The 122,208-nt window shown below is 40.5% G+C and overlaps 7 protein-coding genes and 3 non-coding genes across 17 annotated transcripts; 6 read left to right on the forward strand and 4 right to left on the reverse strand.

Moving 5' to 3' along the window:
• Positions 1–4,925: 4,925 nt before the first annotated feature.
• On the reverse strand, positions 4,926–16,021 carry LOC133408628 (adenosine receptor A1-like). Its single transcript, XM_061687719.1, has 3 exons — positions 15,384–16,021; positions 10,854–11,148; positions 4,926–7,388 (listed from the first exon to the last, which is right to left on the reverse strand). The coding sequence occupies exons 1-3, from the start codon at positions 15,704–15,706 to the stop codon at positions 6,999–7,001; spliced, it is 1,008 nt and encodes a 335-aa protein (XP_061543703.1). The 5' UTR covers positions 15,707–16,021; the 3' UTR covers positions 4,926–6,998.
• A 23,566-nt stretch (positions 16,022–39,587) lies between these two features.
• On the reverse strand, positions 39,588–43,565 carry LOC133408749 (zinc finger and SCAN domain-containing protein 22-like). 5 transcript variants are annotated; one of them, XM_061687945.1, is made up of 3 exons: positions 43,349–43,433; positions 42,424–42,563; positions 39,588–41,879 (listed from the first exon to the last, which is right to left on the reverse strand). In XM_061687945.1, the coding sequence occupies exons 2-3, from the start codon at positions 42,428–42,430 to the stop codon at positions 40,966–40,968; spliced, it is 921 nt and encodes a 306-aa protein (XP_061543929.1). In that variant the 5' UTR covers positions 42,431–42,563; positions 43,349–43,433; the 3' UTR covers positions 39,588–40,965. The 5 variants fall into 5 exon arrangements, with proteins under 5 accessions (XP_061543929.1, XP_061543930.1, XP_061543928.1 ...); XM_061687946.1 differs by having other exon boundaries at positions 39,588–42,372; positions 42,441–42,568; positions 43,349–43,428; XM_061687944.1 differs by having other exon boundaries at positions 42,424–42,568; positions 43,349–43,428.
• Positions 43,566–44,668: 1,103 nt separating this feature from the next.
• gnl3 (G protein nucleolar 3) lies at positions 44,669–53,570 on the forward strand. The gene is made up of 15 exons (XM_061687973.1): positions 44,669–44,750; positions 44,877–44,935; positions 45,052–45,192; positions 45,769–45,888; positions 45,976–46,056; positions 46,129–46,261; positions 46,346–46,449; positions 49,952–50,090; positions 51,984–52,071; positions 52,159–52,336; positions 52,411–52,553; positions 52,755–52,891; positions 52,965–53,107; positions 53,315–53,372; positions 53,456–53,570. The coding sequence occupies exons 1-15, from the start codon at positions 44,738–44,740 to the stop codon at positions 53,551–53,553; spliced, it is 1,635 nt and encodes a 544-aa protein (XP_061543957.1). The 5' UTR covers positions 44,669–44,737; the 3' UTR covers positions 53,554–53,570.
• Positions 49,739–49,872, forward strand: LOC133409351 (small nucleolar RNA SNORA47). The gene has a single exon (XR_009769398.1). It is a non-coding gene; the product is annotated as a small nucleolar RNA SNORA47 (small nucleolar RNA).
• Positions 52,608–52,683, forward strand: LOC133409348 (small nucleolar RNA SNORD19). The gene has a single exon (XR_009769396.1). It is a non-coding gene; the product is annotated as a small nucleolar RNA SNORD19 (small nucleolar RNA).
• A 147-nt stretch (positions 53,571–53,717) lies between the features above and the next one.
• On the reverse strand, positions 53,718–61,521 carry glt8d1 (glycosyltransferase 8 domain containing 1). Its single transcript, XM_061687974.1, has 9 exons — positions 61,227–61,521; positions 61,016–61,114; positions 59,901–60,111; positions 58,977–59,094; positions 58,792–58,876; positions 58,594–58,706; positions 57,482–57,648; positions 57,290–57,402; positions 53,718–57,173 (listed from the first exon to the last, which is right to left on the reverse strand). Exons 1-9 carry the CDS (start codon positions 61,234–61,236, stop codon positions 56,989–56,991), a joined length of 1,101 nt encoding a protein of 366 aa, XP_061543958.1. The 5' UTR covers positions 61,237–61,521; the 3' UTR covers positions 53,718–56,988.
• A 900-nt stretch (positions 61,522–62,421) lies between these two features.
• On the forward strand, positions 62,422–62,493 carry trnag-ucc (transfer RNA glycine (anticodon UCC)). Its single transcript has one exon. It is a non-coding gene; the product is annotated as a tRNA-Gly (tRNA).
• Positions 62,494–63,191: 698 nt separating this feature from the next.
• spcs1 (signal peptidase complex subunit 1) lies at positions 63,192–64,229 on the forward strand. The gene is made up of 4 exons (XM_061688302.1): positions 63,192–63,303; positions 63,625–63,684; positions 63,790–63,876; positions 63,962–64,229. Exons 1-4 carry the CDS (start codon positions 63,268–63,270, stop codon positions 64,085–64,087), a joined length of 309 nt encoding a protein of 102 aa, XP_061544286.1. The 5' UTR covers positions 63,192–63,267; the 3' UTR covers positions 64,088–64,229.
• Positions 64,230–66,410: 2,181 nt separating this feature from the next.
• nek4 (NIMA-related kinase 4) lies at positions 66,411–79,880 on the reverse strand. Of its 3 annotated transcripts, none has more exons than XM_061687557.1 (16): positions 79,592–79,880; positions 78,059–78,325; positions 77,782–77,979; positions 77,605–77,712; positions 77,316–77,470; positions 77,007–77,151; positions 75,361–75,942; positions 75,234–75,284; positions 75,014–75,154; positions 74,796–74,939; positions 69,566–69,632; positions 69,330–69,430; positions 69,164–69,237; positions 68,828–69,045; positions 68,622–68,755; positions 66,411–68,464 (listed from the first exon to the last, which is right to left on the reverse strand). In XM_061687557.1, exons 1-16 carry the CDS (start codon positions 79,676–79,678, stop codon positions 68,366–68,368), a joined length of 2,571 nt encoding a protein of 856 aa, XP_061543541.1. In that variant the 5' UTR covers positions 79,679–79,880; the 3' UTR covers positions 66,411–68,365. The 3 variants fall into 3 exon arrangements, with proteins under 3 accessions (XP_061543541.1, XP_061543540.1, XP_061543542.1); XM_061687556.1 differs by having other exon boundaries at positions 69,566–69,659; XM_061687558.1 differs by lacking the exon at positions 75,361–75,942 and having other exon boundaries at positions 69,566–69,659.
• Positions 79,881–82,801: 2,921 nt separating this feature from the next.
• camk1b (calcium/calmodulin-dependent protein kinase Ib) lies at positions 82,802–114,424 on the forward strand. 2 transcript variants are annotated; one of them, XM_061687782.1, is made up of 12 exons: positions 82,802–82,919; positions 89,408–89,521; positions 102,344–102,475; positions 105,791–105,865; positions 106,683–106,821; positions 107,022–107,148; positions 108,660–108,735; positions 108,828–108,940; positions 109,244–109,322; positions 110,593–110,680; positions 110,836–110,977; positions 111,971–114,424. In XM_061687782.1, the coding sequence occupies exons 2-12, from the start codon at positions 89,436–89,438 to the stop codon at positions 112,069–112,071; spliced, it is 1,158 nt and encodes a 385-aa protein (XP_061543766.1). In that variant the 5' UTR covers positions 82,802–82,919; positions 89,408–89,435; the 3' UTR covers positions 112,072–114,424. The 2 variants fall into 2 exon arrangements, with proteins under 2 accessions (XP_061543766.1, XP_061543767.1); XM_061687783.1 differs by lacking the exon at positions 102,344–102,475.
• Positions 114,425–122,208: the final 7,784 nt, after the last annotated feature.

The raw sequence follows: 122,208 nt of genomic DNA on the forward strand, positions 1-122,208 counted from the left end.
TGGATCTACTGTGGTCTGTAAATTGCAACTGTAAATGAAACCACTGATTCATAATGTTGTAATTGCACACATTTTTGTTATGACTGTTGAGATTGCTCTTCTGATTTGAAACAAGATCTGCAACAAGATAATAATAAATGTGAATATTTTCCCAAATGTAGTCGTAATTATGTGCACCCCAAAAAAAAGGAAATTATTTATAGCTTATTGGGCCACGGATATACTGGTCCGGGTCACTTGAGATCAAATTGGAGTGAACGTGGCCTGCAAGATGAAATGAGTTTGACAGCCTTGGTTTCAATTATGCACATTTGTCATTAGGTCAACATGTTATGGTTTTCCACTAGCTGTACGCATATAATGCAGCAAACACGTTTTTTTTCTTTTGTACTTACATTTCGTCATGTTTAGTGATTAGTTATTTGTGTGAACGAGTATGTGGTTAATTCCAAAAAATGGTCTATAGTTTTAATCCAAGGGTCTGTGGTTTTAAATTAATCCAAGGGTCCAGGAAACATCCAAGGGTCCTCTTGATGCATTGAATCAAAATTATTTGTAATTGAAATAGTTCCACTACGATTAAATTTTCAACAGGGTAACTTGTAATTGTAACCAAAAACTACCTTTCCAAAGTAATCTTCCCAAAACTGCACAGGATATAAGTAGTAACGGGAGAGAAGCAGAAACATATTTGCATTTTCACTTTGAATTGACAATGAGGTGCTTTCAAGGACCGCCAACAAAACAGGACACCTCAAACGCAGTTGGAAAAAAAAAAAACTATCAACAAATTAAACCTAACAACAACGCCAAGATTTCACCAGATGGCGCAAAAGAAATATTTTAATTGCTTTGGCCTGAGCACAAAAAATGGCAACTAGCTGAGAGTGTCAGCAAATAAGACAGGATAGGTTCCAATAAATAATCGGCAACTATGTGAATTTGTGAATACTGAACCGCCATTATGTGGGGGTTCACAGTATTTGGAACCCCAACTGACTAGTAGTACTTGGTAGTCCAGACTTTTGCCAATGGAAAGTTGTCAATATTGCATTGATCTGTGAATGACGTAAGGCTGCACGATATTTTGTTTGAGAATCATCATCGCGATGTACGTGTGCGCAATAGTCACATCGTAGGGTCTGCTGCGATGTAATGTACTGTACGATACAGTGAATCAACTGTAAAATTAAAAGTGACCAGCACCTGTTTGGTGGAACCTGTTTGGACATGCTCAGTGATTAAAAAATTGTGTTCCTATTTTGCTCTTCAGAATTAAATTAGGCAAGCGCGCTGCATCTGTGCGAGTCCACGTGGTGCGTCCAGGGACATTGCGTAAATGGGAGAGAATGTGTTCTTTTGTAGTACAGTACATAATTGTAAAAATTGATTACTAGGAAAATTATTTGTATCAGAATGCTTTAGTTAGAACACTACGATCACATTGTGATAATATGGAATTTATTTTGTTTTGTAATAGAATAGATAAATTATTTTAATATAGTCAGGCAGAGCTGCGAGGAATGGAAAGTTATCAATGTAATTTTGCCATTGTTCCTTTCATACTGTGTTGCGTGCTTTTCTTTGCACATTAAGGACAAAGTCCTGTTTTTGTTTTACTTCCTCATTTTAAGAAACGCCATTCAAGCAACAAGATGTCCCTCATGTTTTTGAGATTCTAGGGTGAAACCTGCAGCTGACTTCAAGTGTGGACTTGAATGGGTGGCAACAATGGAGAAATGAAATGGCAGTATTTTCAGGGTAATAGCAACATTGAGAGAGAAAAAAAGAACTGGTTCATTTTTGGACTGGTGAACTGAACTTTGAAATAGTTTGCGTATAAAATGAACTTTCCCAACACTGATCCTGTATTATTTCACATCACAATATATAATGGGTTTAAAAAAAAAAATTGTAATGACATTTTTCCCAATATCGTGCAGCCCTAGAATGAAGACGTTGCGTGACAAAACTCCTCTTATGTGGGAAAGTCTTGCATCTTATATGAAGTTGGATGCACTTTCTTCCTGTCGGAGTCGTGTCTGAGTGTGTTTCCTGTTTGATTTCTTGCAGGAAAAAGTGCGAGAAAATATAGGAGACATTTGAATCATGGTTCATAGAGGAGGAAACCAAGCTGAACAACAATGCTGCACCAACAGAACTTCTGGAGTTCTCAATCTCAAATAACACTTAAATATAAGATGTTTAAAAAAAAAAAAAGTTTTTTTTAATGTTTAAATGGGATTTGACATCCTGCCCCTTTACGGACCCTCTATTAGTTAAAGTTCTTCCATATTCTATTCCAATATTATTTCATGAGACATTATTTTTAGATTAATAAAGCTCTGTTTGCTTAGTTCTTTATCCAAATTTTGTTGGTAATGCACTTTGCCACAAAGACTCATACCCTCTTTCCAGCTGTTAAATCAGATTGAGTGACTCACATAATGTAAGATATTAATGGAAAAACTTGAAATTTTGTATATGTTTACCATATGCCATGTAATGTGTACCGTACATGAAATGTAATTGTTATGAAGCTGTTATTATTCAGAAGGTAGAAACAATTTCTTTTAGTAAACAAAAGCCATCATAGATAACATTCCGCTAAACATCTGGAGTCATTCAGATGCATGGTTGAAATAACATCAGACACTTAAGTGTTTTTCTTGTTCTTTTTAACTGGTTTGTTCTGATTTATCTGACTGCATTTTTTAAAATAAGCCGAAATACACACTGTGTATGTGTGTGTGTATGTATATATATATTCAATATATATATATGTATATATATATATATATTCAATATATATATATGTATATATGTATTCAATTAAATATAGGTCGAACATGATTTGCAAATCATTGCATTCTGTTTTTATTTGTTTAACACAACATCCCAACTTCATTGGAATTGCGTGTATTATATATATATATATATTATATATAATGTACATACACAGTGTGTATTTATATATTTTAAATTTTTTGATTTTTATGTAAAAAGCCTTTATTTTCTGCAGTTCGCTTTGAAAGGTTTTATTTTCGCCCTCATAGCTCTGCTATGTCATGCACGCGCATGACGCTGAAAAACGCCGGTGTCATCATTTAATGAAGGTACTGTATGTATGCACACGGCTACACCCACGTTTATAGTCAAATAAATGCACATCTACCGTTCAGTGTGTTGTCCTGTATTATTGTTACTATACTGTAGATGGTATAGCAAATATTTAACATTTAAAGTTTGTCACCCAAGGTAAGAATATTTTTTTTTCCTTTTGCGTCTTGAAGCAAACATATTTGTTTCAAACAGAAAGTGCTTTTTGGGTATTTACATATTTTATGGCCATCTGTTTGTGGACTCAATTCCCATCATGCCAAAGGAAATGCTTGAGTATTTTCCCAAACTAATGACTGCCATTCACATGCATCTCCGACATGCTTTAGTGTTGCCTCTCGCTGTCATTTTTCACATCTTTAAATCCGATACATGTGGAAACCACAAAGAAGCACTTCCGAGCACATACAAGTTCATAAGACACAATTATATTTGACTCAAGGGAGCAACTAAACTGGGGAAAAATAAACAACCAAAGGATAAAACAATATAATCCCGAGAAATAGGATGCAAACAAATGTGTAGTTTGCTGCGGCCAAAGGGCAAACTATTAAAATTGATGATATCCATGTGGTGTACAGTATACTGTATGTAAAAAGCTAAGACGTGTTAGCATGTCATGTTTACAACTCCAGGAACATTCCATGTGTCTGACACAGAATGGGCTCTCTCTCTAGTTGTATGGGAAAGAATCACCGAATTAAATAAAAGAGCACAATTTACATTTAAACTGAAGCTTGTAGCTTTGCAGAGGAATTAGGGTGTTTAAACCTTTTTTTTAAAAAAAATCTATTACAGTACATTTTAAGTACATTACATCAATCTTTAAATGCTTATTTTAAAACTTTTAAGCCCGTTTTATTTAACTTATGTACATTTTAATTGAATCATTATTAAGTACAGTATACACTTTTTTTTTGTCCTGTGTTTAAGCGCAGTGTTAATATTCGAACTGCATAATGCTACAGTTGCTTCCAATAATAAATATACGTTTTAGGAATAAAAACCTTGAATGTTGTGATTATTGTGGTACTAGGAGAGCTTGGTGATACTTGGGTGTAAAAACTGATAGCCATTGCTTTAGAATTACATGACATACAGCCAGCAGGGGGCAGCACAAGGTAGTTGACGTGTTATTTACACGCCTGACACCACTGGCAAACTGTGAATTTAATCAAGTTACGATAAAAACGTTGACTACGAAAGCAGAAGTGACTTTGATGGCGTCGCCCTGTCATTGAAAAGAATTAACAAATTATATGTGGCAACTTGGTCTTCCCTCTGTTAGACAGAAAGTGAATGACTTTGATATTCTGCTTTGAAGACTTTCGACTCCCTGACTGCAGTCGCAAACAATGAGAAATGTAAAATCTCCTTATCCATACCAAATCTGACAAATGTGTTTGTTTGGCTGTTAACAAGAAACAGTTGGAGTGTAATATAAGCCGTTTGCACACTGAACTACTACTGTCTGTCCATTTGCACAAACACTTTGAAACATATCAGGCACGTCTGGAGCCGTTGTGCCTGAAGTCGATTTAAAGAGACACCAAAAAAAGTGCAATGTACACGGCAAAAAAAAAAAAAAAAAAAAGCTTTGCCTCTTAGAAAAAAGCTATTTCACACACTCTTATCTGTAAGTAAAAATCTGTAGCCTATATCTTTTTTGTTTGTTGTTTTTTTTTTTTTTTTTTTTTTTTTTTTGGTGATACTAAAGCCAGAAGATTGTAATTAATATTGTCATTCCACTTCGTTATTATGACTTAAGACTGTTTTTGAAAAACCTAAAGAATCCTCTCAAAAAAACAAAATTCCCTTTACTATATATTCACATGTACACATTGTTGTCTGCTCCAAACCTGTGTTGAAAAATTGATCATTTTGTTCCATGAATGTAACTAACATTTTACACTTTAACAGTAAGCACTGTTTTCACTGAATTATAAAGCGCTGCAGAGAGAAGAGAGTGGCTTTGTCTTATGAGGTTTAATCAGGAGAAAAATGGCTTTCCTCATATAGTCTCCAATTGTGTTTATTTACTCAACTGCAGAGTACCAGGCAAGTGTTATTGGAGGGTATATTTTTACAAAGGCTTTATTATTAGATGATATAGTGCATAGGTGTCAAACTCAAGGCCCGGAGGCCAGATGCGGCCCGCCGCATCATTTTATGTGGCCCGCGAAAGCAAATCATGCTCGTCAACGTTTTGCTCAAATCTGTAGCCAAATTCAAAATTGTCATAATAATAAGCAATAATGTTGAGATATTGCATTTCTCTGTTACCAAACCCTTCTTCTACAGTAACTTAAACAATACTCAAACAAACTGTTATCCTTGTCTTCTGATTTCAAAACTAGTTATCCCTCAATTTGTTGTGTAATGGTAATAATATGATTTGGTGATTAAACATTTCACTGTTCTTACGGCCCTCTGAGGTAAATCATAATTATAATCCGCCCCGAGACAAAAATCTGTTTGACACCCCTGATATAATGAGTGATATCATTATGTACCACTGTTTCCACAAATATATAATTTTCAAACACAATAATACACAGTTACACAAAAAATTATTCATACTGTGGCCCAATATTGATTTAAAGTGAATTTATATTCAGTGAATGGGTATCCTTTAGCTGGAAATGGCACAAGTGGCAAACAACAACTGTAAGACGCCGTAATTCATCTTTTTTTAATTGTACATTACAAAATTATTCGTAGATGATTATACGGCTCTAGATTATCCAGTAACCAGGATCCTTTAGAATGGTCCAAAATATTGTATTTTCTCAGAAGTGTCATGGATATGAATTATTTTCAAACCATTGTCAAACACAAGTTCTTCCAGTTTTTGGTCAATTTCTTGTTGTTGTTTTTTCAACTGGATGATACCCATTCAAAAAAACAGAAGTTTACTTTATCTCCAAATTAGGCCAGGATATGAATCGCATTGGGCTCAGCTGTGTATACTTCCATCACCCTTACTTCCACAAGTTCACACGGATTGAGATGAGTCCAATCTGCTCAGTGAAAAAAAGATGAGTGCAGCCACAAAGTGGTCTCCTAAAATCTAAGTTATTTTTTTGGGAGACAGCGACATGGTATTTCTCACAGCAATAGAGATACCGTAGTAGTATACGTAAGTGTTAAATTGAAGTTTCAGGCTTGGGCGACAAGGATGGTGTTTTGTGTCTCAGCAACATAAAAGATAATCAAATCAACTCCACGTGCTCATGCACAACACGCCTGTAAAAGCATGTGACGTACTGTATGTAAATGATAGGCAATTGGGTCTTTCTCCCCTGAGCACAGCTTTTGCATCATTTACCATTCATTTTTTTGCATTTTTCATTCATCCTTGTCTCTCTCAATTTCTCAAAGCACCTACTCGACTGTCGTAAATTTGCTCAATTACACATCTGAAGCCCCCACGACCCTAGTGAGGAAATGGATGGATGCTTATATGAAGCCAGTGCCGCATTCCTGCTGTTCAAGTTCATAAATACAGCTCACCAGTATACTAACTAAAAAGAGTGTACAATACTGTATTATCATACTTCATGTTCATTAAAATATCTTTACACAGTCATTCACATTGATGGTAAGCCCCTTATCCCATATGACATCACCAAATTGTGGTGCTGGTCGAGACATAAACAAACACATTCCCATCTGAGTCGGTCTGATTTGTCAATTTATCCTTATATGGAGCGTTTTGGATGGAATAGATCCACAGTAGTTTTCATCCATCTGCCATCCTTTAAATAAGGTCATTTTGTTATCCCTAGACTTTTGAAAAAATAAGCCCAAATCCTGGATATTACTGTGCAAAACACTGGATTGAGAAATGAGACATGGTAATTGTCTGTTGCCAAGGGTCACACATCATCATCGTCGTCATCGTCGTCGTTGTGCCTCAGCCTCCTTGCGGTATTCTGCATTCTCTGACTCCCTCTCTGAGGAAGCTGACCAACTGGATCCCGACAAAGGACGTACTGATTCCAAATTTTCCAGAAGGCTGTGCGGAATTTCTTAATGCGGAAAGCGTATACGATGGGATTGACAGCAGAGTTGCCGTGGGTTAGGAGGATGGCGATGAAAATGAGGCTTGGTGGTTTGTCACACTTGGGGCAAAAGAGTGTGATGCAGTTAAGGATGTGAAGGGGAAGCCAGCTAACAGCAAAAAGTAAAAGAACAAGAGCCAAGGACTTGGCAAGCTTGAGCTCCTTGCCGAAGTAATGACTGGGGTCTGCATGGCTCACTGTCACCTGCACAGAGACAAAGAACCACAATGTCAGCATATATAGACTATATAAGTGGATGAACATATTTATTAGGCCACCACATTGGAATTGATTCCATAGTTCTGGATTTACAAATGATGTCTTCAGAGGAAACCCCCCCCCCAAAATAGACTCAGTAGTAATTTTAGGCTTGTTGTGGGATGAAATATTGATTTTCAGCCTTGATTTTGCTCTGTCCACATTTTGGACACGTCAGGTGCAGAAGGCGATGACATTTCCTTTTTGAACGTCTTGAGTATTCTGCGGTGGAGTTTTTGCTTATATTGAAAGTCTGGATGTTTTTGTTGTTGGTTAACCGTTTTTTTTTTTTTAAATAAATAATGACGGTGGACGACTGGTTAGAGCGTCAGCCTCACAGGTCTGAGGACTCGGGTTCAATCCCCGGCCTCGCCTGTGTGGAGTTTGCATGTTCTCCCCTGTGCCTGCGTGGGTTTTCTCCGGGCACTCCGGTTTCCTCCCACGTCCCAAAAACATGCATTAATTGGAGAGTCTAAATTGCCCGTAGGCATGACTGTGAGTCCGAATGGTTGTCTGTTTCAATGTGCCCTGCGATTGGCTGGCAACCAGTTCAGGGTGTACCCCGCCTCCTGCCCGATGACAGCTGGGATAGGCTCCAGCACGCCCGCGACCCTAGTGAGGAGAAGCGGATCAGAAAATGGATGGATGGATGGATAAATAATGAAACAATTTAATAGGCTTGTTTAAAAAAAAAAAATAAATAAATGAAAACATTGACCATTGAAATGCCTTCTTGAGGAAAGAAGAAATCCCACGAGGTAAGTGCTTGCAGATTCATTTCCGCATCTTCGGTATAAACAGGTTTCGTCAGCTCAGTTTTGCATCTCAAATGCCTCCAAGATGTTGGAAAACAGTTCCGATGGATGACACAGGTTTCTGTTTGATGCATTGTGTGACACAGGCAGACTGATGTACACTTCTGGTTGTCACGGCAGACACTTGCCATCATGGCGCCGTGTTTATACTATTTTATCAGGCTTGAAAGTAGGAAAACCTTGTTTTGGATGATGACCTTACAGGCTTTTGCTTTTATGACATATTAAAGGCTTTATGTACAGTCATGGGGCTCGGGTTACCACAGACTTTAATGGGCCCACTTACCCCTTTGAAAATATCAGAAAAATAGGGCCACATTTTTTATTTTATGGAATTTTAAGTGTTTTCTTCTCCATAAACACTACCTATAGAAAAAGGAACACGCTTTACCCCCATAAAAGTCATAGTATTTGGGCCCGATATTGGCCCGACTAGCTATCGAAAGCGATTTCCCAGATCGGGCCCGATATATTTTGTTGGGAACGACAAAACTTGTGTGACGTAATCCACGACCACCAATTTGGACCTGCGATAGCCCTACAACGGCAAAATGAAAAGTGTTCGATTTTTTGGGGATATCTTCCGTGTAGTGTGAAATCAACGACAGCGCTCCGACGGCGCACCTTAACGTCGAGCAATAGGATTGCATACTGTGACTAGCGCATCCCCTCCCATGCTTGCCATTGTCAACATTTATTCACGCGCACAAACCAATGTTTACTGAGGCTTTATCGCATGATTGGACAGAGTGCTGGCATGTTTACGTACGACTGTTAGTGCTAACACTAGCTTGCTAGGCTACATAACGTTTGGTTGCCTGCTTGCGAGCCGTATCGTATTAAAAGTATGTGAACATACCTCAAGCAATCCTTGAATGGACGTCCTCTCCCAAGCACCGGTGACGACCACCCGACCTTTTTCATTTTTTTCCTTTTTTTCCCCAGACAATACATTGGCACGATCCATTAGTGTTGTCGTCACCATGGTAACGCGTTGACCGGCGACACGTTTTCTAGTCGCGCCTCTCTGACAGTGTTTCGTTTGACAAGATAAAGCCCAGTGATTGTAAAAGACGGGATATGCTGGTATCGGAACACGTCATGTAGTTTTGCCACCATCTGACCGAGATACGGCAAAGTTTTATGGCAGTAGTCTGACATAGTGCAATTCTGAAAGGCCAAATTTGTCTTGTAGTCTTATCCAGGCATAAGACATCTTGGTCTCTATCCATGGGAACACTTTGGGGACGGCTCTTTTATGTTCCAGAGGACTGGGCCAGAGTGCACAAAGCAAGGTGACTAAAGGCATGCTTGGATGAGTTTAGCCTGAATTACTTGGAAGCCCTCACCCTTAACCCAATCAAATACTTTTGGGATGTACAACACAGATTCCAACAGACACATTCTCAGGGCTCTATTTTCGTCACCGGCGTGGGTGACATAAACGGAGGCGGGTTTTACAGGGTTTTCGTAATTTCGCAGATGGGCACAAGTTGGCGTATTTAAAGTATAGCGGTCTGCACCCCGTGGGGGTTCACGTAGCCGTCTTCAATTGCTGCCAATCCAAGTGTCTGCTCTCATTCCATTTTAATGTGGCACAATGACAGTCTCGCATGGAGACATCTCTATGCAGAAAACAACCCAGTGATCCATGCGTGATGGAGCATTGTCACTGTCCATTGTCCTTATTAAATACTGGGAGCTGGTGATAACCGCTGGCAACTTAAATATGTCCACAGACCTCTATCCCTTCCCCTGATTGTTCGTGTGCATAGCTGCGTGCCGGCTAGTGGGATGATTAAAAAAAATATAATGATAACAATGCATTCAATGAATTGATTCCGACAACGATTCAAAGGTTTGATCCCCGCTGTTCACATATTCATGAATGGAATACGTCTGACATCCACCACACATGTCCGCAGCCCTCAGAATCTGTCGGACATAGATGTGGTCCCAGCAGGTGTAAGTTTAGACCGACTTTCTGACAACAAATTGTCACTTGGCTGGGGGCATGTAAAAGGACACACCCTCGCTGAGCTGGATCGCCCAGCTTGTCGCAGACCCGTCTGCCAAATTGGCAAACAGGTGCAGTGAGCCTTGCGCTTGCACAAAATGTAGGATGCGGCAGAAATTGTGGCCTGCCGTAGATGTACCGTCTACGGAAATAGAGCCCTCGAGGCTTGTGGAGGGATTGTGTAAACCCTGAAATCAGCCTTGTGTTTCCACTGCCGGGAGCGTGTGCATACTTGGCAGGATGGTGACCGCATGTGTCAGCTGAAGAAACAATTCAGCATCAAACAACAAAGAAAATGGGTAAGATCATTTCGTTGTCACGTGTACCTACATGGCTTTTGTGCTTCGCGCCACCCTCCACAAGCGTTAAATATTTTGGGCACCTTTTCAAATGCAATCAAATGTATACCAAATTGAACTGAACCACAAACTCAGCTCTATTGCAAATGGGGGCACCTTCTATTTTTCTCCTTAATTTAGCTGTAAGTAGGTGTGGTGGCCAGTTACTGGTACTCTTGTATTCTAGAAGATTGCAGTGCAATAATACTCTGCCTACAAAAATAGGAGAAGTTGGTCTCACCTTCTTATTGAGCTGTTTATGAATCACGTAGAAAATCTCCACATAGATGATGAGCATGAGGACTAGAGGGGGCAACACCCAGCCAAAGAAGTTGAAGTAGACCATGTAATCCATGCTGATGACTGTCTCAAAGCGGCACTCCACCACGAGGTCGTCGCTGACAAAGGAGCCATTGTCAAGGAGACGTTGTAAGTTATTCCATCCAAACATAGGTGTGAGGCCCACTAAGATGGACACCAGCCAACACAGCAACACGGCCGAGCCGGCTCGCTGAGGGGTCACCACTCGCTTGTAGCTATGGTGACAGGGGAGAAGGACAAAGTGTTTAGAACTGTTACTGTACTGTTAGTAAGTTATGTTAATTCTAGTCCTTGTGATTGCTTTTGCTAACAATCTCTCTTCTCTAAGGCACTATATAGTCCTGTATGCGGTAGTGTATGTTAATGTTCCTCGTCAGCCATCACCATTTAGTAGGATTTCATACAAAACGTAATGGAAGTGTAATTACTCAAAGACTGAGAAGATGTATTGTATGTTCAAACTTGGAGTCTACCGCTTGCAATTTTCTACTGACTTGCTTCCGTGATCGCCACATACATTCTGTGGATTAACTTTGTTGCAATATTCTCGAGCAGTGATTACCAACCTTGGATGCCATAAGAGATCATCTGGGGTGACATGATTCCGTTTTACTTAATTGTAAGAAAATTACTATTTGGCACGGGCATAACAATTAAATACTCTTCAATTAGATGGCAGAAGGTACAATAAACCTGTGCATGCACCTGTTGCCATTCACACAACAAAATAAGTTATGGCTACCTTGGACTATATCGGCTGTGTGTTCAGTTAAACAGGCAAAGATTTCACTAAAGGTTGGGGAAGCCTATTCTTGAGGCTGTAGTTTGTAGCCCCTGGTACATGGATAGAAATGAACAACAGTCACACGGAGAAATGTATTACTAACATTTTTGATCATGTAAACATTTCAACAAGAGTGACCACTGAGTCTTCACTCTTTCTGATTATTGCCAAGTCATGACAGTATGCAAGCAGCCAATGTTAGCACACTTAATGACCTTCAAAGTCGCAGAGGTACGATGAAATGTAAAACTCGAAACAAATAAATACTAATACTATGGAGAACGAGCTGTAGAAAAATATATCATCTGTGTGTGCTGGAAAGTTCCACCCCACCTTAGCCCTACAGGTTGCACTGAAGAGGAGCTACTGCGGATGTCAAACTTTCAACGAGAGTCAATGGGTAAAGATATTTGCACCCCAGAGCCAATGTTATGTCACTAAAATATATAACAGAGATGAATGAAACGGCTTTTCTTATCATTACCAATATGCTATTTATCCTGCTCATCTAAAAAAAAAAATATATATATATATATATATATATATATATTTCAAAATATTTTTATTGTGCTATCAATAATTTTATTTGTTTTTTTGTCTTCAAGGAAAGTAATATGGCGATGACCATGCGTTGTGGGCGCATGTTGGTGTGGCGCCCTAGCGCCCGCCACTTACCAGCCGCCATTGCCCGCAAGGAGGAAAGTGTTGCAATCAACTCAGTGCAGAATCGTTCCCAGAGGGATACATGTTGATCATTTCCAGTGAGCGGATCACGCAGGGCAGAAAAAGAGTGTTGTCTTTCGCTGAGTGATCGATATCGTTCATTCACAGTGAACGTATCACGAGTCACCCGCAGTCCCTCCCCCGCCCGCACGCAGCCTGCATTTTCCAGCAAAGATTCACGGGCCAGTCACCGAATGAGACAGGTCCACTCACACACACACGGCCGAGAGGTCAACTAAACTAAGACAGGTGCGAAGTACTTCAGGAAGTGATTAGATTTCATACAGTCATTCAAAAGATGTGTTCGTTTGAAAGAATTGTATGCAAACGATACAAGGCTACTTCACTGGAGGTTTGGTGATAAGCATTGTTGTGTTTGCACCAAATATACATTTTGGGATGGACCACATGCACGGCAACATATTAAGCATTTCCGGTGAAAAGGTTAAGTTGGGTATGCGTTTCTGGTGTCCATTGAATTAAAGCTACTGGGGATGCCATCTTGCAGCAAAAATAAACTTTGAGAAGTTTGATGCTTGTCAATGCTATCGCTATACATTTGACTGGCGACCGGAAGTTAGCATGCCACCTAACCCCAAACGTAGAAGTGGTGCGTGCGTAGAGTATATAGACTTTTTTTTTTTTTAACCACTAAGTGCTGCATGAAAAAGGCAAACAAACCTTGCAGCAAAAAAACAACAATAAGAACTATTCAGATAAGACTTCATTTCAAATCCAGACTGCGTTGACAACCTGAGAATGCGTTCCACTGGTATTTTTGTGTGTGTCTTTGGCCAGTTTGAGAAATTATGCAATCCACCATGCAGCCAGCATGAGCCTATTGACCAATCATGCATCCTTTGTCAGAATATTCCAAGCTTATTGTCACACAGGAGAACTTGAAGTGGATTTGTTTCTTTGAAAAGATGCCATCATTCAATCTCTGCTACATAAATCTATGCACTATAATCATTTTAGTGTTGCCAAAAATAACACTGGATATTGTATTACACACTCTTTAGCTTGATCATTTTTTTCAAACTCCTCTGTATACTTCAGTTGTTCAGATGCCATATAGCCATCCATAATCTATCACCTAGTTGTTTCATTACAGAAAAGGGTCTTGCTAATAATATCTACCCATCCATTTTTTCGTACAGCTTGTTGAATTGAACATTACTTGTCCTCATTAGGCATTAGCCTATCCCAGCTGGCTTTGGGCGAGAGGTGGGTTACTAGACTGGTCGCCAGTCAATTGGAGGGCACATGATGGACTTAAATTTACATCATTGGAAGAGTTACAGTATAAACTGGATTGCATGTTGGAATGAGAGAGGAAGCCAGAATACTTGCAGAGAATATGCAAACTCCACACACAGATGTTCCAATAGAGATTCAAGCTGGCGTGCTACCACATGCTGCCATAGTATACTGTAGTTCATCATCAATGAGGGATTTATTATAGAAATACATGATCAATCTACGTTTTACATTGCTGAGGTTCAGGGTTGCAGGGGACCTGGAGCCTATTCCGGCTGGCTTGAGGCTTCTCCAGCCCGAATTGGTTGCCAGTCAATCACAGGGGCACACGTAGAGACACGCAATCATTTATACTCGCATTCACACGTTCACTGAGTGGAAACTGAACTCACGCTGCATGCGCAGAAGTCAGACGAGTGAACCACTTCCCTGCAAATATTAAACTCTAACCGAGATTCAATATCGCAAATCGGGGCAAAATATGCTTATCCATGTCTGCCGAGATATTTCCTCTTAGTTTCTCAGTTTCTGGATAAGAACATTTCTCTTGCTTTATGCAAATCTCCATGTATTGTCCCTTCTTATTGCGCCTTTATTACTTGTTATGAGTAACTTTGTCTTAAAATATGAAATGTCATAATTCTGCAGGAGTAAATTGTATAAATAATCTAGTTTTAAGACATCGGTGTGGGTGGTATTGAGCCCGTCTATGTTTACTTTAAAAACTCTTGCCAGAAATGTTCCTGTTCTTTTGGCAGACAGTTTTGCTGATCCATCCATCCATTTTCTGAACTGATTATCGTCACTAGGCCACGGGCGTGCTGGAGCCCATCTCAGCTGACTCTGGGCAGGAGGCGGGGTACACCCTCAACTGGTCGCCAGCCAATCGCAGGGCACATAGAAACAACCATTCACACTCACATTCACACCTACCGGCAATTTTGAGTTGTCAATTAACCTACCGTGCATGTTTGAGGGATGTGGGAGAAAATCCACGCAGGCACGGGGAGAACATGCAAACTCCACAGAGGCGAGGCCGGATTCGAACACGGGTGCTCAGAACTGTGAGGCAGATGTGCTAACTAGTCACCCACCGTGCTGCCAATTTTGCTTATATTAAGTAATTTATTCCTCATTTCATTAGCTTCTTTTTTTTTAAACCCATCTTTTGCAGTGTACACTATATATATATATATAGTGTACACATATATAGTATATATATATAGTGTACACTATATATATATATATATATATATATATATATATATATATATATATGTGTGTGTGTGTGTGTGTGTGTGTACAAAGGCCTCCACCTAAGAAAGGCATCCCCGAACAGTTGCAATACAACCTTTCTTTTTCTCTCCTCCCTTATTAGTCCACGTGTTGTTGTTGTTGTTGTTGTTTTTTCAGTTAATTGAACATTTCTAAAAGTTGCCTGTGGAGTTGCAATGTAGAATTTTGCACTCGGGCTCAATGACAGAGTGACTTTCAGATGGCAAAGCACATTCATGTTGCTTGCCTTGCCAACTAATTGCGACTAACCTCCATTGTTCTTTGTACGACACTCGCGCAGGTACACGGTAAAAGGGGCATGAAATAACACGACGATCGGTGCTACAGACACGAACAAAAAGGCGTCTCGTGCTCAGTGCGAAAAGATGTGTGGGGTCGTATGCCTACCTCATGGGTATTTTGACCCTCAGGTAGCGGTCGATGGCGATGGCCAGCAGGGCCAGGATGGAACTTTGCGTGAGGACGAGCACGGTGCAGGCGACCAGCAGACAGCTGTAGAAGTGAGTCTTGGGTCCGATGCTGATGGTGATGGCGAGCGGGATGACGAGAGCCCCGACCGCAATGTCAGCCAAGGCCAGCGAGACGATGAAACAAAACGTGGTGTCCCGTAGCGAGCGCTTGATGCGCACGGCCCAAACCACCATCACGTTGCCGACGACCGACGAGACGGCGATCAGCACCTCCATGCCGGTGTAGAGAAACCAAGACATGTTCGGGGAGGAGGAGTGCGCGCTCGGAGGGGAGACACCCGAACACTGCTGCGGGTGGAACACACCTGCGACTCACGCGCTCCGAGACACGAAGGAAAGAAAAACCAAATCCTTTGACCCGCTGAGGTGGAGCCGCGCGCCGCACGCAAAACTTGCTCCGCACATGCTCGGAGGAGAATGGGGGAGTGCTCCCCGCGACCCCCGGTGGGGACCGAACGAGTCACAAAAGCTTCTTTCACAGCGGAGGAGTTGAAATCTTGCACTCTGCCCTGCAAAGAAAACACAAGAAACGATACGCGTTTTTGCAGTCGCTCAAACGTGAGTCGTTTGAATGGTTGCGCAATCACGTCCGATCGTGTTTGGAGTTTATGGAGCAGACGTTTGTAAATGTCTGTTGTGACGTGATCACGTCTCATGCGGCGCTCACAAGAATTTAAGAAATGAACTTCTTCTTTTTAACACAGCCACGTTAGCCTACATTGGAAAACCTTGAGGCCTGGATTTCATATGCCTTTGTTCGCCCGTGTCAAACTTAAAGTCTGGGGGCCCCAGCCGGCCCGCCAGGTCATTTTTTTTCTGTACGTCTAGGGCCACAATTGCAAATTGTCTTCGCTTTTAATAGTGTTTAGATATTGCAAGCATTCTTTTCTGTTACCAACACATTTTTAAAATAAATTGAACAAACCATTTGCCTTGACTTCTGATTTCAAAACTCGATGGCCATAATTTTTTTTCATATGTAAGAATACAATGAGGCTATTGTACATTAATAAGGTGTCAACAGTCATAATGGCCCTTTGAGGGAAACCATAACTACAATGTGGTGCGCAGCAAAAATTGGTTTGACACGCAGTTCTAGCATGTCGTGTGTCTCATACAAATGCAAATACCTGGAAATAAAAGCTGAAATTATGTTTCTCGCCTAATATTAGTCTTTGTATCAATCGACATGAAAACATCTTGAGTTTTGTGGCTGCTTCACCAGTCTGTGCTTGTCTGTTCAACACAATTATAATCGTCAGGTGTTGCATTACCATTGTCTGTGTGCGCCAAATGAGACTTTGGGTTTGGATTAGATGTCTGCTTGCTCAATCATTTGTCAGGAACTCGTCTCTTACTTTTTTTCATGCCAACAAGATTACACAACTCCACCACAATGACGAAATGAGGCAGACAAGAGACAATAAACCTCACAAATGTATTTATCCATCAATTTTCTGTACCGCTTTGTCTACAGTACATAAACTGGAGCCTATAGCAGCTGACTGGGTGAGAGGTGGGGTACACCTATGGACTGGATGCCAGCCAGTTGTGGGGCAAATATAAACAAACAACTATTCACACTGACATTTACACCGCTGGACAATTTAGAGTCTGCATTCAAATCTTTCAAGCGGTTTTAACACCGCGAGCTCCTCCCGGGGCAAAGAAAGAATACGTTTCATCAGCTGCCTGCTGCCCTCAAAACGTTACCAGGGGCTTTTCTAAAGTCTCAAACATAACTTCGTATAATTAAGATAAATTGAGGCAGGGAGTTGTTTTTTTTTTCCTACAGTGACCCGTTTTAGTTGAAGGCTGCCTGCGCTCATGTGTCCCCACCAGCAGCACCATGTATGATGTTGGATCGTGCTGGAAATTCATCGCAACTCATCTGTCACACATTGTATTCCAGCAGGAAGTTGTTTGAAGCTGCATCTTCAGCTGAGACATAATTTCTTCCGCTGGGACCGTCACAGGTAAATATTGCATTGCCTGTAAATGAATCCTTACAATTGAAACAAGATGATGACATACAGGAATTTCCAATAAAGGTTACGGTGTATGGATGTACACATTGTGACATTTTGATCTCATTCAAACCATTCCATTTTGAGACACACCCGTCCGCATGTAACATTTTTTACACAGAATTTGGCAGCTCATGGCCCTCCAAATTCCTCTCCTCTAAGCAGAGTGATACAATTATTCTCCAAATGTTTCTTCCTGTGGAAAACTCCTCATGACTGGACCTCAGGTCATTCAAAGCAACACAATCCTGTCAAAGACATAAACGTGGCTGTCTTGTGTGTGCGTGTTACTCTTTTAAAGAAAATGACCTCTCGCTGTCAGAACATCTGATGCATGTTTAGAAGAGACAAATTCCCATTAGCGATGTGAAAATTGGCTGCCACCTTTGTGGAGTTTTCTAAATCACATGGAATGAGTACTTGAAACGGCTCTAAAAATCTCCATCATAAATTCAGGAAAAAATAATTGACGACTAAAGTACATGACCTATTCTACTGCCCTCACGGCCCTTCTCACAAATAATATTTACACAATTTCAGTCGAGATTTTGGGGCAAGTGACGCAGTTTGAAACGTCACGATAGCTTTGACGCATCGACTTGGAGAACACCACGGAATTACCGCCCGTGCCAGTTTATTGGTGTTCATTTTTAACTGAAACTGGTCAGCCAATCGGAGAAGGGTTTCCCCAAGTAGCAGATGAAAAAAAAGGGTCAAGGAGACCTGTTGAGAAATAATAAAGTTAGACAGTTTTACTCTAATTTGAAGCCAGCTTTTCACCAGATTTTCTATGGGCCATATCACATTCCCCAAAACGGTCATTCGTTCAGACAAAAAAAACAAAAAAACTGTCAATTTCGGATGGAAGCCATCATCCGATTTTCAAAATTCTTGGTGCGTTGTACTCAGGTTGAAGTGGCCGTTCTGACCAGACTCAGCATTTTGACAGACTGTCATTTTTTTCATATCTTGTCACGTTGCTATGCACATAAATCTAGTAAAGCATAAGGATGAAGTCTACAGTTTGCTCCCCATCCCTTTGCAAATAATCATTCAGATATTGTTGGCAATGCACCCATTGTGTATAAAAAGTTTTAAATATGTTATATTTGGGGTGTGACTATGGTCATAATTAACCATCCATCCACTCATTTTCTATACTGCTATCACACCTGACTTTGGGCAAGAGGCAGGATATACCCTGGATTGGTCGCCAGACAATCGCAGGGCACAAACAACCACTCACACACATTCACGCCTAGACACAATCGCAAGTCTTCAATTAAAGTAATTATTTTTTAAAATGTGGGAGGAAGCCAGAGTACCTGCAGAAAGCCCATGCAAGCACATGAGACCATGCATAACTCCACACAGGAAGGCCGGAGCCCAGATTCGAACCCCTGATCTCAGAACTGTGAGGCAGCCATGCTAACCACTCATTCACTCTGCTGCCCTATAATGAACCAATCACTTTTAAACCTATGTTAAATACTTCAATATATGATTAAGTAAACGAATGTTCAGAATTTGATTTAGACTCACCTGTGGTTGAATTCTTGCAAAGTAATAACAACAACAATAATAATAATAATAATAATACAATCTAAAAAGTGCTTTTGTGGGCACTCAAAGACGCTGAACAGTCCAAGGTTAAGAATAGATACAAAAGTAGATATTAAAAAAAAGATATATTAAAAAAACGTGTGCAAAATAGAAAGTCGAATTTAAACATTAAAAGCCATTTTAAAAAGATGAGTTTCGGTGAGGGCTTTGAACAGGGACAGATTGGTGCAGTCACAGATGTGATTTGGGAGTGTGTTCCAGAGGGAGGGGGGCAGCTACGTAGAAGGTTCTGTCGCCCCGGGTGCTTGGTCCTGAGTGGTGGGGAAAGTAGGTTTGCATCAGAGGAACAAGGGAGGCGGGAAGGAGAGTGGTGGTGGAGCAGGTCAGTGAGGTAGGAGGGTGCCAGGTTATGGAGGGCTTTGGAGGACAAGGACTGAATTCGATGCATTGGAGGACAGGGACCTTGTGGAGTTTTTAAAGGACAGGAGAACAGTAATATGGTCTGAGGTGCGGGTGTGAGTCAGAAGGCATGCAGCAGAATTTGTAATGTACTGTAGTTAAGAAAAAAGAAAACAAGACGTAGAATGCTTTCAATCTCAAATCTAGCTTTGCAAAAATTTATTCTAATTTTTCAAATACGGAATGATTTTGTTAGAAAAATTGAAGTTTTATGTGAGCACATTGACAAATCTCTATTCCATTCAATGGCCCACATTTGTGTGAGTATTTTGTTGTACTGTATATACTGTACTGCCATAGAAATTTGATTCTGACATTCAATGTTTTCTAACAAATACTTTATGTTGGGGTGTACTCATTTATGTTGGTCACAGCATAACCATCATTTCTAATAGTTGCCATCCATGAGCGCTTGCAGTCTAGAGGACATGAGCATCACCAAATTCTTAGTTTCCTCCTTGGAGAATCTTTACCATTTCTTCACTACAGCCACCTTCATTTGCTGCTTCTTGGTGGATTTTCTCACCTTCCCGTTTGTCTTCAGTAAGTGAATAGCATGTGCTTTTGCCATAACTATGGTCTAAGCATGTTTGACTCACCCTGTGGCAGGCTGTGGATCATGAACTGTTCCTTAGAAAAAAATAAAATCAATCAATCAGTCAATACAGTCATCCACGCATTCCTGAGCTCCAGACATTTTTCTGCCGTGAGGTCTCAAATCAGGTCATTGGAATTTCTCAAGCTTGTCTACATCACTAGCGAAGATCTCCGCCAGGTAGGTGGAGATCTTCGCTAGTGATGTCTGCTCCCGAGCCAGCGCTTTCAACATAACAAACACCCGTGCTCTCACGAGTGGGTCTCTACATACTGTATAGACAAAAAAAAACATTCACACTCTGTGAATTAGCTGTCTTCAATTAATGTAAATAGCATGGTTTTGGAATGTATTAGGAAGCTGGAGAAAACCCGCATAATCAATGGGAGAACAACAAACTCCACACAGGAAGGCCAGAGCCAAGATATGAACCCAAAACCTATTGACTTTGAGGCAGACATGCTAACCACTATCCCACCCTTTGTATGCACTGAAAATACTTGGGCTTTTGTTGAGACTACCACTGAGACGATAAATGAGGTCAAATTTAAAAGGACATCTTCTGTTTCTTCTTTATTAGATAGTGTGACAAAATATTGATTGGTAAATTAGCATGATATTTTATGAAAACAAGGGTTGATGATCGGCACGGTGGTTGACTGGTTAGCACATCTGCCTCACAGTTCTGAGGACAGGGGTTCAAATCCCGGCCCCGCCTGTGTGGAGTTTGCATGTCCTCCCCGTACCTGCGTGGGTTTTCTCCAGGTGCTCCTCCCACATCCCAAAAACTTGCATAGTAGGCTCTAAATTGCCCGTAGGTGTGAATGTGAGTGTGAATGGTTGTTTGTTTATATGTGTCCTGTGATTGTCTGATGACCATTTCAGGGTGTACCCCGCCTCTCACCCAAAGATAGCTGGGATAGGCTCCAGCACGCCCGTGACCCTAGTGAGGATAAGCGGTACAGAAAATGGATGGATGGATGGATGGGTTAATGATCCCAGCTTCATCTTTCCAAGAGTAAAATGAGTTTGTTTTATTGTATTTAGGTGACGGTAATTGTTATGTTTGATGAAATGTACCTTCAGAGACACACAATGCTTGCATTAGGCCCCATTGTGACTGTTTTGAATGTGTGTGGTGGCTGCAGAGGTGTGATAATTCCAAGGGAGAGAAAGAGAGAAAATGTGCAGCTCCTCATCAACCCTCTGCAGCCCTGCACAAATGAAGGGAACTGTTCTGACAATTTCCCTGCTGGGATGAGGCGAGCATCACGAGGACTTCATTTGTTGACCTGCAGGCTGCACGAGAACGTGAGTGAAGATGAAATGTGCAATGTTCTGAAGTGTGCACCACAGATCTCCTCAGGGAAAAACTAAATAAACAACTCAGTCCGCTCAGTCAAATGTTTACTTTTAAAGGACTACAATCGCAAGCCACAAAATTACATACACCTGCACCATCTAAATGTTTTTATTTTTTTGTAATTATTATTATGGTTGTAGTTTACAGTGGTTAGAACTGTTGGTTACCTTATTAAGGGGGAACTACTCAGTATACCAGCACAGACTACATACTAAAGGTCAACCTGTTTTTTCTTCTCGTCTCCATTCCCCGATAGAGGTGTCACGTTAAAAAATACTCCTTATCCTGAATGCATTTTACATTTTGTTAAAAATAGTGCCATGGTCGAGGTTGAAATATATAATTTAAGCTGTGCACTTTACCCCTACAGCAGTGCTGATATACATCAACCAGCCACAACATTATCACTTACCACTTTTGACCACAATATAATTATGTAAGGATGCTCATTTATTGGCACTGTCAGAGAGACCTTCAACATTGGTTATTATAGTCACACTTTGGAAGTGGGCTAATATTTTGGGTACCTGAGAGTAAAAAAAAAAGTACAGTACAGTTCAATATTCAATTTCATTATATTGTGCAAGTTGTGGTAATGTTGTGGCTGGTGGGTGCATGTCTCTATTCCCTTTTTTTCTAGAAGTCACAATGAGAAAACACACAAAACAATCAGCTCACACAGTGAGATTGTATCGAGTGACAGCATGACAATGCTGACTGGTCATCCCTCTACTTCCTGTGGGAGCGAATTCTAGAGAAATATCATTCATCTTCATGCAGCAGCTGTCAAACGTGTTGCTGAGGTGTGTAAAAAAATAAATAAATTAAAAAAAAAATCACCTAAATGTGATGTCACCACTGGAAAGGAATTTACCAGCAAAGGAGGAAATCTTGAGTTGCATTATGAGAAATATGCATTGCTATAGTATCATTTAGCGCATCAAATTGTAATCTTCAGCATTCATATCTGGACATGTGCTAGTTGCATTTAAATTGGTTTCCCACACACATCTCTCTTTTTTCGAGGGAAAGTGTGCTTGTGCGGAACTGTGAGTGTGTCGTGATGTTCGAAGTGAAATGACCTCTTTGCAAGCGAAGAAAAATGCATTAAAGATGCAACATCATTAACTAGATGTTTTTTGCTGCATTATGCATATATTGTCTGGAATGTGGCAGCACGGTGGTAGACTGGTTAGAGCGTCTGCCTCACAGTTCTGAGGACCGGGGTTCAATCCCCGGCCCCGCCTGTGTGGAGTTTGCATGTTCTTCCCGTGCTTGCGTGGGTTTTCTCCGGGCACTCCGGTTTCCTCCCACATCCCAAAAACATGCACTGTAGGTTAATTGACAACTCTAAATTGCCCGTAGGCGTGACTGTGAGTGCGAATGGTTGTTTGTTTGTATGTGCCCTGCGATTGGCTGGCAAACAGTTCAGGGTGTACCCCGCCTCCTGCCCGATGATAGCTGGGATAGGCTCCAGCACGCCCGCGACCCGAGTGAGGAGAAGCGGCTCAGAAAATGAATGGATGTCTGGAATGTGGCGGTACTGTGACCGACTGGTTAGCACATCTGCCTCACAGTTCTGAGGACCCGGGTTCAAATCCCGGCCCCACCTGTGTGGAGTTTGCATGTTCACCTCGTGCCTGCGTGTGTTTTCTCCGGGTACTCCGGTTTCCTCCCACATCCCAAAAACATCCACGGTAGGTTAATTGAACACATTCTCGTAGGTGTGAATGTGAGTGCGAATGGTTGTTTGTTTGTATGTGCCCTGCGATTGGCTGGCAAACAGTTCAGGGTGTACCCCGCCTCTCGCCCAAAGATAGCTGGGATAGGCTCCAGTACACCCGCGACCCTGCTGAGCATAAGTAGTACGAAAAAATGAATGAACGAATGAATGTCCGGAATGTAGACTTTTTATTCCCACGCTGATTGATCTTCCCTGCAGCACATTGCTTTTGGAACCAAGGCTGTTTCATCCAAAAACTATTTAGCCTTACTGAGCCTTCTCAGTTCTTCAGTTAAGATAACATACTGCTGAAGGTTGATGGGGTTGTTTCTTGTTTCGCGTGAACAGAAATGTAAACTTGGATGTGTTTTGGGGAAATTGAAATCCACTAGACACCGCATCGATCCAAGACGCAGAATTAAGCATGTTGCTCAACCACTCAGAAAAGAAAATATTGTTCAACTCTCACAGTATGAAGTCCCAAATATAGAAATGAGAGTGCACAACAGCCAAAGTATAACCAGTGCATCAGCCTTTGTTTTTATCTGTAAACTGACTAGGTCTTGTCTGTAATGGTATACTTTCTCATAAAGTGTCTTGATTCTTTTAAAATGTATTTACTGTTTCTGAAGTGTCCTAATTGTCCTTTACCCTGTCTGCACGACAAGGTTCCCAAAGGTTTAGTGAACCGAACTGTACTGAAATATGTTTTGTTGACAAATAAAGGGCTACAAACACCTCTCCATATGATGCAGTGCAGTGCTACACCAATGAAAACTATTATTTTTAAATTAATAGTAATAACTAGGCTTTACACGATCGGGATTTTTTAGGCCGATCACCGAGATTTAAAAAAAAAAACGATAACCGATCACCGATCCGATCACATGATGTGTCTATTTAAATGACCTGTTCATTTACTGCATATACGTGTGTACTTAATTGCTCAGAAATTTGATTTATAATACATAATGTACTTTGTTCCTCTATTTATGCCAGTGAGGCATAGTGACAGACAGAACAAATGAATGATCTTCTATTAGATGGCGGGAAGTAAATACAGCAATTAATGTAACCCCTTTTTGTGACATTTTTGTTTGCTGGTGTGCCGTGAGATTTTTCAATTGTAAAATATGTTCCTTGGCTCCATAAAGGTTGGAAATCACTGCTCTAGTCAGATCGTGTATTCTAATCAGTCAGTTCAAACCAACATTACAAGTACTAAAAGTACATGAACATACCTCAAGCAAGCCTTAAACGAACGTCCTCTCCTGTCCTGAGCACCGGTGACCACCAACACACGTTTTTCCCCATTTTGTCCTTATAATACAAACTCGGCGCGCTCCACTGGAGTTGTTGTCGCCTCGGTAACGAGTAGATAAAGCCCAAAGATCGTAAAAAACGGGATGCGGTGGTATCGGAATACAATATTTTATTCCAATAGTCTGACAAAGACCAAATTTGTCTTGTAGTCTGTTCCGGACATTACGTGTTGTCTGTCTCAGACGTGTTGTCTGTTCCACAGCGCCGATATGTTTTATTATTTATTAGCCGTCAGATATTTACAGGACTACGCCAAAAGACACCCGAAAAGGCTAAAAAAAAAACTAGCTTTTGGATTCAAATATACTGTTCACGATGGCGACGCGGAGTAAATGTCTTTTGCAGAGCCGATCAATGACGTCAATGATCGGATCGGCGAATTATGACATAAAAGTCGATCAGCCAATCAGCATAAAATGCTAATTATCGGCTGATACCAATAAGACCGATAAAATCAGTGTAAAGTCTAGTAATAACTGCTTGAAAATGTAAATAAATGGTTTATCAAATGGCTATTACATTAGTTAGGTGACCTAATGACCTAATCGATTTAGTGTTCCCAAGATTTTTAATACAACACTTGTATATGATCTCATTTGATCATGCAGGTATACCAAATGTCTTGACCTGTGAGTGTACTTTTTTTTTTTTTAACCTGTCCTATTCAGCTGCATGGCCATGCAGAATGGTGGCTCTGTATGCCTTTTGTGCTGGAACGTTTTTGCTGTGCCACAGGGGAGTTTGAAATACTCCCTCTGTGTTTTATTATTATTATTTTATTATTCTAATGTTTCTTGAAAATGCAGTGGGATTGTACTTTTAAATGTAGTGGAGGAAAAGCTCCGCCTTGGCCGAGCATGCATGATTCAAATGGTGATTAAGGGGGGGGGAAACAATCACAAATTAACAATGCTGCTGCTGAGATAATTATCAGTTTCCATTTTAATTATTCTGATTAAATATATATTTTTTGTCTGATTGGAGATTTCAGACAATGAGACTGATTAGAGGATATTTCACAACATGTGTGATTAGTAAGCAGCACTCGCTCTATCAGAGGTTCATCCCATTTGATGGTGTGTTGTTTACTCGTGTCCGTGACACTGGAGAATGATTGACAGGTCACGGAGGTGTTTCGTGCTCTGGGACATAAACAGAAGAGACACGCATCCTCGCTCTCGCCCACAGAGGAGGGGGTGAATTTAGAATTCTGGTGGTGCCACAAACATTAAAATCTGTCTGGCTTTAAAATACATATATACTAAATATACTGTGAAATGCAGTATATACAGGTGCATGATTGCCCCACAATGCTTTTGTCTTTTCTGGTGGACAAGACAGATGAAGAACCAATTTAATTATTTTATTTCTTTTTTTTTATGTGGACAACCTACTCCACAAATATCCAAAACATTAGGCATACCTACTACTCCCGCTCCCAACAGTATGCAATTGACAGTCAGAACTCCGAACTTGAATGGTTCTACAGATAAAAAATGTTAAAATTGATCTAAAAATAATGCCCTAAATCAGAAATTCAACCACTACCGGTAAATTACTCTCTAAGCACTTAAGGTCTCAGTGCAATGGTCCATAGACCACACACTGAGAAACACTGATTTAAATCACAAATCTCCTCTGCAAGTAGTTTCTAGATTGTTTTAGAAGGATGCAAACTTTCAGCCTATGGGGGGGGAAAAAAAGTCAAATTCGATATTCGTCGAAGAGCTCCATGATTTATTGCCTCTTGAGATGCATGAGCTCACTCTTGTAATGAGAATAAGAAATACATCAGCTAGCTACATTATAGTGACAAATAATTGGATTCATCTATTTTAATAGTTAAGCAACATTTGGCAGATGGCCAGTCGCCTCTAATGTATTTTCATGGCCACTGCCACTACAAAAAGCTGCAAAAGACCGTCCACTATTCTGATGGCCCTTCAGTTTTGATTGTCACTGTCAGGGAGGAATTCAATTAACATGTTTATTATTGTGGTTATATTTTGCAGTGATGTAGAACATTAATGTACATCACCATACTGAGAGGAAGGAGATTAGGGAGTCGCCACAGAAAGTAACGCACCGGATGACGCAACGCTCGCATTTATCCGAGCCTGGGACTGGCATTGACTGGGAATTTGGGGCACTGGCCGAGAATCAAACCTGCATTAAAGGCAGCAGCATGTACCATTACATGACCAGTGCAGTTTGACAAGCTCATGTAGTTGATCAAATTCATAAAACACCTTTCAGTAAAATGCAAGAAAAATGCATGTTACAGATAATGAAATGGGTTGGATGTCTTTAGATTGTGCAGATTTAAGTGTTGTGGCCACTTTGTGTCCAGTAAGTGTACAGCGCTATTCATTGTGCTCTACAGTTCATGTTAGTAATGTTAATGACAACTTAATCTGACTTGTGGTGAAAAGCCTGATCTATGGTTGCAAAAATCCAGCCATTTTCAAAGTTAGAAACCTTCCATGGAAATTAACTGGAATTTATAGGAATTAACAAGGAATCCACAAAATTCAAGGTAGACTCTTCATAGGGAACTAACACTGGTGCCTTGAGATACGAGCAGTCATCCAGACAATTTCTTGCCTGGACTTGAGAGCATAAAAATTGAGATATGAGCACTGTATAATGGCAGTGAATTCAAGTCAACTCACTTCACAAGCAGCGGATTTGCAAATAGTGAACAATTCTTTAAAAAAAAATAAAATAAAAGAGGCTTCAAGCTGTTTAATGCCACTCCCAATCGCAATTTACAGTTAAACTAAACATAAAACGTAGAGAATTACATGGACACAAACAACCACACAACTTTGCCTTCCGCCAACTTATTGCTAACACACAATGCAAAACGGCATAGATGGGGAAAACAAATAGAATTGATCGTCGCAGTGCCACAGACAGACAGACAGACACGTATACATATATACAAGCAAATATAAATACATATGTATAGGCAAATACCGTATATAGGCATACAGTGGAGCCTTGATAGAACAGACTAATAGGGACGGGGGGGGATCGAAATTATTGTTTTGTAGATTTCTCTGTGGCCTAAAACGTGCACTACAGTACAAAGTTATTGTAAATAAATATAAAAAAACTTGAAAATGTCTGAAGGTTTCACATTTTATCCAAACTGACCACACTGGTCTTGTGTTGCCGTATCGGTACATTACCCATCATAGGCGAGTTGCTTTAATGAGCCGCGAGGAATTTGTGTGCTTCCTTGTTCCAAATCTGTTGCCAAAGGCGAATGGCTGACAAAAAAATATGTCACACTGTACAAAAAATAGCATGTTCCAGACTCCACAGACTTGTGTTTGTATTCCTCAGAGTTAACGCTCCATGCCATGCCGCTTTCTGTCTCTGCGCTGCGAGTCTATGCACAATAGATACTGTAAATCCATCATGACATGGCCACCACGTCAATACCCTACATCTGGTGGACAGACTGTCCCGATGGGAAGCTGCAAAACCCGCCTCTCCCACTTTTAATTATTTATCTTTTGTCGGGGGTGGTCTCGGCCTGGTACCAAATGCCCCACGGCACCATATTATGTTCCACCCCTTTACAGCACTGGCCAGGCTACACCCTGACTGATCCACAATTAGTCACAGAGCAATTATAACTCAAGTCCAAACCAGTCAGCTATGAAAGTCAGCTATGTGAAGCACTACACTACCAATGCCAGGATGGCATTGTGCCACTTTGATAGAGGAGAGATATTGCTTTGGGCTCGTTCTTCCGTATGGTCTTGGCCAAAGACAGAGCCCTCACTGCAGGTTCTGGTTTTTGCAGGCTCAGGTGCTGGCAGAACAAAGCACATACTTTTCAGGTGGACACACTTCTCATTTTAGTAGCTTTGTTTTTGTTGTGATTAGATAAATATTGATTCTTAACTGCTGCAGGTGAGGCACAGTTTTGTTGCATTTTTGTATAGTATTGAAAGTTTCTGGAATTGTGACGGGATCCTGATTTCTTTCACTTGTTCTTTGACTTTTTGGGGCTTTTTTGCCACTTGTTCCATAAGATGGACCACCGTCACAGATGATGTCGCACAAGACGGCAGCATATCAACTGAGAAATCACCCTACGTCACAAGAACGCAGTTGAATGATATTTGAGCCGTGCTTCGTCTGGTCCCTCACCTAGGACATGTTTGTCATGGGTGACCCTGCCAGGGGGATAAAGCCCCAGACAACTTAGCTCCTAGGATCATTGGGACACACAAACCCATCCACCGCGATAAGGTGAAGGCTCAAGGAGGGGGATATTATATATACGTTATTATATTCCTATTATATATATTGACACATAATTAAGAATGTTGAACTGTTATATAAAAAATGCCTGCGAAGATAATAAAGGTTTATGATTCTTTATTTCTTTGTTTTCTTTCCTTGCTTATAGCTTGGAGTTTATATGGTAATTATCCTTTTTCACCTTCATTTTTCACTCTGATTACTCTGCCTAGAAATGTTTGCCAATAGGGAAATGATGTAAATTTGCATTCTGAGGGATGTTTTCTGGCTGCATTCTGAAGTGTGTTTCAGGTGATTAAATTAAATTTCATTTACACACAATTGGGCAAATTTCTTCATGCAACCCCATCCAGTGTTTGCTAGTTCAGGCTGTAGTTTCACCATGAAATAATCGAGTAGTAGTCGTAGGAGTTGGCATTTTATTGTTGCATTGCTATTCATAACAGCTATAATGAATCAACAAAAGTTATTTTCACATGCACTGGTTGTCTGTAGCTGCATCATCATCTTGCCTAACGACAGAAAAATAATCACTCTTTTTGTCCTCACTGAAAGTCAGAACAATTTTGCAAAAATTGAGACATCTGCTTGCGAGAGAAACAAAAGAATATAAAATGCAATCACAGAAACAAAACTTGGAATGGGTCAAATCTGGTGTCATTTTTATATCACAGCCACCTTGATTCTCCTAAGGATAATAATATCAATCTCTGCCAGCACATTGCTCTTGATATTTTTAGAAAAGGTCTTGATATTATTCTGCCTTATTAACATACCTTTTTGGATAATTGCAAAGACTTCGTTCTATTAACCAGTGGGCATTAAATCACTTCCCTCCTCTCTCATCTTCATTTCAAACCAATCATAAATTGTCCTTTCACTTTCATAACATGACTGTGGGGATATGTAACATGGAAATACTTGTCATACTTCACTGTGGCTGAGCAAGTCAACGTGGCATGAAAGGGGATTGTAGAGTTTTAGGATGCCTGCAAAGGTTCAGGAAATGACTTGGAAGTTCAAAGTGAATCCTTTTTAATGGTTGCATATTTTAGAGCACCAGAGGAATGAAACATGAAGCAAACAACTTTCAAAGTTAAAAAAAAAATAAAAATAGTAGAATCTGAAGGAAAAGATTCATAATCTGGGTCTGAAATTACAAACAAGAATCATAAAATTTGGTTACAGTCAACACTTATGAGACTGAATATATAACCACAATTTTAAAGAAGATGATCATGACACTTTGCAGTAATGACAAATACTACTAATACATCAAGTTAAAAATGTTGTTGTTGTTACAATATTTTGCAAGAACACAAGACCTCCACATATTTTACCTCTGTTCAATGAACTTCCATAGGATTAACTCCATTAAGTCCACAGTGTGTGCTTATTTTATGATTGTAGTTCACAGTCACGATTCAGTTTTGATGGTGAGCCTCCTAACGTGCTTTTAGATCATGTAAGCTACCATCGTTTTCATAGTGCATGTATAGACTGTTATCTACAGTAGTGATATTTGATTGACAGTTGACAATTGAGCAGGGAGGTATTTCAGCGCGTTCAGCAGACACACCCACAGCATTAGAGAACGGAGAACACGGCTTGATTTTTCACAATTTTGAAGCCTCCTTTTATATACTTGGTTTGATTTTTATTTTCTCATTCAAATTTGGCAGGGAGGATAAGTGGTAGAGAAAATGAATGAATTTGTCAGGGTTTTAACAACACTTTTCACTGCAATGTGTCAAATGTACAAGACATATCTAGTTTTGCCTTACAGGGTCTTTAAAAAAAGAAGAAAGAGAGGACATCCATGGCAAAGTCAACTGCCTTTAACCTTTATGCGACGCGACTTCCAACATTAATTACAATTATCCATCCATCCATTTTCTGAGCCGCTTCTCCTCACTCGGGTCGCGGGGTGCTGGAGCCTATCTCAGCTATCTGCGGGCGGGAGGTGGGGTACACCCGAACCGGTCGCCAGCCAATCACAGGGCACATATAAACAAACAACCATTCACACTCACATTCACACCTATGGGCAATTTAGAGTCTTCAATCAACCTACCATGCATGTTTTGGGGATGTGGGAGAAAACCGGAGTGCCCGGAGAAAGCCCACGCAGGCACGGGGAGAACATGCAAACTCCACACAGGCGGGGCCGGGATTTCGTCGTCCACCGTGCCGACATAATTACAATTATTCAAATTTCATTTTGTACCAGCTGACGACAGTTAACAATGTTGCATGCCTCCCTCTCCACTTCCTTAACCACTTCACACCCATCAGCTCTTAAAAAGGATGAGTAGTTTAATTTAGGTTTTATAATAATATATATTCAGTATGTATAACATTTGTTTACACTTCAGACTGTTCAAATGTAACTTAAAACATTGACTGTAGAGTTAATAAAAGGCAAACATTTGACACAGGAACAGATTCATGCCAAGTTTATTCCCGAATCAAACTGAAATCTCCTGTAGTTTAACCCGTGGGGCAACATACAATCTTAAAACACAACATCAACAACATGCACAAGTCAGCAATGGAAATTATAACGTGCGGTACATGGAGGACCGTGTTTTGGATTGTGTCCGTGAGACAATGTTTCCATCATGACTCAAAGGGCAAAAAGAGAAAATTACTGTCGATTAAAACTATGAAGGGTTCAACAAAAATGCTCCTGTGTTTTATGAAGCCATCAGGAAGATTTGATTCAATGCATGAATTAAATTCCGATTGAGGTTGAACAAATTGATATTGACCTGTTTTACTTGGTTTCTTATTCTCTCTCACCTGCCCTTCTTGTTTTCCATTTCCTCTTCCTCTCCCTTTCTCACGTATCCACTGTGACAGGCTGAGCTCGGACGCTTATTGTGATGCAGTCTGCAGCACCAATGGAGCGCAACAGAGTTTCTCCTGACTGCTGGACTGACCTCCATGTACCATATGTCCTTTGCTGGGTGTACAGTATATTTCTTACTACTTCCTGGGCCACATAATCATTACCTTATATCTGTGTTTAGTCCCATTAAATTAAAATGTAAAATAATTATGCAGTATCAAAAGGCAAGCAAAGAATACATGCTAACAGTTCTCCATAATTTCTCTTACAGTATGATGGGTCTTCCTAGTATTTTCTACCACAGAGGACACACCTAAATGTCATCAACAAAATGTCAATTTTGAGGACAGGCCCACAACTGATAACCTAAGTGCATTTTTTGACATTCACCATGTTGCTGTCACACAACCCTATAAACTTCACTAAAATGATCCTTATTAGGTTATTTCACATTTAGCAGGAGAGAGAGAGAGAGAGAGAGAGAGAGAGAGAGAGAGAGAGAGAAAGAGAGAGAGAGAATTTGTAAACGTCCCATTGTTTTTCATTGGACAGCCTTGATCAGAAGAATGAATTATAACTTCAGAATTTTCAAATGTAACTTAAAACATTGACTGTAGCGTTAATAAAAGTGTTTATGATGGCAAACATTTGACACAGGAATAGATTCATCCCAAGTTTATTCCCGAATCAAACTGAAATCTCCTGTAGTTTAACCCGTGGGGCAACATAAAATCTTAAAACACAACATGGGCAAAAAGAGAAAATAACGTCTGACTTTGTAAAACACTGTATTTCTGTTTGTTTTTGTCCATATGTTAGTTAGCATAATAATCACCTACAGCTGGGAGGTTCCATTGTGACTGAGAAAAAAAGAGAAAATAAATTGCAGCATTTGCACCAAAATTGAGCATGTTCTTACTTTGCAAATGAGCCACCCCTCCACAACGTTTCATGGAAATCTGTTGTTTTTGTGTAAACCTATCAAACTGTGATCCAAATCCTACAATAAACCTTGCAATAATAATTTCCCTGTCAGACTTTCTCGATGTTCCTATCCTTTAATGTGGAGTAGCTGAACCCTCTGATGAGGAAAGAGCATAGTGAGTGAAATGTAATTTTTGTACAGGACTTGGGGAAATAAAATGATGGGGTCCGACTAAATGATGTCGACCGACAAGAGGCTTTTTTTTTTTTAATTCATCCTCAACTCCTGGTTGTAACAAAAAAAAAATCTAAATTTGCTCTATGTCGGTTGAATTTTATTCATACAGAGCCAACCCATAATCCACCTTCATGTTTTCACATACAGTATTCACACACCCGAGCAGACACACAGCACTGTTATCGAGGGCTATGTCAAATGTCATTTACTGGATGCTGCTCTAAAAATGTGACAAACTATTTCCTCAAGTTGTGTCTTTCAATGTGACCTCCATGCTAACATTTGTTTGAAATGTTGTCTTCCTTGTGATGCGGAAACTCTGAGTGACTGCTCCTCTCTGAGGGAGCAGTCCAAGATGGCCTCTGCCTGTATGTCCCAGCTTCAGATGAGTTCTCTTCTTCTACTGTGACAAATTGAATCGACCCATCTCAGTGGCTGACCGGGCTAAATATTTAATTGACACTGAGGATATGCTGTGGGATTGAATTTTATCATGAAGCAGAAGATCAGTATGTACGTGCTTGGCTTGGAAACAGAGGGTAGAAGCCAAGGTAACAATTCATTCTGTGTGTATTGCTGTGAATATGGCAGATTGTTTCAGCTTTAAACAAAATAACATCTTGGAACGTTCCAACACATCGTCATCAGGGGCATAGCACCAGATTATGGGCCCCCATCCAGAAACCTCTGGAGGGGCCCCTCCAAAATTTGGGTGGGTGGAAGGTGTGTAGGGTGCGGACTCCAATTTATTTCCACAAATTATTTGTTTGGGTGTTCTAATTTACTTCCAGAATGTATCTATTGATGAGGGGGCCTGTCAGACTGAAAGGGGTCCCCCCAAAATGGTCAGCCCCCCAAGACACTTTTCAAGTTTTCCTCCCATTTGACGCCCACAGTTATGTGCCAGTAACACACTTTTACACGCCACTGCTTTACTGGGACTTGAAACGGTTGTTAACCATCTCAACCGAAGAAGTGCACATTGACTTCATCGGTGACTACTTATTAATCCCTGATGATTTTTAGGAAGGGAACAAGAGAGGATGCCTCTGGCCCACTGACGAAAGAGCATCCAAACCATCGACGTATTCATCCAAGTCCTTCTGCTGCAATGAACCTCATCGCCTCACTTGGGTCCAAGTTGCAGGCTTGTTAGTGAGTATGTATGCTCTTTTATGAAGCTTCTGCCCTAATGAGGTCCACTAAACTCTGTGTCCAATGAACCAAGACTCCAACTGAGACCTCTCATTTGCCTTCCCTCTCTTTCACCCTCATTTTCCTCCCCTAATTCTTCGGCTCACGTCACATCAAAGTATCAGACAGAATGCAAGTTATACCACAGTATTGGCGTAGAGTAACGCTACATAAGCAGTCATATTTACAAATGTGGGAAAGACAAGAATTATTTAGATTTTTTTTTATGATTTATGCATGGCAACATGGTGGTCTAGTAGTTAGAAAATCAGCCTCACGATTTTAAGGTTCTGGGTTCAAATCATGGCTGCTTGCATGCAGTTTTCCATAGGTACTCCAGCTTCCTCCCACATTCCTAAAACATGCATGTTAGGTTAATTAAAGACTAATTTGTCCCCAGTGAATGTATACAGTTGTTTGTACTGTATGTGCTGTGCGATTGACTGGCAACCAGTCCAGGGTCTACCCTGCCTCTCACCCAAAGTCAGCTGGGATATGCTCAAGTTGATACATGACCCTATTGAGAACAAATGGTATAGAAAATGGATGGATGATTTATACATTAAAACAAATCTGAGTTGCCCTGCAATTGACTGGCCATCTCTCACCCAACAGCAGCTGAGAAAAGGTCCAGCTCACCTGCAACCATGAAAAAAGCAGTATAGAAAATGGATGGATAGAATATTTACCTGAGAATAAAAGTTTCAAATTATCGTTTGTTTGACAATATTGTAACTTTGTCCAAATACTATTGAGTACTGTAGTTGAAAATGGAGATACTCGGCATAAAACGGCAGTAATGTCATATTTTGGGGGAAATTCTTAAATTCTCCTTTTCGATTACATTTTGATTGTTCCCTTACAAATCCATTGTGTAGGCGGATAAAGGCAAAATCATACAAACACTGTCAACATCCAAATACTTTTGGACCTGCTCAAGGAGACCTCAGCTGCACGCCTATGGCAGTTGCGGGAATTGAACCTGATGCCCTTTGATCACAGATCATGTTCTCAACCACTTTTCACAGCACATCCTGCCCATTTCTTCGACACAGTTTACCAATAAAAGCTTTTAAACGGAACTCCAATAAAATTCAATGCTATCTATCAACCATAATCACTGCCCGCTCTGTATTTGAGCAAATGTTTGCATTTCAACCCCTTTGCTGTGTCTTTCACAATTAGGCTGTGTGATTTAGTGAGACAATTATACGGGAAAGAACAGTTTGCCTTAACAGAAAATCAAACATGACCTGAAGTGGAGATTTTTATTGGCCGATGTCAATGTCAGTAAGATATACTGTATGATTGCAAGAGCAGGAGAGCATCAAGGTGGAGGTTGGAGTGAATGCAGAGGAGGATGTGACAGATGCATGAGAGATGCAGGAAAGCGAGTGGGAGTTCTTCCTTTAAATTGGTAGAAAAGGTTTCTTGGGAGTTAAAAAAAAGAAAAAAAACCACTTTAATACAATCTTCTTTCCAAGAGCCAAGGGACACGAGGGGAAGCAAAGGAGGGATGTGTTTGGTATTTATGCCAGAGTTGTGTAATCCCATTAAAGACTTAAATTCATTTTCTGTAACACTCACAATACTTTACAGGAGATTAATGTTGCAATTAGTCCACACGGCAAATTTAATCAGTGCAAATCCACATCTCTTTCCAGCACCACAGGCTTTGGCCTTTTCTGAATTATGAGACTAAAATCAAATATGAAGGCTTTTTACACCCACACAGACCTTTACAGGGCAAGCAAACGTATCTTGTAACTTGACTGGGTGTTCGAAATGGACCTAGTAACCAAACGATGTCCATCCATCCAATTTCTGAGCCACTTATCCTCACAAGGGTCACGGGAGTGCTGGAGCCTATCCCAGCTATCATCGGGCAGGAGGCGGGGTACACCCTGAACTGGTTGCCAGCCAATCGCAGGGCACATAAAAACAAACAACCATTCGCACTCACATTCACACCTACGGGCAATTTAGAGTCTTTAATTAACCTACCATGCATGTTTTTCGGATGTGGGAGGAAACCCACGCAGGCATGGGGAGAACATGCAAACTCCACACAGGCGGGGTCGGGGATTGAACCCCAGACCTCAGAACTGCGAGGCAGACGCTCTAACCAGTCGGCTACCGTGCCGCCCAAACGATGTCATTTCTCCAAAACAACCAGCTAAAAACAATAAACATAACTTAACCACAAAAAAAAAAAACTTCATGACATATACAGCAATTATTATGACATGATAATAATGAAATTGAAGCAAAAACTGTGTGAACATTTTCACTTTATTGTCAGTTAGTGAACTTAAGTATGGCTCCATGCAAGTTATTCTTTGGTCCTGTCAAATTTGAGCTTTACAGATTAAGAGATCAAATACCCGTCCATCCATTCCCCGAACCGCCTACCAGGAAGGCCAAAATAACAATTGCATGAAGCAAGCAGCTCAAAGATCGATAAAGGTGACATTTCTCTTTATTGGCAGCAAATAAATGCTAATAATGAATCTCGGGATTTATTACAAATCACCCATAAAACTGAGGCCCTATGTGAGCAAATAGAATCGTGAGAGTCTCTTGGCGTCTTATTACTGAACATGCTGGCTTCATTTCCTGTTTCCACCGTGAGAGGTGAGCAGATGAGACATCTCACTGCAGACTCACGATTCAACATGTGTTGGATAGGAAAGCGCATCAGCACAATGGCATCAAATGTGGCAAAAGTGAGGAAAATGCATTTATTGTCAAATGGAACGAATTGTAGCTCATTACAGTGATCCCTTTGTGGAAAAAGTAGAAACTAATTTGGTTGCAGGGAAAGCAGTTTTCACTTATACAACTTCTTTGGTATCATTTGAATTCAACTGGCAAAAAAAAAGGAGTAACAGTTGCTCCTGTCACTGATCCCTTATTGAAATGATAAGTACCCCCCCAAGTGGCGAGTATATTTTACTGCAGAAAAGTGGATAGTGAACTACAATGCATCATTTATTCCAGACATAACATTTGTATTTCAAATTTGATGCATTGAACAATGCATAAATGAACTATACTATATACCGAATGTTCTGGAGAGTTTAAGATTTGTTTTCCTAAAGTAAGGTGTACTTTCTGCATCTCTTTGAGGAGCCTAAATGTAATTTGCATTCAAAAGAGGCAGTATTAAAGTACACATTATAATACACCATGGCATTCACACATGCCATATTAAACTGTGGGTTACTCCTTCACTGCATGTGCTAATCAACATTTCACTATACTTTATATGCACATCAGAAAAAGATACATAATATACTTAACAGTATGCATAGGAGACAACACCTATGTTAGGTTTTTATTTTTATATTTTAAATTGTAACAATTAAATTATTTATAATTGTATTTGATATTTTAAATTGGGAGTAATTTTATCTATTAAATTGCAGAAAATTGTAAGTTCAATTTGATTTATTTTGTAAGCGAACGTCAATCGCCTTGGAGGGAGACGCTAAAGTCTCGCCTATTAGGGCGACACATTATGGGCAGGGCTGGCTCTGCAAACAAATCAATCTAGACACAAAGGTCAAGTAAATATCCAATAAGTCAGTGACACATAACATGATAGTTGATATTTTAGTGACTACTGTATGAAAAAACAAAAACAAACAAAAACATTTAATATGGCCTGATGTGACATTGTACATCAGAGTTTGTGCACAAGAAACCAAGTCCAGTAGAATTAGAAGAAGAGGTGAATGTGTGGTTGACATGCTGGAGCCATCCAAACCTGCGTTTATTGAAGTCTGTTCTCGCGAGAATTTAGTAGGATTGATACAAAAAGTTTTGCAATGTAATTGGCAGCAGGGCAGAGGCGACACAGGCGGTCGCCGAGGGCGCCATCTGCTGGAGGGGCGCACTGCCAGCGGCCTCCTCCTCGGGGAACAAATATTTAAATAAAATAATAAAATGATTTGTGACGCCCATTGGCGTTTCTGTCTTGAAAATAACAAATACAATTACAAAATAAACTAAAGTAACTATGTTTGTTACTTGGCAAGTCACGTCACATGACGTGGGAACCGCATCTCAAGTCAGCGAACAGGCGATCAGTCAGAACAGGACAGGTGATTTTATTTATATATACTTTTTTCCCCATCATGAAAAGGACAGCTAAGCCCTCGGGCGCACAGTTCCGCAAAAGAAGAAAAGCGGAGGAGGAAAAGAAGTCTAAATATAAAGGTAACGTTAACTATGTTAATGTTGTCTTTCTTTTAAATTGGGGGTTGTTTTTTTTATAAATTAAAGCCAATTTTAAAAACAATGCTATTCAAATTATTTTTTAAATGTATATAAATTGCAAATGAAGGGGGTTACCAAATAAAATCTCGCCTAGGGCGTCAAATTGGCTAAAGTCGGCCCTGACTGGTAAGATTGTGTTGTGGCAGGATATAAATTTTTTTGCAGAAACGCTGCAGAGGTTAGTGTGTAAAGTACAGACAGAGCTTTCGCCAACAATATTGCCCATGTTGCTGAACAAGCCCATTTACGCAAGCGCTTACCTGTTTGTATAATTTCCTAATAATTGTTGCAAGAACAGCATTATCACATATGACATGAGCTGTAAAATATTTGAAAGGCATGAAATGTTATTTTCATTTAGAACGTTCTCCTGTAAATTGACATTTCTACAAACATATTGGCCAAATCCAGAGTATCTAACAAAGAATTAAAACTGCAGGGCCAAGTCAGACATGAACATGAATGCAACATTCATCCTGAGAGGAGAAAGCCTCCACTGCATTTCTCTCAAACGTGCATCATTTAAGACAAACCATCACTTCCGGGGTGTGTGAAAATAAATGTGACTGTGTGGTCTTATGCTAATAAGTTGTTCCTGGTGTAGGACAGACACAATAGTGCATGTCATTGTAACAAGACAAAAGAAATCCTACAGGAGTGATCAGACCAGAACTACAAGTGGCAGAATATCACATTATTTTACGCAATAGTGTAGTGGTCCGTCACAATAGTGCTATGAATTATTCAGCAGACTTCAGGGAGCACTGACATGTCAGATGGCAGTATTTAGCTCGCTAACAATGCAATAACAGAGGAAAAAAAGTAACAAAACTGAGGCAGACTACCCCCAAAAAAATCCAGATGTAAACAACCAGAAATCATAGATCATTGGCCACAAAAACAGGCATTATCAATCATAAAACATATCGTACTTTAATTTGTTACAAGACTCTTCCAATTGGTAATGGCACAAATGGACATCAGTTAATTGAGTGTTAAGAATCTTGTTGATTGATTGGAAATGATTATGGATTTATCCAGTTTTAAAGTAATTGAGGCAACTTGGAGTGCACTACCAACCATCAGAGGCACTTTGGAATCAGTCTCAACTACGTTTATGGGAGACTTCTCCAGTAGTGCTGCGGCGATTATACAAATATCTCCAATAATTGAATTACAAAAAAACTAAGCAAAATCTGTGTCGAAGCGTCCATTGTCCTAAGTTAAGGATCATTTCACACCTTAAATATAAGATAAAGTGCAATAAGTCTACTGCAAAGCAGAAATGGCTGACACGGCACGACTGTGATCGCCGACAACGTTCAAGGATATAGACACAGCCACTGGTGCACTTTGAATCGGTTTATTGAACAAACTGAAAGAAAATAAACACATAATAAGTACATTCATACACTAGCTCCAACAACCACAACTCACACCCAGACTGGCTAACCTGAGTTTACCAATACTGCAGTCTCATTCACTGACGCACACGTCACTCATCAGGCCAGGCCCTGCCTTTAAGAGACACACGTTCAAAGTCACAGATACTACAGTGTAGAACGTGAGGATGGCAACATCAAGTGGACAAAAAAAAAAGAATAAATACCTGCACCACACATGCATATTAGTTTTTCAATTGGTATTGTTGTTTAGTAATGCAACATCAAATTTGACCAGATTATTCAAGTAATCGATGGGATAATCAGGGGAATAATCTTTTCTAAAAATATTTAATAGCTGCAGCCCTATTCTCTGGCCAGAATTAATCTGCTCAAATTGACGGTGACATTGAAATAGGTGTTCAGAACATATACAGGTAAATACATACTGTCCCATCTAGGGACAATATTTGACAGAATTTCCTTGATCAAAAAATTAATGAAAAATCTAGTAATTAGTACTTTCTAAATCTTTTCCTAGGAACAAAGAGTCTCTCTCTCTTAATGTTCTGACCTGTTCTTTCCATACCCGTATTGAGCCAAATTTATTAATTTTCTAAATTAAATTGGAATAATTGTAATTATGTCGGCACGGTGGACGACGAAATCCCGGTCCGCCTGTTTGCATGTTCTCCCTGTGCCTGTGTGGGTTTTCTCCGGTCACTCCGGTTTCCACCCAGATCCCCAAAACATGCCTGGTAGGTTAATAGACAACTCAAAATTGCCCGTCGGTGTGAATGTGAGTGCAAATGGTTGTTTGTTTATATGTGCCCTGCGATTGGCTGGCGACCAGTTCAGGGAGTACCCTGCCTCCTGCCCGAAGATAGTTGGGATAGGCTCCAGCAAGCCCGCGACCCTAGTGAGGAGAAGCGGCTCAGAAAATGGATGGATGGATGGATGGTTCATTGAGAATTAGTTTTCCCACAATTGATCAAGAAAATGAAGTAAACGTTCCATTTCCAGTTTCAAGGCATGTGTGTAAGACTAAATCATTCTCTTAACTTGGTTACTAAAGGAAAAGATGGAACATTTTGCAATGCTAGGTCAAGAAAAAAAGTAAATATCAAACGTAGAACCCGATAAATAGATCAATGACGGGACCGTGGACTGGAAAAGTATTATTTGATGTAAAAACAGTTACAGATCTCCAAGTTCTAAATCAGTACAAAGGTCGTATTAAACTGCAGCAATTGTTTTACAAAATAAAATCCACATGAATGTGAGACACCAGTACATCATTGCCCTGTAAAATAGGTCCCCTCACGGGTATGTGTTTGGAGATGCCTTTTGATTTTGTCAGAGCGGCTGAAGCACTTGCCGCACACAGGGCAGCTGTACGGCTTCTCCCCTGTGTGGATCCTCATGTGCACTTTGAGGTGTGCCATCTGGGTGAACCCCTTGCCACAAATCTGGCAGCGGAAGGGTTTTTCTCCGGTGTGGCTCCGCTGGTGCTCCTGCAGTCGGCCCGAGGAACTGCAGCATTTCCCGCAAACACCGCAGCGGTAAGGTTTCTCCCGCGTGTGCACCTGTACATGCACGTGCAAGTGCCCGACATGACTGAACGCCTCGCCACAAACCTTGCAGCAGAAGGACGACATGTGGCCTTGTAGGGGAGATTTCTGATGGGGGTACTCTACAGGGTTGGCTACTTGGTTGCGCATATGAGAGGCCTGTCCCCTGTTTACCACAGGTCCATTTCCCTTAGTACCAACCATCTGTCCTCCATTCTCCACCCCTATGATGTCTATGTTGTTCTCATTTGCACAGTTTGGGTTGACTGGCGCGAGGGGCTGCCCGCCGTTGTTGGAGGAAACGGGGCCCCTGTGGCCGCCTCCGCTCTCCGCCTTCACGTGCCTTGAGGAGCCTCGGGAGCCAGCATCCCGCTCCCTGTTCTCCAGGCCTTGACTCTGGGGCAGGGCTGACGTGTGAGGGCCGTCCTGCACATACTCATTTGCAACACGCGGGGGGGAGAACATGTTTTCTGATGTGCTGCAAGAGCCATGGCCTTGGAGCTCTCCTTGGTTGGCTCGGAGATCTCGCTTATCCTTGATTTGGATTGGAATACGCTCTTCATGCCCCATGCTGGGACTCCACTCGCGTCGTGGATGCTCGCCATCCTCCTCTTCTAGTAACGCCATCGATGGACGGTCTGAGAAACAAAATCAGCAGAGCCCCGAGTTGACCAAATTAAACTAAACTGACTCAATTATACTAAACATGCACACAACCGTCCCCACACAAATTGTTTACAGTAAATAACCTACACGTACTGTTGAACTTGAGATTGTACAATAAAATGTTCAATTAAAATTTGAGGGAGACATGAAAAAACTATTGAAACTGCCCTCACTTCAGACATCAGCATATTTCATGAGACCTCAGATCTGCAAGCATCAAAATATTAACTGACTGCATGTGTTTTAATTTGGGGGGGGGCTTTTTGGTGACACTCATTTCAAAAGATGGGCCACCTTCATGGATGCTGTCGTGAAGAAAAAAAAAAAAAAAAACAGACTGTGCCTAAAATGACTTTTTCTTCTTTTTTCAGCACAGTTCAGTGGTCCTTGTTTGCCAACGGACGGAAAAAAATCGGTTCACGTCGCTGCCCTGGGAATGGAACTCTGACGTAAACCGAGGACCCCCTGTATAGAAATGAGGAAGGTTTAAGGTGAGCACCAACAAATCTTGCTCACCTAACATTATGTTTGACCTTGGCCTGAGTTTGAGAGTCTTTCTGTTCCATGCCCATGAATATTCTCAGTCATCCAGGTACTTGCATTCTCAGGACACTGAATTGATTGCAACTGGACTGCTGTGGTTGTCTTTCGGTGACCTGCACTACACAAACACCAAAGTTGGTACAACCTCCTTCTAAGAAGGACAGGTTTCAACCTTATGCAAGATTGTCTACACACATTTCATTATACAGTCACGCTCATGATACTATTACACCCTTGTTAGTGTTTTTCATTTTTGTATGCAGCCTGTAAAATGAACATAATCTGTCTTAAATTACATGGCAATTAACACTTAAACTCTGCATGCATCCAAAAATGTGTTTGAGATCATTACATTAAGTGGCAGTGCCTCTCAATATTTTTACAGTTATGCACATCAATTCAAGTGCACATAAATTATGTTAGTGACTATAGTTGTGGATGAGATAAACTGCTAAAAATGAAGGCTTTACATGTTATACTGACACTTGCTGTGCACAGACTTGTGAAATTTGTTTATTTATCTACCAAGAGTTAAATAGCTCCTCCACCCAAAAAAATAAAGCATTGGTGTGATGCCAACGTCAACATAGAAATGTTAATAATCGGGCGTGTAATGTTACATGTTAAGTAGGTTTTAGCCTGGCGAGCCAGTTCGCTAACAAACAAAGGTTGCTAACGTGCTAGCTAGCAGCTACTCACCAACAGTAGCTGCTAACGTCAACTAGCGGCTAACGTTGAATAAGTGAAGAGTAGTTGTGTTTTATTTGGGGGATTCTATTGGCTTTTATTATTATTTTTTTTTTTACTATGTTTTGACACTTTTCACCCAACTCCAACCCCATCATGTATTTGTACTCCGAGGGGAAGAGTGCCAATGTTAGTGTATCGTGGGGCTAACCTGGCCATATTTCAATGCCAGCATCTCGCAGCCTGCGTCTCAGATGGTCGTTCTCCCGCTCTCGGATGGCTATTTCCTCTTGGTACTCTAAAATTGTGTCCTCCACAGACTTGTAGATCTCCTGCGCAGCGAGCATGAGCCGCTCGGTCAAGAAGACGTTTAAAAACTGCAGTTTGGTCATCGTCCTGGACTTAACGGACGATCGCTCGCCACCATCCAAAACCAACCAAAAAGATAAAACGCATGGTCACGTGACAATTCTTCTACTACTTCACAGTGTTGGGAGGATTACTTTGGAAATTTAGTTGGTTACAATTACAAGTTAGTCTGTTGAAATTGTAATAGAATTGTAACTATTCTCAAAGTAATATAACTATTTACATTTTATTACTTTTTATTTTATTTTTGAATGACTGCATCAGCAGGGCTCCTCCAAAAATTTGGATTAAAACCAGATCATTATTTTGGAAATAACCACATATTTGTTCTTTACACTGATGACAAAACATGATGAAACCACTATACCGTATGTACCATGTTGACATAATAACAAATGTGCACAATTTAGAGGAGACAATCGCTTCAACCCAGATAAGTGAATGTTCCATAAAAAAAATACAAAATTATCCAGATGAAACCGTTCAAAAAATCAATGTTATTTTATGTGTTCAAAAGTATAACTATAAGTAAACTTTCCAAAATCTCAGACGAACTCATATTGCACTACAAGGTGGCGCTTCAAGGTCATATTTGGAAAAATATGTCATGGTTGAGGCTACTCTTAAAGGGACATGACAAGAGCGAGCCAATCACAGGCGTCGGCTTTAGGAAGAAGAGGAAGTGATATGAATTTTTTTTTTAAAACACAAGTTTTTGAGGCTATATTTCAAATAGAACTAAAATTGTCATCATGGAAATTTCCAAAAGCAACGGTTCACATTTTCTCCCAGTAATGTAAAAGATTACAATAACACACATTTTGTAATTAAATTACATAATCTATAATCAGTTACTCCTCAACACTGTACAACACAATGAACACATTTTTTTTTAAAAAATAAATACAGTTAATGATAACATTATGTCTGCTGGGTTATTTGCAAAACCACTCACTGTTTAAAAAATCCAACAGCTGCTAAATGACAACAGCGACTTGTCTGTAAATTTATGGATGGGTGGACCGTGGATGATTTTATTCGATTGTAAAATCTGAAGTTCTTTGTGACTGAGTTTAGTAATCGTAGTAAACCTCCTGATAGACAGGTGGCGGTATACAATTAAACTGTGCGCTGATTAAAGCGGAATTGACGACTTGTGAGTCTGGCCCTGAGACCACGTGCGATTGTAGCACCTCAGGCACACTGGAACGGCCGACCCGACACTTCCAGGATGAAACGACCAAGTAAGTAGACGCTTTTAGTTACGATAAATAAATATACGTCTTGCCTTACCTTTACCGCTACTGATCCAGAAAGTGTGCGTTTCCGGGCTGCTTGCCAACGTTAACGTCTTTTTCCCGTTTTCTTAGAGCTAAGGAAAGCCAGTAAGCGATTGTCATGTTCAAAACGGTATAAAATCCAAAAGAAGGTAAGATGGCTAGCTTTTGCACTTTTAGAACGGTCCGCACAGTTTGCTTCTTCTCTTTCATAATTGATTTTATGCACATATTTGGCTTTTTTTTTTTTTTATATAAATATATACAGGTCCGAGAGCACAACCGAAAGAGAAAAAAAGAGGCCAAGAAGAAAGGAGTGAGCAGACGACCCAAGAAAGATCCAGGAGTGCCTAGCAGTGCTCCATTTAAAGAGGAAGTTCTGCGGGAGGCAGAGCAGAGGAGACTGCAGGTTAGTTTTTGGAAGCCGTCTGAACGTTGAGCAGTGCGCTTTGTGTCCGTGTACTAGTACGCTCTTTCCTCGCTAGTTCGAGAACTTCAGCGCACTAGTAAAACTGCTAGAGCGCGTCAGAAAAATGACTTTCTTACTAGTGAAATGTTTTACCATTACTGCCTTCCACAACTGTATGACATTTCTGCACACTAGTTGACATCAGTGTGCTACTAATCTAGTTAGCTAGATGTTAACTTGTACCGTTTTGTCACAAGTGCTAGTAGCATGAAGTTGGATCCCCCCAGACACCACTACAATGTTGTTTTTTTGGTCTGTCACCTTTTTCATGCCTTTGGTGTTTGTATGTCAGAGTAACAGTGGTTCTACTAATGCGCATCAGTTGTTATACTAGTGTGATGAATTGTCTTACTAATGAGGACAAAAGTAGGTTATTGAGTAAATGCTCAAATGGCTTGCAATTTCCTCCACTGCTCTTTTATGCTGCCATAATGTGGCACGGCAATATGATCAGGATAGAAGAGGCAGGAGAGCCTTGAGCAAAATCAGTAATTCTGCCAAACACACTGACCTCAGATTGAGGAGGAAAAAGAGAGACGAAAACAAGCTGCAAAAGAAGGGCGCGCTAAGAAGAGGAAACAGGAAAAGGAGACTGGATGTAAAGAAAAAGAACCCAAAGCCAAAAAAGCACGTCAGGTAACAAAAGAAAGCAATGGAATTTGGATTCAGATATAAAATCAATGTTTTTATGTAATATCACTGCTCTTTGTCACTATATTGCAGGATGAGACTGCGAAGGGTCCAAGGGAAAAAAATACCACAATAAGGAACTCAAAAAAGTTTCTTTGTGCTGAACTAAACAAGGTAATTACACAATCCTGGTTTGTGGCTTTGTGTTTTTCGTTGAAACTCATCAGAACGTTTTCCTTTGTTCAGGTCATCGATGCATCTGATATTGTCATAGAGGTGCTGGATGCTCGTGATCCAATGGGGTGCAGGTGTCCACAGGTGGAGGAGGCAGTCCTGCAGAGGGGGGGCAAGAAGATACTTTTTGTTTTGAGCAAAATAGGTACATGGGCAAGACACCTCACCGCATTGCTTTGTGTGTTCACGTTGTTTCCAGTACAATTGAGTGATTTGTATTATGTTGTAGATTTGGTACCAAGAGAAAATGTGCAACAGTGGATACAAATATTACAGCAGGAGTTTCCAGTTGTGGCCTTCAAAGTACCAAGACACCATCGATGTATAAAAACGGTATGGACATTATGCCAGGGCTCTGCACTAGGAGCACCTGGTGCAACCAGCTTTTTTAGTAGCATTACCATAACCATATGATTGACATACATTTAAAAACAATTGCATAAGTGTACCACCCCATATAATTATTCGCACTATTTTGCAGTGTATTTACTAGCAAAACAAGCCATTTTACCCATCACGGTGAACACACACTGGAGCAGGGGGCAGCTGAAGCGCCCGGGGAGCAGTTCGGGGTATCAGTGTCTTGCTCAAGGACACCACAGCCATGGGTAGGGGTCTTGAACCTAGGTCCCCCACAGTGGCAGGCAATGATCATAACCATAACTATTTAAAATCATAGTCCCAAACAGAACATGGATTAAATCATTACTACTGCAATTATTGCACTTCAATGATAGTTTGTTTTCCTATACAATCCTCTTTAAAGGAGCCTGGGCTTTTTAACTTTGCACCTACAGTATCTTATGTCTGCTATAAACAGGGTGCGGAGGGTTACTTCAAAGATAGTGGGGATGCATGATGTCTGAATAAAAATGAAGCAATTTTTTTTTTAGCCTGCGATAGACAGCAGTTGAAATATTTAACACGTCACCATTTTTATCACTGGATATAATTCCACAGGTGCTATTGACCTGAATTTTTCACCAGATGTTGGGAACAACCCAGGTAAACCATACATAAAAGGAAAGTAGAAAAAAATAAGGTCAGAAATTAAGTTTAAAAAATGTGAAATGACACAGGGAAAACGTATTGAACATAAAGGGAGGTGCAAAAGGGCATGAAAAGCCAAGACAACACCTAAAATCTATCAGTCAAACACCAATCCAGCCCCTTGTCCGTGCAAATTAATATCAGCTGGTTCATGATCTCGTCCGACTGGACTATATTCTCCCAGTATTTAACTGGCTTGTCCGAGTGTTGTTCAGCAAACTTTAAACTAGCTTTGACATGCTTTTTTTCCAGCAATGGGGCCTTGAGTGATGAGCATGTATAAAGGCCATGGCGACGTTGTACCTGCTAATTCCAGGTCTTTTTGAAGCTCTCCACAGGTGGTCCTTGGCTCGTGGACAACTCTTCTGATTATTCTTTGCACTCCTCTCTCAGAAATCTTGCGAGGAGCACCTGATCGAGGCAAATTTATGGTGGTATGATTGGCTTTCCACTAACGTATTATGGCCCCAACTGTGCTCACTGGAACGTTCAGAAGCTAAGATATGTGCCTGTTACCAATGCCATTGTTATGTTTCGCAACAATTGGTCTGCGATGGTCTTGAGACAGCTCTCTGCTCTTACCCATTGTGTCTTGACTCACACCTTGGCAATGAGACCTTTTTGTAGGCGATCAATTAGCACTGAACCAGCTGATATTCATTTGCACTGACTTTGATTATTGATCGATTTTAGGTGTTGTCTTGGCTTTCCATGTGTTTTTGCACCTCCCTTCATGTGTTCAATACTTTTTCCCTGTCATTTCATATTATTACAGGCAACTTAATTTCTGATCTTATTTGTTCTACTTTTTGGGTTGTTCCCAACATCTGGTGAAAATTTCATGTCAATCACACCTTGAGAAAAATGGTGACGTGTTAAATACTTATTTCAGCTGTTGTATATTAACAAAACAAGCATTCTGGTACAAATAATGTTCCTAATAATAAATTTTTACAATTATGTACTGTACTAGGCGGCACTGTGGGATGACTGGTTAGCACATCTGCCTCACAATTCTGAGGACCAAGATTCAAATCCGGCTTCCCCTGTGCAGAATTTCCATGTTCTCCCGTGCCTGTTTGGGTTTCCTCCCACATTCCAAAACCATGCATGGTTGGTTGATTGAAGACTAGACTTTTCCATATGGGCCCTGCAATTGGCTGGCGACCAGTTCAGGGCATACCCCGCCTCTCGGCCAGAGTTAGCTGGGATACAGTCAGGCGCCAGCACGCCCGTGACCCGAGTTAGGGTACGGGGTATGAAAAATTGATGGATAGATGTATGACAGAAGAAACAAGGAACATATTCACTCCCATTTACGCAATGTCCCTGAACGCACCTCGTACACTCACACAGCTGCGACATGCATACCGAGAGTAGTTTCATTCTGAAGAGCGAAGTAGGAACTGCAGCAGGTGTACATTGTTTTCCACATCCTCTTTCATAGTTATCATACATGGAGATAAGTATGCAACACTCTGGAGTGCTCCATGTGTTGTTTTAAGAATTATAATTTACTCCAATATGGGTGCTAATCTTATTAGCATGCCCAAATAGGTCCCTTTGCTGGTCACTTTTAATATTAGTTTTTTCACTGTATATTACAGTACACCAACATCGCAGCGGACCCTGCGATGTGATTATTGTGTGGATGTACATTGTGATGATGATGCTCAAACAATATATGGTGCACCCTTAGTAGGTAGAAAGGTAGAGTTGCTAGCTAACCTTTGCACATGACTGTTTGTTATAACGAGAGATGAAAACGAGACAAATTAAGCAGGCAATTTTAGCAGTTACTGGTATATATATGTATGGACAAACCAGTGTAGAAACAAATAAAACAAATTTAAAAAATGCAACTATCCATTATGAGGAATGTAAATGTTTTTAATCGTGGGAGCTCTATGGCTACGAAGGCTATTACCTCGTCGGCGGCCCGGTTCTGCACTTAGTTACTGTAGCAATGCCACAAGTTGCATCATTTGTGGCGGAGTTTCTCATGTCGCACTGGCTTGTGGCTGAGGTCAACTGAACTGAGAAAGGAACGATCAGTTCATGAAATGAGTCCATTTAGGAAGTTCATACAAAAGATTTGATTGTTCAAATGAGTCGAGTTTGTTTGTATTGCCCGTAATCACAAAAGCATGGCTGTAAGTACTCGGCATAGTGCCAGAAATCTGCCGTATGATTTATTTATTTTGTACAAATCTGGCTCTGACTCCCGAATAGAGGATGCTCTAGAACATGCTGACTTCTTTTTAGCTCTCAGTTGCCAATAGACCAGCATGTTGCGTGCATAGTTCTTGGGATGGAGCTTACACCACCACTAAGTCAGCAAGATAGGAAGGTGCTAAGTCATGTAATATATTAAGTAATAAAACCTTAGTCACATCTCTGTTAAAGAAATACAATCTTGAAAAAAAACATTTTACTGCTTTGACTTATTTTTATATACTATAACTGTTAATAACTATTTTTAAGTTTTAGTTTGAACTAGTAAATAAATTCCACTTGCTTCCAATGATTTTAATTGTGATGTTGATACAGAATCATTTTCAGTTTAGTTCCGTGGAGGTCTGAGAAGGTTGAACAGCTTGTGTGGTGCTGTTCCTAACTGGTTACAACCTCCGACATTAACAATCAAACCACTCAATGAAGTGGCCCTGTCTATGCTGAGCTTCATTTGTGTGTTGTGAACAAATGTTTGATGTGAAATTGTCCATTGTGGTTGATTTTATTTATTTATTTTGTGATTTTTCTCTTGTGGTAATGTCTTGATCAGCAAGCAAAGAGGCGGCGCAGGATCAAGCCCTCCAATAAAATTCTTGACCTACCCAAAGGATCATCCCTTCTCACTGATCTGCTCACACATTATGCTGCAAACAAGGAGGGCAAATCTCGTCTCCAAGTGGGCATCGTTGGTAAGAAATGGGTGTGTGTGGAGTTCCTCATGTCTCAATCTTGTGAGTCACAGGGAATTTTAATAATTAATCTCACGAAACAGCACCTCATAAGATATAAAACCTTTTTATATAATCAGGAAATTTTAATTTATTATTAAAAGTAATTGTCTTGGTAAAGACCAGGAGTTAACAACAGAATTTACAATCGCAGATAGGGCTGCACGATATTTTATTTGAGCATCGTCATCGCGATGTCCGTGTGGACAATCGTCACATTGCAGGGTCTGCTGCGATGTTGGTGTTCTGTAATATACAGTGAATCAACTGTAATATTAAGTAACCAGCAGTGGACCTGTTTGGATATGCTAATAGAAAGTGTTCACACTGCATTTCCTATTTCGCTCTTCGGAATTGAACTACTGTAGGCAGGCAGCTACATGAGTGCTTGAGGTGAGTTCAGGGACATGTAAATGGGAGTTCTTGTTCTTTTGTAATACACTACATAATTGTAAAAATTGATTTAGTAGGAAAATTATTTGTATCAATGCTTTAAAGGTATTTATATTATTATTTTTTTTTTTGGGGGGGGGGGGGGGGTATTTAGACCTCCATAGAGTGAGTCTCTAACATGAACTTTGTATAAAAGTGTCAGTTTCATTTTAAAAGAACACCTTGGTTTTGTCTTACTAGTGTCCAGAAAAGGCCCCTCTGAAAGCTCCTTCTGTTTGAGCCAGTTTTGTATCCGCTTTGTCCATATTTGTCCACCCTTTCCTCTGATTGGTTGCCTCGGTGTAGAAGACCCACTTGTGAGAGCACATTTTTATGTTGACAGGCTCGGGAGCGGAGCGGTAGCCGCAGCTCTTCGCTAGGGATGTCGATAAGTGCGAAATTAGAATGACTTGATTTCAGGCCTGTCGGTAGAAAAGCATATGGATGCGTGGAATAATTCCTATTTGACATGTTTACTCAGGCACCATTGAGACAATATTACATCACAAAATACTAGAAACATTTGGTTTGGCAAAATACGGGACCTTTTAAACTGTACGATCACACTGTGATAACATGGAATTTATTTTGTTTTGCAAAGTTATCAATGTCCTTTTCACCATCATTCCTGCCATATTGTGTTGTTTTTGTTTGCACATTAAGGACAAAAGTCCTGTTGTTGTTTTAATTCCTCATTTTAAATAATTAAAGCAACAAGTTTTTCGTTTTTGAGATTGTAGGGTGAAAGCTGGAGCTGGCTACTAGTGTGGACTGAATGGGTGGCAACATTGGGGAAATGAAATGCCAGTATTTTGAAGATAATAGCCCGTCAGCAACATATTGACAAAAAAGAACTATGAACTAGTTCATTTTTGGAATGATGAACTGAACTTTGAACTAATTCGTATAGAAAAAAAAAACTTTCCCAGCACTGATTCTGTATTTCACATCGCTGTATACTGCATGTTGCAGGTTTAAAAAAATAAATAAACAACCCAAGATATTGTGGAACAGAATAAATGTTTAAATTAGTGAAACGGTAAAAACTGCTACAGGCGGAGGAACTTCACCAGTGAATTGAAACCTAAAGACTGAAAAGTGAATTTAAGAGATTTGTTGATAACATGTAGTGGCCGCACATTTGCACACACAACAATATCAGCACAAAAAGTCCCTCAGTGAAGGTCCCACATGCTAATTAAATGCTAACATTACCCAAAAGTACTAAGGCATTGTTTTAAGTGACTTTTTTTAACATTAACAAAAACAAAGTGAACTGCTGTATAGTAAATAAAATTTTAAAAAAAAACCTTGATGACAGATGTGTAGCGTATAAATAAGGATGAAATGTTGAAAGCGATCCTATGCATCGCACATTATAACATCAACTGTAAGACTGCAAAAAAACTGATTTCTGTCCAGGCTTTCCCAATGTGGGTAAGAGCAGCCTAATCAACACTCTTAAGGGAAGTCATGCATGCATTGTTGGTGTGAAGAGAGGCGTCACAAAGTGAGTTGACACAATCTTAATGAGAAGTGTTGACAAATATTGCTAGTAACTGCTTTCTAATATGGATTTCAACGCATTTTCCTTCAGATCCATGCAGGAGGTGCAAATCTCGGCAGCTGTGAATTTGGTAGATAGTCCGGGAATACTGGCATGTCCGTCCAACCCGGCAGCCACCATGGCTCTGAGGAGCCTGCAAGTAGGGGGCGGCCAAGAAATTGTGGAGGAGGCTGTCGGGACTCTGCTCAAGCAGTGTGACAAGACTCTGGTATTGTTCAGTAAAATGAGATGGGTGCCATGGTGCCATTATGGTCATTTCCTCACCATTTGTTCTCATTTCAGATCATGCTCAATTACAATATTGCTAACTATAGAACCTCTGGGGACTTTCTAACCTTGTTGGCCAGAAAGCGTGGATTCTTGCAAAAGGGTGGCATCCTCAACACGAAGCAGGCCGCTTCATCGTTTCTGGACGATTGGACAGGGTTAGCTTTTAACCTTGTTGATTCTGGTCAATGACCCATCACAGACTGCTAGTGTGGAAATGTGGACAAAAATAGATTGTAGAGATTTCCCAGTGACGACTGTTAATCCAACTCTGATCCAAACACTGTCAGGCTGACAAATGTGGTAGTATGAGCATGGGAGTGCATGCTAACATTTGTCCATCTTTTGATTCCTCCCAGAGCCGTGCTGCGCTACCACTGCAAGGCCCCTGATCAACACAGCCTCCCTGCCTATGTGACAGACACTGTGGTCACAGAGATGTGGAGCAGCTGGGATCGTAAACAACTGGAAACTGGCAACCAGAAAACTTTGAAAAGTACGGGTGTTGGCGAAGATATTCAACATTTTGTACTGTTACGGTTGAGTAAATGCAATTGTCCTTTCCACAGATATAAGATTCCCAATCCCGGCCAACTGTATCGAGTTTGTGTCGAACGGTCCCACTACAGGTCTGCTGGTGGTCAGCGACATCACTGAAGAAAAAGTTGGTGTTGGACCCAATGAGGAGGATGTTGAGGCAGAGAACAAAGAGGTACTCCACATGGTTAATAGTTTAATAATTATTTGACTTGAAGTTAGCAGTCTGAGGTCTTACCTAAGCATGGAAATGAGGACAGAAACGCAAGTCTGGATTCACTCATGAAGACTTATAATCCAACTCTGATCCTGCTGGTGAACAAACCTCTGAGAGAACTGTGCGTCTTTGGATCGCTTTAATGTTTTGTGTTTCCCCTCACAGCCTGAACAAAAAGCTGATGAGACAAATGCAGATGAACCGGAAAAAGTTTCACCCGAAGGTACCCATTTGTTTTCAGTTTCTTACATTTTAACATTCTTGTCAACAAATACCCACTGAAGACCCTTTGTATTGTCTTTCCAGAAACAAATCATGTTCAGTTCAAGTCAGCCCCCATCAACACCAGTTCCTCCACAGTGGAAACAGATGATGCCTATGACTTTAACACTTATTTTAAATAAACTTGAGCCTGAGGTCAGGGGGGAGGTGCAGACCTTCATTTATACACACTCATAACATCCACTCACTGCAAATCTGGAGTCTTCTCTCACCGGTATCTGAAATATTCAGAAAGGAAAAAACAAAAATAGACCATTCATAGACATTGGCTGTTCATAGACATAGAATGAAGTAAACAAGTCAAAATTCAATGTGAACCACTTTTATTTTAATAACTTTGAACAGAAATTATCACGTAGAAGGTAAACGTATCAAAAGATATTTAAAACAATGGTCACTGAGGCACCTGAAACCCAAATGTAGGTGTTGTGTGGTGTACGTGTGACTTCTGCCATCATTAACACTAATGAAAAAAAACTTGAATAATTCATAATCAGTCCAAACTGGCAAACATAAATTATACTATCACTAACCTAAAAAGAAGTGAAAAATGTCTGAACTGGTGTCAATGTCTATGAATCATGTGGCACCATTGTCGTGTGCCAATCAGTTGAAGTATAAAGAGACTAATGTAATGAGCCAGTTTCGATCTGCTGACCAATGGATTTAATTAGGACTTTCAGTTGTTTCATACTGTAGAGACCTTTCACACCACAAATATGAAATTGCTAGGCTTTGTCACCAAAAAAAAAAAAAAAAAAAGAGGGGGTGGGGGCATTGTAACAGCTAACCTTAAGATTGAAATTGATATTTCAGTACAATTACTGTTGTACTGTGTTCAATCCAAGTGTGAACTCACCAGTCAGAAAGAGAAATGTGTAAAACCTGTAGTGAAATTCTGAACCAGCACAGGTCACTGACGTTAACTGACATTGAAAATGGAGTGACACTAGTAACAATAAAACATTACTTTTCCACAGGAAGGGTAAGGTAGCATGAGTGACTTGGAATGATACCCATGAAAGTTGGCAAGATGCTGCTGCACCAATTTAACAATGGAAACTAACCCTTTCAAATAGTCTGTGTGAGCGTGTGAGAGCTCTATGTAAACAGTGTAACTGAGAATAGTTCATTGTTTTGGCACGTGCCCTTATTAGCCATGCATTGGCTTTGTATTTGACAAAATAGGTCGATTAGCTTTGTCAGGGTCTGCTGATTCTTCACTTTTCAATTCGTCAAAGATTTCCGCTTGAAAAAGCCACCAGAACGCAAGAAAGTTTTAGTACATTTGGGAATATGCTCATCTCAACTAAAGCAGCTGTGATTTCAAATTTACTCTCGCAATACTGTATTATGAATACAGTACCAATAAGCAATGGTGAGTGGAAGGTTATCCCTGGAGAATACAGTGCTGTGAATATTATTGAATCCCTTCCCAAATGCTTGTTTTTGAAGTTTCCGCACTTTGTTTAAACTCAAACAAATGTAAATAGACCAATATAACCCAAGTGAATGTAAAATGCTGTTTTAAAATTAACTATTCAAAGTTACCTGGCCCTGTGTGAAAAAGCATTATCCCCCTTGTTAAATCATAAATTCATTATGGCAATATATTTTGGTTAATTTTCACTGATCACCTGATTACCTCCAGACCTGTTCTATCAAAAACTCAAACTGAATCTGTCCCCAAAAAAATCAAGCCAGAAATAAGATCTGAAAAAGCTGCAACAAAATGACACGATCCACAGAAATTCCAGAACAGTCGAGAAAAAAAGTAATTGACATCTGGCAGTCTGGAAAAGGTTACAAAAGCTAAAACCTTTAGGATTCTGGCGAACCATAGGGAGAGCCATTATCCTAACGTAGAAAACATGGAACAGTAGTGACTCTTCCTAGGAGAGCGGCCAGCCTACAAAGATTACCCCAAGAGAACAGCAATGACTCATCCAGGAGGCCACAAAGAACTCAGTACGATTTCTAAAGAACTGCACGCCTCCTGGCCTCAGTTAAGGTCTGTGTTCATGACAACAATAAGGAAGAGACTGGGCAAAAATGCCAGCCAAGGCAGAGTTCCAAGTCTTCGGCAGATTTTCTCCTTCAGGACCTGGACAACTTGCAATTGATGGAACCATGAATTCTGCTCTTAGAAAATTCTGAAGGAAAATGTTCAGCTGTCAGTTTGTGACCTCAAGCTGAAGGGGTTAGGTTCTGCAGCAGGATACCGATCCAAAACACACCAGCAAGTCAACTTCTGAATGGCTTTTTTTTTTTTTTTAAAAAGGAAGCTTTGGGAGTGGCCATGTCAAAGTCCAGACTTTAATCCAATTGAAATGCAGGGTGGGCCAAAATATCTCCACAGAGATGTGAACGGTTGTGTAATCTTGTCACCGGGAGCAAAAAAGTTCTCTCTCTCTCTCTCTCTTCGCATCAAAATTACGATGGTGCGAGCAAGCGTGTGTGCATGCGTTCATGGACTCTTGCACAATTAGAAACCACAACCTCAATCAATATACAGGGTTGCAACAGTCTCTGTCTATTAGTTATGGGTCTTTAGAGAAGTGTACCAGAGAATTGTGTGCTTCTTTACATTGTTGGGTACTTACTCTATTTGGCATGTCAAGTCTGCACTAAATAGCTCATTTAATGTGGCTTCAACTACACTAATATTTCAGTTATTGGTTCATGTTGATATTCTGTAACCTGTTGGGTGTATATTACCAAGTAATGGGTACAGTTAAGCTAATGCTCTTTTTTGTACTGTGGATAAGTACAATATTCCTGCCACTTGGCAGCTGCTAAAAGTAACTGAAAAAGTTACTTGTAATCTAATGTAGTTTTGAAATCAAATCAGTAAAGTAACCAAGTTACTTTTAAGATCCAGTAATCAGTGAAGTAACTTACTTTTTCAAGGTAACTGTGGCAACACTGGTTATTAGGTTTACGGGGGGGCAATTGCTTTGTCACACAGCGCCAGGTAAGTTTTTTTCTACCCCTTAATAAATGAAATTACCATTTGAAAACAGCATTTTATGCTCACTTGGGTTATATTTGTCTGATATTTACATTTGTTTAATGATCTTAAAGTGAGGAAACTGCAAAAATGCAACAATTTGAGAAATACTTTTTCACGGCACTGTATTTGTATTCGGTGTCATGGTGGTTGATTGGTTAGCACATCTGCCTCACAGTTCTGTGGACCGGGGTTCAAATCCCGGCCCCACCTTTGTGGGGTTTGCATGTTCTCCCCGTGTCTGCATGGGTTTTCTCCCACATCCCAAAAACATGCATGGTAGGTTGATTGAAGACTCTAAATTGCCTGTAGGTCTGACTGTGAGTATGAATGGTTGTTTATATGTGCCCTGCGATTGGCTGGCGACCAGTTCAGGGTATACCCCGCCTCTCGCCCAAAGATAGCTGAGATAGGTTCCAGCACGCCCGCGACCCTAGTGAGGATAAGTGGTACAAAAAATGGATGGATGTATTTGTATTCCTGAGAGAGGTGTGTTCCTGCCAGCCGGGTTGACTTGACTTACTCAGATACCCACACATTTTCAGTCTTATTTGTCCTCTACATGTCTCCGCACTGGATGAAACTTGTACACGGGGTCCGGAATGAACCACCTGTCCCACACGTCGGTGAAGGAGGACGTCCTCGCCCAAGGCTTATAGTGTCCATTCCAGTGAAGGAGTTTAGCTGCTTTGACGAACTGTGGCGAGTAGCGGTTTCCAGCACCTGTTGTGCCTGGATAAACAGTGTTTGATTTTATTATTATTAGTGCTTCATTTACGGTAAGTTAGTCCTCTACTGTAAATAAGTTCGTCCAGGGTATGAATAATTATGGGCTTCACTGTACTTACCAAGGTGCCTAACGTGCCACATGGGGTCAAGTGTAGCGTGACGCTTGTAAAAAACTATGAGGAGCGGGGGAGTGGTGATACCCTCTGCCAACGTCTTGCTGTACAAATCGTCCCTGGGGAAATAAAAGCAATGCATACACGTTCAATGTAAAGAAACAAGCTGGCCACATTTGTGCAGTGTGAGTAACCGACTGTGTGTTGAGCTCCATCCAGTGCTCCAGCTGACCAGTGATGTTCATGTTCTTCCACTCGGTCAGGTTGGCAACGATGACTCCTGGGTTGAATGAGCATGTGTTGGCCCTCATTCCCAGTTGTTTAATAGCCTCCTTTTTAAAGTCCAGGAAACCCATGTAGTTATTCTGTTTAAGGTGGGGGGAGGACACTTGAATCAAATTCCTAATTCATTCTAATCACTGCATATAACGTTTTAACATGCTTAACTATGTAAAGTGCACAGTAAGCTGTTATGTTATCTGATGTATGGTGTTAGGGCCTAGCCCACTACTTACGTCTAAATTAAGCTCAACTCACTTCAACATAGTTCCTTGGCACCAAGCAAATATTTCTATTGCTTTGGCATGAATATAAAAACAGCAAATAGGAGCATTGTCTGCAAATAATAGGATAGGTTCCGAAAGAATCTACAAAAAGGTGACTCCAAATATGTGGAGGTTCACTGTACATTAAAACAAAAACAAATTGTGTTCATCAATAACTAATGACACATACAGTGATTACGCCATGTACCAAAGAGGCAAGTCTCTTCACTTTAACAGTAAACACGGCCGACTTCCCTGACATTTCATTATTTTATTATTGTCGCTATATTATATAGTAGTATATAGCAGCCATGACGTGTACCATTTCCTGCTCTACGGTCATTGACACACCTTTCCTCTTTGTCATCACCAGTACCCATCTGTGATTTGCATAGTTTCCCCAAAATATAGGATGGCTTCCAAATTGTGCTTTGACTTTGGGGATTCTACTAAAGAGTGACCTTATAGCGGGGGTTACCCACCATTCCAATAGTCGCACAAATACTTATAGGTCAATCCTCTGTCAACAAATCCACAGCCTGAAGTGTTGCTAGTTCCACACTTTACTGTGTACCCTTATGGTAGGCTGCCAAACAAGTTGTACAGTATGTTGTTCTGGATCCTTCTCCCAATAAAAATGCTAAAAAAAATAAATAATTATGTACCGCACCGAATTTAACTTTGTGGAAAAGAGGAATTTCAAAAATCCTTTTTGCTAGTCTACCTACACATCCTGATGTTGGTAATGACATAAGAGATTCCAACCTGAGTTCCAGCCCCTCGAACAATGCCCTTGGCAGATGCTGAATCACAGTCATCAGAGAAGGCTGCTGCATGTCCAGGTTTTAAACTTGTTTCATAAAGCTCTTTAATATCCCCTGAAACCAAAAAGGAAATCTGATTTTTCAGTTAGGAAAAAATCATGGTATGATATGGATTATCTTAAAATACAGAGTGTCTTACCTTGCACAATGATATCATCATCCAAATAGATGGCTTTCTCCACCTCAGGCAGGTATAAAGGCAGATAATATCTGGCAAAGGTCAGCTGAAAAGTAGGCCCGATGAGCAAAGTTTGCATGAAATCAACTTAACGTCATGTGGTTAATAAATGTTCAGTACTCCAAATGTACAAACAGTTGCCTCACCGGTTTTGTGCCATCTATCATTTGAGGACTTTTTGGTATCTTGCCAAGCAGCAGCTCAGGCTTGAAGAGAACCATTTTATATTTCATGCTTTTTAGCCTAGGTGCACTCAGCCACGCCCTGTTGATCAACACACTTTGGTAATTCAAACACAAGACTGTGTTCTTCTGTGTGCATTTGTAGAACGCCTCAAGACATGATAAGCACTATAATACTTGACATCTCCCAGTCACAATATTTCACTCAATGAGGTATTTATATTAGTATGTTGACCAGCACTACAGTACACCATGTTTCTAATATTATATAGCTAAATAATGTAGTGCCTCTCGAGTGGGGCCCTCAGGACAGATACACGCACACAGAGGTTAATGACAATGAATTGATTCACTTTTATTTACTTATTCATTTTTCTTAAATTCTGCAATTGGCTGGCAACCAGTTCAGTGTGTACCCCGCCTCCTCCCCGATGATAGCTGGGATAGGCTCCAGCACGCCCGCGACCCTAGTGAGGAGAAGCGGCTCAGAAAATGGATGGATGGATTTTTCTTAAATTATGTATTTATTGTAAACAAAATACAAAATATTATTAAAACAATTGTACTTTTTTATTAAATGATTGTAATTATAATCATTATACATGGAAAATGTAGCATTAATTATTTTATTAGCATAAATTATTTTTACATAGTAAAATAAACAATTTGACTTGAAATAATTATTCAATAATTGGTTAGTTAAGCATACTTGAATCAATAAGTACAATTTAAAAATTAGCATTAATTATTATTTAATTATTAAACTATTTCACAAACTTTTTTTTTTTTTTTTTTTTAAACCTCATCCACGACAATCCCCATGAAGACAAAAGTTTGCCCACCCCTGCATTCATACACATGACAGAATAGGCTGCTTTACGGTCTTACTTTAGGTGATCCACTGTTTCGTTCATGGTGACAATGGTGAAGACAACATTGGCTTTCGTGTTCTGGTATATGCTGTACATGGCGGCCACAGCAGCACCAAGCCTCTCCTCAGCAGCAGTCATGACCACAGGGATCTCGTCTCCTTGTCTCTCCAAATCCACCCTATGGTCCGGAGACAGTTCCGCCTCAAAGGGAAGAATGGCCCCAGTATCTGGAGGAGAACACATCAGGGATTTTCACTTCATGCTTGCGTGGTGCATGGAAAGGGATTTGAGCATTTATTCGATATCCCAATCAAAACTGTGCACTAGTTTACATCTGTGTGCTACTAGTACTACTAGGTAAGTGCTAGATGTTAACTAATCGAATTGAATAATGTCACTGATACTACTACCACACAGTTGTCGACTAGTGCAGTTTTGCTTCACTTTAGTCTTAACGTGTAGTTGTCCTACTAAGACAAAAAGCACAAGGACCTTAAAATGGAAATTGAATAAATGCTCAAACGCGTTTCCATAAACAATTCAGCACGCTAGTAGAACGACTCGGGTGCACTAGTATAACGGCTGTGACGTTTTTTTCCACTACCGTATGACATTTCCGCACATTAGTAGGACAACTACATAATATATCCCTTACAAGTCCCACAATTGGGAAATTCGCAATAATGAAACCCTAGGTGTTAGCTAGTAGAATTTCGTTTCATTACTGGTACTAGTAGCATGCAGTTAGTTGTCATGTAGTTTACAATTTTGCCTCCCTAGTAACATGTACTTGTCCTACTAGTACTTATGCCAAAGTTGTGAGGAAACATAGCAGTAGGACAACTTCATGTTACTACTGAGGCAAAACTATTAGTGGATATTTTGATGCTACTGGCGGGGTCCAGGATGCTACTTGTGCATGACATTTCTTGCTAGTTGGGCCTAATATTGTTAATACTGCAAAACAGTAATTTACTAGTAAGGTTTAATTGGGTAATGGTAGGGTAAATAAAGTGGTACTAGTAGTGGGGGAAAACGTTACTCGTAAGACACAGTAGTTCTACTAGTGCGCCCTATGGCATGGATAAAAGCTAGTGGCGTAATAAAAGCGGCTGACTTGAAAGCACCTACGTGTGATTTCTTTGTGTAAAAAGTCGCTGAGGCTGAGGAGATTCCGTTGAATTATGATCAGGAAAGCCACAGCAAGTAGCACAAGGATGACCACGTTTACTGGAAGACATAAACAGGCGCATACGCATGGCATAAAATCAGAGCGGTTACTTTCATGAGTCCAAAAAGGGCCTCTTTTCCAGAAACAAACATTTTACACAACTCCACGAACCTTTCCTCATCGCCTCTTCCGTTACTCCGCCGAATTTTGCGAACAATATCGTTGTGTACACAGAGACGCCACGTTAGCAACGATAACTTGGTCACTTAGCGGTGGACTAATGCACTTCTAGGAGGCGGCAAAATAAAACCATTCTCAAATCCACTTAACCGTCCGAAAGTATGTTCACTAGAAAACATTCAAACGTTTATTATCGAAATAAAACAGTTGCATGGGAAACACAACGGCCAAACTGCCAACGCAACATCAACATAATCACTGCTACAAATAGTCGCCCACAACGTGCCTGATTATAAATGAAAACGAGCTAGGGAAAAAAATCTAAGGAGAATATCTACACTTTTAATAGTTGTGTATTATAGCTATTGTTTTATGTCAATTAATTGTAATAAGATTTATATTTGTTGACTAACGCACATTAGCGTTGGAGCTTCATCACTTTTTTTTTCTTCGTGACCTTTTTAATACCAATATATTTTTATGTAAATGTGATTTTACACAAAAGTAGATGTATATAGTCACAACGGCCCCAACACTATATACAGTACCCCAAATTTAGTCGCCACTGCCGGTCGCTGTGAACTAGTAAAGGTGTACCCAAAGCCTGAGAAACGGCTTTAGGTGTACCTAATAAAGTGTTAAAATGTTAGTACTGTATATATTTTCGTATTCGAGTAACACTGACAGCTGGAAAATATTTTTTTCTCCTTAACACACTTGACCAATAATTTGCGTACTACCGCCGACTGCCCTCTTTGACGCGTAATTAGGATTCCCACATAGTTTCTAAGCAGGACCCGCCCCACTGCAACATGATTGGCTCCTGCGTCACGGAAAGGGCCGGCCACGCAGATGTGACGAAATCACCATCCCAAACATGGATCACATTTGTACGAACTGAAAACAAAGTAGTTTGTTATGGTTAGGTTTAGGAATAGGGTTGGGTTTAAGGCGGTTTGGTATGGGTTAAGGTTAAGATTATGGTGGGTTAGGGTTATTGGGAAACATTAACGCCGCCATACAGTCACAGACTGATTATCCCGTCTGGAAGAGGTGTTCTTCAGGGATATAACATCCAATCATCGTGCAGCAGGGCGTGTCCTGGAAGCAGTAATATTGCAGCAGGGCGTGCCCTACCGTGGGAAACCCCTCTTTTATATATAAAGGGGGTCACAGAACCAATGTCGCGTTGGTGGTATAGTGGTTAGCATAGCTGCCTTCCAAGCAGTTGACCCGGGTTCGATTCCCGGCCAACGCAGATCCTTTTTTTTTTTTTCTCTTCCCCTGAGTGGCTTGCTACTAAATGGCTCATTATTCATTTACTCCTTTTTTATTTTATACATTCGCAAGTATAGTACATAGACAGTTGGAATTTATTTTGTGAGAACTAAGATATTCAGTAGCACCCATAAAGTATTCAAAGTAAGCCGTACTGTAGTAACTAATATTTACATTGGCAGGAAAAGTATCTTACAACTGCAATGCAACCGCAGTTATGAATCGGTAGGTACCGCAAACCCAATTGAGTTGCGTGCCTAGTGACGCTAAGGTAGGCAGGTCTGTCGTCAGTGCATTCCATGTGTGTGGATAAAAAGCAAACCAAATGACAAAGGATTGTCGGCACGTTGTGCTGCTTCCGGTTGCACGCAACGCTATATAATCACAAGGGAATGGGAATAACCTTTCAAATTTTTTTTACCATTGATAAAAATATTCTGTATTGATATCACGCTTTGGTGTTGACAAACAAAGTAAATCTTGTCAAAATCCGTTAAGAATTGATCAAGTTACGACTTAATTTCAATGTCCATGTATTGACTTTGAGGGGAACGTCAACCTTCCCAACATGGCTGCCACATAGGCACGTTGATTTTCTGGGCTGCGACAGTGAGCTGGCATAGCTTCATAGTGCGACCGTAATGTATGACGTCATATAAAATGGCAGGGTCCTCAAATGGGTCCTTTGTGATGTGACGTATCCTTTCTTGCCGGAAGTTCTATTGAGGAGGCTGTAAGAATCTAAGAAAGGAATATGCTTTCAATATTTAAATCAATCCCCACGCATATGGTAAATCTGCTCTAGTTTATGTTATTTTATCACAGTAACATTCAGTCCAAGCTAGCCTGTTTGTATTTGCGAAACGATGCCCGTGATGCTACTTGTTGTGGTGCTAGCGAACGTTATGATCGCTTTCAGAAAAACAGTATGACCAATCTCATCGGATGTGGTTTTAATGCAATATGTACAAGTCGGTGGCTCCTCTGACTCCTCTAAATTATTTAATTACAGTAATAGGTACAATCGGTTCTATGTTTGAGCGGTTCGCCACCTGCTTCAGTGTTAAGGGATTGAATAAATAGTGACGCTGATTCCTCTCGTTTGTTACAGGATTATAAAGGCCAGAAACTGTCTGAACAGATTTTCCAAGGGATAATCCTCATCTCTGCGGTAACTATGCACCTATATCAACTGATCATCCCACGTTTCACTTTATGCAGTGGGTTTGTCTCTTTAGGTGATTGTTCACTTTATGCAGTTGGTTTGTCTCTTTAGGTGATTGGATTCGTGTATGGACTAATCATTCAACAATTTGGATGGACTGTATACATAGTCCTGGCAGGATTTGTTGTCTCATGCATTGTGAGTTTTTTAGGCTACTTCCCATTTTATACTGGTGTTATTTAATGTTTGCATATTCTAACATCTAATGTTATTATGTTTTAAGATGACCCTGCCCCCATGGCCAATGTACAGAAGGAATCCCCTGCCTTGGCAACCTGTTATACCAGAGAGCAGTGCAGAGTCAAACCCAAAGCCTCAGGAGAGTCTAAAGAAAAAGAAGCATAAATAAGTCCTCGTCATCTGGCTACTGATACATCCTTTCACTTATGAAATCCTTTTGATTTATATCACAGCCTACATGTAATTTTAAAAGAAACCAATAGTGTTTCAGTTTGAAATACATGTGTCAAATAAAGTGTGTATGTTGTCAATATGTTGTCACTTTTGAATAGAGCACACCATGACATCCATGACACAGTGCTCTGGATACCAGCACCCCCCGCCCCCCAAAAAATAATAATACCGTAACATGCAATTTTGCAAAGAGCTTGAAAAGTGCATAATAAAGGCACACACCCTGTGCAATGTGCTTACAGTGGCACTTGTATGTCAATGTAGAAACGCTTGCGTACAATGAAAATTGGAAAGTTTGCATTTGGTTTATTTTACTAAGCTATCCGAAAGGAAGATGAAGCTTGGGAGGGACATATAGCTTGTTAATGACAATGATTGGCATTGATAATGCAGGGCAGCAAATGCTATTTTCAAGACTACGCTTTAGGACATCTCAATCTGCAATGAAGGGAAGACTTCATGAATATAAACAGCAGAACAATTTTCGGGCTCCATTAAAAAAAACAGCACCACTTTTGGGCCCCACCACTACAATAATGCTAATTGAAAATACCTTGTGCTAGTCACAACAATCTTTACTTTTCTTCCCCTCGCATTGCCCCTGAAAATAATCACAGGTTTACAGCAAGGTGCAAACTAACAGCGACTATGCCAAAAAACATCGAAAGCCTCCCATGTTCTGTTATTACCTTATTTGGACAAATTGAACCAATTTCAACATGTATTAGAATGATGGGAAATTACATAGAACTGCTCATGAACCAAAGCTTACCACATCATGTGTTAAACTAAGCGGAGGCAGCATTATGACATGAGGATGCTAATAGAACAGCTTCAGTGGTGTTTATTGATGCTGTGGGCACAAGAGAAACACCTCACTGGTTTATTGTGCAGATGGATAATGACCCTTTAATATGAAATTACTCTGTACAGGAAAAGATATAAAATATTTCTAAATAGCCAGTCTAGTGGCCAAATCTCTGCCCAACAGAGTATACGACCCACAAAAAAAGCAGTAAGGGAAGGTCTCCAGGGAAGAAAGTCAATTTGGTGATGTCCACAGACTCGACTTAAGGCAGCATTATGGTCACATTTACAGTTATTCTAGTTTTTGTCCATATATTGTTGAGTCCTGGAAGCTAAAGCTAAAAGTCTAGCTATTAATAATGTTGGGTTTTTCAAATCCACTGAAATATAATGTAGACAGTCCAAATATATGTGGATAGGGATGCACCAATACCACTTTTGAGACAGTACAAGTACTTGCATATGAGTGCTCACCGATACAGAGTACCGAAATTTGATGCCATTACGTCGCCCAATTGTGATGAAAATGTGTTTTGTTTTAATCAAATATTGTTCACAAATACAAGTCTAACTTCTCTTGAACATAGCATAAGTTTCACTCAAATATATAACTCTTTAGAGTAACAACTTGTCATTACTGACATAACATCCAACTGCATGTTTTTCTCAGTCTTGCCACACATTTTATTTAAATGTCACATGTAGCACAAGGCATTTCAGGTATGATGGTGTCTTAGTCTGAACACTTAAGGAGCAATATGTAAAAGGAGTACATAAAGTCGATATAGAACAAATGAGAGATGAAGAGCGTAGTCTGGTGGATTCACAAGTAGGAATTGAGACGCCATGTTACCTCTTGTGTTAACTACAAATAAAATTAGTAAAAAGAAATAGAAGACTTCTGTTTACTCTACGTACCGCTCTGTTGCGGCTTTGTGATGGGCTGGCTAGGCCGGAGCCGCGCAGTGTGGAGCTGGCAACGGGGCTAGAGAATCTTGGACCTCACTGGATGGCCCATCGCTGCAACTCACAGGGTGGCAAAGCCTCTGTCGCCACCAGAGTTCATCATCCATTTTGCAGAGCATAATTTGCAGTTGGCTAACAAAGTATTGTCAGCAATGTTTACCTCAAAGTACAGTATCTCTACATGGCTGACAAAGCTCCTATTCAACCGGTCAGGTTGGGTTGGGTTGGTAGAGTGGTATTGGTGTAGGAGTGAAGACGTACAGTATGGGCGCCGATACTGGTATTGCATCGTTATCACTGCATCACTCCTTCTGGGCTTAACTGTATCAAAGTGTCCCTCATCCAGTGCTTTCGTCTTTACCTTTATTGTATTGCAACACTACAAGAACCATAAAAGAAAAAAGTCAAAATATTTTAGGCAAAGATTTATCAGAAATAATTTTATTGTTCATATCTATATGATACAACATGTCTACATTGTGTATAAGACAAACGAAAATAATCCCCCTCAAAAGATGCAATACAGGTAAAATATTCAACAATATTCTGGCTCTCATGATAAATTAACAAACTAAATACTCCATTACAGCAAGGTATGTTTAAGGAAGATGTTTGCATAGACATAGTGAAAAATACTAAACTATAACATAAGGATATAAACATTGTCATACAGTTAGTGGGTATGGAAAATATTCAGACCCCCTTAAATTTTTTCACTCTGTTATATTGCAGCCAATTGCTAAAATCATTTAAATACAATTTTTCCCCTCATTAATGTACACACAGTACCCCATATTGACAGAAAAAAAACAGAATTGTTAAAATGTTTGCAGATTTATTAGAAAAGAAAACCTGAACTATCACACAGTACAAAGTATTCAGACACTTTGTTCTGTATTTTAGTAGAAGCATCCTTTTCAGCTAATACAGCCATGAGTCTTTTTGGGAATGATGGAACAAGTTTTTCACACCAGGATTTGGGGATCCTCTGCCATTCCTCCTTGCAGCTCCTCTGCAGTTCTGTCAGGTTGGATGGTGAACATTGGTGGACAGCCATTTTCAGGTCTCTCCAGAGATGCTCTATTGGGTTTAAGTCAGGGCTCTGGCTGGGCCATTCAAGAACAGTCACAGAGTTGTTCTGAAGTCACTCCTTCGTTATTTTCGCTGTGTGCTTAGGGTCATGGTCTTTTTTTAAGGTGAACCTTCGGCCCAGTCTGAGGTTCTGAGCACTCTGGAGAAGGTTTTTGTCCTGTACTTGGCAGCATTCATCTTTCCTTCGATTGCAACCAGTCGTCCTGTCCCTGCAGCTGAAAAACACACCCACAGTATGATGCTGCCAGCACCATGCTTCACTGTTGGGACTATTGGACAGGCGATGAGCAGTGCCTGGTTTTCTCCACACATACCGCTTAGAATTAAAGCCAAAAAGTTCATCTTGGTCTCATCAGACCAGAGAAGCTTATTTCTCACCATCTTGGAGTCCTTCAGGTATTTTTTAGCAAACTCCATGCGGGCTTTCATGTGTCTTGCACTGAGGAGAGGCTTCCGTCAGGCCACTCTGCCATAAAGCCCCGACTGGTAGAGGGCTGCAGTGATGGTTGACTTTCTAGAACTTTCTCCCCTCTCCCGACTACATCTCTGGAGCTCAGCCAGAGTGATCTTTTGGTTCTTCTGTACCTCTCTAACCAAGGCTCTTCTCCCCCAATTGCTCAGTTTGCCCGGACGGCCAGCTCTAGGACGAGTGATGATCAGCCCAAAAGTCTTCCATTTCAGGATTATGGGGGCCACTGTGCTCTTAGGAACCTTAAGTGGAGCAGAAATTAATTTGTAGCCTTGGCCAGATCTGTGCCTTGCCACAATTGTCTCTGAGCTCATCAGGCAGTGACCTCATGATTCTCATTTGCTCTGACATGCACTGAGAGCTGTAAGGTCTTATATAGACAGTTGTGTGGCTTTCCTAGTCAAGTCCAATCAGTATAATCAAACACAGCTGGACTCCAATGAAGGTGTAGAACCATCTCAAGGATAAGCAGAAGAAATGGACAGCATCCGAGTTAAATATATGAGTGTCACAGGAAAGGGTCTGTGTACTTATGGTTGTGTGATATTTCAGTTTTTCTGTTTGAATAACTATGCACAAATGTAAACAATTCCTTTTTTCTGTCAATATGGGGTGCTGTGTGTACATTGAGGAAAAAAAATAACAAATGATTTTAGCAAATGGCTGCAATATAACAAATAGCGAAAAATTTAAGGGAGTGAATACTTTCCGTACCCACTGTATTTACATTGAACTGTTTCTCATGGTGTTGATGCAACAATAGCAGCAACAAGCATAAATTCGAATGTTTATGTAGACAGGAAGTGGCACTTGCCATAGCACTTGCCTCACTGGTGAAAGCTTCCGTACATCAATTGTTTTTTTGTTACAATTATTTTTCTAAACCTTGAAGGCAATCTCCTCAAAGAATTTCAGTTGTCTCACCATCACACCATACGTGTGATACTTTTCATCACCCATCTGCTGACGAAGGCACAACTGCAGCAGTGAGAGAAAAAGGAATGTATGTTATTGTTCTCTAACACTTTTCAGATTTTTTCATTCTGATTGATTTTCAATTTGCAGACTGGAAAAAACAAAAATGCAGGCAAAGTGGGCCTGATGTACATCATGTGGAGCATTTCTAAAAACATACTTCTAGTTTATCGTCATCCTCCTCCTCCATGATTTCCAGGACTTTGCCCAAGAGCTTGACCCCCAGGCCCTTCACTACATCAGTTCTCAGGAGCTCGATGGCCCTCCTGATCTTGGCTGGACCCGACGTGGAGCCTTTATGAATGGAAAATATTGTTAAACACACCACAACGATAACGATGGCACAGTTTGAGGGTAATATCTGACCTATTGGGATTTCTCCCAGTGACAAGTTCTCTGCTTCCTGTCGAGCCTTGCCGTGGAGCACCAGGGTGTCCCTGTACTTCTTGTTAAGTTTGAATTCTGGCAACAACGTACAACCCAATTCATGTTTGTCCACCTCATTCACGTCATTTCCATCAACCATCCTCAAAGTTTGGGTCATCATGTGGACTAAATCCTGCATGTCTTTGGTTTCAGCTCTCCTGCACAGAACACACACGCAGTGTCAATCGTATAATGTGAATACTGTACTTACAAAAAATACAATAAAAAAGTCAACTAACTCTTATATTGAGGTCTTTCTCTGCTGTACTGCCTCACCTTTCCCTGCAGTCTCCCTCTGCATGCTCTGTGGAGCTTGTGGATGAGCTGTACTCATCTTCATCCTTTCCCCGCTTCAATGAATTACACCAAGGTTTTGACATTTGTCATTTCTTGTTTTATGATTACCCTCACAGTACGAGAAACAGTAAGTGTGTGTCTGTACCTTATTGGTCTGAGTAATAAAGTCTGACACAGAGTTGGAAACTGGAGTGTTCTGGTGTTGGGTCTTGGAACCGGTGACATCATGAGATGCTCTTACAGCACCTGGAGGAGGAATTATCATAGTTCAATAATGATGAATGTAGTGTGTCATACTTTGTCAATTGAAAAAGCCCTGTAATGTAAGTACAGCTTCTCATTTTGTTGTTCTTTAAAAGGAAGACTAAAATAATATTGTACCTGATTGGCAGGCAGTGTCTTGGGAGTGCCTCAGTCTTCTTCTCTCTCTGGCAGATAGAGGGCGCTCCTGAATGGTAACATTTAAGTTTATTGCCTGGATCAAACGACATAATTATTTAGCCATCCATCTTCTATAAAACTTGTCCCCACGAGTGTTGCGGGTGGGCTATTGCCTATCCCAACTGACTTCAGGAGAGAGGCGGGAAACACCCTAGACTGGTGTAGGTTGCGTCTAGATCAGGGGTCTCAAACTCAATTTACCTTGGGCCCGTTGGAGGCAGTCTGGCTGAGGCTGGGCCGCAACCCTGGCGCACATGCACGCGCGTGCAATTTAAATTAGAAATTAAAAATACATTTTAAAAATCTTCTCAAATGTCTTTTTTATTTTTTTAACAACTCATCTACTGTGCCGCCCACATAAATAATCAGTATATCAAAACAATAATCTGGGCGGCAAAATAGAAGCTGTCTACTGGTAGCTCACAATATGATGCAGTGTGGTTCTCCACGTCTGCCAACTGCAACCGCCGTAATAAACATACTCTTGAATTAATACATCCCTGACAGTGAAAAATACAACCGAGCATTATTTACTTTGCAAACTTGGAATTGTTGCTATAGCTCTAGTATGAGATCGATTGATAAAAATACTTTAATATTCCCAAGGGAAATTCCGCCATCCAGTTGCATTATAGAAAGAATGAAAAATAAAGACTAAGATAAAAATGCAGTTGAATAGGCAAAAATATTGGAGAATAAATAAACATTCGGTGTCTTGCCGAGTCTTTCTAAGTTTCTGTGATATTGACCACTTCTGGCCAGCCACTATAAGATAAGAACACCATGTGGCCGTTTTTATAAAAGTTCTCAGTGTCTGGACTGTGTAACTGCAGTCCCCTGCAAAAGTATTGGAACAGCAGGGTCAATTCCTTTGTTTTTGTTGTATACTAAAGACATTTTGGTTTCAGATCAAAAGATGAATATGAGACAAAAGTTCAGAATTCCAGCTCTTATTTCATGGTATTTACATCTAGATATGCTAAACAACTCAAGACACAGCACCTTTTGTTTGAAGCCATCCACTTTTCAAGTGAGCAAAAGAATTGCAACAGACTTTCTTTCCCCAGACATTAACTTTAGACATGCAATCACCAAAGGCATGAAAAAAGTGAGGGGGGGGATAAGGGGCAGATCCCCTGGGCTCCCGCAGAGATTTTTATTTTATTTTAACATAAATTAAGCAATCTGGAAGACTTTGAAGAGTACAATAAGGCAAATAATAATAATAATAATCATAAATATCTTCACGCAGAAAAAACTATTTACACCGTTCAAGTACATGTTGATGTACAAATTTAAGATTAAAATTAAATTTGCCGAATTTCTTTGCCTTTTTGTTCTGGCCTCCATCTTGAGCCAGGCCCATCTCCACCTGCACCTGATGCCTCCTTCAAGCTGTGCCACATGAATAGCATCCTCCTTTTTAAGCACTCTCATTCTGGAGAAGAATTGACTAAAATCATTGTCTGTTCCACTTCATTTTTCACTATTACCAACTTCAAAGGCTAACCCCAAATGCCTTCTCCAGGAAAATATTCAGTACAATATTTTTCTGTTATTATTGGCCATTTCTGAATTTGAAGTTAGTTCATTCAGTGTTGACATAATTCCTAACATCGCTCCGTCGCTTAATACATTTAACATTAACATCCGTAAACCAATTAGATAATTGTAGGCGCGTTTCGAAATTAATACAAGATGTACAAGCAGATCAACTCTTGTCGCCGATGTTACGTGTGCTGCGCGGTTCCGCTGGGACCACAACCAGGGCCACGACCTGCAGCACCTCAACACGAAAATACAAAATACCAGTGCAACAAATTCAACACTGGCTGATCTGATGAGAAAAAATGTTGCTTAGATGTAAGAGTAGCAATAGAGGATGTCCACTCCAGAGCTAGGTAGAGTAGCCATATTGTACTCAGGTAAAGTACTGTTACTTGACAATAATGTGACTCAAGTAAAAAGTCCTCCAAAAAATTACTTAAGAGTAAAAAGTAAACAGTGAAATAATTACTCAAGTACTGAGTAAATAGTGAGTAACAACATGAACATTAATTAAAATTTTTTAAAAAAACATAATAAAATGTGAACGTGCATATTCTGATGTTGCTGTGTGTGTGTGTGTGTGTGTGTGTGTGTGTGTGTGTGTGTGTAAATCTGCAATTTACTGCATGCTGTTTTCTCAAGTTATAAGTGAGCTGAAATATCCACATTTGGGCAGACAGTGCCAGACAAATACTACAATACATGAAAGCTATTGTTTTTGTTGGTCTAAATCAGTGATTCCCAACCAGTGTGCCGGGGCACATTAGTGTGCCATGAGCTCTCTTCAGGTGTGCCGTGGGAAATTATCAAATTTTACTTAATTGCTCAAGAAATATTTTATTTCCAAGAAATAATGTATCTTTATTCATCTATTTATGTCAGTGAGGCATAGTGACAGACAACAAATAAATGCTCTTCTATTAGATGGCATGAAGTACAGTAATTAATGTATCCAGTTTTTGTGACATTTTTGTTTGTAGGTGTGCCGTGAGATTTTTCAATTGTAAAATATGTGCTTTGGCTCCATAAAGGTTGGAAATCACTGGTCTAAATGTAGTCTAATGTGGCGACCCCCCGCCCTCCCAGGAAAAACTCATTAGATCTATACAAATCACATAAATGGCCTACTTGGAATTCAAAATGTCGAATTTCTCTGAAAGGCGACTGATTTGCATGTATAACTTAAAGTGATTAACATTTAATATTTGCTGGCATAACCCTCACTTGCAATAACTGCATCTAGCCTGCGACCCATTGATCTCACCAGACTGTTGCATTCTTCATTTGAAATGCTTTTCCAGGCCTTTATTGTTTGTTTCTGGGGGGTTCTCCCTTCAGTCCCCTCTTCAGTCCCCTCTGCAGGAGGTAAAATGCATGCTCTATTGGGTTAAGGTATGATTGACTTATCCAGTCTAAGACCTTCCACTTTATCCCTGATGAAGTCCTTTTTTGTGTTGTCAGTTTGTTTTAGGTGATTGTCTGGTTGCATGATGAACCTTCTCCCGATTAGTTTAGATGCATTTTTCTGTAAATTGCCAGACAAAATGGTTTTGTAGACTTCAGAATTCATTCTGCTGCGACCATCATGAATGACATCATCAATAAAGACTAGTGAGCCCATTCCAGAAGCAGCCATGCAAGCTCAAGCCATAACATTATCTCCATCATGCTTCACAGATGAGCTTGTGTGTTTTGGATCATGAGAAGATCCTTTTTTTCTCCATACTTTGGCCTTACCATCACTTCGGTAGAGGTTAATCTTGGTCTCATCAGACTGTTCTTTGGGTGTTTCTTCACAGCTCTCATAATGTTTGTTAATTTATTTTTCAGGACATTCCAAATTGTTGTATTGGCTATGCCCAAATGTTTGCGCAATAGTTCTGATCAATTTCCCCTCTTCTCTAAGCTTCAAAATTGTTTGCTTTTCTCCCATAGACAGCTCTCTGGTTTTCATGTTTGCTTAACAGCAAAGGCTGTTTTCACAGGTGAAGGCCAAAGCCAAAAACAAGCACTATCTAATGTTTAACCAATCAATCTAAAAGGCAACACCTGAGCAACTAGAAACACCCATCAGTCATTTATTCCAATACTTTTGCTCACATGAAAAGTGGGCGGGTTCAAACAAAAGGTGCTCTGTCCTACGTTGTTTAACACATCTAGATGTAAATACCATGAAATAAAAGTTGCATCTAGAGGTGTTAACTAAGGAGAGAGAACACCGTTTGCTTGAACCCACCCACTTTTCAAGTGAGCAAAAGCATTGGAACGTGTGACTGATGGGTGTTTTTAGTTGGTCAAGTGCAGCCTTTTATATTGATTGCTTAAACATTAGATAGTGCTTGTTTTTGGCTTTGGGTTTCACCTGTGAAAACTGGATTTGCTGTTAAGCAAAAATAAAGATCAGGGAGCAGTCTATGGAAGAAAAGCAAACCATTTTAAAGCTGAGAGAAGAGGGGAAATGGATCAGAGCTATTGCACAAACACAGCATAGCCAATACAATAATTTGGAATGTCCTGAATGTACTGAGCAACAGACATCGAACAGGTCGGCCAAGCAGTATCTACAGCAGTTGATGACAGAAACATTGTGAGAGCTGTGAAGAAACACCCAAAGACAACAGTCAGTGGCATAACTACCAACCTCCACAGGGCAGGGGTGACTATATCACAATCCACTGTTCGAAGAAGACTTTGAGAGAATATCGAGGCCATTCCACAAGATGCAAACCACTCATCAGCCAAAAGAATCGGAAGGCCAATTTTGATTTTGCAAAGAAGTACAGAGATGAGCCACAAAGGTTGTGGAACAAAGTTTTATGGACTGATTAGACCAAGATTAACCTGACCAAAGTGATGGAAAAGCCAAAGTATGGAGAAAGAAAGGCTCTTATGATCAAAAACACACAAGCTCATCTGTGAAGCCTGGTGGAGGTAATGTCATGGCTTGGGATTGCATGGCTCCTTCTGGAACGGGCTCACTCGTCATGATGGTAGCACCAGAATTAATTTTGAAGTCTATAAAAGCATTTTTGCATTCAAACTAATCAGAGAAGCTTCATCATGCAACAAGACAGTGACCCAAAACACACTGCCAACACAACAAAGGACATCGTCAGGGGGAAAAAGTGGAAGGTCTTAGACTGTCCAAGTCAATCACTGGACCTGCATTTTACCTCCTAAAGAGGAGACTGAAGGGAGAAACCCCCAGAAACAAATAAGAACTGAAGGAGGCTGCAGTAAAGGCCTGGAAAAGCATATCAAATGAAGAATGCAACAGTCTGGTGAGATCAATGGGTCGCAGGCTTGATGCAGTTATTGCAAGTAAGGGTTATGCCACCAAATACTTAAAGTTATTCAATTTAAGTTAATTTAATAATGTCTGCTCCAATACCTTTGCTCACTTGAAAAGTGGGTGGCTTCAAACAAAAGGTGCTCTGTCCTGAGTTGTTTAACACATCACGATTTAAGTACCATGAAATAAAAGCTGGAATTCTGAACTTGTGTCTCACATTCATCTTTTGATCTGAAACGCAAATTTCTTCAGTATACAACAAAAACAAAGGAATTGACCTTGCCGTTCCAATATTTTTGAAGAGGACTGTAAATGAGTTAAAATTTGTACCTTTGGCAGATTAAATAATCCGTCCCCACAAGATTTAGATGTGACATTCTCATTCATTTTCTTGCTCTCTGTGCTTCTTTTCCTCACTTCTAATGATGGTTCGACAGGACCTCGAGGCAAAGGTCTGCGAGATGCTGCTTTAGTCTAAACAAGAGATAAATATCCATGTAAAAGTATTTATAAAGTAACTCTAGATAGGAATTAATTGACTAGTTTACCTTTTGCTGATAACAATCTTTTTGTTTTATGTCCCTCCCACTGTACTCCAGTGAGACAGCAGGTTCTTGGGCAGTGAGAAATGGAGCACTGGTTACACTCCGGGAGTTGATTTGTAAGGGAACCTTCTCTTCAGGAGGTTCCTTAACAGAAACAATCACTTTCCAGTAGAGTACATCAAAAGCTTAGCAGTTATCAGAGCTCAGAGTACAATTTTCTTACAACTGTTGGAGAGAATGGTTGTAGCAGCTTTTCTGTAGACTCCAAATTATCCTAAAAAGGAAACAAAACGTGTGAGGATATACTCCTACAAACAACCAAATACATCTCTATTGATAACTGAACTTACTTGTATGTCTGCATGTCCTGTTTGAGCTCTGTTGACAGGATTCATGGAATAATTTTTACACTCTATGTTCGCCTCTACTTTGTCTAAGGTGATTCTGTGTGCAGATCTCTTCTCCAAATCTGTTCCTTGCTTCATTTCTACTTTACTGTTCGGCATGTAAGCGTCTTTAAGGAGCTCCATTGTGTCATCCTTGTCATCATTAGCTGCCACCTTTTTCTCAGAGACTGAAAAGGTGTCCCGAAATGGACAAAATCCATTTGATACTTTTCTGTCATCTACTCCCCTCCTCCCAGCTGCTGATACAGGCTTGAGTGGGGGCTTAACATGTGTAGAAGGGGGCGAGGGCTCCTTTTTATCAGCCTGGTGTTGTGCCACAGCTAACTGAGGTGCGTCTAATGCCCTCTTTATCGCATCTGGATCCTGCTGTGGACACATGTCAACTTGGATGTTGCTGATGCTTGCCATGGATGTGATGCTGCTTTTGAGAGCATCAGGTGAGGACGGCTTAGGCGGTGGATTTATCTGAAGCGGGTTACAGTCTGTGACACCGTTTAGATTTTTGAGGAGCTGTGATTTGTCTTTCTGTCGAATGAATATACATAAAACAATCACCAAAAAATATCAACAAATATTTTTTCAGTGTTTCAAAATACTTATAAAAATGCTCCTACAACTCAACATGTGCTTGTGGATTTGTTGAATCATATTGCTGAAGTGGTAGCTTGATTCTCACAGAAATGATAGGAATGTGCATCCTGGAGCAAAACTAAATGTTTTTATTTGACTTGTTACAGATAAAAACTAAATCCACTCATCCTGAGCCACACCATTACTGTGCTGAGAGAGATTATCAGCTGTGCCGTGAAAATTATCATATTTTACGGAGTTGGTCCGAAAATTAGCCCCCCCACCCCCGGTTGTCGGGCCGCGGAAGGGTGGGGGGCTTGTGTGCCGGCTCATCAACTCCGTACACCAGTTGACTAAAATGCATGTGATATGGTGTTCATTCACTAATAAATTTGACAGAAACACTATAGACTTTTAATTACTTGTGCTGGGATCACTAACAACAACACAGGTTATACTAACATATCAACTCACAGGTTCTTACAGGTGTTTAGACACTAAAAAAAGAATCCCACCACACCACTCAACAGTAGCACTGAACTTGCTCATTTCCCCCACATCCTGTCCTGCCCTTTTCTGTCCTCTCTTATCTGGTTCTCTTGGTTAGTTATTGCATGTCCTCACCATGTGTGTGTCCCCACCCCATCTACAAATGATTGTTCAAATATCTAGACTGTCTCGCTATTGTTCTGTTGTGGTTTTCACCCCTTGTCCGCTTGTCCCTCTGTCTGTCCCCTGAAACCCTTTTCTGTCTGGCTGCATTTTCAATAAACGTCAGACTAATTAAAAAATTTAAAAATAAGCACAGGGAGTATTTCAAACTCCCCTGTTGCACAGCAAAACTGTTCCAGCACAAAAGCATACAGATACACCATTCTGCAAGGCCATGCAGCTGAACAGGACAGGTTTAATTAAAAATAATAATAATTTTAAAAATATATATTTTTTAAAAAGACACATACTTCTTTCTAATGGGCTATTTTTCTCATGTTTAATAGTTTAGTACTAGATTCGCTTACTTGTTTCAACCTGGGAAGGGGTTCCAGCTGAGGACTTGGAGGGAGTGGCTTTGGTTTTGGCTGAAGCTGCCCCACATTGGCTACATCGTTGCTTTGGATGTACCTGCTGCCACCAGAAACTTTCTTTCTTGACTTAGCAGTTATTCTACGCAACAACAACACACAAATGGATGAAGAAGCAACACAGCAGGAAAAAGTTATTATCAACTTTTAACAAAAAATAAGTGATGAGTACATTGAACATGTATATCTTAAAACAAAACAAAACTATGAACAAACAAATGTAGAAGTTTAGTTTGTCTTTCTTACTCTTTGGTGGCCTCCAGGAACATGGCAATTTGTCGTTTGATGTAAGGTTGCCGCAGGATAAGTTTGACATCTGGCCTGTCGTCTGGCCTTTTACACAACATGCTTTTGATTAGCTCTCCTAGCTGGGGGTCGTACTTACTTGGCATCTGTGGGAGCTGAGGGACGCAACCAGTAATGAAAAGGTTATACATCACTGCAGATTTATACGTAATAAGAGATTGTGCTACAGTTAAAGCTTAAGAGCTCAGGATGTGCTTATGCACACATAAGACATAAAAATGGAACCAACCCTTCCTTCTACAATGCGATAGACCAGTGAGTTCATATCCTTAGCATTGAAGGCGTGTTTTAGTGTAGACATTTCATACACACAGCAACCCAGGGCCCATACATCAGACTGGAAAAGAAAAGATATCACTTGTCAAGCCTTCCAGGAGAAAACAGTAAGATGCGATAAAGGTGATACCTTGTGATTGTAGGGTTTATTAGAGAAGAGCTCTGGACTCATGTAGTAAGGTGTCCCGATAAGTGTGCTGGCCATATCATTCTGGTTCTCCAATACACGTGCGATGCCGAGGTCCCCAACTTTGATGATATTGGTCTTTGTCAGGAAGATATTCTGTGTTTTAAGGTCCCGATGAAGAATGTTCCTTTCATGAAGGTACTGAAAGCGAACACAGAGGAAGTGACTTGAGGAATGCTTTGTGTTCATGATTTGACTTTCACATGAACATGCAACATACCTGGAGTGCCATGGCAATCTGAACAAACCACTCCACCACCTGCCTCTCTGGTAGCAGCTCTCCCTTTTGCTGTTTGAGTCTGTGATAGAGGTCACCGCCTTCACAGAAGCCCATCACTATGTAAAGTTGGAGGTCTGTTCCTTCCCAGGATTCCCTGTATGTTACGATGTTGGGATGTCGCAGCTGGGACAAAAGCTGCGCCTCCTGCTCTGCAGCTCGACGTTCCCGTTTCGAGGAGGTGGTTAAATTGAGCTTTTTTATGACATACTGTGGGGTAGGAATTGTTGGAATTGAATTCAATATTTCATATTGATGCTTTATGATATTTGTTTCCTGATGAAATATATTAAATATATGGTTGTCTTCGTTATCCATCCATCTATTTTCTATGCCGTTTATCCTCATTAGGGTTACAGGTGAACTACAACCTTTGAGCCAACCGTAAGGCACATATGGACAAACCATTCATGCTCACATTAACACCTATGGACAACTTACTGTATTTTTCGGACTATAAGCACACTTAAAATCCTTAAATTTTCTAAAAAAATCCGGTGCGCCTTATGTATGAATTCTGGGTGTGCTTACTGATCTCGAACCGATTTTAAGTGGTACACGGCGCACACAAACCTGTCAAAATGTTTTAGTGTGACTTGGGTTAGCTACGAAGCCAGATTTACGGCTACCGTAGTGAGGAGCCTCGCGGAGTACTACTTACTGTGCTTCAACATAATACTATGCTGTGCGTATAAGTGACTTATCTGTTTTGTTTCGCTTAATGCGCCTTATAATCCGGTCCGCCTTGTGTATGAAAATAGACCGGTTCGTTGATAGTGCGCTTTATAATCCGGTGCACTTTATAGTCTGAAAAATATGGTACAGTCTGTTATATTTTTGGAGTGTGGGAGGAAAACCCACGCAAACAGAGGGAGAACATGGAAACTCCACATAGGCCTGACCCAAGATTGGAATAACAAAGCTCAAAACTGTGAGGCAGCTCTGCTAACCAATAACACAATGTGCTGTCCCACTTCAGTTATGTCATACTAAATTCACTTCATTGTGAGTGATTGTTAGTAAGAATGTATGCACGTCACCAGTCTGTAACCTCAAGGCTGTAAAATAATTTATAAATTTTAAACAACACTGCAGGAGGAAAATCGTGAACATGTTATTGAAGGTGAATTACTAGTTGAAGAGAAAATATGTGGTGCAATGTTGCTGCTGCTTGAAGCAGTCAGGCTGCCAAAATGACTTACATTGCACTATTTCTTTCTTATTTCTACTGCTACTGCATTAGTTTTAAATTACGCTTTTATCAGATGCTCACAATGCTTGCCTTGTAGTTAATATTGGTCACGTGAATAGGCTCACTTGACTCCATGACCTTCAATCACATTGCACGTAAACAAACTTAGCACTTCAAGGCTAACTGCCACACTACGCTAGTTGTACCCAAAAGGGTCTTTTTAGCAATTGTTCAAATCTTTCTTGCCATAACAGTTTAAGATTCCAAATAAGAACGCATCTCACCTGTTTTCGGTCTGTTCTGTGCTTCACCAAGTTCACCTCCCCGTAGCTCCCTTGCCCAACCACTCTGATAAAAATGTAATTGTCCATCGGTCTTCAAGGCTCTTCATAACCGGGCCGGACAACACGGAAGTTCCTCAACATTTGCTCCAACGTGGATACGTGTTAACCTGACCCATACGGCAGATGTAAAGCCGACAAAAAAATTTCTTCGATAAAAGTTGGACACTAGCGTAATGGGGAGATGGGATTTTGAAAAGACAGGAAACCATCAGTGGAACTTTTCGTCACTAGGCAACTGGCGGCAGACGACCGCGGCAAGGTCCACAAAGCACTCCAATAGCAGCTCACTGCCACCTACCGACCAAAAAAGTTCACTGCAAGCTATCTGTTTTTTAGGGGCAGTTGGTGGCAGCCTCAGCACAACTCTTGAATGTAACTCCGAGGTCGAGCTGTGTTCTGCTAAATGATTAAAATTGTGACTATGCTATGGACACTTGTTCCATGGCAACAACGTAATATATATAACGTATGTACATATTAACCAGGTGGGAGCTAAATGGCAAATGCAAGCCAAAGGAGCGGTCACTTCATTCGGTCCACTGTAAGAGAAGCTGTGTTCTGCTGCGGTTGTTTTTTTTTTTTTTTTTTTTTTTTACAACTGCTTTTTAAAAGAAGTGAACGTGTTAGAATTTAAAATGGGCTGAAAAGTACAATGAAATTGAGTTAAATAAATCAAATTAAAAAGATTTCGAATGGAGAATACTTTCTACCTCACGTTCTACCTCAGTGGTGGAAAAGGGCCACATAAGGGCCCGTCCGTTCTCTAATCGGGTCCACTGAGTATTTACACTATCAAGTCTTGTAAAATTATTCCAGACATTTTTTTCTAAAATTAGTTGATTAGAATGTTTTCATTCGACCCTAGCGAGGATAAGCGGTAAGAAAAATTAATGAATGAATGAATGTACACATACGATTGGTTAATGTATTTTATTATAAATATTACAATTTAAAATGACACTTACATAAATACATAAAATACATTAAAAAATGAAAACTACATTTAACATTTTTGTTTTCATTTGTATTATATCATTAGGTAAGTAATTATAAATAATACAATTAAAATGTGAATTCATTATGACTTCCATCCATCCATTTTCTGAGCCACTTATCCTCACAAGGGTCACAGGAGTGCTGGAGCCAACCCCAGCTATCATAGGGCAGGAGGCGGGGTACACCCTGAACAGGTTGCCAGCCAATTACAGGGCACATCGAAACAAACAACCATACGCACTCACATTCACACATACGGGCAATTTAGAGTTTTCAATTAACCTACCATGCATGTTTTTGGGATGTGGGAGGAAACCAGAGTGCCCGGAGAAAGCCCACGCAGGCACGGGGAGAACATGCAAACTCCACATAGGCGGGGTCAGGGATTGAACCCCAGACCTCAGAACTGTGAGGCAGACGCTCTAACCAGTCGTCCACTGTGCCGTCTTTCATTATTACTTTTAAAATATAAAGAAACTGTTTTTAACTCTTCTTTGAGTGACCTGGCCCGTCATTCCATTTTAAAAACAGAGTGCAAAGGTTTGCCCACCCCTGCATGATATAGACACTTGATACATCCAGGTGGCACGTAGGCCTCTGTTTTTGTAGACAGCAGAGCGCAAAAATTGGGATATCTTGATTTTGATTCAAACACAAGGCTCGCTGTGAGTGTTTGCCAATTTGGCAGATCGGTCAGAGACAAGCTGGGCGTACTGGTGTGTCCTTTCAGATGTGGCTGGCGCAAGTGACAATTTGGTGGCAGAAAGTTGGTATAAACGTGCCTTATTAGACCACGTCTAAGTCCAGCACAGATAGACCGCTGGTCTGATGCGATTTGCACGTTGTTTGCCGCCACACAGGCCAAGAGCAGTGACAATGCTCCAGTCACACACGGATCATTGCGTCCTCTTCCGCACAGAGATGTCGCCATACGAGACCGTCCTTGCGGTGCATTTAAAGGGAATGAGAGGAGCCACTTAGATTGGCGGCGAATGAAGTCGGTTGTGTTCACTTCTACAACCCCAATTCCGATGAAGTTGGGACATTGTGTTAAACATAAATAAAAACAGAATACAATGATTTGCAAATCATGTTCAACCTATATTTAATTGAATACACTACAAAGACAAGATATTTAATGTTCGAACTGATAAACTTTATTGTTTTTAGCAAATAAACATTAATTTAGAATTTTATGGCTGCCACACATTCCAAAAAAGCTGGGACAGGTGGCAAAAAAGGCTGACAAAGTTGAGGAATGCTCATCAAACACCTGTTTGGAACATCCCACAGGTGAACAGGCTAATTGGGAACAGGTGGGTGCCATGATTGGGTATAAAAGGAGCTTCCCTGAATTGCTCAGTCATTCACAAGCAAAGATGGGGCGAGGTTCACCTCTTTGTGAACAAGTGGGTGAGAAAATAGTCGAAAAGTTTAAGGAAAATGCTTCCCAACGTACAATTGCAAGGAATTTAGGGATTTCATCATCTACGGTCCATAATACCATCAAAAGGTTCAGAGAATCTGGAGAAATCACTGCATATAAGCGGCAAGGCCGAAAACCAACAATGAATGCTCGTGACCTTCGATCCCTCAGGCGGCACTGCATCAAAAACGACATCAATGTGTAAAGGATATCACCAGATGGGCTCAGGAACACGTCAGAAAACCAATGTCAGTAAATACAGTTCGGCGCTACATCCGTAAGTGCAACTTGAATGTCTACTATGCAAAGCAAAAGCCATTTATCAACAACACCCAGAAACGATGTTGCACATCTAATAAGATCCAAAGATTTTGTGCAAAAATTAATAATTCTCCAAGTGATATTGACTGAACTTGTTGTAATAGAAGTCCCTTTAAGGGATCCTGAGCTTTAATTTGTACATCACTGCAAAGTACAGTACGATGACATTAATGAACAAAAATAAAAATGTAGCGATATAATTGATACTACTTTCTATCTCACATTCTACTTGTGGAGATCATACAAAAATGAAAAGCGGATGGTCGAAGTGGCCAATGGCGTAGCAAGAGATTACCTGTATGACCCAACTCTACCTATGATTGGTGCACACTCGTAGTTATCCCGCCTCCCAGTGACGTCAACAGGAGTACCGCCCTTTTGGCAGAGAGAGAGGGAAGCGACACAAAAAAAGAGAGCGTGAGAGAGAGAGAGAGAGAGAGAAGCGGCGGTCGCGGGGTCTGGCGACTTGGGGACAGACGCGCGCGGAGCTCGGTCACCGGACATCTCCTCAGTGTCACGCCGCAGGTAGGACAGACTGCCGCCGGTACTTTTAGGCAGGACCCACTTGTAGGCTGGGCAAATGTCGTATGTGTTCCAATATTGCCGTGGAGAAGGCGCGCTCAGTTTGACTCTATTAAGACTTGTGGTGGTGTCACTTTCATGTCTATATTTTACGAGTGGACTGCAGCGCGAGGGCTCGCATACGTCTACTTTATTAATCCTCAAGTCATGGTTTCTCCGTAAACTGCATGAGCCGGCGTGTTTAATTCTACTGCTGTCCCTCAAACACGACCTCAAGTATCCTTTCATTTCTTTGCCTTCCCTCACCGTTTCCTCCTCCTTTCCTTTTTGTTATCAATTGATAAAGCAGATTTGCAGCTTGTATAAGAATTTGACATATAGGGGCCACTGCATGCTGCCTTGTTGACAGGAGTGTCACGTGAACAAACAGGAAATCCATGTCAGTTCTGTGTTTAAACCGCACCATTTCATGTTTGTCACTAGCTATATAAAGTAAACAATTTGCGTAGTTTTTGCATCAATATGATCTTGTCTTCCCGATTCGACAATGTATGTTATAGTTTTTATTTTCAGAACAGAAACCAAAAGGTCACTGCTTGTGTACATTCTGAATGTCATAACGCATTCTACTATTTATACAATGAACATGTCAGAAGCATCATGTTCTGCATGATGTGATCAGTAAAAGAAGTGATCATTATGGAACAGATCTGGAGAACAACAACAAGAGAATTGACGCCAATGCCTTCAGTACAGATGAATTCAGTGAAATCTTAACATTTGAACACAATCAGCTGTAATATAAATTTAATTCATGCCATGCCATGCCATGCCATGCCAGAGTCCCACTGTCACCCTGATACAACCTTTATTATTTACAGTAGCTTCCCAGCAGTGTTTTGGGTAACATGTTGCAAAGGTTGCGAACTCAAGGCCCGGGAGCCAGATGTGGCTCATTACACCATTTTATGTGGCCCACGAAAGCAAGTCATGTGCATATACTTGCACGATTCTATCTAAAATCTATCCATCCATCCATTTTCTGAGCCGCTTCTCCTCACTAGGGTCGCAGGCGTACTGGAGTCTATCCCAGCTATCATTGGGCAGGAGGCAGGGTACACCCTGAACTGGTTAGCAGCCAATCGCAGGGCACATACAAACAATCAACCATTTGCAGTCACATTCACACCTACGGGCAATTTAGAGTTGTCAATTAACCTACCATGCATGTTTTTGGGATGTGGAAGGAAACCGGAGTGCCTGGAGAAAACCCACGCAGGCACAGGGAGAACATGCAAACTCCACACAGGTGGGGCCGGGGCTTGAACCCCGCTCCTCAGAATTGTGAGGCAGACGCTCTAACCAGTCGCCCACTGTGCCGCCTATCTAAAATCTATACCAAAACTCCAAATTGTCATATTTAATAAACAATAATGTTGGGATATTCAATTTTTCTGTTACCAGACCCCCTTTTACGGTAACTTGAACAATGGTTGAACAATCTAACATCCTTGTCTTCTGATTTCAAAACTAGTTATCCCTCAATTTGTTGTATATATGTAATAATAGGATGAGGCGATTCAATATCTATATGGTTTCACTGTCGTAACGGCCGTCTGAGGGAAATCATAACTACAACAATGTGGCCTGCGACAAAAATGAGTTTGACACCCAGTCAGAGAATGGGAGTTTGCTTGTATCACGTAACTTCCGGTGTACATTCTTCTACACTTCTCTCATTGCCCTTGATTGTACTGTCACTACTTTTGGAATTGTTCTTTTTTGGGCGTCGCCTTCATGCTCCTTGCTCCTTGTGTATTCATATTGTATTTGTGTGTTTGACTGTTTGTCCCGTTCAATAAATGGGTGAAAGTGCATCGGTGACTGCCTTCACTCGAGCGGCGTCGTATCTGAAACTCGCTCCTCAGTCAAATTTTGGCTCACCCAAAAAATAGACAAAGCAAACAATTGATAAAGTGGTTTGTAACCCGGCACGGTGGACGACTGGTTAGAGCGTCAACCTCACAGTTCTGAGGACCGGGGTTAAATCCCCGGCCACGCCTGTGTGGAGTTTGCATGTTCTCCCCGTGCCTGCGTGGGTTTTCTCCGGGCACTCCGGTTTCCTCCCACATCCCAAAAACATGCATTAATTGGAGACTCTAAATTGCCCGTAGGCGTGACTGTGAGTGCGAATGGTTGTTTCTTTCTATGTGCCCTGCGATTGGCTGGCAACCAGTTCAGGGTGTACCCCGCCTCCTGCCCGATGACAGCTGGGATAGGCTCCAGCACGCCCGCGACCCTAGTGAGGAGAAGCGGCTTAGAAAATGGATGGATGGATGGAGGGTTTGCAACCCAAAACACTAGAAGGTACTAGTCAAGGTACCACTGTACATTACAAAAATGGGTCTAGTCATTGGATGGATATCAGAACTGTGTTTGTACTGTGATTGTATGTACATCTAAATTATTCCACAGCCATGTAAAATATTTGATATGTAGACTAAATGCGAGGCTAACTTTCTAACACTGTGAACACAATGTAAATCTTCACCATGCTTGATGTCCATACCTCAACATGGCTCCTGATTCCTTACATACCCATTATACATCCAGAATGGGACAGATGGAATAGAATGAGGGGTCTGACCTCACCGAGACACTGAATGAGGATGTTAATCACTTGGAAACTTTAAAGTAACTATTTGCCTACCAGTGAAGCACATGCACTTCCAGGAAAGGACTCATTGGAACTATGTATGCTCGAAACTTGGCAGCAGACTCCCTTGCAGTTTGGTGGTGTGCCACAATTATTTGTGGAGCTATGCATTATGCAATGTGACACAGGTGCGCCTGGATCAATATTTAGACATGGTAAAGATAAATATCTTCTGTGCAAGTCGGCTTTTTTACTGTTTGCTTGGTATGTTTGTGATGTAATGTGTGTACTAATGGTCACTGTCGAACAGCGCACACGTCATTGTGTTATTGTTATTGTGTATGTGTCTCTTCTGTCCATGCTCATCACAGGAATGGGAAACCAGTGAGTACAGTCACTCGCTTCGTGTCCACCTGCATCAAGGCTGTGTTGCATGTTGTGTGTTTGACTTAAAGACTGCTGTTGTTGTTGTTTTTTTGCTGTTATGCATCTTCTGACATCACATTTTCCCAATTGCAAGCAATGTGACTCCACCCACAGACCAAAGGTCATGTCACCAGAGGACATGATTAGTTCTCTTATGATACCTTATCTCTTATGATGTGTCTCCTCTTCTTTCCCATATTTTCACAAATATTCCTAGCACTTTACAATGTTTTTACCTTCAGTTTGCTCTAGTCTTTCACTGGAGTCTAATCTCCTTATTTAACAGATTTTGTTTGTTTGTTTGTTTGAATGTAATGCTAGAATAATGTTTAACAGAATCCAAAGTAAAGTTAAAAAGGTGGCAGTTCAGTTACAGAAAAAGTCCTGTGTTGGATGTTCCTCTTTTTCCTGTCTAGCAACTTTCAGAAGAATTTACGCATAAAAAAGTGAAGCAACTTTCTTTTAGTTTCTTCAGCGGCAGAATCATGAAAAACAAGTGGAGTGACGAGGGAGTTAAAATGGCATTATCAGTTTATAAGACTTCAAGTCTTCTAAGACACTCTGTAGTAATGTGATTTTAACTTGGTAAGATAATAGGGTGTTTTAAATGGGCTTGGTAAATGGACTTTCACTTGTAAAGCGCTTCTCTACCTAAGGTACTTCAAGCGCTTTAACCTCATTTTCTTACTGATGAAGCAGCATCAGGAGCAACTGGGGGTTCCGTATCTTGTTCAAGGATACTTGGACATGGTCCCAGGGGCCGAGGATCGAACCTACATTTGGGTTGAGAGACGACCACCTGAGCCATGCCGCCCCACATGGACCCTGTGCGCCTTACTATGAGGCATTAACACTGAGTGACGTCTCCCTGCCAATCAGCAAAGAAAATAATGCTGAGGAAATATAGCATATTGCATCAAACTACAGGCTCTTTTTTTTTTATTCCCACCATGTGACATTGTAAATGTCTTTATCACAACACGCTTGTTATCTGGAAAGCTGACGTTTATGACCAATGTCCGCTACCAGGAAGAGATGGTAGGAAAGTTAGCGATAATTTGTACAGAAAACTTTTTAATTGCATTTATTCCATGAGGGACAACACAACCAAATAGTGCCCAGAAATATAATGAGCATGAGATTCCAAGGCTGTAATGTGGTATATCATTTTTTGTGACTTTCAGTTCCTCCCATCAGGGGTCACACAGTGAGTCACTCACATGATTTGTTTGGCAGTTTCGACCTCAGATGCCCTCCTAGATTCAACCCTCTCATTTATTCAGTCACTGGGGAGCTCCTGTTAGGTATTGGCTCATCAAACCTACACTGTTTGCGTGAAAAGCAGCACCATGCACCTCTGCACTACCAGTGCTTTAATACAAAATTGAATGATTATATTGTAATACAGTCCTTTTTTTATGGAACAAAGTATACAAAAAGAAATGATTATTTCATATTAAAGAATGCTGCTTTCCCTTTAGTCATTATTGCATACAATTTACATTTTCATATTTAATTGAAAGAAACTTGTACTTGCTTTGAAAGGCATGGAAACTGAAGTTGAGGAAGTGGCATTTATCTTAGATGCTGATCGAACATTGACTTCTCGGTTGTCTTGAAGTGCATGCACACACATTGCATCTCCTGTCACAACATGACAAATGTATCTCCATACTACAAAATCTCCTATGTGTGAATTAATATTGTTTCAATACTTACACAGTATTAGACATTACTTCTTGGTCACAAGTAACCATGACTGATGATTATGCAAAATTTATATTCGGTACGTACAGTAGTTGTATAGAACTTAGCATCACGCGTCCATCTACCAAAGTGACCATATGATTTGCATCTCAGCTGCCACTTGCTGTGAGACACTAAAGCAATTTGGACTCTCAAATACCATTGCAGCTCCATTTAGGTTTCTATGACGACACATATGAAGCTGCTGGCGAAGGCAGCGAGAGGGCCACACGATATGTGTGTATGTGTGACAGACACGTGAATTATATCCTATAAAGCTCTGCTAGAATATGTTCTATTAATGTCAACTGCCAGATAATACCACTCATATGCACACAATTCCCCCTGTATCGATAAGTGACTCTGAGCAAATTGGAGATTATTTTTTATGGGGCTATTTTATTGTCTCTACGAAACGAAAAGTTACATCATCTTTTATGGCCTGACAGGGAAGTAGTTGCTGGCAGCAGGAACCGAGGAGGCGTGAGGCACGCCGATATGAACTGGGTTATTTTAATCTGTCAGGTCTTGAGTTGGAAACACTTTGTGGTTTTATATGATGTCTGTGACAGCCAGGTGCTCTGTGATAAGCCACTCAGAAATTATGATGAGGACAGATGTCTGAATCCTAAAATTCCAAACAAAGAATTAGCTGTACACACATTACTCTTCAAAAAAGTGATCTGAGGTTTACTAATTAACTCAGTCTGTGACTTTTTTTTGCCTTGTCTGCCATAAATTCCAATCTTGTGATTATAAAATGTCTTTTATATATATATATATAAAATGTCTGAGTAAAGATAAGAAGACAATAGACAATCCTGCAACATAAAGTGCTTTAATGCAGACTCTTTTATTCTGAAGTCTGATGAGATATGCTGAAGACTTGCAAGATTTGACGAGGTCTATCGAGATTTGCCTTGTGTGTCGTGATGGAGGACAACCATACAAGCTCCACATTTCTGTGCAACTTTAAAGGGGTGTTCCACTTTAGATGTTCCGATATACAACATTCAGTCACGTATAGACTTCATTACTACACTGCAGGAAGTGTACCCTCCAATATATTCCAACTGGGCTGATGCAAACCCATGACAACAAGCCCAAAAATCAAACGATTGACAGAACGACAGCATAATGCCTCAAGAGCTACGGAACACATTTCTCTACGAAAGTAAAGTGTGAAGACTGTTTCCGAATAGGACATCAGGCACTGAATTTATTGGTCCTAGAATGTAGTCTTATTTTGTTTCAGTATTATAGCTCCCACATTTGCAGATTTAGCTGTCACCATTATCATTGGTAGTCTCCTTAGTTACCTTGTTCACTAGCCACACTTGCACACTGTGAATGGTGGATGCATTCAGTGCTAAGTTGGCCAAGTAACATTTATTTGGCTAATGTTACATGACTGCATCTATTTCATGGGACTGAAAATTATGTCACATGAATAACACAAGATGACCTTATGCGAAAACATGAGTCACAATCACAACTGACTACCTCCATGATCCCATGCTACTTCACAATCTCCAAAAACTACTTGGAAGTTTTTTGGAAGTACAATACTGTATTTTCATTGAGAGATTCCTTGTGACAGATGGGAACCGTTTGGGTAATAATGATTACCCCCCCCCCCCCCATCTTCTTTGTTCGTCTCTAGTATCGTTTCTGATCGCAACAATAAGAAGATGCCGCTGGGTGACGACTCCCATACCTGGATGAAGAAGACATCGGATGTGAAGGAGCATTATGACTTCAAAGATATCCTCGGAACGTAAGTACAGTTTGTGGTTTTATTTATTTATTTTTGTGGCTGTAAATGTTTCCTTGTTATAGTTTATACTGTCCCATTGATATTATTATTAGTCAGACAGCGCATGTGGTTTGTCTGCGATCCCAGCATTTTTGTACAGAACTGTTATGGCTGCTCGAGACTGGTAGAATTCAGATTGTCAGCTGGTTTCACTCTTTTGTTTTAATCAACTCATGGAACTACTGGATTGATTATAATGGCGTAGTGCACTACTCGTTGCAATATTATGAAAATAAATGCCACTTGTGATATAACAGTTGAAACCTTTCACTTGGAAGAATGTAGGTGTTAAAACACCCACATTCACCCACAGTGAATGTGGGTGAATGTGGGTGAAAGCACCCACAGTGTTAAAACACCCACATCCCCAATGGGTGCGATGCCCCTGAATGTAGCTTAACTTTTCATTACAGTATCATTACAGTATCTTCTTCTTTGGCCTGCAAACTAATTGAGACTGAATCAAGAGTGACTTTGCTGGTTGCAGTCAAGCAATTCACACCATATTCCCACTAAACATGATATAATCCTTTAACATTCTCCAGTGTTTTGAGAGAACTGTGTATTGCTCATTAACTGTTGACTGGTCTTAGAGTGTGTCATTATTCCATAAATCAAATACAGCACTTTCTTAAGTTCTAAGAGAAATGACAAATATCATGTAACCATGCATAACATTTATCCAAACTTCGCCTCTAGAAAAAAATACATAGTCATATTAAAATTGAACTCATGACAATGATATGGTGTCTTCCAAGTCTTTTTACATCAAATACTTCGGTTTTGATAGTTTTGCAGCAAGTTGAGTTCTCGTGCATCATAAAAAAAGCAGTGCACTAAATCAAGCTTAGGATGTCCTTTTTTGTGACACTGCCGGATGACACAATGTCAACAAACCCTCCACAAAGAATTACAAGGAGAGGCTGTCGCTCTGCTGTCAGCCTGTAAATAATTGTAAATGGAACTTGAGAAACCCTCTTTAAGAAATGCAGTTACTTTAAACTGTTATGAAAGAGCCATGACAGCTCTGCACCCTGGAGCTGAGTAGACACATCAGTGACAATAGAAAAGTAAACACGATACACTTTACTTAGATAACAGTTATGGCTGGGCTGCTGTATTGACTTACCATAGGTTGTTCACGTGTCCAAACGAGTGTAATCTAATGAATGTTGACTGACACAAAACCATGAACAGTAAAGAATCATAAAGCACTAGCCGAAAAGAATGGAAATATCTTCAGCAATTTGACAGCTCACGACAAAAAGTGACTTCAAACAGTCAACCGACCTCTCTGCTTTCCCGGCTCCTCGAGAATAGGCGCCACGCTAACTTGCGCCTCACCAGCTACGAGGTGCGGCAAGATCAGTAGCATGCCTAAACGCTGTCACTAATCCTTGCCTCAATGGCGGTGAATAAACTACACTTCTGACAAGTATTGTTATTATTAAAGCAAATCATGCGACACACTGAGCAAGAAGAGAAAACAGGAGAAGACAGAGAAGTCATGATAACTGCTAATCTCATATAAAATGTAGGGCAGCAAAACACCGGCTAAGTGCTTAGTTGGTACAATACACTTCAAACAGAAGTCTGGATGGAACAGCGTTACAACGGAGAGTAATCAACTATTAACAGCAAATTAGCAGATAAATCTACACAGCAAGCATACATGTACAACACTGAATACGGTTTCATCTCTCAACATTTGTCCACACGGCTGGTGAGTGAGAGACATGAGGTGAAGGTAAGGCCACTTCATGTACGTTGTGACATTTATCTTAATCATTTTCTAATCAGTCTTATTTTAGCACTTAGCAGTGCATGACATCATTTTCCACAGACATTGGAAGGTTAAACACTGCGGTATGAGAGGAACATTTGGCCATGGATTACTGTCAGGAGATGCGTGTTTGTGTGTGGACCTTATTTGCCTACTTTGCTTTTCTTGGGACATTACAATCTCAATTAAACCTCTTAACTTCAGAGGACATTTTGTGCCTTTGCCATCGTCTGCATGTGCTTGTTGTTTGGAATGGACGCTGGAATCATCTATTGCATGTCATTTGGAGACTGAACTCATCATCCGTCTCACAGGCCTGGCTAATAATACAGTGTAGTATCCATGTGAGGACAGGGCCTACTTAGCTATACAGGACCATTTTTCTCAAGCTGAAATGTCATTGGTTCTTCCAGCTATTGAAAAGAATCCTTCAAAACTGTTTGACTCTCTGTCTTTTGTGTTCCTCCTGAGGATAACTTGGTTCATGTTTCCAAATGCTACTGGTTTCCTTCTCACGTCGAGTTAGTGGCCCAGCGTCCGCTCAGTTGCGGAGGTTATTCTCAAAGTCTAGTTGGAATTGGTATTTGAGTTGGAACCTGTTTTTTAGCTCTTTATCATACTTGCTGATCGTCACAAGGCAGGATATTTATTTAAGGTGTTTGCTTGAGGTAAATTTATTTCCCCATTGTACACACCCACATCCCTGTTAGACCAGGATTATTTTTTGTGAGCAGTGTCTGATACAGAAGTGAAACCCAATCTTGTTTGAGTGACTCAGTTAAGATACAGGCACCATTTCCAAGGGAAAACCATTATTTGTTTATATTACATTTTGTAGCCTGAATACACACATCTGGAAGTTTTTATAAATGATTACTATTTGCCTCTAAACAGTGAAAATTGTCTTCCAACGTTTCAGAAGAGGCAATGCCCGAGTATGTCACATCCAAAACAAAAATGGTGGTCCACACCACTGTAGTAGATCCTGAAATTTAGGGATAGGGTTATTTTTTTTTACACAACATAAATGCACATACAACTTCATGCTCATACTCGAATATTGTAGGTAACAATAACAATAACAATTATAGTACAGCACATTAATTTATGCTACGCATCAATCTTTTCAAGTATGCAAAGAAACTTACTCACTCAGTCAATTCTGTGTAAATGTCCCATAAATATGAACTTATTTAATATTACAAAAATGAATAAGTAAATGAAACATAAAATGCAAACATAGGAATATGCGGTTTTTAAACATTACACGATGGCTGCTTGGAAAAGGATCCTTCCTTCTCGCCTCATTGTCGTCTTCTAGCTCTCTACCTGCACTGGCTCGGAGCGAGGAGCTTGTTTATGGGGCGATCCCTGACTCACCGCAATACTCTGTGCCACCTTCATTTGCTACTGCTGGATTGTTGTCTTGGTAACAACTGGAAACACTTTCCAGAATGGACTCAAACAGTTACTATGGAAACAAAGTTTTTTGGTTCGCTATTAATAATCCAGCATTGGGTGCACGTGTGGGTTAGGAGAGTGCAAGACTCACGCTCGCATGGGCAGAATCAGCTAAAAAATGGCATGCTTATGGTTTTATAAACATGTTCCATAGAGCCTGCCTTCCTTTTAGACCAACTATTAGTCTAATTTGATCGTGCTGCTGGCATAAAGCATATGAATACCTGAACACATGCACGTTACATAGCGGTATAAGAGAGTATGTTCTAGTGCATGTTTCCTTCATGTCCTTCATGGAGGCTGTGGCTCAGTTGGTTGAGTGGGTCATCCAGTGACCAAACAGTCGCTGGTTCGAAGTGTCCTTGGTCAAGACACAGAACCCCAAAAATTGCTCCGAGTCATGGCAGTGCCTTGAATGGCCCTTTTGTGTGTGCGTGTGTTTAAAATGCTTTGTCCATTGTAATGGTGTACATAAAGCACTGTTCAGAAAAGAGACTTTCAAGATTCACTGTGAAGTAAATTAACTTAAAATTTAACTTTATTTGCAACAATAATTTAATCAAATGCTTTTTTTTTTTTTTCATGCCATTCTTGACTCCTGTAAATTATCCATCCATCCATTTTCTGAGCCGCTTCTCCTCACTAGGGTCGCAGGCGTGCTGGAGCCTATCCCAGCTGTCATCGGGCAGGAGGCAGGGTACACCCTGAACTGGTTGCCAGCCAATCGCAGAGCACATAGAAAAAAAACAACCATTCACACTCACAGTCATGCCTACGGGCAATTTAGAGTCTCCAATTAATGCATGTTTTTGGGATGTGGGAGGAAACCGGAGTGCCCGGAGAAAACCCACGCAGGCACGGGGAGAACATGCAAACTCCACACAGGCGGGGCCGGGGATTGAACCCGGGTCCTCAGAACTGTGAGGCTGACGCTCTAACCAGTCGTCCACCGTGCCGCCTCCTGTAAATTAATATATTATTATTATATTATATATACATTTGTATGAAGGATACAAGTTAGCTGTCTTCTTGCAGCATGCATTGTGTTTCCGTGACTCCCAAGTTTCCGGCGCATGGTTTTGCAATCAAAACAGATGGGGATTAATAATGCACACAGGCAACAGCACTTTCCCTGCAATCAACTCAAATCCTCTTTGGCCATCACGCTTTTCTCTCTGCTGTTATTTATGTTAATCCATCACAGTCTATTTCTCTTCTGTCTTCGTCTGTCTGACCTGGGACCGGTTCCTGGTTTCACACCTCGTGTGCTGTGGATTATGAGTGCTCGTGTGTGCTAGTGTGCTTCACTTGGGAGAAAAGCTGCTGCTATACAGGAATTAGACCAAACCATTGATCCACGTTTGACTAATTGCCTATGTGTACTTTACAGAAGTAAAGTACACAGGCCCAAGCAACATTCGAAACGAAATCACAGATGAATCTTACAAAATGATCTGGGTGAAACCACATACAGTAATGTACACATTACACACAAATGCAGCCATTTAGGTTATTTTGTGTAGAAACTTCCCCTATTTGCCTTGTCAGAATTTCAAAAATGGATGTGTTTTGTGCATGTTGTTTATTATACCATGACCTCATTTGTCTAATCTGGAAGGTTATAGTCACGTAAGGGAAACAATGTGTTTCTAGACTTCTGCTCATTTATAACCTGCTTTTCTTGTTTGTGTGCAACATTTTAATGTGGTAGCAGCAGTTCCTTAGTTACAATACTTCTGTGCTACAGTGTTTCTGTTATTCCCAATGACTTCGAGACTTTCTCTACATGACTGCACAAGCAGGCCGTGTTGACATTTTCAACATGTGTCGAGAACATGCACTTGGGCTTAACCATACACTGGATAATAGGAACTTAATTCGGCCCAGAATACTTTGCAAAGCGCATAGGGGATATAGCAATGGGGGCCATGGGATGGGAGGAAGTGGAGGGGAAAATTTGGGGAGAGTGATGTAATCATCTAAAATCATTAGCCCTGATGGATTGGCCCCTGACAGTCTGTGGTACTCTGGTAGAATGGTGACACAGTGGCCTCGGCCCTAACTCGTCCTTGCCGGATCATTAGTTATCGGCCTTGAGTGTGTCTGCATGCATGTGTGTGTGTGTGATTGCGTGTGTGTTTGCAAAGGTTGTACATTTAGAACTGATTGGGAAATTTTAGGGAAAATAATGTATGTCTCACAGACCTTCCGAGAGCTCATTTCAGCAAGCATTAAAGTATTAATTCTGGGGGCTCTATTTTCGTAGACTGCGTGTGAAGAAGAAATTCAATGTGTGTGTGTGGAGAGCACACCCACAACTCCGTGTGCTGACGTTTTAACTTTAGCTCAGCATTTTAGCTCCAGCCCTTAGCTCACTAGCTCGTTAGCTTGGAGGCTAGTGAATGTAATAAACAGTTATATTGTTTGACACCACTGGTTTAAGATAAAAAAGTGAGACGCATTCAGAGGCGGTGTTTGACATGGGCGATACGCGCAGCCACCCATGGCGGCAGTCTGTGCGTGTGTGGAGGGCGGTGGGGGACCTCAACCGCCCCCACCGCCATCGCACAGGGTACCATCTGGTCCAGGACTGCCTCTGGATGGATTACACGGATTTGTGATGCAACGTTAAAAAATGTCCCCCTCATTTGTCATTAAAATTACTGTACTTTAAATGGTTATTTTATTGTTTTAATAGTGGTTAACAGTTTTACACTTGATTTTTAAAATGTAACCTAATAAGACCACAATTTGATTTTAAATGGGGAAAATTGTTCCCAAATCAGATTAATGGTGTTCGAGAACTGACCGCCTTTGACCTTGGGGGTTCCACTGTATGTTTACGAGAATGTGATGTGGAAAGTGCTGTCGGGACTATCTGGTTGTGAAAAGAGGAACCTTTTGCTCCATTTGTTCCCTCTCAGCTATTACACCGATTTCAACAACAATTCTACACTTTGTGTGAGAGCTCTCGGCTTCTGGGTGGAAGAGTTCAATAACTCACTCTGTTTTTGTTAGTGTTTGTGTGCCCCTCGGTGAAAGACATATTCAAGATTTTGCACAAGAAGAATGGATTTTGTGATCTTAACTTTGAAAACTTGGTAGAGAGAAGTTGGTATACATTTCCCCCTGAATATACAGTACATTATAGAATACAACTTACAAAGTTGTATTTCGGGTTTAATATCTCAACGTCTTCCTCATGAAGATATCTCATCAAGCATTTCTTGCCAAAATAAAGTATCAAATCAAAAATGATAGATCTTAGTGTAAAACAATGAAATCAATTTAATCTAATTCATCATGCAACAATTTATTCCCTCACTTTTCGTCTGGAATATCTCTATCTCAGGACTCTTTTACAAAAGAAAAATTGTTCTCCATGCAGAGATCTCTGGATTTAGGCCAGAATACCTTCCATGTTGGTCATGAATAAATTTATGTACAAACATTTAGATGATGAACTTGTATGCTGTTAAACTTCTTCAAGGACACTAGCGCAGCAATAGTTGCTGTTGTAATGTTAAAGGAACACCAACCTAAAACTGCTACGAAAGAATCATAACAAAATGAGCTAAAATGAGATTCAGTGCTCAGTTGAATTAAAGCTTTCTTTAAGTGCACTTTATGGTTGTGGTTATTACTTTGAACTTTATGTCAAAGTTTGTGCTTGTATAACTATGTTAATTAGAAATGCAGAACAGCTAGCTCAAAGACATTTTTACATATACGCAGATAATTTCACTCTTGATAGTTGGGCAGGCACAACTATTTGTACACAAATTAAAAAATATTTTTTCCATAATTCTGTATGTCAGCGAGATAACAATCCAAAACACACCAGCAAGTGAACGTCTGAATTGCTTAAAAAACTAAAGTGAAGGTTTTGGAGTGGCCTAGTCAAAGTCCAGACTTGAATCTGATTGAATTGCAGTGGCGTGACCTTAAAAAGGCCATTCATGCACGAAAACCCTACATTTTTGCTGAATTCAAACAATTCTGCAAGGAAGAGTGGGCCAAAATATCTCCACGGAGACATGAAAGACTCATTCACAGTTATAGAAAACGCTCGATTTCAGTTGTTGCTGCTGAGCATGGTCCATCCAGTTATTAGGTTTAGGGGGCCATTATTTTTTCACACAGGACCAGGTAACTGAATAGTTTTTTTCCTCCTTAATAAATGAAATCACCATTTAAAAAAGCAGCATTTTAAGTTCACTTGGGTTATATTTGTCAGATATTTACATTTGATAAGCGGTGTAGATAACGGACGGATGACAACCTTAAACATTAAAGTGGGGAAACTATGCAAAAATATAAGAATTTGAGAAGGGGGCCAATACTTTTTCATGCCACGGTAGTTGTGACTAGAAAGGAACAGCAGACACCTTTATGGAGCAGATGAGTCTCTCAGCATGAGCGCTGTCCCTCTTCATCTGTTTTTCATCTCTCTCCCACTCTCCCTTTCTCTCCATCCAATGTTAAATACTATATTTTCTTCTTCATATGTCCTCAATCCATTATTGGCCCACTGATGTCCCAGATAGACAGATAGATGACCTAACTCCAAGACTAGACTATCTCTTTCACTGTGCCTTATTTTGAATTCGCTGTCATTTTTATAGCATCTAAATTGTAGGATGATGCAGCTAAGACCTTCCTCCATTAAAGAGCATGAGGCATAAACAGTGTCATGGACTTCAAAGCACAGGACCAAATGTTATCCCACGTCTCTGCTAAAGGGATGAATTAGGTTTATGGCAACTGTCCACTCATCTCGTCTCTCAGTGCTCACACTCAAGCATTGATTAGTCTATTGGTTATCATCCCAAAAATAAATACAACTTGAAAGTGTTTCCCATCCGGCCCCAAATCAGAAAATCCATCCCTACTTACGTACGTGCCCACAGTCCTTCAGCCGTACCCTGACCTAATTCGGACAGAAGCCTGTATCTCAGCACAGTGCAGCTCAGCATGGCCGTAGCGCCAGTTCCTGGAACACACACACACACAAACACATGGCCCCCTTATGCACCTCCATCTGCTTCCAGCAAAATTTACATGAAACATTCTTAAGTATACACTTAAATGGTTGACATCTTCCCATAATCTCTCTCTCCTTTGCAGTATTATTTGTATCCGTTCTTTCCTACATTACAAGCTCTCTGCGTAGTGGCAAACAGACTTAATGACTCTCCATGTACTTTAATCTTAAGTACGAGACATCCTAATGGAAGCCTGTTTGTTTTGGATCTTAATTACACTGTAATGTCTGTTCCATAGCCGCTATCTTCTGTAAATGGACCTTGGAAATTTATCAATTCTTGTGTTGAACAGAACATGACATACAGTACAACAGAATCCTAACTGTCATAGTGGACGTTGAGAGGTTAGCATGTCTGTCACGCACTCGAGAGAGGTACGAAGTTGGGGCTTGCAAGTTCTCCCTATGTGGGTTTTCTCCGGGTACCTTCCACATTCTAAAAACATACATATTCGGTGAGGTTAATTGAAGTGTCTAAAATGTCCATAGGTGTGAATGTGAGTGTTACATTGTTGTTTGTCTATATGTGCCCTGTGATTGACTGCTGAGCGTTCCAGGGCGTGCCCCGCATCTCACCATGGAACACCCTGGATCACATATATTTATTTATTGTGATCACCGCAGTGGGACTAAAAGTAGATTAGTATAATGCTCTACATCCATTGGCCCAGACTTTAAGAAAACAAAAAATAGCCAGAATAGCTACATTAAAACGTATTTTTGGTCCCCTGGTCCCCAATGACTCTTTTGGAATGTAAAGAATGAGGTCACACAAGCCCGATGTGTGTCACACTGGCTATTATCACTGTCAAACCAGATTTACACTTTTATACTGTAATACGCCTTGATATTTACAAATGTGTTCACAGCAAGAATGACTCATGGAATCAACTTTTCACTCGAGATGTCTGCATATAAATTGTTAGTTATTCTCACTTTCAAATCTCACTTTTCACACTTATGGGCACGTACTAGGAGACAACACATATAGGCACTGGGAGAACATGCTAACTTCACACCAACAACATGATTTGCGGTCCAAATACTCTTTAACTCCTAAATCCAGATCATGTACTGTATTGTTCTACTGATACTGATATGAGATCTCAGCGTAGAAGAGTCATTTGGGTTTTATTGTTCAGATTTTAATTTGAACAGCCTACAGAGCAAAGATGGTCTTTTTGTTTCACGGCCAGAATCCCAGTTGGAATTCTCTCTCAGTTTTGATTGGACCAGATGGTCCTGCGCTGTCTCTCTGACCTTTCAACAGTCAACACTATGTCGACTGGGTGCATAGCTTCTTGACCAACTCCTCATTTTCACAGATGGTACATTTGCTTGGTGTTTTAGTTTTGTCATGACACCACACCCAGCACGCAAAGCTTTCTGTTTTTAATCTCCACGTTTAAAAAACAAAAAAACTCAATTTGGCATTTTAGTCTATCTTGATACAGCATCTCTGTCTGCATAAAAAAGATGGTTTAAAAAAGACAGATGTAGTTTCAAAAGAATAAAAGAGCTGAATTATTTTAGCAAAAAGAGCATCCAAATATATCTGCCAAGCATTGGCGCCAGTGGTATACACTATATTACCAAAAGTATTCACTCACATGCCTTGATTCAGATATGAATTTAAGTGACATCCCATTCTTAATCCATACGGTTTGATATGACATCGGTCTACGCTCTGCAATTATAACATATTAAATTCTTCTGGAAAGGCTTTCCATAAGGTTTAGGAGTGTGTTTATAGGAATTTATGACCATTTTTCCAGAAGCACATTTGTGAGGTTCCACACTGATGTTGGACGAGAACGCCTGGCTCTCAGTCTCCGCTCTAAATTCATCCAAAAGTGTTCGATAGGGTTGAGGTCAGGATTGGGCTGGCCAGTCAAGTTCATCCACATCAAACTCTATCATCTGTGCCTTTATAAACCTTGATTTGTGCACTGATGCACAGTCATGTTGGAACAGGAAGAGGCCATCTCCAAACTTTCCCCACAAAGTTGGAAATGTCCAAAATATTAGCCCCTGAGCTGCAGTGAAAGGAACTCTGAATGCTTCAGCATACCAATAGATTTTGGACAGTCAAACAGTTTGGGGATTACCCCTTACTGTTCCAACATATCTGTGTGTCCATAAAGATATGGATGAGAGAATTTGCTATGGATCAACTTGACTGGCATGCGAAGAGTCCAGCCTTCAACAATGAGCCAGGCCTTCTCGTCCAACATCAGCGCGTGACCTCACAAATATGCGCCTGGAAGAATGGGCAAAAATTCCCATAAACTCACCCCTAAACCTTGTTGAAACCCTTCCCACAAGAATTGAAGCTGTTATAGCTGCAAAGGATTGACCAACATCATATTAAACCATATGGATTTAGAATGGGATATCACTTAAAATCATATGTGAGTCAAGGCAGAAGAGCAAATACTTTTGGCAATATAGTGTATATTCCCATTTAAAATAGCTGTGGCTTGAATGACTCTACATAGTTAACTTTATCAGTTTTATTTTTGCTTTGGTTTGTGGTTTTGAGCATTTATCCATCCATTGTCTATATCGCTTGTCCTCATTTGGGTCCCAGGCGCGCTTGATCCTATCCCAGCTGACTGTGGGCAAGAGGTTACAACCTGGATTCGTCGCCAGCCAATCACAGGGCGCTTATAGACAGACAACCATTCACTCTCACATTCACACTTATGGACAGTTTAGAGTCTTCGGTAAACCTAACATGCAAGTTTTTGGAATGTAGGTGGAAGCCAGATTACCCGGAGCAAACCCATGCAAGCACTTTTGAGCAGTTCAACTAAAAAGTCTTCTTGCCTTCGGGATAAATCACAAATATGTATAACACATGATCAAATACTGTATTTACATCAGTCTCTATTTATATGCTTGTGTAATGAATGTACTCTTATTATGTACATTTGAGCACAGCCTAATATTTTTAAATGTGTGTGTATCTTTTTCTTGATCACTGGTCACACGGATAGCTTTATTAAACAATCTTAATTGTCACGCAATTGTAAAAATAAGCTAACCACTGTAAATCATAAAAACAACAAAACTGCCTTCACTTTATTACGTGACAACGTGTATGCTGAAGTATTCTCCTCCTCTCACGTTCTTCACTTTGGTGAGGCTCTTTCTTTTGGGATCACACGAAAACCCCAACAAAAAGTAAAGCATGTGGAGGTATAATCCCTTGATCTGAGATCTTGTGAGGTTCACTTTAAGTTCTTGCTTACGCAGTATGCCAACATCTCGCTTGATGCCATGCATGTTGAGTCATGTAAATTTTTGGGGGAAAGTGCAAAACAAGCAAAGAAAAAGAAAACATACAAGTCTTTTGAGGTTGATGCACCTGACGTGATATCATGCATGACGTCGGTCCAAGTGTCTGAATACGTGTTGCAAAAAAGCCAAAGAAAAAGCAATGGATATGCACAGCACTTAGCTCTTACCAGCCAATAATTTTAGCCTACCATATCACGGTTGTTAAATATTTGCAACAAATTGTAGAAGCAGGAAACCTAACCAGAGTGTGCAAAGATGGCTCCATTGTTTGTGTGAACCACTGGTTGACACTTGGCCAGAGCTCTCTGCTCTGTCAGAAGGCGCATGGTGAACATCAACTCAGTCCTCCAGATGCTGCTGAGGAATGTTTAACTCTCCACACCGCTGGATTCGTGCCAAACGAACGGCTTTTCTTAGCCCTTTGACTCCTGCTGATGTGACTGTAGGGCCTGTGGTGATTGTTATTATGGTCAGGAAATGGCTACAGTCTTCTGTCAGCAAAATCTTATTTGTCATTGGTGAGAGGAAATATGAAGTTAAACGTTGTGGTATTATCGAGGGAATTTCAAGAAATCCCGTCATTCCAAAATGACTATACTTCCAATTTCCATGGAATTGAATGTCCAGCTTTAAATCTGAAGATTGGTTCTGTGCCAAAATGCCATCAGGAATGTGTGTCCCTGTTCGTCAATGGGTCATGGGAAAATGCCGTCAGTTGTGTTGCTTCGTTTGTTATCGTTGATTTCCTCAGGAAGAGAACACATACAGAAAGAATATATAGTGGCTGCTATGCAGCAGGGAGGGAAACAAATCCACTGGGTGCACTTCAACATGTCATAACACTGCAACATTTCTTCTGTTTTATCTATCCCACCTCAATTCAGTGCCTTATATTCGTAGTGCTACATTGATAGATATTCTGTGTCTATTCATTATAAATGTACTGACAGTGGCCCTAAAAAATGCATTTTAAATTTGTGGCATTTAAGTGGTGGGGCCAAAGTGATATTTTTTTTTAGGGCCCAAAATCCCTGGCAGCACCTTACTTCATCATTTTCACTCATATATAAAGAAGAGGACTTGTGCAATGACATTGACACTCATGTGACACTTACACAATCAATCAGCCATATATTCACTATAGCGTTCATCCATTAATTTCCTCATCAAAAAATGTATGTGGGCGTTTCAGGGGAGCCTTCTCTGAGGTAGTCCTGGCAGAGGAGAAGAGAACCCAAAGGTTGGTGGCCATCAAGTGCATCCCCAAGAAAGCTTTAGAGGGCAAGGAAAACAGCATTGAGAATGAGATCGCAGTGCTGCACAAGTAAGTGGGCTTCACCAATTTAGGTATGATAACCTCTTTTCATATAAACCCCATGACAGGTCCTGAACACCATGTTCACTGTTGCAGTGTAGTATTGTAACAGAATGGCCATGAACTAGAGCCATTTTAGTGGAGTTCTTGAAACATTATTTTCTTCAAATGTAGAGCGAATTACAGACTGTTGTGAAAATGGCATTTCTGCATTGGTTCCCAAGTTATTTTTAGAGCTGTTGTTGCCTGGGTTACAGCAGACACACAACTCAAGTACTCGATGTACAAATGGTTGAGGGGATACAGGTGGAGGTTAGTAAGTGGTTCTGTTACAATTTGGACCAAATGGAGCTAACTAGTGTAAACAGGTTTTCCCTGTGGGAATTTGTGTACACTCATTCAATGTTTTGATGACTCATTGCAACACGCAACCTCCAATTTCCCCTTGCAAACACACTATGCATGTAGGGAATAAATCTTCCATCCGTCCATCCATTTTCCATACTGCTTATCCACACCAGCATCGTGGGCGTGCTGGAGCCTATCCCAGCTGACTCTGGGTGTACCCCGCCTCTTGCCCGTAGATAGCTGGGATAGTCTCCCGCAGACCCGTGACCCGAGTGAGGATAAACGGTATGGTAATATTAAACAGTTTTGGGATAATAGTTTGTGGTAGATTCATGGTTTAAACCTTTACTAAAAGCATTTCTAAACATTCATCAATCAGTCACATTTTTGGGATATTCGCAATAGGCCGTGGCCCCTGTACTGTTTTTCATTATGCTCCCATTTCAGTGGCACAAGATGGGGCCAGAGAGGGATGAATTTTTTCTAATGTACTACTGTCTGGTCATACTGACAGTTTTAACAAATATGACGAAAAGTGATTTAAAAAAATAATAATAATATTTTTTTATGAACATTGCAAACTTGCCTTTAAACAAATTGGTCCAGCATGCACACAAATCAAAAAGTTTCTTTAAATAAACTAAAATAAAAAGGCGTTTATGAATTGATCACCCATTTGTGTGATGTGCTGGTTTCTGCTGGAAGACATGGCAACACCTTTCTCTAATTTGCGGACTTGTGCACTCTGATGCCCTGTGAGAGCCATAGGTGCTGACCGGGTCAGCAAATGACTCACCAACCTATCTTTCTCCCTCTCTCCTCCAGTCACCGTGGCCAATGTCAGCCTAACTGACGCCACATAACTCGCCCACACAAGCACATAAAACAGCTGTACACAAACATACCGCGTTTAAATGCGAAAGTGGGTGTGGATGTGCACAATGGAGCTCGGTCACGTACGCTCCGAGCGCTGGGCGCCTTTGATCAGGCATTCATCCTTCATGGGGTCCATCAATCCTTCTGCGCTCAGTTAAGCAGATGAATGAAGCCTCATTGTTCGAGTCAGCACTGTAATCCAGCGTGAGTTTAGACTGCTGCATACCTACAGTACAGCTGTGTGCTTCACGACAACTAGACACACACACAGTGTAATATTAGAACATTATGTTAGCACATTGATCATACACAGTATCACTGACCAATAAGTAGGATTTTCTGATTTTGTTTTTGCCACTGGGATCCCTCAAGAGTTGTATAATGCATTTCGCTTTTAAGCTATTATGATTAGCAAAAGTTGTAAATTTACTGACTCAATGAACAGGGTGAAATTGTTGAATATTAGAATATTGTTGAATATTACTGCGATTGGCTGGCAACCAGTTCAGGGTGTACCCCGCCTCCTGCCCGATGATAGCTGGGATAGGCTCCAGCACGCCCGCGACCCTAGTGAGGAGAAGCGGATCAGAAAATGGATGTTGAATATTAGACAGAGCAAACAGCTTAAGACAAAACTAGAATGGCACTCAGTAAAACACAGAACTCCACCAAAATGTGCAGGATATTCTCCACACAGAGAAATTATCATTAGCAAATGTTGTAAATGTATTCCTCAAATGATCAGGGTGAAATTGTTGAATATTCCAATATTGTTGAATATTAGAGACACCATTAGACAGATCAGTTGAGCACAGAACTTCAGCAAAGTGTGAAACTCACACGATTCCTGTATATACAGTATGTACTGTTTATATACTGTATATGTTCATATACTGTACATTGTACATTTGATTGACTTCGTTGCAGACAGCGTGGGATCAGTTCCCACTGAATGACAGTGTGAATGGAAGAGTGAATGGTTGTCTAATGATAATATGACTAAAAAAATAACCTGATGAAGTACATGATCTGGGGTTGTTATTTTGATAACATGGGCATTATTCTCCTCATTACAAACCAGTGAATTTGTCTTCTAATGGAGAAATGAATGCACATAAAGGATTTTCTTTTCTTTTAAATGGAGCAAAGGTTATACTTAAAGTAATGTCCAGGGCACAAAGGTCAGGCAGGGAAGCACAATCCTATAACAGTATATAGAGTATATTGGGTGAGTCATCACCTCTCTGCTGTCACTGCACCAGCAACTGTCAGAGCATCAAAGCTGAGAGTTCAACCAATTAACGAGTAACATGCCACAACATACACAATGCATTCTCTCCAACAGTACATTTCCATTAGACTCAGCAGAGTATGGCTTGGGGGTCACATATAGTAACATATTTTTACCAATGCATTTAACAGTGTTTTCATCCATCCATCCATTTTCTGTACCGCTTCTCCTCACTCGGGTCGCGGGCGTGCTGGAGCCTATCCCAGCTATCTTCGGGCGGGAGGCGGGCTACACCATGAAATGGTCGCCAGCCAATTGCAGGGCACAAACAATCATTCACACTCACATTCACACCTACGGGCAATTTGGAGTCTTCAATTAACCTACCACGCATGTTTTTGGGATGTGGGAGGAAACTGGAGCACCCGGAGAAAAACCACACAGGCACGAGGAGAACATGCAGACTCCACACTGGCTAGGTGGGGATTTGAACCCCAGTCCACAGAACTGGGAGGCAGATGTGCTAACCAGTTGCCATTTAACAGATTTTTATTTATTTAATTTGAACTGGTAAAATAATTATACATAAAGTGAATTAATATATGTATTGAAATAATTAATTTTGATATTTAAAATAAATTACATATCTGAATATGTATTTAAATAATATAAATATTTATATAATATATTCATTTGTTATCTAAAGTAAACAATTTTACATACACATTGTAACTCCCCTCCCAACCCCCGCCTCCTCTACGAATGCCCTGGCCCACCTGTCCGCTTCAAAAATCAAATGTGGCCCAATAGCACTAAGTTACTTTTTCAAATTTTATTTATTTGAATTAACCTTGTGTTTTGCTTTGCAGGATTAAACATGCCAACATTGTGACTCTGGAAGAAATATTTGAGAGTAAATCGCACCTCTACCTTGTCATGCAACTGTGAGTATTCACATATGTGTGAGTTTGGAGCTCCCGGCTCTCCTATGCACGGCTTGTCACATGCCATTAATTGCTCTCTGTAATGCACTGCCCTGTGTACATGTATACACACACACACACACACACACACACATGCAGGCACGTATTCTACGCCACTCACCGGTGGGGAATTTTGCCTTCACACCTGCAGCCTGTCAGCCTGCCGCCAACCTCAGTGACTCAAATGTCAAAAAGAAAGGGAGGAGAAGAAAACGGAGTTTGATGAAATTAGCCTTTGGAAACGATACAGGATTTATTGCAGACATCAAAATCACAGGCGTAAGTAAAGATAGAGAGGGAGGGTGAAGAGATGCATTTCTTTTCTACTTGAGGTCATTGCACTCCCTTGTAATATTTGTGAGGCCTCATAACAGTTTAAGCATGACCTGGTTGCACAGTCATAAATCTAACTGCATGAACTGAATCAGGCCAAGTTTAAATATGAGGAAACCAATGTCAATTTATTACCATTATTAATGTGGCCACGAAAGTAAAACTAGAAGGTGCACAACAACAGAAGAGCAAACTATTTTGCAATTTTGCGTTCCCATATTTTTAAAGTTTTAGTACATTTCAGGACATTTGAAGATGCTGGATTTAATAGCTGTAAGCAGATACTGCTCTGTAAGTAAAGTCATGTCACCATCTAGTGGCCATTATATACGATCACACAAACTTCTGTTTTTTATTGTAGTCCGTGTTTTCAATTCTCATCAAGATTTTATAACATTGTTTGTTGCTTCTAATTTATGTGGGTGTGTTTGAACTGTCCAATCAGGGTATCTGGTGGGGAATTGTTTGACCGCATCATCGAGAAGGGCTTCTACACAGAGAAAGATGCCAGTAAGCTCATTCATCAGATTCTGGATGCTGTCAGATATCTCCATGACATGGGAATCGTGCACCGAGACCTCAAGGTTTTTTTTTTTTTTTTTACATTACGCTGAAAAATGTGTCCTTGAATTGATTGCAACATCAACTGTATTTAAGAAAACAAATTATTTTATTGTTATTCTGTATTTGATATATTTCATCCACTGGGACTTCAAACCACCGCATTGTGGCCATGGAGCTGTGTTTTGTATTTAATGTTCCACATGTCTGCTGTGCCTCGCAGCCAGAAAATCTGCTCTACTACAGCATGGACGAAGACTCCAAAATCATGATCAGCGACTTTGGTCTGTCTAAAATCGAGGGCTCTGGCAGCGTGATGTCCACAGCGTGTGGGACTCCCGGGTATGTCGGTAAGTCACCCACATTCTGAAATAACATCGATAAGATGATACACATAAACTCTGGGGGAGGTAAGAATTTTTTTTCAATTGCAAATGAAATACATAACAAATACATACTAAAATAATTAGGTTAAGGTATACAAATAGTCTTATCTTCCACTTGGCTTCTTGCAAAGTTCTTCTTCATCGGCGGAGATTGAAATCAAATATTGTATGGAACATTTTAACATGAATAATTGTCAAAAAAAGTATAAAAAGGAGTTAAACGCTGTTCAATAAAACTAAACTTACATAACCTTGACCACTTTTGATTATGCGTGACCAATGTGTGCCTGCAGGGATTGATGAAGGTGTATGAACTTGCATTGTGCTTTTTAGTGTCATACAAGTGCAAATAATAGTGACCCGTGTATGATTAAAAATGAACAATTATGTCTCCATGTTCTAAACAGAACTGACTTTAAACTACATACCATTCTTCTTTATTTATTTCTTTTCTCTCTCTTTTCCATCTGCCAAGCCTTAGCTCCAACGATATAGTGCTTAAAATACACTATATTGCCAAAAGTATTGGCTCACCTGCCTTCAGTCACATGCGAATTTCAGTGAGATCCCGTTCCTAATCCATCGGGTTGAATTTGATGTCGGTCCACCCTTTGCAGCTACAACAGCTTAAACTCTTCTGGGAAGGGTGTCCACAAGGTTTAGGAGTGTGTTTATGGGAATCTTTTACCATTCTTCCCGAAACGCATTTGTGAGGTCACACACTGAGAGAGGCCTGGCTCTCAGATTCTGCTCTTAATTCATCCCAAAGGTGTTCTCTCAGGTTGAGGTCAGGACACTATGCAGGCTAGTCAAGTTCATCCACACCAGATTCTCTCATCCATGTCTTTATGGGCCTTACTTTGTGCACTGGTGCACAGCCATGTTAGAAATGGAAAAACTGTTCCCACAAAGTTGGGAGCATGGCATTGTCCAAAAATTTTGGCTCCTTAGTTCCAGTGAAATGAACTCTGAAGGATTCAGCATACCAAGAGCTTTTGGACAATTCATTGCTCCAACTTTGTGGGAACAGTTTGGGGATTGCTACTTCCTGTTCCGAGATCCACAAAGACATAGATGAGAGAGTTTAATGTCGATGAACTTAACTGGCCTGCACAGAGTCCTGACACAAACCTGATAGAACACCTTTGGGATGAATTGTAGCGCAGACTGAGAGCGAGGCCTTCTCGCCCAACATCACTGCGTGACCTCAGAAATTCCCTACACACACTCTTGAACCTTGTGGAAAGCCTTTTCAGAAGAGTTAAAGCTGTTGTAGCTGTAACTGCAGAGGCCGGACTGATTGAAACGCTATGGATTAAAAACGGGATGTCACTTCAGATCATATGTGAGTCAAGGCAGTTGAGCGAATACGCTTGGTAATATAGTATAAATACAATATTATATATTATATTATGTATTATATTATATGAGTTTATTTGTTATTCGTTTAAAATAATTATTTGTCTTCATTTCAGCTCCTGAGGTTCTCGCTCAGAAACCCTACAGTAAAGCAGTGGACTGCTGGTCCATTGGAGTCATAGCATACATTCTGTGAGTACTTAGTACATTTATTACATGATTTTTTTTTTTTGACTAAACTAGATGTGTCTATAAGCCACAGTTGTTAACTTATCAACTCTCAGGTTGTGCGGTTACCCTCCATTTTATGACGAGAACGACGCCAAACTGTTTGAGCAGATCCTGAAAGCAGAATACGAGTTTGATTCGCCATACTGGGATGATATCTCGGATTCAGGTAGTATACAGACTTCTTCAATTGCATCTTTTAAAAACATTTTATAGTGAATTCTTAAACTAAAACTTGCAATTCCATCAAAACGAAATGAATTGAGGACTAAAATATGCAACACCTCATATTATAGCAGTCCTCAGTTACCATACTAAATACTGTATGCCAGCATTGGTGTGATGGCACCAGAACAATCTGACTGGACATTTGCCATGGCACACAAAAGCTTGACTCTCTTGGCCATTCAAACAAGAAATCAACTGTATTTCGCATGAAGTGTAATGATGTCTTTTGTTTTTACCTTGACAGCGAAAGACTTTATAGTCCATCTGATGGAGAAAGACCCCAATGTACGTTACACCTGCGAGCAGGCCCTGCAGCACCCATGGTACTTGTTACAACCTCCCTTCCCAATGTACATTGAGCAATTGTGTTTGTATTTCAAATGCATTTATCTTAATGTGTCTTTGTTCATCTATATACATGGCACTGACATAGAGTGACTGGCAGACGGTCCATTCAACCTGTTGCTGTTCATGCAACAGAATGATAGTGACAGTGTTCAACTAAACTGGCCCAAATTGTACACTGAATAAGTACATCCATCCATTTTCTGAGCCGCTTCTCCTCACTAGGGTCGCGGGCATGCTGGAGCCTATCCCAGCTGTCATCGGGCAGGAGGCGGGGTACACCCTGAACTGGTTGCCAGCCAATCGCAGGGCACATACAAACAGACAACCATTCGCACTCACAGTCACACCTACGGGCAATTTAGAGTCTCCAATTTATGCATGTTTTTGGGATGTGGGAGGAAACCGGAGTGCCCGGAGAAAACCCACGCAGGCACGGGGAGAACATGCAAACTCCACACAGTCGGGGCCTGGGATTGAACCCGGGTCCTCAGAACTGTGAGGCTGACGCTCTAACCAGTCGTCCACCGTGCCGCCTGAATAAGTACATTTGTGTGTCAATTGACACAAGATCGTCATTTCAGTATAAGTTTTTTTATTTTTGTGGCGTTTTTGTTTGGTGGTGTTCCGTGAGATTTTTCTAATGTAAAATGTGCCTCGACACAATAAAAAAATTAATTACAGGCTCTCCTAATAATGTTAATAATTGCCTATATTAATAGTTTAAACTATAAATATAACATGCAATATTATTCCAAAACAGTTCCACAATCAAATGCATTTTACAGCATTATCCGTTCAAATAACTGGCTTACAGATTATTTGATTTTCGATAAAATGCACCACAAGGGCACGCGTACATGCAAATGAGAGCCAAGACTCTCCGTAACTTCCACCACTGACAAACCAGGTTAAATTTAGGTCCTCACCGACATAAAAATATCTTTGTCTCTCAGCAGAGATATCACTTCCAACAATACTTCCTTGACACCAATTATTACTTTCTTATTAGTCGGGGCTTTGTTGCCATTTTGTGGCACCGTTGTGACATCAGAAAAAGAGCACCAAAATGCATGAGATTTTCAAGGAAATAGCTGATAATAGGTTCAACAGAAAAAAATGCAAATAGGTGAATCCGTGAATAGTGATGTGGGGTTTAAGTTCTATGATTATACAAACACACACACACACAAATGTACGCACAAACACATGCACAAACACACACACTTATGTGTTTCCTCTCCTCAGGATTGCTGGAGATACTGCTTTGGACAAGAACATCCATGAGTCTGTCAGTGCGCAGATCAAGAAGAACTTTGCCAAAAGCAAATGGAAGGTAAAACATTTTCTATACCTTAATATAATCTACCTTCGTTTGTATTTGTTGTTATATGACATATCTGACCAACTCTATACTTTCAACGTGTTGGTCCCCTGACTCGGTTGTCAATTGAGTCAAGATAACAGCTTACTTGGCATGTCCCTCCTCAGCAAGCATTCAACGCTACAGCGGTGGTCCGCCACATGAGGCGTCTTCAGCTGGGCACCAACCACGAAGGACCCAACCAAGCGACCCTGACGAGCCCGTGCCGAGCTCACCTGCTGATCCCGGGAGAGGACCCTCAGCACGCAGGTAGAGTTGACTTGCTGTTTTACTTCACTCCCTCTTAGTCCTCTTGATCTTTTTCAGTTACACTGAATAAAAATATGAATGTCACACTTTAGTATTTGCTCCCATTTCTCACGAGCTGAACTCTAAGACTTTTTCTATTTCTCAATCTTGTGTTCGTCATGATTGTGATTAATAAGCATGATTATTGCACAGGTGAGCCTGAGGCGGCCCACAATAAAAGGCCACTCTAAAAATGTGCAGTTTTAGTTACTGTATTTTCTTGTTGTATTTTGCTTAAAAAAATAAAACTTTTTGTTTAAAAACAAATGTATTGCGCTTTCTTTCAACATTTTAACTTTTTTTTGTAACCTCTTGATATGGGCCGTGTAATTGTATTATCAAAATATTCCGTGGGCTACTACAAAACATGCGGCGGCCACAAATAGCCCCGGCTTTGGAATCCCCCAAATTCATGTCATTCATAGCAATGACAATGGAATTAAAATCATAACTTAAAAAGTCATTAGACTGCAAGAAAGAGCGTGTTTTTTTCCCCCCAGGTATCACGCTTAAATATTTTTTACGACACATGATTTGTACAAGGCATCAACATCAGAGGTCTTGATAAATGTGGAGGGGGAGTGTTAAGAGATACATTTCATTTCTACTTGAGGTCATTGTGCTCCCTAGTAATATTTGGGATCCTTCAGAACGTTTGTTAATTTAAAAGCACCACTGTTTAATCCTTTGTAGGGCTACTTGTGTATTAAACATTTTAGCCCTCAAACAATGTTTTCATCATTGACTTTTGATCTACCAATATAATGTGTTTTTAGTTATAGTTTTCATTATTTTCAATACAGTACCTCTCAATCTGCTGATTGCCTGGTTTCACTGCCGTATGAAATGATGGTTCTTGTTCTTTTGTATAAAGAGCTACTTTAAAACATGGATAAAAAAGTTTTTTTCCCAAAAACAAATTTTCATGCGGTCTTATACTGTGTTTTCTTTCAGAGTCTTACGGGGAGGCGGGTTGCTCCCAGACACAGGACGGGGATGGCGTGGACCCTCTGTCCAACTGTACCTACCGCTGCCACCCAGCTAGCCGGGTGTGATCCCTGAGCTGCTGCACTGCTTTGTCGACCCCAGTGATTTTTTCCCCCATTTTTAAACCCCCTGGTGAAAGTGGAGGTAGCGACTCCCTCACAACCCCTCATGTCTGGTTTGGAATGAGGCGTCATTCTATCCCCTCGCCTGCAGGGGGAGCAAGTCTGTGAAGTCTGGGAAAGAAGGAGATTGAAATTCAGATTCAGAAAAATAGGGAAGTGGTAATTGGTGATTATGATGACTAGTTGTCCGACTCGACGGGTAGTTTGTGCTCACAGAATAAAGAGTGAAGTTCGGAGGATTCTTTATTTCCAAAGCGGGAAAGAGCTGAGACTATGATTTTGACACAGCCTGTGTTTGCTGTTGTTGCTACTTGTTTTGTGTTATTTGTGCATGATCAGACGAGAGCGTTCCCGAGCATGTTTTATCTTTTTAAATATGCCCTCTTTCTATTGTTGCGGAGGAGGGAGTGTCATAAGCAAAGCCTTCCCGAGATCTTTTTGCAGTCTTTTGAATGTAACAGAGTCCAATCTATTAGTACTGCAAAGTCAACACAGATCTGTCTATAAAGTGATCCTTTTAGACTATCTGTGGCCTTTATGCAAAACTCCATCCATTCCAATGTAGCTTTTTATGAGATGGTATATCCTGTATATGGTGTTTCCATGCAGCTGCGGAAAAGGCTTCTCCTTCGCTTCGTTCAACCTCTTGAACCACATGGGCACAGGGATCTTATCTTTGTCTATGGTGCCTTTAGGGTTTACAGTATGATGGGTTTATTTTGGGTGGGAGCTTCTCAAGAGTGTCTATCTGGACAATGCGTTAATGTTTTATATTTATCGCATTTTGTAGCTTTTATATGTTTTGTTTCCCTCCAGATTAGTGAAGAATATGTTGGTTTTGTCATCTTTAAAAAAATAAAATAAAAATCTAGCCAAATTGTAATGAGACAGGTTTAATGTTACACAAGCCTGAAGATAAAGTATATATGAATGGATGCAAAAAATATATATAAATATCTGCATCTAACAATGTGTACTGTAGTCATACATCATTTGTTTTTCCCTAGTACATTATTTTACAGGCATCCTTTTAAAAGGAACTTCATCAAAGAATGTCAATATGCATCATTCTCTCACCACTCTCCTGTAATGTTTGTGGTTAAGTACTGAATGAGCTTCTTTTTGTGTTGATAGCAGAGAGGAGCTTTAATGCACATGATTCTGCATTGTGATTCCATACACGATTTTCAAACACACCTAAATTATACATCTGAAGTGGTAGTGTGCAAATCCGTTGTGAGTAGTTGCCGTGAGGTAAGCACTGGAGACATCAAGCCAAAAACCCTCCAGATAAAAAGAAAAAAAGAAAAAACTTAATGGTGTTGCTTAAAATGAAAATGTTTAGGCTTTGTTCAGTCAGATCATGTGGTTGTGCTTTTGGACAGTAATGTAAGATGTCGACTGTATTTTACAGAGTTTCCAAGTCTGAATTGTTCGGATAACATGGCGTACGATTCTGTAGCGCCCAAAAGTACTCAAATTGTCGATGGACGTTTACTTGTTTGACTATGGGGAAATTTAACCAAGTAACCAATTAAATGTTGAGAAAATTTTACTCCGAATTTCGCTAGTGTTTTTTTTTTATTTTATTTTTATTTATTTTTTTGCAGGATGATCCTCAGCACATGTTGTCGCTCTTCAGACCACAAACTCGTTGAGACTGAATCAACAGCAATTATGGCCTCTGCTGTTACTCCATTTTGACTCAACTGTTTCAATTTCAGTTGAGTCAGTTTCAAACCAAATTCTTAACAATGAATTATTGTTATTGCTGTTATTATTATGATGATTTTGGACATTATCAGAAGCCTAAAATGTATATTTTATGACCATATGATGTCCCCTTGTTGTAAAGTGGACCAAAACTTCTAAAATGGAAAATCTAACATTCCTGGTCAATGAAGTAAATGATGATGACATGCATAACCATATAGCCATTACCTCACCACTGAACTCGTGGTAGGATATTTTCTTTTTTCTTTCTTTTTTTTGTGGGGGGATACATACAACAGGGTTGGAAATACACAATGTTATTTCAACTATTTCTGCTTTCAATTACAGCATTAGAAATGCTCTTCATTGGGATAAAGGGAACATATTAGTGTGAAGGCTATCTTCTTTCTTCTTGTTCACTCTTTTTGCCTGTCAAGATGGATTTGTCGTACAAATGAGTGTTTTTAACCATGAAAATGTCTTTTTTAAACAGTATTTTAAACTGTACACAAAGATGCAATGCGTCATGGGCTGTGGAAAAGTGGCTGTAAGTGAAACATACATTAAACTACTTGTCTATGCAGTATTCAGCTGTACTGTTCTGTTCATTTGTTCGGAATAAATACTTTAATGCAAGCAGAATGGACAAAGACGGGGGATGGAAAGACAGCCAAGGTCCTCACAGAGAGTAGAAATGATGATGCGGTTAGAGCAGGACCACAGGGCTGCTTCCAAACGTTTGCATGGATGGTTGGGAAGGGAGTGCTGACATTTGCAAGTCATGTCCCGACGTGGAAGAGGGAGGTGGGAATGAAGATGATGAGGTAATCTGAATGTGGTACTAGATATGAGTTTCTGTGAAATACACTGCTCGAAACAAATAGGGACCACTCAAATCACACATATTGTGTATCAAATGTTCCCGCTTAGAATATTTATTGATAATAGCATTATTCATTGGGCAAAATTATCTAATAACGATTAATAGAAACCCAAATCATTAACCCATCGAGGACTGGTGGAAACTGGCCGATCAAACTCATATTGTAGCGCAGGAGTGTGTATATAACCTGTACATGCCTGTTCGAGGTGTGTCAGAAATGTTACAAGACTTGTGTCACTAACGATATTTACAAATCATGGGTTTTCTCCTAGTCACTGATGGTGTAGTGGTACACTCGCCTGACTTTGGTGCGGGCAGCGTGGGTTCAGTTCCCACTCAGTGACGGTGTGAATGTGAGTGCGAATGGTTGTCAGTGTCTATATGTGCCCTGCGACTGACTGGCGACCAGTTCAGGGTGTAGTCTTCCTTTCGTCCAAAGTCGGCTGGGATAGGCTCCGGCGCCCCGCAACCCAACCGGGATATGTGGTGTTGAAAATGGATGGAAAAATGAAAAATGGGATTTCTCCTAGTGTGAGCCAGATGTTCAATCAGTTATTCGCTTCATTCAGTGCGCGAGAAGCGGTACTAGTTGTGGCAGGTCAACTCGCCCGTTTCCTTATAAAAGGACATCCGTTGGACGTATGTTAGCCAATGCGCAGTGCTTCAAAGTCACAAGCAATGTCTCCAAAATATAATAATAATAATAACTTTCTTAATTTTTATCCTATTTTCAAAATGTTGGTATCATCAGAAAGCTTGTTAAAGACAGAAACCCAACCCGCCATCCATTTTCTGTACCGCTTATCCTCACTAGGGTCACAGGCATGCCGGAGCCTATCCCATCTCTGAATTGGTTGCCAGCCAATCGCAGAGCACGTAGAAACAAACAACCATTCACACTCACATTCACACCTACGGGCAATTTTGAGTCTTCAATTAACCTAGCATGCATGTTTTTGGGATGTGGGAGGAAACCGGAGTGCCCGCAGAAAACACACGCAGGCACGGGGAGAACATGTAAACTCCACACAGGGGAGGCCAGATTTGAACCCCAGACCTCAGAACTGTGAGGCAGATGTGCTAACCAGTCGGCTACCGTGCCACCATAATTATGTCAATTATTTGTAATTAATTCCAAAGTTAAATTAGAGAATGTGGCACAGAACATTATTCAAAAAAAAAAAACAATATAAGAGCCGAGACTAAACAAACACCGTATTTGTTGTTCAAATACACACGCACAGCAAAGCGACATTTGTAGTTGTCAAAAAAAAAAAAACATAGACACCATTTGAGCCACATGCGGGTCGGAGTGCGTCACAATTCATCTGTGCCAGCGGCGATGTGTGTGCAAATCGATCAATTTACATTACATTTGCACATGCAGCATCATTGAAAAATATATAAATCCGATTATTGTAGGGATTAGAAAAGAATACTGGAAAAATGCAAGTGGTCTGATCGCATTTCCTGCTCGTTGAGTGACAATGTCAGGGGCAGTTTCGGATATGGGCGATATGGGCAGCCGCCCAGGGTGGCATCCTTCTCTCATTCCAATTCCAATAGAGGACAGCGGTGCTGTCTCTAACCACCTAAATTGTTTCCTTGCTCGGAAAAAAAAACATCAGCTAAATCCTACCTAACAACATAAACAGTGAGCAATTGATTCAATGCAGCAAAAAGAGGAATGGTAATGATAATAGTGCGTTGGCATTGAGTTGTACAAGTAAAAAAATGTTGCCGTATCCTGGTTTAAACCATGACTGTATACCACTGGAAGGCTGCATATATTGCTCTGTGCATATAGCACACTTAAGGTGGAACAAACAACTTTTGAGGCAAGGGGGGGGGGTGCTGTATTTTTGTTGTTAAAATATTATATTTTAACCAAGTACTGTATGATTATACACTTCTAGCTTGTTTAAAAAGTGCAAAATAAAAATGTCTCAAATTTTAGGTGTGCTGCAATTCAATTTAGAGGTGCTTGCACCCCCAAAAATGAGCTAGAGATACTAATGTTACAGATAACACTCATGACACCACTAGTAACGAGGGCACTGGAAAAATGCAAAGCCAGGAATCTTCCAGAAAAACAGGGGGAAATGGTCAACCCTTACAAAACAATTCGTTAATAGGGGTTGTCTGTCCCATTTGCACAACAGCAAGAGATATCGTCTTGGAAAAACCTTAGTCCATTTAAGATGGTTCATCCCCGGACACCGTGAAGCTGCACGTGATGAAATGCAGTCCGTCTCTTTAGGGGGTAAACAGCGAGAGAAACTTTCCCAAACAACCGCAGTGTGAGTGAATTTGTGCCAAACAGAAACAATGTGACACTCTGATCCAAGATAGTCGTATCTAAGATATTGATTCTCCAAAAACAACAAAAGAGTGTGAGAATGAGCAGATATTGTGTTTCTGTAAATGACAGACATCTCTGCAGGGAAAGCTCTTCCTAAATAAAAAAACAGCATCCCTCAGTGATACTTGCTTTGCCGAAATGACATGTTGTGTACAGAACACACATACAGGTCGAATTGACATCTGTCAGCAGGACTCTGTCAGCGCCCGCCGGAGGTTAACATATCTGCTGTGTTTGTTGTCACAGTAATGGAGAGTTTTCACAAGGTGTTTTTCTTTTTTCCCCCTCCACTCACTTCCTGCTGTGACAGCCTTTTATTTTTTAGTTTTAAGCTCAATTGAAGTGAGAGACTAATAATGGATGCCTTTGATAATTGCCACATGTCCCTTCTTCACACATCTCATATGGAAAACAGGAACTACAAGGATAGCTCATGACAAAATTCCAATTATTATTACAGTGGGGCCTTGAGCTACGAGCGACCCGAATTATGTCGTTTGGCCGATTTCTTTTGCTTTCATTCAATTGCGAGAGCAAACTGGAGATACGAGCGCTGCATGGCGGCCGAGAACTCAAATCACTTCACAATAAGCGGCACTTTGGCATATCGTGAACAATTCTTTACAAAAGATGCTTACAACTGTTTAATTTCATTCCCAGTTGAAGTTTACTCTCAAACTAAACATAAAACTATGAGAATTACACATTATGTATTTAAAACAAACAAACAGTTTAGCTGTTAGCCCGCACCGGCTAAATGCTAATGCTGTCACATAATGGGAAACGCATATATAACCCTTTACCTAACTGATATTTGGACACAAAGAGTGCAGCAACGCATTTATGGAGTCAATATAACAGTACTCTCAGTCATATATTCTTTATCCTCTGCGAGCAGCTCAGAGGAGCTGAGACGTCTGTACTGTACAGACACCAACTGTTTGTACAGTACAGTATATGTCTGTCCTATAATAATAATCATAATAATAACAATGTTTTGATGATTGAATGATTTTTATCGATTCAGCTTTTATCAACTTTCCCACACACGCACATCCTTGATAAGCAAACACGACACTCATATTTCCAACTTTTATCTGCAGTTCATTTGGGATTGAGGGGAAGACACAGATTGCTCAGAGAATCAATATTTTGTTTGGGCTGGAAGACAGAAAAACAAATACAGATAAAAGCCATGAATGGCGTCAGATTTTCCAGCTCCATTTGCAAAGTGTCCCGTGGCCTCGCTCAAATCAGGTTGTTAGAGCATAAACAAAACCAAGTCCCTGAGGTGTTGGAGCACAGTAGAGGGTGAGAGACCTTAAATTATACGGTGAGATCATCTTCCACTTCATGGAGATGAGTGACTTGCAGTATTCGGAACAATTCACTCACTGTGCGTGTTCTCCTTTGAGCAGATCCACTGCAAGAAAGTGGATTATATAAGGACTACTCACTGGAGTTTAGAAAAAAAAAAATGGCAGGAACACATAAACATCATAATGAAAGTCTCAGATAGAAAAGTGATGTTGGCAGGAAGAGAGAAACCACAAATTCCTTCAGCAATTACAATCAATTGAATGTGAGATCCAAAGGGCTTTCTTTCCAAATGGAGGTGATGGCGTGTTATTTTAATGTTTAATGTCCCTTTTCACAGCATTCTTCAAGAGACAATCAGTTACACGGTAAAATAAAATACAAAACCAATTTCCATTGAACTTTGTCGAGTAAGAACCCGTTCAATATTTGTGAGGATCTGGATCGAGGTGCCCATACGGGAAGTTGTTTTTGCTTTGATCAGCTCTACTCTGTTTGGCTGTTTTGTCGCAGTTGCCAGTTCAAAATATAATATATTGTGCATATGTTTTTAGAGGCCATGTGTAAAAAAAATACTTAACTTCTATAAGAGTGGGTCGCGACTTTGCAACAATAGGAAAATGCGGGTCCCAGGATGACAACATTTGATAACCACTTCTATTTAGTGTGACTGTTAAGGGTGGAGGGCTGCATGATAGCCTAATGGTTATCTCATCTGCCTCACAGTTCTGAGGTTGGGGGTTTGAATCTTGGCTCCAGCAATCCTGTATGGAGTTTGCATGTTTTCCCAGTGCTTGCAGGGGGTTTTCGGCAGGTACTCCGACTTCCTCCCACATACCAAAAACATAAATGTTAGGTTCATTGAGGACTATAAATTGTCCAAAAGGTGAATGTGAATGGTGGGACTGTCTTTGTGCCCTGTGATTGGCTGGCGATCAGTCCCAGGTGCACCCAAAATCAGCTCACGAGTGACTCTCATGAGGAGAAGTGGTAAAGAAAATGCATGGATGGTTATATTATGCATTTATGTGAATCTAAGAAGTGATGCATTTAATTATCAGAACTTATTTTTATTGATCATTTTGGATGATAACTATGTTGATGAGAGTGGGATGAAATGGGATGCCTGAGGAAACACATCTTTAGGTGATTATTCCATCTATGCGAAATATTTTTTATTTTTTCTAACTGGTGATGGGGGTGGTTATCTGTGTGGACTTACATGTTTTGAGTTTCCCCTGGGAGCACTGGTTTCCTCCCAGAGTCCCAACACATGCACTTTAAATTAAGTGGAAACTTCAACGTGCCCTCAAGTGTGCTTGCCAACATGTCTGTCCACATGAGTTTTAACGCAGTGACATGGATGGATAGGTAACAACTTGATTTGCATGAGCATTGGACTCTCTGGAAGTCTGCGTACATCTGTTATGAATTATCAAACAAGACCTTATTTGAGGCCACATCTGGAAATAAGTTGACTTGTCCGACCATGATTGTAAATCAGAGAAATATTAGTTAGTGAATGTGTCACTTGTATTTTTTTTTTTTAGCATAAAGGGTCTTGTTTGTTTTGTAATAAAAATAATAAAAAATTTTTTTATTTTTTTTTAAACATCATCAGCAGGCATTCCGGTCTTCTGCATTGATACTATTGCAGCTTGTCACTCAAAAGAATTAAATAAACACAGAGTGATACTACAAAGAGAACCAAGGTTAAGCTTCAGTCTAACTTGTACAGCTCTATCAACAAACACATGAAGTCCCATTCCTCCAAAGGTGTGCATGTTGTGAATGATGGAAAGTAAAAAGACAAAGGAGGTCTTTTGCAAAGAAAAAAATGAACGAGGAAGAATGTGTCTTTTATTTCTTTTATAAGCACAGAGACGACATACAGACATATATAATGTTATGGCCGATATTGTAACCTACACGGAGCCTAGACTTTGACAGTATTATTATGCATAGAGTCAGACTCTGTGGAGCAGGGATAGACGGAGGTCCCGGAGGACAAACGCAAGTAAGTCATTTTCGTGGAAGAAAAACCTGGATGTCAACAATAAAGTAGCACCCAAAGGACAGCAGGTCAAATTTAATGGTAACAATGAGGAAAGATTTCCATCAGAACAGAAGCCACGTTGCTCTGGCAACCAATACCTTTTGTGAAATAAATAGAGAATGAGAGCAGAGGTGCAGAAACTCGAGAGGGAAGGTGACAATCCAAAATGATTTCAGACGTCGGAATGGAATATATTAAAGTCAGTATGGCTTCAAATGCAGACGACATTGAACTGATGGAAGGAGCGCTTACAGGTTCGCAGGTTAGAGGACACCATGTTAACGTCACTTATGAGTTTAACTCGTAATACAATATACAAGAGTTTAAAATTAATTTCCTCCATTGAAAGGAAATATCATGAATCCATTCCAGCCACAACTCCCCCCCCCCCCCCCCCCCCCAAAAAAAACCACCACAATTGTATTTTGTTAAAAGCTCCATGCTCCTTGTGAATGTTCTCATTTCATCATTTCCTCATCCCTCGCCAGGCACTGGCAAACCACATATACAGTAGTTGACTAAAATTCTTCAAAAATATGTGGAGAAACAAAATCACATAGGATCAATAGCCGGAGAGAAAGGTGAAAAGCTAACACAAGACACATAAAATAAACCCACGTTGCAAAAATAGCCCCATCCAGTGTATGAGACCACCAGCATAGAGTGGTATTGGCTGACATGTGTTCTGCAGCTTGGCAGTGCACACTACTGGTTTATGTTGAGAATGCTGTGTGCTTATCATCTTTGGCTCACTTCCATGTGATTTTGACACTTGGCTGCAGGCAAGCTTGGCAAAGGTTGAACAGGGAGAACAAAGACCAAACCAGGAGAGAGAGATAGCTCTAATCTTTGCTTAAGGATTCCAATGAGAAGCTAGAAAAAGGCTTGTAAATGTCCCTTCCTATCCTGCTTTAGTGGAGAGCAATCCCTCTACAACCTGCTAAATGTTTCCTTTTGTCCCTCTTCCTATTTCAAGGCTGCTTCTCATTCTTCGATCCCTCAGTCGTACGCAACAGCAGCATATGGAAGCCATTTGGTTCCTGTCACGTCCTAAAAATCATACTGGAACTCTCAATAGGTCGTGTGGTTGCGCAAAAAGCCTGAAGTGGACAACATCTTTAACAGAGGAGGTCAAAATAAGACCTACTTACCTTGAGGTTGTTTTTAGCGATATCCACCAAGCACAAATGAAACCGGGCGTTCTGTTATCTCCTTACATTTACAGTATGTTTATTTGTTTGTTGGTAGAATATATCTGTAACTACACAAGATGGCATGCAAACCTTCTTCGAATGGTGGGTACCTGGTTGCCTCTTAATACCACTGCTATCGTGTCACTATTTGAGAAATCATCAATACCATACAAAAACGCAATGTAGCAGCACGCGACAGTGCCACATAGCTCACAGTACAGCATCTGGAGCCCTACAACATTAATATGTATCTAGTACCATGACAACAACAACAACAACATGTAAATAGAATACATCATACTCGCCAGCTATGCTGATTATTAAAGGTATTAAGTGTGCAGATCGCTACAGATGTTGAATTTGGCCTGCTCTGACCAACCAATCACAAGACGGAAAAATGCTGACGTCCTCTCTGAGGAGAATTGTAAATTTGATTGGTTAAAGGAAATGTTTCCAATTTAAAAAAAAAACCAAAACTTCATATTTGTCAAAATTATCATTATGACCTGACAGTGTAGATAATGATTAGAGTAAAGAAAAAAACTATAACTATCTGATA

Source organism: Phycodurus eques, chromosome 10 (genome assembly GCF_024500275.1).
Source record: "Phycodurus eques isolate BA_2022a chromosome 10, UOR_Pequ_1.1, whole genome shotgun sequence".
NCBI lineage: Eukaryota > Metazoa > Chordata > Actinopteri > Syngnathiformes > Syngnathidae > Phycodurus > Phycodurus eques.

Bases quoted from the DNA above. Each gene is read 5' to 3' on its own strand.
- LOC133408628 (XM_061687719.1), bottom strand. From the start codon at position 15,706: ATGTCTTGGTTTCTCTACACCGGCATGGAGGTGCTGATCGCCGTCTCG. The intron at 11,149-15,383 runs GTAGGCATACGA...CTGTCACCATAG, and splicing joins AGGGTCAAAATACCCATGAG to CTACAAGCGAGTGGTGACCC. The intron at 7,389-10,853 runs GTGAGACCAACT...GTCTCTGTGCAG, and splicing joins ATAAACAGCTCAATAAGAAG to GTGACAGTGAGCCATGCAGA.
- LOC133408749 (XM_061687943.1), bottom strand. From the start codon at position 43,529: ATGACCAAACTGCAGTTTTTAAACGTCTTCTTGACCGAGCGGCTCATG. The intron at 41,880-43,348 runs GTTAGCCCCACG...TTTGTTTCTCAG, and splicing joins TGGCATTGAAATATGGCCAG to ACCGTCCATCGATGGCGTTA.
- gnl3 (XM_061687973.1), top strand. The intron at 46,057-46,128 runs GTAATTACACAA...TCCTTTGTTCAG, and splicing joins TTTGTGCTGAACTAAACAAG to GTCATCGATGCATCTGATAT. The intron at 52,554-52,754 runs GTTAGCTTTTAA...GATTCCTCCCAG, and splicing joins TTTCTGGACGATTGGACAGG to AGCCGTGCTGCGCTACCACT.
- glt8d1 (XM_061687974.1), bottom strand. The intron at 58,877-58,976 runs GTGAGGCAACTG...CCTACTTTTCAG, and splicing joins TGATAGATGGCACAAAACCG to CTGACCTTTGCCAGATATTA. The intron at 57,649-58,593 runs GTTGGAATCTCT...CACCTTAAACAG, and splicing joins TTCGAGGGGCTGGAACTCAG to AATAACTACATGGGTTTCCT.
- spcs1 (XM_061688302.1), top strand. From the start codon at position 63,268: ATGCTTTCAATATTTAAATCAATCCCCACGCATATG. The intron at 63,304-63,624 runs GTAAATCTGCTC...CGTTTGTTACAG, and splicing joins AATCAATCCCCACGCATATG to GATTATAAAGGCCAGAAACT. The intron at 63,877-63,961 runs GTGAGTTTTTTA...TTATGTTTTAAG, and splicing joins GATTTGTTGTCTCATGCATT to ATGACCCTGCCCCCATGGCC.
- nek4 (XM_061687556.1), bottom strand. From the start codon at position 79,678: ATGGACAATTACATTTTTATCAGAGTGGTTGGGCAAGGGAGCTACGGG. The intron at 75,285-75,360 runs GTAAGTTCAGTT...TTTCCTTTTTAG, and splicing joins CAGGACATGCAGACATACAA to GATAATTTGGAGTCTACAGA. The intron at 69,238-69,329 runs GTACAGACACAC...AATTCATTGAAG, and splicing joins TTATTACTCAGACCAATAAG to CGGGGAAAGGATGAAGATGA.
- camk1b (XM_061687782.1), top strand. From the start codon at position 89,436: ATGCCGCTGGGTGACGACTCCCATACCTGGATGAAGAAGACATCGGAT. The intron at 105,866-106,682 runs GTGAGTATTCAC...CTGTCCAATCAG, and splicing joins CTCTACCTTGTCATGCAACT to GGTATCTGGTGGGGAATTGT. The intron at 107,149-108,659 runs GTAAGTCACCCA...TCTTCATTTCAG, and splicing joins TGGGACTCCCGGGTATGTCG to CTCCTGAGGTTCTCGCTCAG.